The 121,896-nt window shown below is 35.1% G+C and overlaps 5 protein-coding genes and 4 long non-coding RNA genes across 11 annotated transcripts in view; 5 read left to right on the top strand and 4 right to left on the bottom strand.

Moving 5' to 3' along the window:
• The first annotated feature begins 2,084 nt into the window (after positions 1-2,084).
• Positions 2,085-5,909, top strand: LOC110694191. The gene is made up of 3 exons (XR_002505785.1): positions 2,085-2,410; positions 5,302-5,435; positions 5,601-5,909. It is a non-coding gene; the product is annotated as an uncharacterized LOC110694191 (long non-coding RNA).
• An 8,045-nt stretch (positions 5,910-13,954) lies between these two features.
• LOC110694190 lies at positions 13,955-19,302 on the bottom strand. 3 transcript variants are annotated; one of them, XM_021871367.1, is made up of 10 exons: positions 18,905-19,302; positions 17,350-17,699; positions 17,227-17,260; positions 16,786-16,906; positions 16,685-16,719; positions 16,220-16,309; positions 15,397-15,459; positions 15,199-15,290; positions 15,032-15,079; positions 13,955-14,589 (listed from the first exon to the last, which is right to left on the bottom strand). In XM_021871367.1, exons 2-10 carry the CDS (start codon positions 17,670-17,672, stop codon positions 14,472-14,474), a joined length of 924 nt encoding a protein of 307 aa, XP_021727059.1. In that variant the 5' UTR covers positions 17,673-17,699; positions 18,905-19,302; the 3' UTR covers positions 13,955-14,471. The 3 variants fall into 3 exon arrangements, with proteins under 3 accessions (XP_021727059.1, XP_021727057.1, XP_021727058.1); XM_021871365.1 differs by having other exon boundaries at positions 16,685-16,906; positions 18,905-19,297; XM_021871366.1 differs by lacking the exon at positions 18,905-19,302 and adding an exon at positions 17,866-18,094 and having other exon boundaries at positions 16,685-16,906.
• Positions 19,303-20,300: 998 nt separating this feature from the next.
• On the bottom strand, positions 20,301-26,383 carry LOC110694189 (CRS2-associated factor 2, chloroplastic-like). The gene is made up of 6 exons (XM_021871364.1): positions 25,312-26,383; positions 24,618-24,745; positions 23,745-23,970; positions 22,764-22,891; positions 21,258-21,399; positions 20,301-20,832 (listed from the first exon to the last, which is right to left on the bottom strand). The coding sequence occupies exons 1-6, from the start codon at positions 26,030-26,032 to the stop codon at positions 20,438-20,440; spliced, it is 1,740 nt and encodes a 579-aa protein (XP_021727056.1). The 5' UTR covers positions 26,033-26,383; the 3' UTR covers positions 20,301-20,437.
• A 3,898-nt stretch (positions 26,384-30,281) lies between these two features.
• LOC110694542 (axial regulator YABBY 4-like) lies at positions 30,282-42,073 on the top strand. Its single transcript, XM_021871723.1, has 6 exons — positions 30,282-30,532; positions 30,756-30,890; positions 31,319-31,484; positions 31,600-31,648; positions 41,549-41,624; positions 41,743-42,073. Exons 1-6 carry the CDS (start codon positions 30,452-30,454, stop codon positions 41,842-41,844), a joined length of 609 nt encoding a protein of 202 aa, XP_021727415.1. The 5' UTR covers positions 30,282-30,451; the 3' UTR covers positions 41,845-42,073.
• A 3,884-nt stretch (positions 42,074-45,957) lies between these two features.
• Positions 45,958-47,888, bottom strand: LOC110694188. Its single transcript, XR_002505784.1, has 4 exons — positions 47,468-47,888; positions 47,022-47,135; positions 46,718-46,841; positions 45,958-46,281 (listed from the first exon to the last, which is right to left on the bottom strand). It is a non-coding gene; the product is annotated as an uncharacterized LOC110694188 (long non-coding RNA).
• Positions 47,889-68,042: 20,154 nt separating this feature from the next.
• On the top strand, positions 68,043-69,638 carry LOC110694187. Its single transcript, XR_002505783.1, has 2 exons — positions 68,043-68,325; positions 69,340-69,638. It is a non-coding gene; the product is annotated as an uncharacterized LOC110694187 (long non-coding RNA).
• Positions 69,639-95,506: 25,868 nt separating this feature from the next.
• Positions 95,507-96,697, bottom strand: LOC110694611. The gene has a single exon (XM_021871779.1). The coding sequence runs from the start codon at positions 96,695-96,697 to the stop codon at positions 95,507-95,509; it is 1,191 nt and encodes a 396-aa protein (XP_021727471.1).
• A 9,210-nt stretch (positions 96,698-105,907) lies between these two features.
• On the top strand, positions 105,908-106,673 carry LOC110694541. Its single transcript, XM_021871722.1, has 2 exons — positions 105,908-106,153; positions 106,253-106,673. Exons 1-2 carry the CDS (start codon positions 105,998-106,000, stop codon positions 106,520-106,522), a joined length of 426 nt encoding a protein of 141 aa, XP_021727414.1. The 5' UTR covers positions 105,908-105,997; the 3' UTR covers positions 106,523-106,673.
• Positions 106,674-120,854: 14,181 nt separating this feature from the next.
• Positions 120,855-121,896, top strand: part of LOC110694186 — a 1,433-nt gene continuing 391 nt past the window's right edge. The window contains exons 1-2 of the long non-coding RNA XR_002505782.1: positions 120,855-121,518; positions 121,675-121,731. This is a non-coding gene — a long non-coding RNA (uncharacterized LOC110694186). The remainder of the gene's footprint in view (positions 121,519-121,674; positions 121,732-121,896) is intronic.

The following is a 121,896-nucleotide window of genomic DNA, read 5'->3' as shown; positions in this document are numbered from 1 at the left end:
CTCTTTTAGGGTATTTCATACACTATGGTATTTATATACTATTACACTATTAGTGTCAACTGCACTATCTTGCCAAATATCATATTTATTAAACATATCTTTATTTTGGAACCAATCATATACAACCTACACTTCAGGTGTAGTGATTCAAGTACAATTGACAAGATTTTATCTCAATGTATACACATAATTAATATGACCAAAATGTATCTTCAACGCTATGCAACATGAGTCATAACTGAATACAAATAAAATCATAAATGTGCAACATATCTTGATAATATATATACAAAAGTTGGCATATGTATAACTTTTCAAACTACCATTATAGGGATCATAAATATTCTTTATTTATTTATTTTTTTCGATTTTCCCAACTTTTGCTATTTCTTCTCCCCCTAAGTTGGTAAAATATCTCTTTTATAGGGGCGTCTAATTCTATACCAACTTAGTATATAAATTTGCATTAAAATTCAAATCATTGGGAGGATCACAATCAAAATTTATCTCTTCTGGAGAACAATTTCGATGAAGAATCATTTATTCATTAACTTTATATTTCATGTGTATTTATTATTAAATTTTCAATAATATTACTCTTCTGGAGATCAATGTCAATGGGGAGACATGTGTTGTACAATTGTACGTTTTTCTTTCTTCTCCTATTTCATATGTGCTGACATATAATAGCCTCAATCAAAAAAATTGTTATACAAGCATAAATCACTTGCTCGTTATTCTAGTAGGTGATGATCTTCTGGATCTTTAAAGACTTAAATAGTGTATTTGGTGAGCTTCTGATCACTTGATAGTTGACAATAATATATAAGTTATTTTGGTGAACTTCTGGTCAGCCATTACTTCTTTATAAGCCATTACTCCTTTATATAAAAAAATCAAAACATATTAAATCTTGAAATTTTCATCAATACAAATTATTATAACTCACAATCCAAATATAACTCAATCTCAATGTTACGTCTTGCCATTCAATTCATTTTATATATTTAACATTGAGAAAGCGTCAGCACATTATCAAATGAAACTTCAGGTTTCCATTACAGATAATAATTATTAAACCCGGATGACCTAATTTAATTATCACATCCAATCACTTCTCTAAATTTGAACTCTGTGATATGATATTAGAACACCAACATGTGTTTCTTTATACAATTGGCAAGATAATCAACTAATTAATATTTTATCTAATAATTACTTATATATACTCTTCTAGAGTTTTGACTATAATCTTGATACATGTTAATCTTGTTGGACATTTCATATTCTTCTGGAGTCTTTTACATAATCATGGAACATATGAATCTTACTAAAAGTGATTTTATTCTAAAAATGTAATGAGATTTATCATTTCCTCAAATTTGTCATCATTGTAAATAGGTGCTCCATTCCTTTTCCAAAAATTCTTATATTTTAACTCTTTTAGACTGCAACACTTCAGACGTGCTTTAGGTTCATTAGTAACCGATATTGTCCTTCTGGGACAATAATTTAATTGGAGCATTTATGATTAGTATATGACCAATCATTTATATCCATCTTCAAGATGGTATCATTTAAAAATATTTAAATAATATGCATGTGGCCACTTCTATTAAGTATATAGTTAATATTTGAGTTAATGTATATTCTAAACTGACCATCAATATATTTTATTATTTTTATATGCAAGAATTACATACAATCTCCCCCTAATCCTTGATATGGGGGTATGAGAATGAATCAATTCAACAACCTTTAAAATCCTTTGGCAATGTCATGTATCAAGTAATGTGTTCCTTTTAGCAAAAACATGCTTATATAAAATCACTACACCAAAAACTAGATTAGAGATCGCAAAATATAGAACGGTTATCAAAGGTAGGCGTTCTCCAGAAGAATATAGACCGTTTTAATATAAGAGGTGTTCTGTATGTTAATACATATGAAACAGTTAGCATAGTTAACCGTTCTCTATTTCTTTTTACTCAAATAATTAAAAAAAAATTATATATTATAAATTATATAGAACGGTCATCTTGACAATCGTTTTGTATTATATTAATTAATTTTTTTTTAATCAGGAGGAAATTACATACGGAGTAATAATTTACCCAAATTATCAAATTAAGGCGGATAAAAGTGAAAATTGAAGGCATGAAGCCCGCATCACTTACACTTTCATGAGTTTCATCAAAAAGTGAAACCTTTTTCTCATTTATCAGCAAAAAAAAAAAAAGTGAAACCTCCATCAAACCTCCTTAGCAAAACCTTCATCACCGCTTATTGTTTAGCTCCACTGCCGCTCTACTGCTGCTCCACCACCGCTCTACCGCTGCTCCACCGCCGCTCTATCGCCGCTCCACTTCTGCAGTACCGGACCTGTCTGCTGAGCCACAAGTAAATTGAGGTTCGAATTTTTCTCGTGATATAGTAATTGGATTCTGATAATTGTCAATCTAATTGCATGAATCATTCACATTATGTAGGAAACAGAGGTAAATTCGTAGAATTCAAGTTTTAGGTGATTGAAAAAAACTTCAAAGTTCTTGTTTTAGGGATAATTCATCGATTGTTTGTATGTATATATTTAAGCCGAATTATTGCATTAAGTTCAATCAAATTATCCTTAATTTTGTCGAATTTACTTTTATTTCAATTGTAATCAAAATTATTTTTGCCAAATTAATCTTACCTAAGTTCAATTTAGAACCCTAATCAGATTTTTTTTTTTTAAAAAGGAACAAAGAGATAGGACTTAAAACAGTGAAATAAATATACAATTTTTGGTTTTGGTTCAGTGGTGGTAATATATATTGTTGGTAGAATTGATGAGGATATGGTTGAGCCCATTTTGTGAATGAGGTTTGTTTGAAAACAAAATGTTGGGGTTTTTGTGTTTACATCTGCTTTTGAATATGATTTAGAGTCTACATAGACTTGCTATTTTACCTCTTCTTTGGCTGAATATTCATCTGCATTTAAGGTCAGACAAAATTAAATATAGAGTTTGATGCCCAATGGAACATAAAATGGTAAGTAGAAAGCAAACCAAAGAAGGGGTTATAGGCTAAATATTCTACTTGAACTAACCTATGACAAGAAAAAAAAATTCAAAGGAGTTGTAGTGCTAATTAAGCTAGTTTACATTGACATTTCGAGGGTATTTTGATCAACTAGGTAATTATCAACTACTACTATTGACATTGGGATATAATTCTTCATTATCTTCAACGGTTATATATGAGCTACTTTTTGTTGTAGAAAAATTTTGTCGGTGAATTAATGAAATGTACTAGTATATATGTTCTATTGTCCAAGTAGTAGCAATTAAGGTGTTTTTTTTTTCTTGACTAAACTGGTACAAAGCTGGAAACTACTGTATTTCTGAATAATAAAACTGAGTACTATGTTATCTTGCTTTTGATTTTCTTAATAAATTGTATTTGTAACATTCTATTTTATGAACTTCGGATACGGTACGGGTACAATTAGTATGTGTGTTCTGGTTTACAGGTGAATGTACCAATTTTTATTATAATTGCTTATCAAACTAATCAAGTAATTAGTTGATCATTTTTTTTATTGCTAAACTTACTAGTTGCTGATTGAGACATTCGAAGAATCCTTTTAGTCTGCAGTTGGTCCAAGTTTAGCTTGAGATTTTAGCACCTTAGCTAGCAATAAACAAACTAAACCCCAAATGCCCTGCCCTGCCCCTACCCCTACCCCTACCCCTACCCCTGGATTTTCCCGTGTCGTACATTTTCACGTATCTTCTATAAAATTCTTACCCGTCGTAGTTAATTTTCATGGGAGAATATTTTGCACTCTTCTTTTTCCATATGTTTAGACAAATCATTAGATTAATTAAGAGTATTATCTTGGCTTATTATCCATTTGAGCAAGGTGTTACAGTCTTACGGAGACAAAATAATAATGTCGGATAGTAGAGTAAGTACAAGTACATAATAGGAGTACATGTGAAATAATCTCTCGCAAATTGATGCAAGCATTGTGGTCTTGACTAGATTCTTGTTGCTATTAATAGGAAAGAAAGATGCTGCTGCTTCCTCTTCTGTTCTTCAGTTGTTGAAGTTGTTCTATTTAATTGAATTTTTAACTACTTTATATCTGTTTTAAGCAATTATCTTAATTAAAATATCAAATTAATTAATTTCCCTGCAACTTGTTCTATAGAATAGGTAGGAAGGTTTTTACTCTACTGTTTTGAGTTGTCAGTCGTGTTTTTTAATTCTTTTATCAATAATTTCTTACTTGTATTTTTTTATTTCTGATAACTTTTTCCTAAAAGTTCGTTTGTTTTTAAGTAGTGTGTTTACTCTTGAATGGAGGAAGTTCGGAGATATGCATGAATTAATTGCACTAGGTTATGCAAATCTATTGTGCTACAGGTGTACTATATATTTATATGACATGGATGGGTTGATTATAGGTCATATAAAGTTTATGCCACTAGAAAAATCTGTCAATAGTTCTAATGTGATTCATGTGGTTTGTGGGTGGGTAATGACTTTGAAGAATAGTAAATGTTCGAGGTGAAAGTCAGGTGGTTCAAATCGAGTCATATTCAGGTGATGAATCTTGAACTAAATATTCAATGGAACATAAAATGGTAAGTAGAAAGCAAAACAAAGAAGGGGTTATAGACTAAATATTCTACTTGAACTACCCTCTGACAAGAATAATTTTCAAAGAAGGGGTTTAATTATGCTGGTTAATAATAACCAGTTGTATTCGTTGATCCCCTCGATCGATCATTGCTCTCTATGATTTCTGTTCTCTGAGAAAAGTATGTGCTGTAGTTTCTACTAATTATTTATAAATCATAATATTATAAATTCATGGCTTAGCTAGTAAATTAGAGTATATTAGTAAGTATTAGCATGAAGGTATTCTGGTTTATTTGAATATAATGTATCTCTGATGTACAAAGGTTCCACCTGACATTTCACTAGAATTTATCCTTGTGATTATAAAGCCTGAATATTGGATCACCTTTTTTTTGTTTATAAAGCAGGTCATTATTTCTTAGGCCTCGCTCTCTTGACCTGAATTCTCCATGTTTAAACGTATGTTTGAATGTATCTAATGAGAATGAACTAGTATGTTACCTTCAACTCATAAGCTTCTGGACAGTTTTGAATCGAATTATGGTTGATTAACAACTCATAAGCTTCTGGACAGTTGTGGTTTGCAAAAGATGTTAGAGGTGACTGTTGTGGTTTTTGTCTAAATTTGCTTGTCACCTCCTTGTGATAGAGATGGTTTCTGTGGCAGTGAAGGAGATGGAGATGGTTTAGGCTGTGCTGGCGCCACTCCTGCTGGATGGAAAGGGGGCCGCTATGCAGGTGGCTGAGATGGTACTTGGGTCTCTTGGCTGGGACGTGGAGCAACAGGTGCTTGCTGAGGTGGTAATTGTCTGAGCTGGTGCTTGGGCCACTTGGCTGGAACTGTGTACTAATATCTGCTTGCTGCGTTTTGTCAAAAAAGAAAAAAGATATACTTATTTATATTTAATTAGATGGACTTATTTTATATTATTAACTAATATGTATGTATTTTACATTGTTTTGTAGTATTTTAAGCAAGTTCCTCCTACATATTCTCAACAAATGATCGAGGAGCTTAGGGAAAGGTGGATTGCATATGTTTCCGGAAACCATCAACCAAATGACAACGACGATGATATATGTGAATTGTAGATCAATATGGTATTGATATATTTAAGCATAATTTTTATTAAATCAACATTAATTAGAAAGGTGTTTTGATATTTAACTCACGGATTTGTTTGTATAATTTTTTTTTGTATGAATGATTCAATTTAATTGTGGCTGGATGTTTTAATTTTATATATGAGGTATATTTTGATTGCTTTTGTCGTATCTAGAAATATTTTTGTTAATTTATATTATACAGAATTTATATTGCATGTATACAGGATCATGGATGTATTTTACATAGGTAAAGTGGAATTTTTCTTGCAGGATAAATGTACAAGATAAAATACAGGAATACATACAACAAATACAGGTCTAAAATGAAATACTAAAAAATACAAAATTTCAAAATACAGGAATAATACAATTAAAATACATACAGGGCTAATTCGAATAATCAAATACATATGATCGGATTTTTTTAAAAAAAAAACATTAAAGAACTGTTATCTAACTTAACCGTTCTCTATTGTAATGCAATATAGAACGGTTAAGTAGCCTAAATCGTTCTCTTTTCCTTCCTCAGTGTATGAATTTAAGAAGAGAAAAGAGAACGGTTGTGACTAACAACCGTTCTCTATTTGTCAATATATAAAACGCCTAAACGACCCGTTCTCTATACTTTATACATCGCTTAGCAGAAGAACGCCCCTACGACGATCTATAAAGCCTATTCTAACAGTTCTCTAAGGTCTTTTTTGTAGTAGTGAATTATACTTATAGAACACTTATCATGTTCCTCGTGCCCAATTACATTCATCTTATAAAACGAAACCTCTTATATTTATGGGCATAATTATAAAACGTTGATTATGTATAGTTTCTCACAATGTCATATTTCAATTTATGAACTTAAAAACATTGTTTCTTGGTCTAATAGTTAATATGTAATCATCTTTGCAATTCTAATTAAGCTTTTCAATGATTTGTAATTACGAAAACATAATGAAAATATGCTTCCTTTTAATCACATGAACTCTCATTCACTTATGGAGTGAATAAATATAGTAATTTATGTATCTTCAATACTCACTTAGAGTTCAATACCTAAAATACATTCAAAACCTTTTGTAAATTCTATCTCATGGACTCTATATATAGACGCATTAGTATCGTGGATGCTTTTTAGCAACATACTTTATTAGAATCTAATAGAATTTTCTAGGTCATATACGTATCTTTATATCATTTTTACGTTTTAAAACCTTTATAAATTTAAGGAACTTCAGGTCCATATATATGTGTAAGTATTTCATGTTCAATTTATTCATTATTCTTATAATCCAATTCAACTTCATGTATATAAGTATATAAACAAAATCAATCATACGCAAATTAACATTAACACGTTCACGTTAGTGGAAAACCACATGGTTCATATTCATACTTGAAATATAAAACATAATTCAATACATAAATTATAAATAGTTTCACATGTGCCTTAGGCTTGCTTCGTACAATTTACAAACATTCAAGGTATTAGACATAGGATTTCACAAACAAATTATATGGGTAAATAATTGCTAAATCAAACCATTCATATTTGCTATGAAGCATAGAGAAATAACAAAACTCATTTATGGATAGGAAAAGTAATACCAAAATCTAGGAAATATATGTAATACAAGTTCATGAAAACCATACGTTCATAAAATTAACACTAATAATAATTCTAAATACCCTTTTAGATTCAAACTAAACAAAACTCATAGTCAAAACAAAACTACTAATTAGTTATTTTCTGCATCAAATCCAACTATTCCCAAATTGCTCATTGAACTCTAGGAATAATAAAAATACAAAAATTTGGGAAACAATATAAACATATATATTATGTAAAAGCTTAAAATTAACAATAACATGATAGTTGAGAATGAACTTTCCTGATATCAAAATCTTTCCCACTATAAAAACCAGCCTTATCGTCAAATTCATGTTGTCAACGTTATCTGCTAGCCTGTAACTCATGAAAACGTCAATGAAAAGAAAATAAAGTATAGTAATAATTCAAGATAAACAAACCAATGCAACCGAAAAATAATACGAGAGTTCTTTGTAATTAAATATAGCGGCACTACCATTAACATTCCAAATTATTAATACCGTAAGACTACTTGTACTAGTCCCAAATTAATTAGTGAGGATTGAGAATGATATGACATTCTTGAAACGTGTGATTTCATTATTAAAATATCAAAACCCATGATCAAGATTAATCTCCTTCTAATTTCTTCCTAAGATGTGATACAACAAGATAATAATGAGTATAATTTAGCACATTCAGTATACAACGAATTAATCATTAACCTAAGAAATCAACAATAAAATTTACATATTGATTAGATCTTTGGTGCTGATAACGTGTCGTAAAATTAGGAGAAATATAAAGATTGAGAGGGAATTGAAATGTGTATTCTACTTGTATTTTATAGGAAATTTTGATTTTTACCACCTTCAAATAACGACTTTATTGAATTTACCACCTCCAAAAAAAAGATTTACTTTACCACCTCATAAAAAAATAAAACATCAGTTTTACCACCAATCACCTCCAACTAACGGATTCCGTCCATAAATCCGTTAGTGGGGCCTACCTTACCTTGCACACGTGTCGCCATATTATTGGGTAAGTTTAAAAAAAAAAATTAAAAAAATCCCCATTAATCAACCGGTGTTGCTGCCACTGTCGGGACCCCCACCGCCGACCGGCCACGACCAGCCCCCACCACCTAACCGCTACGACCAGCCCCCACCACCTAACCGCTACGACCAGCCCCACCACCGCACCGCACAACCACAACCACCTTTCCACCAATTTTTATTTATTTTTTTGCTCTGTTTTCTCGAAAGCCACAACAATGGCGTCTCTTCCAATGGAGTTAATCACCTCCATTCTTTTCGATTACCCACTAAATCACTACTTCGCTTCAAATGCGTTTCCAATCAATCAGCAGCACCCATTTAATCAGACTTCATCTCGCTCATTCTCTCTCCTCTGACCGTCGTCTTCTTATCCTCAACCATGGAAGTCACTTGGAATCGACTCCATTGAAGTGGGGTTCTGAGCTTGATTCTAAAAACGATTGACAAGGTTTGATTTACCCAATTCTTTTTCTGGTTTTGAGGTTTCGATTTGTGGGTGTTGTAATGGATTAATTGCTTTGGTTTGTACAAATGTTGATGATAATCGATTTGTATCCCTGTTGTTGGTGATTTGGCTTCTTAGTTTTTGGTAGCCACCAAATCCCGACCACCCATAAATCCCCTTCTAATTCCGACCACCTCCCTAACCCACACACCAAATTCCGGCCCCTCCTTAGTCAAACACGAAATTCCGACCAACCGAGGTAATTGATTTCGTTGCTGGTTGGTTTACACGGAAGATCGGGGAAGATGAAGAAGAAACGTCAAAAAGGTGGGCCCTACTAACGGATTCGTGGACGGAATCCGTTAGTTGGTGGTAAAATCGATTTTTTGGAAATTTTGTTGGTGGTAAAGTAAATCTTTTTTTTTTGGAGGTGGTAAATTCAATTAAGTGGTTATTTGAAGGTGGTAAAAGTCAAAATTTCCTATTATATATATATATATATATATAGTACAATAATTGATAGAGTTTGCTTAGAGAATAATAAACCCTAAGCTCTAGAAAGTTCTAGAGTGATACAAGATGGACATCTACAAATATGTTTAGATAAGAATAAATCATATATCTTGAATATTCCGGAATAATATAAGGAGCATAATGGTCATCCACACGATATTTCATAACAACATTAATAAAGTAAAATTCAAATATAATTAAATAAGGTATAAAATCCGAAAGTCATAAAAATAATTATATATACTCCAATATTTTGGTGTCAATATGAATTCACTATAATACCTTTTTAAATTAAAATAATTAAGAAAATAATTACAAAAGTACAGGGTATTACACCTATTGTGATAGTAGAGAACTGCGTTTTCGTGTGATGAAATATCTATAAAAGCATAATGTCGACAATGTGGATTCAAATAACATAAACAAATTATATAAAAATTATTTATAAATTAACAAGTTACGTGAATATATAGGTTAATGCTAATCAATAAATGTTTAATGAGTAGTTTTCAAAAAAAAAAAAAAAAAAAGATTGATGAGTACTTAATTGGTTAGATTCATGATTAAAAAAGAAAAAAAAAAGTTTGTTGGATTCATATAGAGTTGTTCATGCATGTGTTTGGAATGTTGTATAATTAATAACTATTTCAGAACCAATTATAGTGTAAGTGTCTGATTGTCTACCATATGTATACTATCTCTTGATAGTCTATATATTTTGATTATACTGTTAATGATGGATTGAGATTTTTAATTGTTAGAACTAAATATGAGAATATCTAATATGTTTTGTATGCTAGAAGCTAATGGTTGTGTATTTTTTTTTTATCTTTAATATACAAATATATGCTATGAATAATATCATTGTAAAGTCCTATTATTGTTACACGTAAATAGAGGATTAATAAGTTATAGAAATCTATAGACCTAAAATTTCTAATTTGCCTCTAACCTGCCTCTCACTAATTGCCAACCACTAATAAAGAGTTTCGAGTATTGACAAGAGTTTGGATATCTTTAAAAATGTCGTTTTTTTTAACGGATATGTATACAAATAAAATATGGACTGGAGAAAATACCACGTCGAAAAGGCACACAAGATTTTACAAAACGGATCTTTAAAACTCGTATTGTTATATGGATATTTCAAAAACACTTGATTTTCACTATTCAAAATTATTGATATTCTACACGCCCTACAACTCTACAAGTATCAACATAAATAAGTAAATAACTATACTATATTGCAGTATGATACGTCATTTGAAGTGTCAAAAACTTATTAGGACATGTCCACTGAATGACAATGTCTATATGTGTCCAAGCGTTCATTATACTTTCTAGATGATAATTGCATAGCATCATTTTTATCACATTATAAGGAAGTTTTGGAATTTGGTACCTAATTTTTGGGATGTTGAATTTTGGTAACCGTTTAAAATTTTATTTTATTTTGGTACCCATCAAAGTTAAAAAATATAGCTTTTGGTACTTCCGTCTGTGATCCGTTAAGTTTTCCGTTAGTGGGCCCATTATCTAATTAATTAATAATTTATATTTGTAAAAAAAAAAAAAAAAAAAAAAACACCAAAACCCAGCCACTGCCACCCCTCTCCCATCCCCGTCAGCCACCTTTCCCCCTCCCCTTGCCGGCTGCCGGTGCCCAAACGTTCCCCCGGAGCCGGCGACCTCACTCCCTCCCTTTCCCTCGCCAATCTCCCTCCCCTTTCCCACTCTTGGCTGCCCCGAAACCACCTCTTACCCATTTCCCCCAAATCAATTTTTTAGGGTTTTAGGGTTCAATTTTTTTTCTCTCTCCTCAAATCATACAATTTTCGGTGGTTTTGTAGGTTGTGTGTGATTTCGATGGTTTGCAGGTTGTAATGGGTCGCATTTCGCGTGGTTTTGTATTGGTTTCGACTGCAGCTTTGACGTTCATGGTGGTGGTTTAGGTGGCTTTATGTATTGAAGTGGGCTGCTGTAGGGAATATTTCAAGCGTTACCCCTAGCTAGAACCCCACTGTGATCATACACTAAAGTACGATGGCGTCAAAAGGGAAAGAAGATAGAGCAAAAGAGTCGCCAACAAGTTTTTTAAGGAACTTGTAAACCGTTCACGAGGTGAAGGTTACACCCTTTAACGATCCATGAGATCGTCAACTCCAATAGGTCTTGAATCATGACTGGTAGTTTGGGGATGAAGGTACAAATCCAACCTAAAAGAGATTGAACTTGTCCTAATAATAGGCATCTACTTTATTCTGATCGTATTCATGTGCGCTTTCTGACTAACATGCAATCAATAGGATTAACCCTAAACCTGTTTAATCTATGTTGGTTGAATATTAATGCACAAATAAAACTATTATTGGCGATCACTTGAATTATAATCAAATTAACCCTAACAAGATTATTAATTATCTCATTAAGCGTGATTACAAGTACCAATTCCCTTTAAACAAGCATAAAAGGCGTGATCAAGCAATAACAATAAATATCAAGCAACATAATAATAACAACAACAATAATAATAATTATAATAATAATAATAATAATAAAGCATAATAATAATAATTATAAACAATAATCATGTTAAAGCATAATAGCAAGATCCTAAGTATGATACTAACAAGATTAATAACAAACCCTATCATGTCACTAAACATTGAAAATCAAAGTTTTAACCCTAACATGATACTAACAATCATAAATATTAAGAAGAACATAAAAGGCATCATACTTTTAATCATACTTGATATTAAAGTTACCCTAGACATGATAATAGGAATTTATTGTTGTCACCCTAAACATCACATTAAGGAAAACATCCTAACATGATACTAGGAATCAAAATAACATCCTAAACATGATTTCTATATCATAATATCAATGCAAACAATTAAAGCACTTACTTGGATGCCTCGTACCTCTTTCTAATAACAAAATACACACGTTAGTAACTTCAAGGAAAATAATAAAACCAAAGAATTAAATTAAATAATTAAAAAGAGATTTGGGACCAAACCCTCAGAAATTAAACCTTTCACGTCTAGGGCGAAGGCAACTTCGAATATGGATAGGTGTATCTAAGTCTTGCGAATGCGGAATTTTGTATTTTGAGAAAAGCTAGTTTAGAAAAGAGAGAGAGAGAGTAATCAAGAATTTCTTGATGAGAGTTGGTGAAAAGAGAGAATTCGAAAGAATTAGTGAATGAAAACGGAGTTTTTAGAAGGCTATTTATAGAGAAAATCAGCCAAAAAGATAAAAAATCGAAACAGAGTTCTGGCGCGCAAAACGAGGTTAGCGCCAGACGCTGACATTAGCGCCAGGCGCCAAGCTTAGCGTCAGGCGCTAATGCTGGCGTTTGGCGCTAACTTAATTATTGACGCATTTTCTAAAATCAGATAGAAATTGCCGTACAGGAGGATAAAATCGTATTTTCCTCAAAAACATTCTTATATTCTGATTAAAACTCTAAAAAGTCAATTTATCAATGCTAATTGAATTAGGAATGAAAAGAACCTTCTAGAAGAATGTAGAAGACTAAAACCATTCATAATTGCATTAAGAATGATAAATCCATACTAGACCCTCTTCTAGATCATTGGGCCACATATAAGGCTCAAACCAGGCCCAGTTTAGTAATTAGGTCATAACTTCCTCAATATTCATCGGAATTGGGTTTATAATATATCGTCGGAAAGGTCTTTTCAATCCCTATCCAATTACACTACTATTGGACCCATATCATGGACCAACCAAACTAGATTGACTGTTTTTTTAAAATAGGTTTCCAAAAACAAAGAGAAGAGAAAAGAAATTAAAACTATCCGCAACACTAAACTTTCCACATATTCACTTCATTCGATTATGATTCGACGTGAAAGATACTCATCACTGAGTTTAGTTTTGGGGAGACACAAACGGGTGTCTACAGCTGCAGTTTGTGGCGAGGTGGAGTAGGTGGAGTTGCGGTGTTGCTGCAATAAAGGGGCAGTGACAAGTGGTTGTTGATGTGGTTGTATTTGTGGTTGTTGCGGGTTGTATTTGTGGTTGGAGTCAGTGGTGCGTTTGGAGGTGAAGGGGTGGTTTTCGAAGTCGCCGGTAGCCAAGACAGGGAGGGGGACTAACAGTGTAGTGGTTGAGGAGGAAGAAGGGGGTGGCTGGGAGGTGGCAGGACTTAAATTGGGCCCCACTAACGGAAAATTTAACTAGAAAACAGACGGAAGTACCAAAAGCTATATTTTTTAAGTTTGATGGGTACCAAAATAAAATAAAATTTTAAACAGGTACCAAAATTCAAGACCGCCCCCCGTTTTTGAGGTACCAAATTCCAAAATTTCCTATATAAAATTTATTTTTTCTTATAGAAATTGGGTATAAATGACAAAGTCCATTGTGATACTAGATTTTCAATATATGACAACAAAGCGAAAAATAATTAAGAACCCTCTAACGAATTCAAAATTCTCAATTTCCACCGAGTCTAAAGCATAGTGACTGTCACTTTTGCCACTCTCACAAAATTCCTCATTCAAAGTTTAACATGCAATAATTCTGAAACTACTTATCACATCAATAATTTGACTATTATGTAAGTCATCAAGAGTAATAACAATAGAGTAATATAGCTCTTATTAGACTTGCAGACTTCTTCAACAACCAGCTGCGGCTAGTCAATTTCTGGACACTTGAAAACACAATACTAACTTGACTAATCAAATGCCCTGAGAAAGGTCATGTGGCTATGAAAGATGGCGCTTCTGAGGTGCTCGTAAATAAGAAATACAAGTCATTGCGAATGTTAAAATAAATTAATCTTGCTGCAATTAGTCTTGATACTACAAAAAAAAACCTACTTGCTGCAACTAGTCTTAATACTTCAAAAAAAAAAAAAAAATGATACTTGCAGCCAGTTTTAAGGGGGGGGGGGGAATAAAAATCAGCTTTACAGGGAGAGTAAATATGAATCAATGATAATCAATAATGAAAACCTGACAAGGATGGAGAAATCAGATTCCGAGACTATCCATCTCAAGCGCACAGGCCGATTGGAGGAAAACTGTGTAATCACTCTTTACAGGGTGATATATATTCTTGCACGAAATGGACAGAGCGAATCCTTATCACCTTATACCCTGATAGGACTCAGAAAATGATCTTGAAAGCCATAGGTGCTTTAATTTGACTATCAGAGCAAAGGCTCCAAAGCATGGGATGTGCAACAAACCCACTGCGGCATACCTGTACCACAGAAACATATGTTGATTAGCTCTAACCCAGTAACCCCAACCAATATGATGATGATAAAGAAGAGAAACTCTGTCATCCAATGCCACAAATGAATATTCAGGGCACTGAACAACTGTCAAAAATAAAATTTACTTAATCAAACCAAACTAAAGAAAAGAGCAGGCATCATTGACAATGATGCAATGAAATTCTAAATTTAGGAGATATCCAAGAATCCACTGCTGAGCTTTCAATTCCGCTGCCTTGTTCTTTTCTAGCATAAAACAAGGTAATAATAACTTGCATAAATGGAAGATTCAAAAAAATGATGCTTGCAAACATTTTACTTAAAATACAAGTATACAACAGATAAGGGAAATGCAGTCAGCTTTGCATAAACAAAGAGATAATTGAAGGGCAATAAGGCATTATGATATAGGTGGGAGCTAATTACCATATCGGAGCATATGGAGGTGACAAGTCCATGAATGGATAAGGCCACCTACAAAATGAAGAAATAAGTGATCAGAAGGGTTTTTTTTTTTTTTTTTTTTTTTTTTTTTTTTTTTTTTTTTCACATAAATGAATTGTGAAATACACCAGATAAAGGTAACAACTTACTTGAGGGAAACACAAGCATGGATTATCCATTGAACAACAACAAACACTCCGGTCCACAAGATAAAATAGGCAATCCGGAACATAGGGAACTTCTGAAAGATCAGAATTGGTAATCCAATTAAAGATGGCAACAAATGCATCCAATGTCTCTCAACCCCAAGAAAACAACAAAGCTCTTAATAACAAGGTAGATCTTACCATGCAATTCAAAATTGAGTCCCCAAGAATGAGAACGTTGATAGAATGCAAGCTAACATCAAACTGCATTCAAATTAAGAAAGGCAATCAGAAGACTGGAAAGAGATCCATGAATACATATTACATATCTGCCTTCAATACAATTGCGTTTAAAACTGTGGAACTACGTACATCAGATAATTGGTTAATTAAAATTCCATACAAAGAATACACTGATTTATTTCCTTACGCTCTGCCTACTTTGTGCTCAATTTCACAACCTTACTTCCTCTTGGTTAATAAAATTCCAATAATTGAGTTTGAGAAGAGCAAACTTCCTCAAGTTTTTCCAATCATTCAACATAATTAGTTATCTTAACTTTTTAATGCTCAATTTTGCAATTTACAATTACTAAAGCCTACAGTGTTTCACTAGGTACTTCTATTTGAGAAAAGAAACTCATACTGTCTGTTCATTTTGCTGAAACCCCTCTTCCCCCCCACCCCCCTAGTCCTACATTCATGATTCATCTATGTTAGTACGTTACTTAATCAACCCTTCAAAAGTATTGGACTAATAAAAACATCAATTTTCTCTAACTATACTTATCCATTTTAGACCTAGATATATATGATGAGAAATATCAGATTGTTATTGTAGCATACATCCCCAGAAGGACAGATACATAATTTCAAGACCATGCATGTGGTGCCTGTATCACTGTATGCGACTGCTATGTGAATATACAATTGGCACACCTTTACATATTGCAAAGAATGCAGATATAGACATACAGTAATTAATGAAACAAGATACAGCAGAATCAATAGATTTTGCACTCACAAAAGCAAGCCTATAATCTTTGCCTGTTAGAAATGGGTAAATTAAGAGCCAAAATACAACATCAGTGAGCAGCACAGCACCTGCAGCTACCTGTGTAAAATGTATAAGTGAACAAAAAATTAGCAACGAGCTCCTTATAACTAATGCAGATGCACAATTGTATAGATGCAATCATGCAGATATTTTTTTTGCCCAAAATTGAATACAATAATGTAATCCAATAGTAGAAAAGTCTTCTCCGTATACAACAACCACTATCCAGCACAAATCCCACTTTAAGCAAGGCTTGGGAAGATACAGTTGTACATAGTCTTGCCTAAATAATGTGTATTAGTAGAGAAATCGTTCCCAAAAGAATCACATGAATTTCTTTTCTATAGTAGATAAACAGTTAATGTAAAATACAATATTCTTGGTTGAGGGGGGAAAACTATAAGAAAATGATAAAATAGGAAACTGACTAACCTGGTACATGATTTGGAGAAGATAACCCGTACAACCTGCAACGTGGTGAACATGAACTTCTTGAATAATCAAGCTGTTTAACAAAGATGTGTTCGCACTACCTTCGAGCTTTGGAGCAACATTAGATCCTTGCTCTGCATCAATATTCTGGGAAGCAGCCTTGGACTGACAATCTTCACCACGATCACGCCAGCATCCATAAAGAGAGAATGCAGATGCAAACTATAAAGTCAAATCACAAAACCAACATGTAAACATTGGGAGAAGATCAATGCACCTTGAAAGAAGGGCTAATTGCATTCAGAGATATAATAATAAAGGTAAAGAAACAAGAAATAATCTGCCTAAACAAGAAATAAAGTTTCCTTCAAAATTGTTTCTTATGCAGGATTCATGTTATTTTCTACTGGTAATGTGCTCTTACTGCCGTCAAGGCTAAAGAAACCTTCAGTTTAGGAGTACATAAGAAAGTCTTTATGTGGATTTCTCTTTGCTAATAAGCTTTTTGGAAAGGTACTTGCGGTTGTTAGAGTAGATCATACCCCAAAGTATGTGGTGGTCAGCGTAAAGGTCCATCTGTTCGTAGAGGAAAAAAAAAGAGCAATCAGCAGAAAGTATGAAATTCAATACAAAACAAAAGAAAGTCACAACTCACAAGAACTTACTGAGTATAGTAGAAAAAGATTCCAGGTCCTTTAGCAATAGTGTTGCTAACGATCACTGCCAACAGCACAACAAAAGCAAATAATCTAAAAGCAAGCAGAAAGGCAGGATGAATGCTTTTCAGACATGTTTTCCAAACTTCATCCTTGTATAGAACTCCGACTGGTATAATTCCTCGTTCTCTCCTCTCATTGTCTAATTTCTTTTTGCCTTCATATTTCCATATAAGAAAAGTATTAAACACCGTGATGCCCAAGATATATAAAGCACAAATAAGAAACCTCCAGTTCAACCAATAACTAGGGTCTGTTGTATCAGTAGCCATGGTCTACTTGCCTATTCGTTAACAAGCCTGCATAAGAAGGATCATTACTGTCGTAAGCTCTACATATACTTCATACATCATATCTATTTGCAAATATCTGTTTTAAGACAAGCAGTACAGTTCACGCAAGAACATAACATTACAAGAGATCGATTACAGAATTGGTCCTATATATAGATTTAACTATGGCAACCTGATGGTTAAACCATAGATTAAACTCCTTCCGTCTCAAAATACATGTCATGTAAACAAGACACACGTAGTCCAAATTTGATAGTTAGTGTCACCAACAGTTCAGAAACAGTACAGTCAATGTTCGGCTCTGAGTTGAATTTGTTTGTTAATGAGCCAAACTTGAGCTTAAAATAGTAGTTTGAATGTTTATAGAGCCAAACTCAAACTCTGCATTCAGCCTGAAAGCTCGTGAAATTATATAAATTGTTAAACATATATTTTTAATCCCGAATAATTTCTTAAGCATCATTTTAATACAAAGATAAAAAGATACCAGGACTAAACCCACACGATACTACTATAAAGTCGAGTAACAACATTAGCATGTTTCTGCATCGACTGATGAAACATGCTTAAGCTCAAACTCGGAATATTCTTATCAAGCCAAGCTCGAACATGATTTAAAAGTTTAATCTAGAGTGACAAGTGACAATTCACAAATGACAAAGTTATAGTACATTGGCATTCAAAACAACAAATTAATAAAAATGAAAAGAACAATAAAAACCTCGACCTAATTGTAGCATTTCTTGTGTAATATAGTTGTATGATAAGACAAGAGTTACTTTTTACGATATAAGGGTAACGTTCATGATTAACTAACAAATTTAGAGACGACTATATAAGAAAATTACAGTACATAACACTTGTCTCATACTAGATTTTGCCAATATTGTCAAAAAATAAAAAATTACATACTTCAAACTGTAAAAAAAAAAACAAATAAAAAAAAAATAATTACGCCCCTAAAAATACGAGTAAATGAATATATTCCAAAATTCTACTGTACTCCATAAATAAACTAACCAAAACAGCATTAGAATTAAAAGAAATAACAAATTTCACTACAATCAACCATTTTGAGCAAAAGATGATCAAATTAAATTCTGGGTTCTTGAAAAAAAAAATCATAAAATCTCATATCAAAAAAGAAATCAGTAGACAAAATTAAAAAAAAATTCACAAAAATAATGCTGAAACAAGAAATGAAAAAGTACCTGATTAGATGATTAATCTGAAAACACCAAATAAAAAGTGGGAATTCAGACGATTTGGAGGAGAGAGAAAATCGGAGGAAGATGAACAAGAAAAGTGAAGTGGATTGTTGGCAGTAACAAACAGTCTATCACACATTCACACCCCAAAATTCCCCCGCAATTTTTATTTTTATTTTTGGGGTGATATTTTGGGAGGAAAGAGAGAGAAAAAAGGCAAATGAAAATACGCCAATGAAGGAGCCGTGGGTCGATTTTTGCAGCGTCTAAAAAGTTCACGTAATATCGACTTTTTTTTTGGTTTCACAGAATCTTTGTATAACACGTGGAATTTATCATGAGGTGTAAATTATTGGTGTGCATTAAATAAACTAACATGAGTCTTTATTGTTTATTTTATTGTAAAATACGGTCTAGGTCACCCAACGTGCTTTGAAATCTGCGGTGCGATTTTCGAAAATTATCAATCCGTGATTTGCGGTTTAGTGTGGTCTTCAAAAGAAATTAGACAAAATTGCACTTTGATGCGGTTTAGACCGTCAAACATTCAAACCGCAAAGTGTTAAACCATTTCTAATAACTTATAAATATGATGTAATTTCTGACTACTACATAAATAAAGGTTTTAAAAAAGAGTTTAATATTGGAATTATAAATTAATAATCACAAAATAAAATAAAAGTTTTTTTCTAAAAAAATTATAATTTTTAAACAATGTGGTTAAATCGCAAACCACACTTGCAACAAACTGCAACCCTAATTTAACTCTGGGACACTTATATGTGTGGTTTGGGAAGTTCATACTTCAACATCTATCAAAGAAAGACGTCAATTTTAATTGTATATTTTGCTGATTTTAGTTCGTTTAATCATTTGAGAGAGAGCAAGGTTGAGTAAATACGTCAATTAAATAACTTTGATTGAATTATGGACATTATACAACCAAATACTCATATTTTACAGATAAGTCGAGAATCGATCCCACGACCTCTTAGAATCGAGAGGGAAGCTCTAACCACTTAAGCTATCTCTCACTCTCAACGAGGTTGAGATTGTGAGCATGTGATTAAACATTTTATGTCATATATTTGCTCAAAATCAAGTCCCAAAATCTCAAAATCCAAACCCAAATCCCAAAATCTGAGCCTCAACATCAAGAGTACTAAGCAGAATTTTGAAAGATAGCTACTTCAAAAATTAGCACATCACTCTGAAATCTGAAGGATAAACAACAAAAACACCACTACTTGCATTAGCTTCAAGCCTTCAACAACAGTAGAGGAGGCCGCGGCCCAGCTTTTACTTAGGAGGAGTAATATCTATAGAGCAAGCAATTTAAATAAACTTCTGTATTACTTGTTAATTTCTTTTGTTTTAGAAGTTAATTCACCAACAGTAATTATCATAATTAGTAGTCTTTTTCATTCATTATGTACAAATTGTTGTTTACAAATTACAACCCAGTCTATGCACAAGATATAAGAGAACACTTGCATTGGTATCAGATTTGGTGTAAAAAATTTAATCCCCGCATAATTATTGATTTTGCCGATGCAATCTCTCTGCTATCAGATCAACTGGTAAAGAGCCTAGAGGGCCAGGTGATTCTGCCTCCTCGAACAGGTCATCTCCATAATCTTCAAACTCGTCGTCTTCATCATTGGAGTAATCATTAAATTCTTCATCGTCATTGAAGACCTCATCTTTGGCTTCCAAATTTGATAATTCACCTGCACCTGCATGGACTAGAGCAGGATACGAATGCTCAATTGCTTGTGTCATCCTATCAAATTCCTCCACCCTTTCTAAAAGAGCATCAGGACCCAGATCAGTCTCGTCGAGTAAAACTGCCTTATTTGACTCTATTGCACGTTTCCATAGTGACATCATTCTTGGGCTTGAGATTACAGTTTTAGGTTTGCCTGATTTTCCTGAGCATGAATAGACACAGGAAAATTGGTCAGTAAGTGCATCTGATCTGACAAACACTAGAATACAGCTCAACTATAGATGCCTAGGAAAGATCTCGAAGGACTCTAACTAAACACAGCACTTGGGTGTAATTCATTTTTGTTGCCTTGTTGCCTACTTTGAGGCATCCAACATCTATATTTTAACTTAATAAATCTATGTTACTTGGACACTGATAAGTATGTCAGACATGTGTGTGTGTCCAAGTGTCAGCTAGCTATGTAATGAAAATTACAAAATTACCCTTGTTAATCGTTTAAAATGCAGTGTGAAGTGTCCATACCCATGCTGGAGTGTGAGGATCCGACATGCACACTTGTGGTGATTTGAAAAGTCGATCAACATAAAATACAATCAAAATGATGGTAGTCTTAATCATACATACCTGAAGCACCAGAACCATTTACAGTAGCATCCAGGGTCAGCAAGGCTGTTGGAGTGTCCGGGTACATAGACTTCCAGTCGTGTCCCCTCCACATTAGTATCTGTTCATCATCAAAAGAAAGCAACACACAAGGAACCAACTCCTGTTGCACACACAGGAAGAATGTCACTCTCTGCCACTTTGCAGTTGATTTCATGATTTCATGTTTGCAATACAATATGGCCAAGTTCCGTCTTTTAATAATTGAGGACACATATATAGAGCCAATGATGCATGAAAATAAATCAGATACTGCCTAGTCCAATTCACCAGCTATTAACCATTGTAAAGAGCTAAAGAAATTCAGAGAATCTTACATTTTCAAATTATGAATGCACAGTCAATTAAAGCCAGCCAGCATTATCATTGTTTAGCAATAAAATTACACAGCGAGTAATTGACTAATAGAAGATGTCAGGACCAAAACAAGAAGGAACCTTTCTAAGCCTAAGTGAGTGGATAAAAGGGTTTTGAATAGATATGGCAAAGGTTTAGGTCAATAGAATGCCTATGCATCTATAGCAGGAAAAAAATTGATCATATTTGTAATTGAGAGGGAAACCTGCCTGCCTGATTGCTGTCTCAATGTAAGGTTCATATTTGAAAGCAAGCCTTTTATTTACTTGGACAGTTGAAAAATTTACAAAACAAATGACAACTAAATTGCAAGTTTTGGTTAGAAATTGCATTGACTAATATGTGACACCTGAATAAATATCATCTCTAGGACTTTAGAAAAAGTGGACATTAACAGCGGATTCAAACTGTAGGCATAAGTTTTCATGATCAATCCCTAATTTGAGATAGAAAAGATGGGGTGGGGCATAAGTTTGGCAGTCCAGTCCCAATAGAATCTGACCATGTCCCTTCTGTTGCAGCAACAGCAAAGCTGTGATGTAATCCGTCTATACTAGTATACTACACTTGGTTCATATGAAGATTTTAGCTCCCTTGTGCTCAAAATTTCTTATTTGTAGTTATTGAACAGCAAGTGATACTAAGTTAGCCCTTCAAGTTATAAGTCTGCCTTAATTCTATATTAGAGAACAAAATCCTCTTAGCCTCTCTAAATCAATTAAACACCAGCAGTACTTCCTGCATTACAGCAAAGCTATATGAAAAACTTCAATGCAAAATTGGAAACTTTCAGCACTGCATTGCATAAAAGGAACTAACCCTCCACCAGAAAAGGAATTCACACATTCCATGACTAACAAACATAAACCAAATGGACAGGAGTAACTACAGCAAACCAGAACAAGAGGTGGTATTGAGAGGTAATAAAGAGTTATGAAGAAAACACATACTCCACTGGGAGTTTAGTTACTCTTATCCATTCACTTTAGAGATAGTATAAAAAATGAGACAAGGAAACCGTAGCAATGAAATATAATGTTAACCAGCTTACTAGTGTAAGTGAAATCGTAAATTAAACGTGGCCATACTATAAGGAAGCTGTATACACACCATTAGTTTTGCCCCAATCTTCTTGTAGTCACTGGGTTCTAGTCCTCGGCAATCAACCTTAACAAGTTCACTTCCTTCAAAAGCTTCTCTCACTTCATTGACAAGGTTATTGTAGACTCCATTCTTTGCTGCAGCATAAGAAAGATATTTAGACATGCTACATTACACAAAACAAACTAAGATGATCCAAAGGGGATGGTAAATGAGCTTGGCTAAATGCAACAGGTGAAACTGCTCCCTCTTTTATATTCCGTAGTCCATCCAAACCTTTTGTAATAACTAGATAATAAAAATTAAACTATAAAATTAAAACTGCAGCACTACAACAGGGATTGTTAAAATTTGCAGTCAACACAAAAATTCACCGAATAGCCAAAGTATTTGACACATGAAATATGGGAGTAGACCATATTAAGAACAGCAGAAATCCAGAAAGAATGAGGCAAATATCACTATATCAGTATAAATGAGCTCAAAAAAAAAAAAAAAAAAAAAAAAAAAACACGCCTGAAGCTAAACTAGTTGTTTACCAGACATCATTGTCTAGACAGCAGAACCTGACAATAAAACGAAACTGAACCAAAGGTTGATTTATACATTGCCAGTGGGTGTTCTACATCAAAAAGTAGTGGGTTAAAGTATATTTACAAAGACATTGTAGATTTGTAGAATAGACAAGGACAGGGTAACCACAAATAATCACCATTTTGTATGCAGCAAACCAGGCAGATTAACAATGGGGTCACAGAACCAAGAAAAACAAAAATCATGAAATTATGGCATGAGATATTAAGTGAGCCAAATACATGGACTCAATAGTGGGTACAGGAACGATAAAGAGGTGAAGACTGGAAAGTGAAGAATGAATAAGCTATGTGATGTCGTGTCTCTTTAAGTATCAAGTCCCAAACATCAAAAGTGTCAAGATAAGAAGCAAATTAACTACAAATTAGATCAACAGTATGCAGAATCAAACATTACCTAGTTTACATATTGCCAGAAGGCCTTTTCCTTTTCGTCTAAACTCATCAGCCTCCTTTTTTGTCAAGCCTCCAGGAGCATCTTGAATAAGTTTCGGATAAACTGGGGTAGCTGGCTTCCAAAGCATTAAAGGGTATTGTGGGCGAGTGCGATAGTTATAATTCCGTCCACGAAACAGGTAAACTACACCACCGGCGCGATGTATAATCTTACCCCCTGTTCTTTCCTAACATTTGTTAAGAACAGTCTGAGCATCAAGAAAATAAACTCATCTCAAACTGATTGCTACAGATACCTCGGTAACTATGCAAAAACGAACATCTAGTACAGAGACTATCCAAACTTTGGAATAAACTATTAGAAGATTTAGAACCTTATAGTTATAGACAAAAACTGATCATCTTAAAGTCAACATACTCAACAATCCGGAATGTTGTAAGCTAATCATACAATATCTAACATTGGTAGTATATCATATGCTTATAGACCATAGCCTATCCACTTCATATAAAAATGTAATGGTCTCCATGCCTCCCCCTCTTGTTTGTTCTTTTAAAAGAAGTTCATGCATGTATAATCCCATACTGCTAATCCTGATACTATCAACAGATACAAAAACTATGTACATAAATGTATCATTTCAATTCAGTAGAAGCCTAAATAAGGTATATATGACAGTTAAAGCAGGATACTTTTATGAGGACAAGTTGTTTCCTAACTCAAAAGAGGATAAGGTTGCAATTTTCAGCAGTATGATAAAATTAGAGATAACATGAAAAACATACAAAATCAAAGGATACAATTCATAAACTCAATTTTAATACAATGGATACCCAAGATTGAAGTGGGGACATGGAGTTTCTAAGAACAAACCTCAAGACATTTGCAAACATTATCCATGTCAACAGTTGGGACACCTTTGCATTTCACTTTACAGACTCGCCGTCTCTTCCAATGAGTATGTACCAACTCCAACATATTGTGTGTCAATCCATCTCTTCCTAAAACAAGATTATACTTTAAAGTTTAGACAATTATCCACTGATGAGCAATATTTCAACCAAAACAACACAATAAATCTAGTCTAGCTTACAAATTTTAGAAGTCCCACTAACAGCAACCCAACAGGCATCATACCCATTTCCTGACAAACCCAATTCAAATATACCATATCTTCTCATTCACCACAGAATGCAACATTCTTCTTTACTTCCAACTAAATTATTAACTTAAAATAAAATGGTCCAAACTCTATCATTCTAATTTGATTAACCGTCGAAGATTCCCATACAACTAATTCATCACTAATAAAATCCCATGTACCCCAAAATATAACTCTTTCACCTCCAAAGCTATCATAAATTCAAGAGTAACATCCACCAAAGCTAATTGTTTGATAACCCAGATAAAACTCAGGTAAATCAAGAAATATTCTCATTATTGTAAGAGAAAAGGAAAACAACAAATTCATTATATCATACAAATGCATAATTTAATAACCCACATAAAATTTAAGCAATAATCAGATAAAATCAAAGAAAATGGAGCATAAAATCTTCTGAATTACCAAGATTAACCTGACGATTATCCTTAAGAAGAGGTTGAACAAGAGCTTTTTTCTCAGCCCTAGACAAGGGTTCCCCAATAATCTCATTTCTACTCATCACTTCCTTAGGAAAATCCCCAAATTTATAAGGACCGGGCATATCAACTCTCTTAACACCCTTCATCCCAGGAGGAGGAGGATTAAAAGAATCAAACAAAGGAATCTTCTTCTTCAATAATTTCTCAGCTTTTGATTTCAATGGCGCTTTACCAGTCCAAGGGCGCGGCATTGATGGTGGAGCAAATGGCAAAAAAGGCGGTTCTCTAATCGCCAAAGGTTTCGCCTTTGGGGTTTCGGAATAGCTGAATTTGTACTCAAATGGAGCTCCGGGAAGATGGTAAGAAACCCCGGAATCCCCAATTACAACAGCTCTATCAATACCATTGTCATCATCAATGTTTTCGGTATCGGTATCGAGTTCGGGGGAAGGAGGGGGGAGGATTATTGGGGTGGGGGATGAAATGGGTTTGAAGAATTTGGTTTTGTTGTGGGGGATTTTGGTGAAAGCAGGGTGATTTTTGGGTTTTGATTGGGTTTTTGGGAAATGGGGTTTTTGCTTTGGAGGATATTTTGAGATTGAAATTGGTGGGGAGAATGATGGCGGTGGTTGTGCAGTGGTTGGTGCGGTGGTTGGAAGAGGGGAGAAAGGGTTGTGGTTGGGAAGTGAAGCTAAGATTGCCATTGAAGAATGAAGATAGAAGTGGTTTGTTTGCTACTGAGGATATTTTTAGCGCCTTTTTTGTGGACTTGGGTAAGAGGAAAGTGGTTTATAAGTTTTGGGGTTTGTAATGTAATAATGTTGGGCTATTGTCCTAAACTTTTGGGTTTTTTTTGTCCCCTTTATTTTGAATTGGGGAGATTCTAGAATTGTGTTTACGGTTTCTTATGGCGATTCATGCTAGCCAACCGTTTGTTGTAGTTGTTACTTTTGTTGTCTTACTATAATCTTGGAATCTCGCATTGGTAAACTAGACATATTGAAAGTAGGGGGAGGATAATATGGATTTTCAAACCTCAATGGTCTAATTGGGATTGAACTTGCATTCTAAAGGTTAGACAGTATGATCTTTACTACAGGTATTAGTAATCGGGCGTTATGATACCTTTCGGTACATGATGTGTATGGGATTATTTAATATACTTGGTGACTTTTTCGGGTATATTATTTGAGTAATTTGTGTTCGCTAAGGAGGTTTGTGGTGCATTGAACCTATCATATAACTATAAACCATGCATAGTGTTTCTTTGTTTGTTTATATATTATCTCTCTTGTTAGATACATTTGTGGTCAGTGATAAAGTTGATTGCAAACTAACAAAGCTACAATGCTAGTAGATCTGTAGATGCAATTGTTTGTAAAAAAAAGGCCAAACTTGATCTAGTAAAAGGAGAGCATCTTTGAACCATGAGGTTGGAGGTTTTAATCCCACTAGTTAGAGACAATTTGAGGGAAGGAGGTTCCCTTACATTCCCTCACTCTCTTAAATTGTCTAGTCCGCCAACTTAGACCGAGTTGACCAGTGAGGGATGGAGAATTGACTCGGTTTTTTTTAATCTTATATACCAAAAAGGTGACAAAATAATGAGAAAAGAACAAATGATGTGACCAGAAAATACATAAACATCCAAAAAATTGTCTCACACGAGATGCACGTGCAACAATAGACTTGGTTTTGCCTAGCAAAAATTGTAGGTAGTTGAAAATTAAATTTGGGGTACATTTCAAAAATAGATAATAGGAAGAAACAGAACGAAAAAGAGTAAAAATAGAAGGTAAAAAAAACAACTTGGGCGAATGGCTAATACCAGTAATATATAAACTTCTTGCAATTTCTTCATTCATAAAAAAAAAAAAAAAAAGCAAAAAAAAAAGAGCTAACTTGCAAAACTATCTCCAAATTTAATTAATTAAACCAAAAATTTAAGAACAAAAGCAAAAGTGTTTGTATCCGTGTCGTCATCATATTATCAACACTTTGACACCACCACATATTTTGCACCACAAAATTTTATATGTGGCTGGCCACACGGTGTGGCTAGCCACTATAGAGGTTACTTCGCTAGTGTAATGAGGGTTACTTGATCGGTGTTAAAGGGATCAACAGAACATGCAATGGATACTAAATATACAATCACCTTTTGCAAAGAGATGGAGAATGACGACCTACAATAGTCCACGACAACCTAACATCTAATTGAATATACGAACCTTATTATTATTCTCTTCTTTTCGTTGTCTTTCGCCACATTTCCAGCCAACTACAGAATTTGTTCATTCACCAATACTCAAGATGGCGTTACTGATTTAGGGCTTAATTACGTGGATTTAAAAAGGCCCAAGCTCTTCAAATACCTCATAGGGAAAAATGATATGCAAGTATTGTTTGTTAATAACAACCTAAACAAGTTATCGACATTATATAATCATTGTTCAATTGCATATGCTTCAATGCTCCATAAAAAATGCTAAAAGATCTTAGTAGTTCTCCTAACCCAAAGACCCTACACTCCGAAGATGAGACCCTATTCATTGATAAAAAGACCCTACTCTTAGTCAAGGTAACCGTACTCTCATGAAGGCCCTGTTTGGTTTGATGTAAAAGGTTTTCATGGAAAATGAATTTTCCATTTTTCCCCATTTTCCTTTGTTTGTTTTGTTAAGGGGTGGAAAACAATTTTTCCAAGGGTGGAAAATTCCATCCTTAATGATGGAAAACATTTTCCTTCCCAAAACAAGGGAAGCTACATTTTCCTTTCTCCTCCTTACCTCTTTTTTTACTTCCCTCTCATTCATCTTTACATTTCCACTCTTATTTTTTATTTTTCTTGTATGCAACCAAACAAAGGAAAACTAATTTGCAATTGTGTTTTTCCTTGAAAATATGTTTTCCATGAAAACCAATTTTCAATTGAAAATGTTTTACATTAAACCAAACGGGGCCGAAATGAGACTCAGATTTTCAAGAATATGGGGATGATTTGGTATAGCTTGTTTATGGTTGGAAAAATAGGTATTTTGTTCGTCATAGCCGTTGCATTAGCCACTTGCTCTTGAGGATTCCGAACTGAAAATCTCTTGATGAGAAACTGTAGGCCAAATGTATTTCCAATAATGTGTGGTTGTTGCACCCGGTTGCACTTCCAACCAATGTTGGTCTATTAAAATTCACAACTAGACCAATTCTCTTCCTTTTGTTGTCGATCTTTTGCCGCGTTTCCAACCAACTACAGAGCTTGTTCATTCACCAATACTCAAAATGGCCTAACTGGTTTAAGGCTTATTTACGTGGATTTAAAAATCTCTAAGTTTTTCAAATACCTCATAAGGCAAAATAATGAGAAAAGAACAAATTATGTGTCCACAAAATACTAGTCCAAAAAATTGTCTCACGTGAGATGCACGTGCAATGATAGACTTGTTTTTTCCTAGCAAAAGTTGTAGGTGGTTGGGAATTAAATTTGGGGTAAATTTCAAAAATAGATAATAGAAAGAAACACAAAGAACAAGACATAAAACAAGGTAAAAATAGAAGGTTAAAAATCAGCATGTTTTAAGTTTTCAACTCATTCATAGACTATGGTCAATTATGCAGGCATAACCGTATAAGTATAATATTTCTTTGTTCCATGTAAAGACAAATCCTAAGATACCTCCTTTCTATTTTTGTACACATTTCTAGAAACTTCATCCCCCACTAAAAAAGGTAAAAAATCATCTCACTAAACCCTAATTTAGAAATAATGACACAAAGATATAGGAGGCAGAAAACAACACTTAACAAAATAAGACATTGGTCCCATTTTTCCTTTAATTTCCTACCATCAAACCAACAACATTTTGGAAATCTCTCTTTTTTATGTGATGCCTACCAAGTGTGTGTCAATGTTTGGAAGTAAGTGTGTGACTTGAATTCAATGCATTTATCAGAACTCTAAGTGAGGTCAAAATTCCCATTTCGAGAGTACGTGTACTTGCTTTTCAATCTAAACAAGACTTCCAAAAATTTATGTGTTAGTTGAGTAAGAAATCTATGAATATAATGAAGTTCTCCAATAATTTGGTGTAATGGTTAGGAATGCAAGGCCGATCATTAATGTTACCTATGATGATTATTTATAATAATTCTAGAAAAATTATATATTTTGATGAGTAACAATATAATCTTACGCACGGATCTAGATTTCTTGAAATAGATCCTCCCCTCCTCCTTTTTCATAAGTCATTCAAGTATACTGTTATCCCCTCTTTTTAGAGGGTTTGTACCTAGGTTTAATGTTCAAATGTTCAATGACATATATAATAACTAATTTGCTAGTATAGCTTGGTATTTTACATGTCAAAGACTAATCGACTAGAGTCATTTCTTCATTAATAGGATAAGTTTTTGCTTGTTGAATGTGGAACATTGATCAACCACTATCACTGCGAGTCTATTTTGGACATTCAGATCAGGGACATACAATCATATTAAATAAGGCACATTTATGTATCAATATATGTACCAATTAAATTTACGATGCTAGTGATTAAACTAGCTAGAGTATAAAAGGCCTCTCAAATAATCGATTGAGATTTTTGTGGTTATTTGTGGTTCAAAGAAGTGTATGTGTATGTACATGTCCAAATGATGAAAGGATGACAATTCGATTATCCTAATACAAAGTATAACCATCAATTAATAATCCGCTCCTCTTATTAATTACATCAACTAACCAAAAGGAAAGTTAGATTGCCTATAGATACAATCTAACAAAAATTTGATAAAAGCTACCATATACATATAAGAATTATCACTAACAATTCACTGTCCTCCCTAGCTAAATTCTAAAAACACAAATTTTGGTCATATAATAAATATTATGAAGGATTCATTTATATCCTAGGAATAAATTAAATTAATATGCATTATTAATTAGCTACATATATACTGTTATGTTATAAGTCTTATAACACATGACTCACTTAAATGAAGTCTGTTGTTTTTTCTATATATATTATGCATATACTTGCTCCTACTCTTAGAACCCTAAAAACCTACAATTGCACAATTACATCCAACCCCATTTTCTCTCTCTAAATTCTTGGCCTTCATCAAGAATAATGGCAACACTTAATCGTTTATTTGATACTCAAGAACAAATTTGCTACGTCCAATGCAGTTTTTGTACCACCATCTTACTGGTAATCTTATGTTTTAATAATGTTACTATGTACCAATCTTTTTGTATACATGCGTGATTAATTACTCCCTCTATCTATCCTGAATAAAGATATTGTGACGTCTGTTGATAGAATAATTTGAACTACCAATGTAACAATGTACTCAACCTGATTATCAGGTCCGGATTAGTTTGTATATCTGTGTTTTAATTATTATTTTTTTCTTTTTTATCGTTTTGTGAAGGTGAGTGTGCCATATAGTAGTATGACAATGGTGGTGACAGTGAGATGTGGTCATTGCACTGGTCTTCTCTCAGTCAGCATGTTGAAAGCCTCCTTTGTTCCCCTCCATCTTTTTTCTGCCCTTAACCAAGATCAGGTAATACTAATTAAGTTTACATGATTAATTCTTCCCATATAGTTATCTTAATAACCACATTTTTAATGTTTTTACCTTTTTATTTACCATTCTTATATAATTTAATCTACTTTTATTTCCTTTTGTCATAAATAACAATGGAAATTTGTCCTTCCTAAAAGGAATCATAAAATGTACATCATTTAATAATTATTAGCAATATATATTATGAAATACAATACTACTGAATTAACCTGATATCTTGGATATTTTGTTATTAAGGAACCTCAACTATATTTGTACACAATAAAATTATGAATAATTGTAATCTAAAGTTTATTTTGGACAATTTAACCTAGCTTAGTGAACTTAACTATTAATTTAGAAATGCTCTTGTTTTATTTATATATAGAAAAAGTTTATACATATCATGATTTAATTTTACATAGGTGAATTTTAAGCATCAAGAGGAAGTGGATACATCAAAGGCGCATATGGACAGGCATAGTACTACTTTGTCCATGTTACCCTCTTCAGAAGAAGATAATGACGATGAGGAGGAGGATGAAGAAGAGGATGAAGATAACATTGCGCTTGAACAAATTGTTAATAAACGTATACACTTCAAATTTGATGTTCATGTATATGTTATTGAATTTTTTCGCTTTAGTATCATGACCTAACATGTTCATAATATACAAATATTGTTGTTGTTTTAATTAAATGGCAGCTCCAGAGAAGAAAAGAAGGGCACCTTCAGCTTATAACAAATTCATCAAGTACGTACGTAAATTTGACATTATTATTTATCCATAATTTTTCATTCAAGCGTGTAGTAATTAATAATATACAATGTATAGAAAAATAAATAAATAAATAAATATATAATAAAACCTGTTTCGGTTGAAAACAATGGGACCTTGCCGAAGGTCCACTAAAATGGAGAAGACTGGATTCGATCCAAGCTGTGTTGGGCCGAAGGTTTCCTGCACAGTGAACACACGTAAACTAGCCTCGGGGGTGTTTCCGAGGAAGGCCCCTCCGATGCTAAAGTCAGTACAATGTGTAAAAAGGAAGACACTATGCAAGAGAGTTTGTAGCTTGAGGCTTTTGTGGAGTATTTCTCAATGCAAGAATGAGCATATGAGTTGGAATAATCCGTGTATGAGATAATGTATGTGATGATGCATGTGTTGTTGTGTCTCGTATGTGATGTTATGAGATGTCTTATGTAAGAATATGACTCTCTCCTTGAATGTGTTAATATGAGGGCTTTTATACCTCATCATATTTGGAGAGGTTGGGCTTTAGCCCAATTGGCTTACTTTGTGGGCTGACTTTTGACTTTTGAGCAATTGGAGAGTTGAACCTTGACCTTGGGCTTTTAATTGGATCATTTAGTGCTCAGGCCCAATTTTGACTAAATTGGACCCAAACAACTTGCCCCCCAGACCCGATTCGGAAGAATGACGGGTCGGGTTTGATTTAACTCAGAAAAGGAGGGAAGTAAATGATTTAATTGATCCAAAAATTTGAATTTAAACCGTAATTAATGAGATAACAACGGTTAATGATTTGCGGAAGTTGGACGGATAATGGGCGGTTTAATCACAAGACATGTGTTTAATGGTTACTTAGTGGGTACTTAAGAGAAATTAAAGCACAGACTCTTCGTATCCCGTACCTGGAGATATAAACAGAGGCGCGTCATTCTCCTCACTGATTCACCAACACAAACCCAGAATTCTTCGAGAGAGAATCCAAGAATCCGTATCAAAACTTCGCAAATTCCCCCGAGCATTGAGCTTAGAAGCTGAGACTTGCCACTACGAACTCGTAAATCGGCAACTTTCGCTTCAGATTAGGTAAATTCCTTTGATTTCAGTTTATTTTTCTTCGAATTCGAACTCCTTCCCCTCTTCTTTCGACTTTTCTCTTCGAAATAGTCCATGGCAAGAGGAGTTAGAGGTAGAGCCCGTGCTCCAAGAAGAGCAAGGCCGATTCCCGATCCTAGGAATAGGATTGGGACCTGGAATGGTCGAAGGCCGGAGTCTGACCCTGCTGATGGGATTAGGGCGACTCCCCTTTCCTCGGCTCCTCCTCAAAGAACGGATGAGCCGAGTGCTTCTGGACGGGACGATGAAATTCCCGCTGTCCTTTGGGATATCCTCCCTGGGTTTTCAGAGTGGGAGAATGCCGAAGTCGCTTCGGCCATGATAAAGAACCGCCCCTACTCATGGTGGGTAGAGAACGCCGATCAATATCGATTTGCCGAGCAAATTGAGTTGCACTACGGCATTTTTGAAGCTGATGGATATTGGTGCCGAATGCCCTCAGCATCCGATAGAATCCATCGTCCACCCCCGGGGTATGTGGGGGTGTACACGAGACAGCTTCAGTATGGGCTGAGGTTCCCTTTGGACGTTTTCGTCCGAGACTTGCTGATCCATTACAACATTTCCCTATGTCAGCTAACCCCCACCAGTATCCGAAGGGTGATGACATACTTATGGGTCTGCAAGTTCTTCAGATACGTGCCGAACCTGCACTGCTTCAGAAAGCTCCATCGGCTAGTGCCAAATATTCAGAGTGGGCACGGAAGCCATGGTTCTGGGTGGTATCGGATTGAGTCCCGGCCCCAATACTTGACCATGTGGCCAAATGACTCTTCAGACAAGGACTGGAGAGGTCAATGGATTTGGGTTAGGGCACCCATAGATCCGGGCCACCCTTGTGTCTTCAGCGCTCCCCGGTACTTAGCTGAGCCTGATCCCGAAATGGGAAGTCTAGGTCCCCCCGCAGATAACGGGGCGGATCCGAACCTGGATCAGCAAAATATCTTCGGCAAGCTGCCGAACCCGGGGGGGAGTGGTCGAATGCAGCATATCCCGGAGACTTGGCTCCCCGATACGCATTACGTTTTCCAAGAGAATATGCTAGCAGCTGTTGGCCTCAGCCGAAAGTTTAAGGATGGTAAGCTTCTTCGGCTGGGGCCGAGGCTTTTAACTACCTCTTTTTCTTCTCTCGCTTTGCTTTTTTATGCTGTGCCAACATATCTGAGCTAAACTTTTTCCCTTTCCTTTTTTCAGAGCGGGACGAGACCAACGTTGGTATTAACTACGCTCGTCTTGGTGTTAACCGAGAGCGAGTTGTAACTGAACGGGCCCCGTCTATCACTGAGCCGAGGCATAGGGAAGTTCATCTGGACTCTTCCCACTTCCAAATTGAGGCTGTTGCTCTGTATCAGAGGCAGAAGCCTTGGTGGAAGAAGAGAGACCCTTGGTTTCAGCTGCTGAACGAGGAAGCTGAAGCTGCCCGCACAGCCGAAGAGGTTGCACGAGTACTTGAGGCTTGTGAAGGAGGAGAAGGGTCCTCCAGAGCTGCTGAAGCCGAAGCTGCAGCTAGAGCAGCTGAAGAAGACGAGGCTTTGCTGAAAACCTCGGTGAGCTTTCAGACAACTTTTTTCTTTTCTTCTTTTTTTTTTTTTTTTTTTTTTTTTTTTTTTTTTTTTTTTTTTACTCACACTCTTCTTCCCCCCTGTCTGTTACAGTCTGAAGAGAGTAACAGACACAGAGAAGGCAAAGCTCCTGTTCGTCCCGAAGATCAAATACAAGAGTCTTCAGACTCAGATATGGACGAGCAGCCCCTTCTGAAAAGGCGCCGAAGGATGGCCATCATCGGCCCTCATGACTTTCAGCAGAGGCCGATGACCATCGGCGTCGCAATAAGGGAACCTGAGGAAGGCAATGGATCGCCGAGGGTTCCCCAGCCAACACCCCAATCTCCTCAAAAGACCCCTCCGCCACCTCCTGAGATGGAGGTGGATCAGAGAACTCCCGAACCTAAGGGAGGGGTCCAAGAAGAAATCAAGGAGAGTGCTGCTGAGCACGAAAATAAAGATGCCGTGATGTCAAGTGCTGAAGGCTTCACGACAGATATCGCAAGAGAGGTTGAGGCTTTCGTCCTCACCCCTGAAGAAGAGGAGGTCATAGTACTTGACTCCTCTGAGAAGGACGATGCTGAGACAACCAAAGCTAATCAAGCTCCATCGTCGTCCTTCCCTTCTTTCCAGACTCTGCATTCTGGAGAAATGGGTTTCTCGGCCCCCCGAATTCCAATCCCAGATCACATCTGGGACTTCATATGGGGTCAAAACCGAGAAGGAGCTGCAGCCTACTTCGGCAATTTTGCTGGCATGTCCGAAGTAGACAGGGCAAGGATCTGGTCGCTGAAGGCCACTGCTGGGATGGGCGAATCCAGTAGATCAGTTCCTGACCCAGCCAGGTCTAACCAACTGCTGATGATGCAGGTAATTTTCCTTCATTTCCTCCGAAATTCAGCTCTATTTTTTTTTCTTATTACTTATTTTTTTTGTCTTCCTGTTTTCAGTTCGTGCACAATCAGACTCTCACTGTAGAGCTGATTGATACCCTACAAGATAGGGTAGACGCTGCTGTGCACGAAAGGAAGGTGGCTGAAGAGGAAGTTAAGCTTGCTAAGCTGAAGCAAGCAGCAGCTGAAGAGAAGCAGCAGGAGGTTGAGGAGTACGGTAAAAAAGCTGCCGAAGCTCTGAAAACCTTCTGCGATGCTATGGAGATGGAGGTTTTTCCCCCACTGATGGAAGGGGAAAAATTCCTCCAGGAGCATATGGGAGTGGACGTCTCCAAATTCAAGGCTGCTATTGAGAGCCGAATTCAAGAAGGAACTGCTGCACAAGCTGAAGTGCAGCAGCGTCTAGAGGCTCTTGAAGCCAGCCGAATGGCTGCTGAAGAGTTGCTCTTGGCCAAAGACGTCCAACTCTCAGAGGCTGCTGCTGCTGCTGAAGCTCAAAGAGCTAAATTCCAAGAGGCTGAGGATCAACTGCTGATCCAGAAAGTTGAAGTGGCCCAAGCTCAGACAAAGGCTTTCCAAATTCAGCAAGAGCTGAATGAGCTGAAGGGGTCCTCCTCCAAAGTCGCTGAACAGCTGAAGAAATCCAAGGAAGACTTGGAGGAGACCCAGAAGAAGCTGGCTGATGCTGAGGCTTTACTCAAAGTCCGTGTTTACACCCAAGAGGAATATGAGATGGGTTTCAGAAACGGATTCCGAGTATGCCGAAGACTCTGCCTTCATGCTGAGCCGAAGCTGGACTGGTCTAAATGTGCTGAGTGGGTCCAGAATCCCGAAGACCCTCACATGAAGTATGCAACTCCAGCTGAAGCTGAAATTCTTAAGGCTGAGGAAGCCGAAGAGGAAGCTGAAAGACTGGAGTTGGAAGCTGAGCAGAGGGAAAGGGAGGCTCGGCAAAGTGCAAAGCCCGCCTCTTCTGCTGCTGGGGCTGAGGCCACCATGGGACTCAACGCTGATCAGTCTGATCCTCCGGCTGAAGCATAGGAACTCGGGCAGTCGTCTTCAGAATCTTGCGGTTCATCATGTGCTTAACTTTAGACTTGCCGCTTTCTGAGTTTTTTGCCTTGTTTTTTGCTTCAGCTTGCCTTGTCGTACAGCAGTTTTATTTTTTTGCTTATGTACGTATTTCGGCAGCTGTTATTTTCCGCTTGTGGGCGGCTGCCGATACTGAATTATTGAACTTGTAGCTCAAAAATTTTTTCTTCAGTTGCTTTATTTTTGAATGCTTTACTGTTTCTTTTCTTCAACTCTGCCGAACATAGCTGCACTGCGTGCTTCTTGCCCCCACAGAAATTGAAGTATGACTTTAGTTGAATAAGCAATTTCTGAACTTCTTCAAAATAGATATCCGAAACACAGGGCCAACTTAAGGCAATGCTTCTGGGATACAAGTCTTACTGAAGATTGACTGTCTGAAAGTTGGATATCCGAAACACAGGGCCAACTGAAGGCAATGCTTCTGGGATACAAGTCTTACTGAAGATTGTCTGAAAGTTGGATATCCGAAACACAGGGCCAACTGAAGGCAATGCTTGGGATATTAGCTTTCTGGGACTAACCTCTTTAGAACAAGTCTTACTGAAATTTGACTTCAGCTGAAAGACCAGCGTTCTTAAAGAAGACGTATATCCGAAACACAGGGCCAACTTAAGGCAATGTTTCGGATAATGGCTCTCTGGGATACAAGGCTCAGTTAAGGCAATATCCCAGGATTGTCCATGGACTCATGTCTTTGGAGAACAGGTCTTACTGATGTTTGATTTCAGCTGAAAGACCAGTGTTCTTTAAAAAGACTGAGTTTTGTAAGCCATCTGAAACCCAGTTACCCGAAGGCGAAGGTTTCAGACGAGGCTGATTTAAAAAGGCTGTTATCCTTGATTTTCTGTCTATCTTTGAAAAATGGATACCCGAAACACAGGGCCAACTTAAGGCAATGTTTCGGATAATGGCTCTCTGGGATACAAGGCTCAGTTAAGGCAATATCCCAGAATTGTCCATGGACTCATGTCTTTGGAGAACAAGTCTTACTGAAGTTTGACTTCAGCTGAAAGACCAGTGTTCTTTAAAAAGACTGAGTTTTGTAAGCCATCTGAAACCCAGTTACCCGAAGGCGAAGGTTTCAGACGAGGCTGATTTAAAAATTTTCAACTGTTGCTGTTATCCTTGATTTTCTGGCTATCTTTGAAAAATGGATACCCGAAACACAGGGCCAACTTAAGGCAATGTTTCGGATAATGGCTCTCTGGGATACAAGGCTCAGTTAAGGCAATATCCCAGAATTGTCCATGGACTCATGTCTTTGGAGAACAAGTCTTACTGAAGTTTGACTTCAGCTGAAAGACCAGTGTTCTTTAAAAAGACAGGTTTTGTCAGCAATCTGAAACCCAGTTACCCGAAGGCGAAGGCTTCAGACGAGGCTGAATAAAAAACCCTCAAAGAGTAGATAGAACAAAGAAAATTTTGAAAGGATAAACAGTTGTAAATTTTATATAAATGGCGGCTCCAAGGCCTGTCATTAGTTCAAAATGTACTTACAAAGATTGTTCTGCCCCGAAGGGTTTACACATGGTATTTTTTCAGTACATCAGCATTCCAGTGATTCTTCAACTCAGTTCCATCCAACTGCCGAAGTCGGTATGTCCCTGGCTGAAGCTCATCATAAATTTCATAAGGTCCCTCCCATGTAGCTGAGAGCTTCCCATGGATTCGGCCTTTCTGAACTGCAGCAGCATTCCGAAGGACAAGATCCCCAATTTTGAGAGGCCTTGCATGGACCCTTCAGTTATGGGAGATGAGGTCTGAACTTATCCCGGGCATATCAGCTGCCGAGAAAGTAAACACATCTCTGTTATCCCGCAGGAGCTGAATAAGTTCACAACGGGTGTTAGGATCAAGGTCCATCCCGATTGTTACACATTTCTCAGCATCTCCTTCGGCTAACTCAACTGTTTCAGTCTGTTGGTCCATGTCCATTGCCGATGGACTGGACTCTTCAGAATCTGGTCTGCTGCCAATGTCAGCAGGTGTCCCAGTCTTTGTGTTCTTCGGCTGGCTCTCTGAGTCTTTCGGCTCAGATGAAGAGTCAACCTTTTCCCTTTCGGGACCTTTTTCCCTGGGCACTGATCCTTGGGCCGAAGCACTTAGGCCTTTCGGCTTTTTTGTGCTTGGCTCTCTTTCTTTTTCTTTCTCCTCCTCATCCTTGTCGTCATCTGGGCGACTACTGGATGGCTTGAGGTAGTTGCACCTTCGGGCGTCCTTTTGGTTGCCCTGTATCCTTTCGGGGAAGCCGGCGTCTGAGACGTAAATCATCAGCTGATGATAAGTTGAGACGACCCCTTGGATCTCGTGAATTATGGGTCTCCCCAAAATCACGTTGTACACTGAAGGAGCGTCGATGACCAAAAACTCAATCATGACGTTCCGGGCTGCCTCATCGCAACCGATGGTGACAGGAAGTGTCACCTTCCCATCTGGATAAGTTGAAGCCCCATTGAACCCGGATACCGGATAGGGTACCGGCGTAAGGTGCTTGGGCTTCAGCTTAATTTGGTTGTAGGCCTTTCGGAACAGAATGTTTGCTCCGCTGCCACCGTCAACAAGGACCTTACTGACGTCGTGGTTGGCCACCGTGGCGATGATCACCAACGGATCCTCGTGAGGGAACATAATCCCCCGGCAGTCGGCGGCTGTGAACGTCATGTTCGGCACCGGCGACTGGGGAGATTGAATGTCAGCGTTGTTCACCTGGTGAGTCAAAGCTCTAAGGTGACGCTTGTGCTCCCTCCGAGAGTATATTCCTCCCGAGATAACATTGATCGGAGGGAATTTCCCCTCCGGTTTTTTACTGTTTTTCCGGGGGAAATCAAGGTCCTGCCGAGAGTCCTTTGCTAACCTCTCGGATTCTTTTTTCTCGCGGTGATCCGCGATGTATTTTTTCAAGTATCCCTTCCGGACCATGTCTTCTATCTGGTCCTTCAGCTGGATACACTCCTCAGTGTTGTGGCCCGAAGACTCGTGGAAGTCACACCACTGATTTTTATTTTTTTGCTGATACCACTCTGGGAGTGGTCTCGGCTTTCGGTAACTCTGCTCCTCCTTCGTCACACTGTAAATTTTGGCGCGTGGAAGAGAGAGCGGAGTGTAGGACTCGTATCTGCCTGTGTATGAGGCAAACCTGTCCTTCTTTGGGTCGCTGGCCGGAGATGGCTCCGGAGCCTTTGATTTTCCCTTTGCCTTATGGCCTTGGCCTTCAGACAAGGGTATTTGCCTCTGTTTCCCTCCCCCGGATTGAGGTTGGGTTTTTGCTTTATTCCATTCTTCGGCTCGGATGAACTTATCCGAAGCACTAAGAGCTTCCTCCAAGGTCTGCGGGGTATGCATGACCATGAAGTCTAGGAATTTTCCTGGCTGAAGGCCATTCTGCATTGCAAAAACAGCTAGCCCCTGGTCCAGCTGAGAGACGCTTGATGACTCGTTACTGAAACGGGTCAGGTAGTCTCGGAGGCTTTCGGTTTCCCCCTGTTGCAGACCCATGAGCTCTGCGGTAGTCTTTTCTCGGCGGTTTGCCGTGGAAAACTTGCTCCTGAACTTGGAGGACAGATCATCCCAACCTGTTATGGAGCCTTGCCTTACTCCCTTGGAGATCCACGCTTGCGCGACCCCCTTGAGAGTGGTTGGGAAATATTTGCACCAAGTTGCCTCGGATCTGGGGCAAAGATGCATATGAGCCTCATACGAGGCCACGTGGTCCTTCGGATCCGTGGTCCCGTCATATGTGATATGCGACGGTATTTTAACCGTGGGTACGCGCTCTTCTAGTATCCATTGCTCGAATGGTGAACTAGCGGGAAGCATAATGGCCTTGCCCTTGTTCCTGGCCGAAGGAACCGCGCTCCGCCCTCTCAGAGAGGTAGGAGTGGTTTTCGTCCCTGGCTGGGAAGTCTGGGCCTCGGCTGCAGGGAACGTGAGGCGACTACGCACGCTCGGTTCCTGGCCGCCGAGTCGGTCAAGGACGCTTCTGCGAGCAGTCTCAGGTTCCCGGCGAGTAGATTCTGGCCGAGAAGCTGAGCTGCTGCTCTTATGCGCTGCTGGTCTTGAGGATGAGGATCCTTTAAATAATTGAGAGTTCTTCTTCCTCTGTTTTTCATTTTTCCAAGAATCCTCCTCCCACTCTTCCAGTTCCCGGAAGGAAGGAAGCTTCCCACCGTCATGGTCTAACTTCCTCCGCTGATGCCGGGTATGCGGAGGAGTTCGATCACGAGGCGGTGGCATATTCTGTGCCCTCATTGCCTCCATGAGTACTGCCAGCGCTCTTGCCACCTCTTCCGAACTGGGCCCCGTCAAAGGGGTCTCCGGCCGAGTGTGGGCATGAGGCCGTGCAGCCGATGGTTGGCTTCGGGACACTGAATATGTCCTATGATCAGACTGACCCCTGCTAGACCGAGAGTGGTCCGGCCTATATTGAGAGTCATGCATTATAGGAGATAGGGAATCCTCCTTGTGTGATCCTCCCCCCGAGCCGGCACCCTTGGGAGAGTTCCGGTCCGGCGAGGGCGATGGTGTAGGGGTTTTAGGCTTTTCGCCCGCTCCTTGACGGAGGCTTTTGCTCTTGCGGTTCTTAGCCATGGCTGCTAAGACAATTGCAAGATGATCTTGGTTAGGAATTTGGCTTAAAGATTTTTGAAAGTCTTCCCCACAGACGGCGCCAAATTGTTTCGGTTGAAAACAATGGGACCTTGCCGAAGGTCCACTAAAATGGAGAAGACTGGATTCGATCCAAGCTGTGTTGGGCCGAAGGTTTCCTGCACAGTGAACACACGTAAACTAGCCTCGGGGGTGTTTCCGAGGAAGGCCCCTCCGATGCTAAAGTCAGTACAATGTGTAAAAAGGAAGACACTATGCAAGAGAGTTTGTAGCTTGAGGCTTTTGTGGAGTATTTCTCAATGCAAGAATGAGCATATGAGTTGGAATAATCCGTGTATGAGATAATGTATGTGATGATGCATGTGTTGTTGTGTCTCGTATGTGATGTTATGAGATGTCTTATGTAAGAATATGACTCTCTCCTTGAATGTGTTAATATGAGGGCTTTTATACCTCATCATATTTGGAGAGGTTGGGCTTTAGCCCAATTGGCTTACTTTGTGGGCTGACTTTTGACTTTTGAGCAATTGGAGAGTTGAACCTTGACCTTGGGCTTTTAATTGGATCATTTAGTGCTCAGGCCCAATTTTGACTAAATTGGACCCAAACAAAACCTTAATAATTTACATGTGTATTTTGTATTATAGAGAAGAAATCAGGAGGTTGAAGGCTAGGAATCCTAACATGACTCATAAGGAAGCCTTTAGCACTGCTGCTAAAAATGTAAGCTTAAATTTGTCACCTTTTTTATTGGATTTAATGATAAAACGTACAAATTAAAATTTTAAATGTCTATAGTACTTTTATTTGATTTTTTTTTTCTTTGTTAATAATTTTGCAGTGGGCTCATTTCCCGTCGGTCCAACATGAAGTTGATGAAGATAATGATAGCTATGAGAACAGCATGACACAAAACTTAGACGACGAAGATGAAGCAAATTGATCGAGTTTGTTCTTTATTTTTTCGTATTAACCGATCTTCCTTAGGGTTGAATTCTTAGCAACTAATTTGAGACTGAAAATGGGAGCGTCTCAGTTTGATCGATCTAGAGGTTTTATGCTTATGGTAGTATTTTAGCCCCGTGTGTGTATGTACGAGTTCTATTTAAGTGCTATTGTGTTTGATGAACGAACTATTAATGCATTAATAAAATAGTAGTACTATTATTGTACTGTTTTATGATAGATTCATTAAAATTAATTAATTTATGATCTAATAAACTCAAAATTTCCTTCTCTGAATAATCTCACGTTGAAAATATTATGGCATATGCATGTCGGACATTGTAGCTCTTTATTGATTGAATTGTAGCATTATTAGCATGCATTTCTATAAGTGTACGTAAGCTAATTTTCATGTTAAATAATTTATGGGACTATAAGATATAATTTCATACATTCTTCAACTATGAGAATGTCTATTATAAATTCTTCAATAAATTAATTGAACACTTCGATGAGTCTAATGTTGTGGACAATAAATTCTGATTAATAACTACCATACCCCAATATCGGCAATTTGGATCATAGATCACACCCATATGTGTATTACTTTGTAAGTCAAAATATTTATTTTGTTGTGCGAATGAATTACAAGTACAATACAAATTACTAATAATATATCTGTAGTAGGGGAATTTGAACATATAACCTATTATACACAACCCTCATTCTTAACCACTAATTTATGGCATCATCATTGGTTTTATGTCAAAGTTATACTATGGACGCATGAATTTATAAGTTATATAAATTCCTTAAGCAATTGAATTCCTAGATTTTTTAACTCATCAATAAAATGAAACCAACTTTTTTTTATAAGAATTTTAGTCATTTTGTTGGTGTGGGATGAAAAGAACTAAGAAATCATTGGTTGGTTTTCAATTCAGGCCAAAATTTCAAATTAGGTTTGTTTCTCTACATTATACAAGTCCCTTAGCTTGTTAGGTGACTAACAATTAGCCGAGTTAGGCAAACAGCCTCACAAATCATACAGGCGTATACTCTTATTGGACTCTGTAGTAATCTGTGACCTGTCTTAAGGGTTATTTTATTTAGAATTACATGTATATTGACGTCCTTCTTGGATTCCTATCAAGTCATAATCAAAGTTTTGTAAACATCACATTTCATTATTTATGGCACTTACTATATATGATGAGAGTATTTCTTAAAATAAAGTGAAAAACTTAGCTTGATCAAGTTGTACGTACAATTTCTAAGGTAAAAAATGAGAAAACTGACACATTAAAATGGCATTTCTGTTGGTAAAGGTTTTCAGGTCCATTTAGAAGGCAAAAGATTCAGTGAAAGAAAGCCCTCTAAGCTAAGCTAAGCTAAGCTAGTTGCATTCAATGATCTTATGCAGAGACAACCTCAAAATTGATCGAGACATCTCCACCTTATAACTTCAATTAATAATGAACTAGCTAGCTAAGATTATTATTGTAAAAATAAACAAAAAAAAAAAAAAAGGTGGAAAATGTTGGATCGAAGTTTTAGGAATATAGAGTCACAATCAATTTGACCTTTCCAGTTAAATGCATGCTCTTGGAAATGGCTAGTTCTTGTTTTAGCAATAATATACTAAAATATAATCGATCTACAAATATCTTACCCAGGGGCGAAGCTTGTTTACTAAAATTAATGTCTCTTTAATAGTAAATGTAATAATTTTAAGGGGGCATAGCATTGAAAACATGACTGCAAATCTGGGCCGGGGAGGCCGATCCTCCACCAGGCTCCCCCCCTCCCTCCGCCCCTAATCATACCATCTCTGTTACATATTATTTTCAACTTTTGAATTTATATATAATATGTAACGAAAGTGGTATGTTAATTTTCTGTTACGCTAGAACTTCTACAGTACATGATGTACATACATGCATGATCAAGACTTGAACTACTTTAGCCAAGAGTCTAATTTAACATGATGATCGAAACACAAGTGACCTGCCTTCAAGCTGTTGTATCTATTGTACTAGAGATCAGACCTAATAAAGATACATTCAAATTGGGGTGATTGAAAAGGACATGATGATCAATCAATGAATTGAAGAACTAGAAACATAAAGATGACTGATATTCGATAATTCGATTATAATTATAGAGTTCACCATGATCAATAGATGGTGGTAGGTCGGACAATTTTGTTAAGTGGATTCAACAATAATCTCACATTAACATATAAGATAAAGAAATAGATATATGTATGTCATTATATCCTAAACTTATACTTCGTACTATGTATGAAATAAAAGAATTATGGAGTATTTCATTGTGATTGATTAAAGGTCTCATTACATGTAGTTTGATTTAATAGAACGTCTTTGATAGAATATAGGATTAATATTCTAGATATTCTGTTATCGTTGGATATATTTTGTAATTATCTACCTTTTGAGGTTTCCGAACAAGATTAGGACTCATACTTGTAACCCTATATATTGAAATCAATGGAATTCACTCCAATCTGAGGAGTTTTCACAAAATCTAACATGGTATCGGAGCCAAGGTTACGATCCTAGCTTCCGCAAATTTTATTGTTTTTTTTTTTTTTTTTACGTTCTTTTCCCAAACCACATTCGTCACTCACACATCTTCTTCCTTGGCCCTATCTAGCCGGTTAAATAGCCTCAAATCAAAATTAAAACTGAAAAAAATAATGATATGGAAAGCATGTTAATTTTTCTTTGATTTCTAGCTTTTTTTTCAAGGATTTGTAAGTGAGCAATGATGAATAACTACTACCATGTAAGATATTTCATTTCTTATCATCTTATAATCCAATCCACTCGATATGTGCTTCATAATTTTCCCATTTAATAATTTTAAAACCTTCGTCCACATAAAATCATAAGATTTAGGGTTGGCCAAGTGGAATGAAGTAAACCTAGTGCATATACTTAAATTATAATATCACAATATATGGCTCCACCTCTTACATCATATTCCCACCACACCTCATTACACCAAAGAACATATTCAGTTGTCAAATCTACCAAAAGTAATCTTTCCCTTTTCCATCTTCACAAATAACCTTATTATTGGTCTATTTATAATTAGGCAAAATATATAAAATATAAGGACAAAATTAATTCTCCCCTTTATCTATTTATTTTGAAGTATTTGAACCACGTTTATTTTATCTTTATCAAAATATAATATAATTGACCAATTAAATTTCAAAGGAAGGTTCCTTTTCTTTGTTTTCTTTTCACAATAAGACGATAAACTCAACATTTGCATCTTCAATTTAGGTTAAGGTACATACTAATCTTTAATTTGATTAGATATCAAAGGGTCCCAACATATATAGATCATTATATTAGATAAAAGGACAAAATTAGGCTTGGATTTCAGGTAGTTTCCTTATTGACTTCATTTATGCCTTGATGATAGTCATATTTTAACATTTAGCAAACTAATTAATTAAGACATTCCTAACGCTATCGATTTTTATCTATTACAGTATTAAAATAATAGTTCTACTATTGAGTTACTTTTAAATCAGTTTTCTATCTTTCTTTCACAAAATTTTTAAAAAATCGGGTGTACAATAATTATTGTACATCCATTATAAAGATAGCATAAAATGATTAAAAGTTATCCCTGAAATGAATAAAAGTTACCCCAATATGCGTAAAAGTAACCCAATTCAAATAAAAATTATCTACGCTTTATTAGTAAAGAATCACATTTTAATTGACTAAAAATCAATTATTAGTGATTGAATGTAATTAAATTACCTCTATAAAACTTTTCTTGTTATCTATTTATATAAAAATTGTATTATGTTTAAAGTTATCCAAAGAAAGGCAAAAAGTTACCCTAAAATTAGCTAAAAGTTACCCTTATATTGCTCGATGTACACTAATATTAGTGTAAACCAGATGTATACAAAAGTTTTTGTCTTTCTTTTGGCTCCCTCGTCTTAATTAGTCTTATTAGAATTAAGATAAATGAATAAAAAAGACATATATATGAAGAGTTTAATTTGTAATGTAATAATGTATAAACACGAATCAACCTTGTTAAATGAAATTTCGAGTACATATGTAAAAGATTGAGAGATAAATCATGCATGTCTCAATTCCTATATTTATGTGAATTATTTCCAATCCATATATGGCTAAGACGTAAGCTAAGGCAATCGAATTTTGTTATACATATTTCTGGTATATATAGCATCATATCATTGATCTTTTATAGGTACAATGAATTCATAAACAAGCTAAAATCGACAAATCGCAGAGCTTTATCAATGTTGTTGGTCGATCAAACTATATATCTTGCTAGCTACTAAACTATATATGTAATATCTGTGATCACCTCCAATATCGCCTTCTTGTGAATCTTGGTGATTGTTAAACATGTCTATCTGAAATAAATATAAAATAAAATAAGGAACACCATTACTATTGGATGATATACTCCTCCTTAATAGCTTAAACATATATACGGTGAATGTTGAAAGCTAATTAAGTTTCCAAGTTAAGACATGGATAAAACTACTTCCTTCATAATTAAATTATAACCAAAGTGATTGGACTATTGTAGCGAGGTTGTTTGTACGTCTATTTAAGAATTGAGACAAAATGTCACAAATATCCTTTTTTTTCTTAATCCTTATTCCATATACTATTAATAATTTAGAGCGACTTTGTTTAAAATAAATAAAATTCTATAATACGAGTATGTATTGTTAAGGGCAATATGTAGTTATTTGATCGAATAGATAATATATAATTTACAAGTATTATTTTGGAACAGATCGAGTATTAAATTAATAAATACGAAAAACGGGAAGTGCTTACTTATGAGCGGAGTAGGAGAAACACCATGAAAATATGCTTGAAAAAAATTCCTGTTTTCTTTCAAAAGCTCCCTCCAAATTGCAAAATTGGAGCCAACAACAATACGAGTATTATTTATATGGCTCTACGTGCATGCCATGCATACAATAAACCAGAGAAATGAGTATTAATTTTTTATATAAAAAAAAAATTAATATACTGTTTCATTAAGCAAAGTTATTAATGTCAAAATGAAATAATAACACTAATAATTAATGTATATATATATATATATATATATATTGATTAATAAAGAATAACTAACCTGTAAGTGTAATTAGAGGCTTGATTTTTGCATGTTCAGCCAAAGCCTTAATACATTGGTCTCGGTCGGTCGGTCCATTTGAAGAAGCAAGCACCTTTCTATAAGGTGTTGAACCTGTATATATACATCAATAGAATTGTATAATAACCCATTAATTATAATAGTATTAATATATACTTCATATAATATTAATAAGGTTAGTCCTAACATAATAATTTCATCAAGATAAACGAACAATTAATTTAGGTTGTCATTGAGAATTTCCCTTATTACTGATTATAGCCTTGCCCGAGCCAGGTTAAGCTATGATCGATGGGCAAGGCGCGTTTTTCCTATATTCTCTTGGTTTTTTACCTACAAGATCAACCTCAACCAACCTTACTCTTATCTATTTCACCAAAGGGAAGATCAAATTAAAAAGGAATTTAGTCGAGTGAGGGGCTTACCATCCTAATGTAGCTTTGAGGGTGGCAATGCAAACAAGGTTGGGAGTGATAGTGATGACGATGGTAGTTATGATACATATTTCTATAACTCCAACCTTCAGAAATGGACAAGACAATATCTTCAAAGAAGAATTAAATTAAATAATTCCTAAAGAATAGAAGAGGAATATATATAATCAATGAAATTTTTTATTCAAATGGAAACAAAAGAGAAGGAAAAATTCTTTAAAAAGTGCAAGTTTTTTCTATAATATAAATATGGAGATAGAAAATATGAGGTGTATACATAAGTAGATCAAAGAAGCTAGTCTAAGATATTTCCTTAATTTGTAGCATACTATACTAGTGCATGATTTATATGATATGAGAATATATAATATATAGTTAGGTTGGCTGGTTAGGTGTATAATAGACTAATAGTAAGTCCTAAAGCCCCAAAAAGTTGGGGGTGAGTGAGTGTTGTTTTATCCACAGATATCTAAGTGAAGGGCCAATAAAGCACTTGAAATCCAAACTACGAGATTCACCTCATCTTTTTAAAGATAAGCTAACAAGTGAAGTAGGACTGAAAAAAAGAAGATTGTATGTTGCTCATGAATTGTTGATAGCTAGATATCTCTATATCTTAGTTGTTTCCGAGTACACCTATATTTATGTATTTTCAAAATTGATCTTTTCTGCTCATTTTATCAATTTGAGCAAAATTGATTAAATAAGCAAAATAAAAAATAAAAAAAATACCCTTAGATACACCTAACTCTAGATAAGCGGAGAATAATATCAGATAAGGTATAGTTGTCCTTTTATCTTAGGCCTTAGACATTGTGTTTATTTTCATAGATGATTGGGAGATAAAGACTAGTCCATCGTGGCTTACAATTCAACCACTGGACCAATCATACGGTGCACCTTGATCTTTTTGGCTTAACATTTTTGGGGTATTGGGTCCCACCTCCTTAATTCTAAGTGTATAATATGCATGCAATGTATATAAGTTATGGTCCCCTAAACTCATCATGTTTTATGTATAGGGTTGATTGATCAACGGTTATGATGTAATATAGAGCAGGTGGATTCATTAATTTTTTAGTGCAAGGTAATTAATACGTATATACAACTATACAAGTATTGGTTTTCTTCAATTCGAGACTCATCCTAGATAGATTATCATAGTACTCCATAATTTATAATTTATCTCAAATTATGTAGGACTATGCCCTCAAATTGTGTGTGTGTGACAAATGATAGAAATAATATGATTATTACAAATTGTCATATTTTATGTTTGATAATGAGATGTTAGAGCTTATGATGATTTGAATTATATTAAGGTCTCATAATATATATTTTTTACTTTGTATGTATATATCTAACAATCAATAATATAATAATATAGATGTTAGATCGTGTTTCTTATATTATTATTTTTATTTTGTATATTTTTTCTTTATCATACATTAGTTTTTATTTTGCTGAGATATGATAGGAGGACTTTTAATCTCTAAGATAGGAAGCTTTTAAATACCTGTATTTAATCAATATATATATATATATATATATATATATATATATATATATATATATATATATATATAGACTTTTCTTTACATGTAATGTGACTTAAATGTGGCCAAATTGAATGTTGATGATAATATAGTGGTTTTTTTTTTTTTTTTTTTTTTTTTTAATTTTGTGTTAACCAATAGGCTGATGAAACCTTTTAAGAGACTTCTAAGAAAATTGTTATGGTGGTAGTTATGCACTTATGCATTTCATGAAAGTTTTAACTCTTCATAATGGGCTCCTCCTTAGTCAATAGTTTGACATTTCTACACATTTAAGTATTTAACTTCTTGTGTGGAAATAATTACTCTTAATACAGTAGTATTTTGCAAGGAAAGTTTTCTTTAAATTAGAAGATTCAGCTTATAACATAATGGATTACATTTTTCATGTTCAACTCCAACAAATAAAAATATATCTCAATGAAGTAGCTAGGCTCATGTCTAATGGAGTTTTGATTGTCTTGTTTTATTCATCATCGGGTCATTGCATACAATACCTAATATTAATCGGTTTTTAGATACTAATACTTATTTAATTCGCTTAAATTTCATTCTCTTCATTTTTGATTATTAACATTGGATTAAGAGTTTATTCTTGAGAATACTATCATCTTTCCTAACTATTGATGTACTTAAATCATGTAATTTTGTGACTCACAATAATTTGTTAATCTTTAACATACACTTGTACGATCCTTAAAAGGTTTGAAGACCGTAGCCACAAAATATGCAAATCGTACCTTAAAAGTGAAGGATAATCTTTTACATGTGAATTTGTGATTCTCCAAGATTTATTAGTCAAAAATCAAAATGCATGCGTATACACATTGCATTACACTTTCCATTATTACACAAATAAAAATCATCAAATTGTGAGAATTGAGTGAATGAAAGAGCATTATGCTGGTCCCGCAAGTGAGTGGATTGCTGTTGGGTGCAATTCTCATCATTTGGGCTGGAGTTCAAGACATACCATCTCTAATGTTGGTCAAATAATTATTTGGGCTCAGCCCATCATCTGAGGTATGTGAGTTGCACTGGGTCAAATTCACCATCCTCTAAGCCTATAAGGTATGTGAGTTGCACTTGGTCAAATTCATAAAAAAAATCTAATATCATATCATATTATATAATTAATCGTAAGCTAAACTTTTAGTCAGGACACAAGACAACGACAATTGACATTTCAACTTACCAAGTGTCGCCCCGCGTTGGATAGATTTATATAGACTTCATAGGATAAAAAAAAGTTAGCTTAGAATTATATTTTCAATCAAATTTGGATAGAATTTTAGGATAAAATTGTTAATTTAGAGTTTTATTTTCGATAAAATACCTATATTTCATATGTACAAATTGGATTATAATTTTATTCAAAAAAAATATTAGATTATAACTCTCAATAATTATCATATAAATTTATTTCTTACTAGTTTTGTACCCATGCGATGCCCAGGTTGTTTATTAAATTTTAAGATAAATTTTTAATCTATATATCAAATTTTAAAATATATCATTGATACAAAATTAGTTAGGAATTGATAGTGCTTTTGTAAAAATTTTCTATCTAGTAGGCATGTAATGACTAATAATAATTCTGGTGGAAATGTTTGATTTAATACATTAAAAAAAAAAAAATTAGCAAAAGATAATTTAAATAAAATAAATGTTCAAAACCCGTTGGATTGACCCGAACCTTAAGCGTTGGGGAAGGGTTGAACATTTCTTCCCTTGTAACCTGAAGTGACTCAATCCAAGATGACTCATGACCCGACCCTAATTGACAGGTCTACATAATAATAAAATTCTATTAGATTGTGAAGTATATTATTTTAACCAATTAGTATATATTATAAATGTATGTTTTACGCTTTGAACTACAACCTTCGCTCCAAAAATTATTATGATATAAAAAATAACTTTATATGATAATCTATAAAAAAAAAGTTTGAATAAAATTATAATTCAATTTGTACCTCTAAAATATTGGTATTTTATCGAAAATAAAACTGTAAATTAACAATTTTACCCTAAAATTCCATCCAAATAGAATTCTGAAATAACTTTTTTATTTTATGAAGTCTATTTAAATCTATTCAGCGTGGCACGACACTTGGCGAAAAGTTGAACGCCAAGTGTCGCTGCCTCGTAACCTGGCTAAAAATTTAGCTTTATATATTAGTTATATGATATCATAATATATGTTGGAGCGAAAGAAGTAGTTCAAAACATACAACATCTTGTATAATATATTATAATCAATTAAAATAATATACTACACAATCTAATATGGAGTATAATTTTAAAATTAGTCATTATATCCCTATTAGATAGTTTAAATCGTCAAAAAAGCACATTAATTCATAACTAATTTTGTATCGATGATATATTTTAAAATTTGACATGTAGATTAAAAATTTATCTTAAAATTCAATAAACAACTCAGGCATCGCACGGGGCACCAAACTAGTACAAGTATATAAAGCTAAACTTTTAGCTAGGTCTTGAGAAAGTGACATTTGACATTTCAACTTTTCGCCAAGTATCGCGACACATAGGCAACAATTAATATAATAATCATATAACTAATATATAAAGCTAAACTTTTAACCATGTCATGAGAAAGAAACACTTGGTGTTTCAACGTACTTTTCGTCAAGTATTGCGACACGTAGGCAATAATTAATATTAATTTGACATGTAGGATAAAAAATTGGATATATTTTATTAGATAAAAAAATTAGTTTAGAATTATATTTTTGCACAAACTTTCATATGTGGTTGGCACACCGTGTGGCCAACCACAAATTTTTTTATTTTTTTAATTCAACATCACGTTCTCTCTGCTCTTTCTTTCTCCTCTTCTCTCCTGTTCTTCGATTAACTCTCCATATTTTCCCTTTTTTAAGTTTTAGGGTTCCATCTTCATCTGTTCTTCAATTAATTCCCCAATTTAATTTCTAGATTCTCTCTATCCTCTTCTCTTTAATAAATTCCCCAAATTCCAGATTTTTTTTTACGGTTTGCAACTTGGAGGTGCAGAAGAAAAGGAGGAAGAAGATGAAGTGATAATGGCATGTCTTGTTATCGATGTAGATCATTCACCTCCGAATTTGTCGTCTTGCTTGGTTTGTGTAATCATGAAGTGATAATGGTATCATTTCATTTGTTGTATTTACAAGCATCACTGTAATGTTGAGGATGAGGTAGGTGCTGGTGTTTTGTTTGTGTAATTATGCTTATAATTTTGTCGATTATTACTAGGGGCTTACTTATTACTTGGTTAGTGGTTACTAGGGGAGTTACTAGAGGGGTTACTTAAGTCGGGTTAGTAGAGGGGTTATTTGAGGAGTTACTTAAGTGGAATTACTAGAGGGGTTACTTGAGAGGTTACTTGAGGAGTTACTTGATTGGTCACTTGAGAAGTTACTTGAGTGGGATTACTAGAAGGGTTACTGATGTGGCACCTTGCCGCACCAGAAACTTGTTGATATTTTTTTATAAAAGCACATACGAAAATATGAAATTCAGACTTATGTGACAAGTCAAGGTCCAGAAAAGGTCACTTGCAAACTACCAGTTGGATAAATTTTTAGGATAAGATGGTTAGTTTAAAATTTTATTTTCAATAAAATTCCTATATTTCATATGTATAAATTAAATAATAAATTTCAATAAATATCTTACAAATTCTAACTTCTCACCGTGTCGCACACGATAAATAAGCATTAATGTCAGTGGCGGATCTATGAAGGCACAAGGGGTAGCATCTAGAAGAAAAAAAAAAAAAAAAAAAAAAGCTCAAAGAGACCTGGTATCTTAAATAACTGGGCTCTTAGAGTCTTCTATAATAAATACCAACAATCCCGCTTCTTTCCAAGTTAAAAGAAAAGAGACATGTTTATATTAAACAGGTCTCTTAGGTTCTAACCTTTTCTTTTTATGATTTCCTTGTTAAAAGAAAATAGACCTATTTATATAAAACAGGTCTCTTGGATTGATTTTTTTTTTCTTTTTTTGAAACAAATTAACTATAGTTATATATGTAGATAATATTTCCTTCAAAAATAAATAAATAAAATATTTGTACATAATATAATTTTTGTAAAAACTCTCATTTAAGTTATAAAAACTTACAAATTAGTAGAATCTTAAGATTTTAAATTATAAAATATATATACTTATTGTTTAATTATATTAATCACCCATACATAATGCCAAATATAATTATGATAATACAATATTATTCTTCTTGTCAAAAAAAAAATATTATTCTTAAAAACTCCTTCTTTAATAAAACTTCTTCCCATTTTAGTTGCACTTTTCAATGCACATATCTATTTGGTAAGTAATTAATAAATTTACTATTTAGTTTCATTTGAGTAAATCAATAATTTATATCAAATAAAATAAGTTTATAGTTTTATATTTACTTTTGAATAGTAAATTCAGAGGAATACATACAGAAATATACTATTAAACCTATGAAATACTTTGTAATTTGATCATATTCATAAGTAGAATATAATTTATTCCATATTCCTTAAATGAAAATTCATCAACAAAAATGAATTTTTAAAATTTAAAGGCTAATGATAATGCTAGTATATAATATAGAGCTTTTTTTAATTTTCATTTTTTCCCCTTATTATTCTATGTTACCCCTAGTTAGAATTCCTGGATCCGCCACTGATTAATGTGACACATTGATATGTATAGTAGTCAACGAAATATAATTTTAGACAAAATATAATCAACTTAAAATAAGAAAAAGGTAGGTTACTAAGTTAAAGATGACTAATAGATTGGCAATATGGTGAAGGATATTGGAATACTTGGCTACAAAAGATTTCAGGCAAAAAGGAGATTTCATACAAAGAGGGTTTATAATTTAAATGTTGAGTTTTTTTAAGCAAAGGTGGATGTAATTTGTGAGTTGGGAGAAGCTACATACGTTGGAATGGTACTAATAGTATAAAGTTCACAACCGATTGTTATATTGTACTTCATAAATTTTTTTTAAAAGAAGTTGTGTTTATTATTAAATTAAAAGAAATATCATCATATAACATTAAAATAGGTGCAACTCTGTAGGCGTCATTCAAAGCGCGCCTACGTAAGCATGTTATTAATTTGTTTGGCACTCATAGGAAGTGAGAATTGACATACAATTAGGGACAAAGCAAAGTAGGGAGCCGCCAACAAATTTTTAGGAACTTATAAACCATTCACGGATCATAAAAGGCAACCACAATTAAGGGACAACGAAAGACAACAACGATTGACCCGTGAAGGTTATACCCCGTTATAATCCATGAGATTACTAACTCTTTATGGTTCGGAACCACAAAAGGAGATTGGAGATGATTGTACGAAGTGAGTCATGGAGTCATATTCGCCCGTATTGACCTCTACTCGGTTCTTATAGCGAGAAGTAATTCTTGCGATCTCAAAGGCATACAAACAAATATTCAATTCGCTCCAAACTATTCTTATGCTAAATTGATTAATGCAACATATAATTCTAAATATTTGTAATCACTTAAATAAACAACAAGATTAAAAAGAATCCTAAACACAATTACCCAAATTATCTTATTAGTAGGCGTGATTTTCAGTTACATATTCCCTTTAAACATGCAATATGGGGATTGCTAAATATTATAAAATCAACATTAATATTGGAAGCAATTTAACAATAATATCATTAGTCAAATCAAATCATAATAATAGCTCTAATCATGATACTAGCAATAAAGAATAAAAATAAGAGTGATTAAATGATTAATTACTCACTTTCCTCGTTTCCTTGAATTGCTATATCATGAATAAACTGATAGTAACTTCAATAAAAATATGAATCAAATTGAAACGATTAAATTAAATAAAAAGTAGAGTTGATTTGGTCCAATACCTTAATTAATTCTACCTTTCATACCTTGGTTTAAGTATAGAACTTTGGGTCAAGTATGGACTCCTTGGATCGGAGTGCTTAGGGGAAGTATTATGAGAGAATAGAGAGGCTAGTATTCAGGCTAAAGAAGGAGAAGAGAATGATTGTTGGTGTAGGGAAAAAGAGAACGATTTTTAGTGCCCCGAAACTTAGGAAACCAACCTTGTATTTATAGAGAAAATATGAGGGGTGAAGCACAGAACCCTAGCAATGAAAAGGCGTCGCGGAAAAAACCCTAAGAAAACACCGCATCATGGTATATGTGCCGCAACATGACGCGGGATCCATGACACGGCATTCAGGTTATCCCGAAAACCGTCCAGATTCATCTTTATCTTTGCTTAACAACTAAGAACGTGATATTTTAGGTGTTGTTTCAGCTATTCCGGAATAATTTCAGGCTTAGGGTTTTATTATTTATTAATCGGGCTTAATTAATAAATAACACGAAATGAATTAAAAAGGGTTTGGGATAGAATAAGAGTTGGACTGAGTTTGAATAAATGATATGACTGATTTGTTGATTGAATATGGATTTTTAGCACTTTTGAGATTAAATACTTGACCCGACCAATGATGGCGATGAAAGGTTGTTCATCACCGGGTTTGGTTTTGGGGAGACATTTTTAGGTGTCTACAAACTCCAAACTGATTTCTTTTTGTTGCTTTGGCCATGCTACTTGTGTCACTTTTAAGGGCTACTCCCTCCGTTTTTAAACACTTGCTCCACTTTTCTTTTTCGGCTGTTTTTAAATACTTGCTCCACTTCCTTATTTGGAAAGTTTGTACAATATTTAACTAATTTATCTCACCTAGTGGACCCACCATACATTTTCTCTCCTCCAATCCTCTCCACTACTTTTGCTTTTTTACAATTTTTTATTCTTCCACTTACCCCACTACCTCCATATATTATTATTTTCTCCAATTTCTCCTAAAACTCCGCGCATGGAGAAATGGAGGAAGTATTTAAAAACGGAGGGAGTACTAGATAACCCAATTTTTTTTTCCCAAAACCACTCACAACTTTATGATGAGTGGTAGTACTATTTTTTATTTTACAAGTATGATTGTAAAGTGATTATTATTTCATTAGTAAAAAAATTTAATAACATTATATTGTACGTCAAAATGTCCTAAATCTAATAAATAACAACGTTTGTACTAATGATATGTTTTAAATTTTGCCAAATAGAAGTTTTTTTTAAAAAAATATTTTAATATTCAATAAATAACCCGAGCAATGCCCGGAGCACAAAACTAGTCACTAATATATAAAGTCGGTCTCGCAACCAGACCATGAGACATCGACCCTTGCCATTTCAATTTTTCGCCAAGGGTCGAGCCACGTAGGCAACAAATAGGTATTGTTATGACGCATAGGATGTTGAATAAGCAAATTTTGGATAAATTTTGTTAAGATAAAAATGTTATATAATGTTTTATTATCAATATACTTCTTGTAGGGAATAATTTCAAGCCTTTAAATCCCACTAGCTTGAACCCCACTGTGATCATACACTAAAGTACGATGGCGTCCAAAAGGGAAGAAGATAGAGTAAAAGAGTCGCCAACAAGTTTTTAAGGAACTTGTAAACCGTTCACGAGGTGAAGGTTACACCCCTTAACGATCCAAGAGATCGTCAACTCCATAAGGTCATGAACCAAATAAGGGTTCGGGGATGATGGTACAAATCCAACCTAAAAGAGATTGAACCTGCCCTAATAATAGGCCTCTACTTTATTCTGATCGTATTCATGTGCGCTTTCTGATTAACATGCAATCAATAGGATTAACCCTAAACCTGTTTAATCTATGTTGGTTGAATATTAATGCACAAATAAACTATTATTGGCGATCACTTGAATTATAATCACAATTAACCCTAACAAGATTATTAATCATCTTATTAAGCGTGGTTGCACGTACCAATTCCCTTTAACATGCGTAAAAGGGTGATCAAGCAATAACAATAAAAATATATCAAGAAACATAATAAATAATCAACATCATTAATAATAATAACATTAATTATAATCAATAACCATCATAATCATGATCATGTTAAAGCATAGCAAGATCCTAGGCATGATACTAACAAGATTAATAACAAACCCTAGCATGTTTAAGCAATAAAAATCAAATCTTTAACCCTAACATGATACTAATAATCATAAATATTAGGAAGAACATAGGAAGCATCATAACAATCATATTTAATATTAAAATTATCCTAGACATGATACTAGGAATATCATAACAACAATACAAACATGATTTCTACATCATAAAATTAATCAAATCAATTAAAGTACTTACTTTGATGCCTCGTACCTTTTTCTAATAACAAAATACACACGTTAGTAACTTCAAGGAAAATAATAATCAAAACAATTAAATTAAATAATTGAAATAGAGATTTGGGACCAAACCCTCAGAAATTAAAACCTTTCACGTCTAGAGCGAAGGCAACTTCGAATATGGCTAGGTGTTACTAGATCTTGTGAATGCGGAATTTTGTATTAAAAAGCAAGAAAGAATTGAAGAAAAGAAAAGAATGCTAAAGAATTAATATTATTGAGAATTGATGAATGAGAGATGAATGAATTGAGTTAATGAGAATTGATAAATGATTTGTAGATGAATGAATTGCGAATGAAGACTTGTGAATAAAGAGAGTTGATGAATGAAAACGGGGTTTTTGATACGATATTTATAGAGAAAATCATCCAAAAAAGATAATTTAATAAAACAGAGTCTGAAGATCGCAAAAACACATTGGCGCTAGCCCTGGCTTATTGGCGCCAAGCACAGGTGGCTAGCGCTAGGCGCCAATGGCTAGCGCCTGGCGCCAAGGCCTGGGGTTGGACGCCAAAGTGGTTTTCAACGCGTTTTCGAAAATCTGATAAATTTCCTGTACTGGAAGATAAAATAATATAATTTCCATCGAAAATGCTATTTGATCTTGATTAAAACCCTGAAGAGTCCTAATTGAATTAGGAATGATAAGACCTTCTAGAATGTTCTAGAAGACTAAAACCATTCCTAATTACATTAGGAATGATAAATTATATTAGGCCCTCCCCTAGATCATTAGGCCATATTTAAAGCTCAAACCGGGCCCAGTTTAGTAAATTGGCCATAACTTCCTCAATATTCATCGGAATTGGGCTTATAATATATCGTTGGAAAGGTCTTTTCAAACCCCATCCAACTACACCACTATTGGACCCATATCATGGACCAAACAAACTGGATTGGCTGTTTTCTTTAAAATAAAGTTTTCAAAAACAGGAAGAAGAGAAAAAGAAATAAAACTTTCCGCAACACTAGACCTTTCCGCACTTCGTTTCATTCGATTATGATTCGACGTGAAAGGTATTCATCACTGGGTTTGGTTTTGGGGAGACACAAATGGGTGTCTACACTTCTAATATTTCATATATACAAAATCAATTAATTTTTTTTAATAAATATGTTATAACTCAGATGTATAACCATCATAAAATTCATTTTAAAAAGTTCTTTAAAATGAGATCCATTTATAATATATTTTAATAAAAAAATAGAAAATTAGTAAAAATAAGTTTTAATCAGAAAAATAAATTTAGTTTGATAAAAATACTTTCAATTCATTAGAAATAATTTAAGTGCAATAAAAAAAATCAAGTTAATAATAACATAAGTATCTATTTACGAATAAAAATACAAAAAGTACACTATAATGTATGATCGTATATTCAAGATAAAAAGTTTAGAACAATTCGGGCATCACCCGGGCATAAAACTAGTTAATAAATAAAGTTGGTCTCATAGCCAGACAATGACACTTGGCATTTAAATTATTCGCCAAGTGTCACGCCACGTTGGCGAAAACAAGGTTTTATTGTGACACATAGGATGCTAAGTAAGCGAATTTTGGAAAGATTTTTTAAGATAAAATTGTTATATAGAGTTTTATTGTCGATATATTTCATATATTTTATACATACAAATTAATCATAACTTTTAATAAAAATCCTTTAACTTATTTCTATTTCCATCATAAAAATCCTTTTAAAAAATTCTTTAAAAAAAGATACATTTATAATACATTAAATTGTTTTAAAAATTAATAGTGAATATTGGTAAAAATAAATACTTTTGGTTCAATATAATTAAATTTAAATTTAATAAAAATAATTTCAAGTTAATAATGACATATATATTTAGTTTATATAAAATATAGAGAATATGTAAAAATAAGTTAAATTCAGTAAAAAAAAAAAAAATTGTTTGTTAAAACTACTTTTAGTTCAGTAAAATAATTTAAATTTGATAAAAATAATTTCAAGTCAATAACAACCTAGATATCTATTTACAAACAAACGTTCTAATGATACATCACGACTTTCATCAGATAAAAATTGTATATAAAGATAAAAAAATGAAAAATATACAACCATCAGCTTCTAGCATGCAAACATACAGGGGCGGACCCACCTTTAGTCATGGTGGGTCCCGTGATACAGCATTTTTAAGAAAAAAAAAATTTAAACAAGTGAGTAGGTAGTCAGACTACTACTACTCTTATATGTCCTACTTGTAAATACTCGTAGTTTTACAGCAGTGAAAGGTGAAACCATAAAATAAAATAAAAGAATCTTTGTAACATTGTCAGATTTTTGTCTGATATACGAGGAAGCCCCATTTAATCAATTTGATAAACAAAATTTGTTTATCAAATGGCAAAATGATAAATAAATCATTAACTTTAATGATAAACAAATTTTGCCATTTGACAAACAAATTTTGTTTATCATATTAATAAACTTGTATTTTCTCGTGATATACTCCGTATAATTTTCCAAATCTCTTTAATTTTTTTGCTTAACTTCTTTATTTTTTTTTTACTCTACTTCTTTAATCTTTAGGAGTACTTGATTATGGAGTACTTGTTATGATTCCCCCCCCCCTTTTTTTTTTTTAAAAAAAAAAAAAAAAAAAACTCCACAATTTCAAGAATTCAAGTGGCAATGCCTTATTGAGTTATTTGTTAATGTTAATTGCTTTAAAGCTTCATGTTGTTAATTTTATTGTTCTAGTTCAGTTTATAAAGCTTATAAATCATTAATTGAAGGTGTTGCTTTATACTGATTATTTCTTATATTCACAATTAATTTAACATTGATTAGTTATTGTAATTGACTAATTATTATTTTTTTTGACATGAAATTGACTAATCATTGTTGAAAAAACTATTGAGAATAGGAAATTAAAGTTGCATTGCTGTTGAAATTGTTTGTCAATTGTGAATTTGTGAATGTAGTTTTATTTATAATCAAAGCAAACTATAAAAAGAATGATTTTAGATTGTTATCTAATTCAAACTTTAACTTTAATTTCAAAATGAAAAAAATAATACTCTAGATATTTCAAGTTTTTTGCACTAAAGGTTGCTCATTGTAAATTCTTCCCTTCCATAAAATGATACACGTCCTTGACAAATTGATTGTTATCAAAACATGAAAACTAATTCATGTTGTGAAATAAGGGGGAAAGATGAGAGATTGAGAGAGAATTGATATGTCTATATTATTCCATATATTAGGGGTATATATACACAGAATATAATAAGTAGGATTTGCTTAGATAACATAAACCCTAGATCTAGAATAATCCGGAAACTTACAAAGAGGATAATGGATATCCACACAATATTTTCATAACACACTCCCCCTTGGATGTCCATTATCGAATACTCTTAATAGGAAAAACCCAATGGGATAAAAACCTAATTAAGGAAAAAGAGTACAAAATTCTTCGTAATACGCTCGAGATGCTGCCTCATTAAAAACCTTACTAGGAAAGCCCAATGTGGGACAAAACCATGGTCAAGGAAAAAAGAGTGCAGCGCGTATTTTCTCCCTTTGATGAATACATAACTTGAGATCTTCTAGTGCTGCAATAATGAATCCAATATGTTGTATATCTTCTCATATGCAGTAAAATATCATTCATTGATATGATCTTCGATCCTCCTAAACTGAAATTGCATCTTCAAGTCTTCACGTTAACATGTGAAGTGTCTTCATTTCACCATACATGTGTTTATCTCTAATATCAATATTTCAAATCTTTGTTTAATAGTTGATTTAAAGGTTAAACTTATGCGGTTATGACTTCTTCTGGAAGTCGTTATTGATGATCATTATTTGATCAAACATTCATTAATAATAATTTGATGAAAAACTTGATATTATTAATGTCATTTTTCAATCTCATATGAATTATAATATAACACATGTAATTATATACGTTAATCATGGTTCTTCTGGACCATAAGAAAACATTCTCACGCATAAGTATTCCATTGATACTCATTAGATGTTTCATAATTGACACGATAGCTCTCTTACAAATACAAGTAGTAAATCTCATTAACTCTCATATGCTCAACTTCAGGTTGAGATGTCAATGATGTAGTTACATTGAATTTTCAAGAGTTTGTTAGTAATTGCAATATTCAAGAATATAAACTTTGTAGGGCTGGATATTTAAATATGTCGTATATAAGTTCTCAGGAACTCATCTTACATGATTCATAACATGCAATTAAATCAGTGTCATCAATAATTATAAGCCCATTGGAATATAAATATCTCTTTCTAATTTTCATCAAAGTTGTAAATATATCTTACTATACTTTGAATGAATATTCACATAAACGACAGTCATGGTAAGAAACTAATGCATACAATATGAGATATAGAACACATGATAACATATTAACATATTAAACAAAATATACAATGAGTAATACATCTAACTTCATACATATGCAATAAACCATTAACTTATGACTTACATGTACATGAATATAAGACTCAAAATGATGCAAAACATTGTACAGTGTGGATTTAAAAATCCATATTTCATTGGACTTCGGGTCCATGATAAACTTATGATCATTTCATTATGTCGACATCAAAATGTACATATATTTCAGATCTCTTATTCACTAGTCCATTCCATTATGCATATGCATATTATTCATCGGTTCCATTGTGTACCGGTATCATAAAATTCCTTTAACTTACATTTCGCATGCTATTTTACTATGATATCTGAATACATTTCTCATTGGTACCATCATAACTTTCTTACATCATAGGCCATCTATTATAATAATTCAGATATTTATACCACTTTTAGGGTATTTCATACACTAAGGTATTTATATACTATTACACTATTAGTGTCAACTGCACTATCTTGCCAAATATCATATCTATTAGACATATCATTATATATATATATATATATATATATATATATATATATATATATATATATATATATATAATTGGAACCGATCATACAATCTACACTTTAGGTGTAGTGATTCAAGTATAATTGCCAAGATTCTATCTCAATGTATACACATAATTAATATGACCAAAATGTATCTTCAACGCTATGCAACATGAGTCATAACTGAATACAAATCAAATCATAAATGTGCAACATATCTTGATAATATATATACTAAAGTTGGCATATAACTTTTCAAACTACTATTATAGGGATCATATTTTATTTTTTGATTAATTTTTCCAACTTTTGCTAATTCTTCTTCTCCCCCTAAGTTGGTAAAATATCTCATTTATAGGGGTGTCTTATTATATACCAACTTAGTAGACAAATTTGCATTAATAAAATTCACTTCATTAGGAGGATCACAATCAATATTAATTTCACAGAAGATTTGTATTAAACAAGTTTCATCTCTTCTAGAGAACAACTTCAATGAAGAATCATTTCTTCATTAATTTTACATTGCATGTGTTTTTATTATATATTACCCTTTTCATAATATCTTCTGAAAACAATGTCAATGGGGAGACATGGTTGTGCAGTTGTACGTTTTTCTTTCTTCTCCTATTTCATATGTGCTGACATATAATAACCCCAATCAAAAGAATTGTTATACAAGCATAAATCACTTGCTCATAATTCTAGTAGGTGATGATCTTCTGGATCTTTAAGACTTAAATAGTGTATTTGGTGAGCTTCTGATCACTTGATAGTTAACAATAATATATAAGTTATTTTGGTGAACTTCTGGTCAGCCATTAGTCCTTTATATAAAAAAATCAGAACATATTAAATCTTGAAATTTCCATCAATACAAATTATTATAACTCACAATCCAAATATAACTCAATCTCAATGTTACGTCTTGCCATTCAATTCATTTTATATATTTAACATTGAGAAAGCGTCAGCACATTATCAAATGAAACTTCAGGTTTCCATGACGGGTAATTATTATTAAACCCGGATGGCCTAATTTAACTATCACATCCAATCACTTCGCTAAATTTGAACTCTAGTTTAGTTTTCAACACTAGTGATCACTTTATTAAACTTACTATGTGCATGGCCATGAATGTGATGTGATGTTTGAACACCAACATGTGTTTCTTTATACAATTGGCAAGACAATTGACTAATTAATATTTTATCTAATAATTACTTATATATACTCTGCTGGAGTTTTGACTATAATCTTGATACATGTTAATCTTGTTGGACATTTCATACTCTTCTTGAGCCTTTTACATAATCATGGAACATATGAATTTTACTAAAAGTGATTTTATTCTAAAAATGTAATGAGATTTATCATTTCCTCAAATTTGTCAAATAGATGCTCCATTTCTTTTCCAAAAGTTCTTATATTTTAACTCTATTAGACTGCAACGCTTCAGACGTGTTTTAAGTTCATTAGTAACCGATATTGTCCTTCTAGGACAATAATTTAATTGGAGCATTTATAAAAGTATATGATCAATCATTTATATCCATCTTCAAGATGGTATCATTTAAAAATATTTAAATAATATGCATGTGGCCACTTCTATTAAGTAAATAGTTAATATTTGAGTATAAGTATATTCCAAACTGACCATCAATATATTTTATTATTTATATGCAAAAATTACTTACAATCTCCCCCTAATCCTTGCATATGGGGGTATGGAATGAATCAATCCAACAACCTTTAAAATCCTTTGGCAATGTCATGTATCAAGTAACGTGTTCCTTTTAGCAAAAACATGCTTATATAAAATTATACTTATAGAATACTTATCATGTTCCTCATACCCAATAACATTCATCTTAAAAAAAAAAAGAAACCTCTTATATTTATGGGCTTAATAAATATTACAATCATCATTAAAGACCTCAATACATTACTATAAAAATAATCCATGATGTTTATCCATGATGTTTAATCCATACTCATCATAATCACATAATTTGATCAAATTAAGACTTCTTGAGCAGTTAGCTTAGGCATATTATATAACTAAATTTTATGTTTACCAGTTAAGAAATTTTCCACAATATTTTCTCTGCCTTTTTTCTTTTATCCCACTTCACTGTCTAAATATACAAGTGCTAACAATACTCCATAACTGTGTCCTTGATTCAAGCCAAGGATTACTTGTGCATAATCAATCTACTCCTAGTTTACATATATTTCATCTAATTATCACTTGGGATTACGTACACAATATTTATCAATATCTCCTAATATGGTGAAGTATATCCTCTAATTTTGAGATATAATTAGGAAATTATATCGTAACAATACTCCATAATAAATCAAAATTAATTTAAATTTCTATAGCATTAAACATTTAAACCTATGTAAAAACACATGTCATCGACAATACGTAGTATAAGATATAAACATATACCATGAGAAAAATATTATAAATAAAGACTTAGGATCTAGTTTAGATAAATATATTTATAGTAGATTATCATGATGATGAATAATAGATAATCTTAGATTATTAATAATAAACATATCACATAAACATAACAAAATCATGTGATAAAGCTAATTAAGTTTGATAGCAATGAGCCAATGAGTAGGCATAATCACGAAATAAAAACAATAATAATAGCATAATTTGTTTGCTATACTTTATACAAAACCAAATACAAAGTAAACAATTAGAAGCAACAAAACTTATACAAGGTAAAACTGAGATTATTCTTGTAGTCAACCTAAACCAATGGAATAATTCATTCAACCAAATGCAATTCTAATACTTTGTAACATAGTTTATCACATGGATTAACAATCATTATTTTCTCAAAATCACACTTTCTTGATACTCACTCGACTTCAAAGGGAACTAAAGAAGTGATGAAGGAAAAACTCTCAGGTTTATGATAGTATAAAAGTATTCGAGTCTTCATTAAATCCTATTACATATATCTAATGTTCAAACTTTAAGAAGGGTTTAATTAACATCTTATGTATTTTATTGGAACTTATTTAAATCCAAAAAAATATAATCTACAACTATTAAAACAGTTCATAACTAATACGCTTGAACACTCTATGATGGTGGTAAACCAGATACAATTGGAAGCAACATGTATACATTAGATCATCACATAATTTGACGGAGATTGATGATGAAACCATCAGCTAATATCATTCTCCAAAATTATAGATATTTAAATAAGACAAATTAGCCGAAACAAAACAATATTAGACATATTCAAATATGACGACTTAGCTGAAACAAATCAATAGCAATATCCCATATCTAACGAGCTTCATATTTCATTCATAAAAAACAGAGCATATAAATTAATCAATCACATGACTAGTCATACCCTATAATTAATTAGTTTATTTTAAGAAAGACAATAATCTGACAAATTCAATAAAATATGGAGAAAAGAATATAGGGATACCGGTAAAGTTGCTATTAAACTCGTCTCCTTAGCCGGGTAGGGTTGACTTTGTTTTATCATATATTTTTGCTTGAGACAACACCCAATCGACGAGACAAAGATCAAGAAGGAAGTACAATATATTGCTAAACCCAAATAACTTTCTTGCATACGATGAACTGTCAATCAAATCGAAAAGCAATTATGTATATGTATATGAATCAAAAGAATTATTAATCATTTAGAGCTTTGGTGCTGATAACGTGTTGTGAAATAAGGGGGAAAGATGAGAGATTGAGAGAGAATTGATCTGTCTATATTATTCCATATATGGGGTATATATATACAGAATATAATAAGTAGGGTTTGCTTAGATAACAATAAACCCTAGATCTAGAATAATCCGGAAACTTACAAAGAGGATAATGGATATCCACACAATATTTTCATAACAATTCAGAGCAATTGTAATTCATTATTTTTAAAAGTTAAGTATTTAATTGGCTATAATGTGGATATTTAATACTTTTATAAATATTATTTTTTTGTAATTATACCGTACCTTTTTGAATATTCATGCATTAATTATTGATTGGTAATCGATCAAAGAGTAACGGTGACACAGCATCCCTAAAATCCTGGATCCGCCACTGCAAACATATTAGATATTCTTATATTAAATTTCAACAAATGAATATATCGATAAATCATTAACATCTATTAACCAATACTAAAAGCGAAATCTTCCATGACACTTGGCACAATGTCATTTCTTCTTTTCCCGCCAATTTCATTAATTCCTAAATTATTATTATATTATATTTTTTATTATATATAATTATTTCCTTATATATTATTATTATTATTATTATTATACATTATTTATTGTTTAAACACCCGAAAAGGAATAGGTCAATACGGAGCACTTCACCATGATTCTAGAATCCCAAAGATGAAACATCCAGAACTTACTCTTTCTCTTTTCTTTTTCTTCACTGATATTCTTTTCACCTCTTTTAACTTTGAAAGAAGCAATTTTTAACACTTCGAAGATATATAGGTACAATTACAAGATACTCGTTGTTAACGAGCAGAATTAAAATCATAGAACATACTATCTAAATACTATTTTCTTCACTGATATCTTTTCAAACTTCCAATATATTTTTATGCTCCACAATACTATCTAAATATAGTTGCAATTTTTCATTAAATGTCAATTTTATGCATGATTGGCAATAGATACGAGTAAAAAATTTTAATTTTACATATTTACAAAAGATCTATTCCCTATATATAAACCATATAAAATCATTGATCACAATTGATTTGGGTTTTAATTCTTATTATACTATTCAACCATTATTATTATATTATTTAACCATAATTTTCATTTATTCATGGTTGAAAATTTAGTATTCATCAAGGACATAAGTCCTACTACTGAGAATGTAACCTTGCGAGTTAGAGTCATTCGTTTATGGGCACTATCATTCTCCAATTATGCTGATATCTATTCTATTGAGATGGTGCTATTGGATGAAAAGGTATAGTAAATATTAAATTAATGATATTTCTGTTTATTAAATTCAGAAGTAATGTTTTAAGATGCACTTTATGGAATCGATACGCTGATCAATTACAAGATTATTTGTCTGAGGCGCCAAGTTGTTCAAGACAAGAATAGTAGAATAGTGGCGTTGAGTTTCGCGACCCTTTGCCTTAGGAGCATCCATGCCGTCAAGTTATCATCTTATTACGGTTTTGTAAAAATCAAGACTTGCGGGTTTTGGTTTTGACATCAATATTATTAGTACTATCTATTATATTCGTGTTTATTAAATTTTATTTAATAACAAGTACTACCATGCTATCAAGTTCCCTATTTGCAACTAAACTCTATTTAAATTATGATATTCATGAGCTGAATGAGTTTTAGAATAGGTACATGATTTTTTTTATAGATATGCATACTATTCTTGAAAGAGTAATATCCCCCAAAATATATATATTGATTACTTATACAACAAAGTATATATTGATTGTTACATTAATTTTGCAGATTTGATAAGGGTGGAAAGACTTCTTCGGAATTGGTGACTGACATAAGTAGTTATATCTCACAAAAAAATGAGAGTGACTTTTTAAACAAATCTGAAAGAAAAACAGTTGATGAGATCCGTTATACACAAGAGGCAAGTGCTTACTACTACTATTTTATTTTACAATTATGATGATTTATATGACTAAATTTTATTGTTATAAATATTATTTTATAAATATTATTTATTTATTTATATTTGTAGGTGTGTGTTTGTGTCACATTAGCTACAATTGACTTCATTGAAACTGAAAATGGATGGTTCTACCTTGCCTGTAAAAAAGATTTTAAGAAGGTTAAGGAGATAAATGTTGAAGGGCTAACAAAGTTTTTGTGTGAAAAGTGCAATACTTATGTTGAACCTGTTCCAAGATTCAAAGTCCAGATTAGGGTAGTTGATGATTCTGGAAGTGCTTCATTTGTTGTTTTGATAGTGAATTGGTGCATTTTCTAGGTAAATCTGTTTTATACCTACGAGAAAAACAAACAAAGGTATGGTAAATATTTTAATTTTTTAGTAAATTGAATTAAATTTGTGATTAATAATGCCAATTCTGATATCATGAATTTAGAATGATGCAGGATGGAGATAATATGGATTTGATTCCTAAAGATTTGAATGAACTCTTAGAAAGGAAATGTTTGTTTAAGATAAAAGTTTATGAGTATAATATTCGACAATATTGTCCCTTATTCACAGTTATGAAGATGTCCGAAGATAAAAACTTAATAAAATCACTTGGTTAGATCCCGTGCCATGCACGGTGATCTATAGTTCTAAATTAAATTAGCCCCGTGCGATGCATGACATAATAAATTTCTTTGAAATACATAAATTTTATATATGTACCTCATATGAGAAAAAAAAAATATAAAAACATAACCATAAACAAAATTATACAATACGGAGTACTCTTAAACCGAGAGTAATTATATTTGGGATCGAGATATTTTTTTATAAATCCATGATAATGTAAAAATAAATAATAGAAATAACATATTATAATAATTATCTTCAAAAAAAAAAACTCCGTATTATAATATTCAAGGTAAAAAATAAAAAGGTTTAAAAAATAAGTAAAAATAAAAATAAGAATATGATGTCAGCAATTGATTTAGGCGGGAAATTTTAATTTTTTACCACGACTTGACATCTGTACAATTTAAATAGGGGATGATGTCAGCGGTTGTTTCTTTAGTTATATTTATAGATATAGATTTATAGATTTGAGGAGTCGGACAATGCTTATAAGGTTGTTACTTAGTTTCGACTTAAGGTTTATGATGATTAATAATTAATATTCGTTTTATTATTATTATTATTATTATTATTATTATTATTATTATTATTTAGCCTTTGCACATATTGGCAATGACTGCAATAAGGTTGGCCAAGTATTAATATTATTAGGTTTTTTTTCACTCCATAGTCATCTTAAATATAAATATTATTTTATATTTTTAGCAATTTTTTTAATATCACTAATACATACATTAAAATTACAGATTTCTAGCACCATATGCAACGAGCACTCGGATGACAACTGTTCAAATAGTGGTGCCACGCCGAATCAAAAAAGGTGTTTTTAAAGATGTTAATGACATGAATGCAGATGACCAATTTACATCAACTGAGTTTTCTACTTTTCAACAACCAAATATCAGCGAAAGATTAAGGTTGAGCACGAAAAGGATGAAGATGATTCTTGAGTCTTTGTTGTATGCTCAAGTTGTTAATCTGAGATTAATAATATGTTCTTTTCTAATTTTATTTTTAGAATAATATAATGTGAGCTATTTTGCTAGACACCTTCAATAATTATGATATTGTTAAGATATATGATACCATCAATATTGGAAAATATATGTGTGATATATTTTCTGTATTGATCCTAGGAGAATAATATATTTATCTTTATTTATGTTAAAGATATTAATAAGAGAATATATCTTTAGGTTTATACAATAACCTCTTTGATGCACTAAAATTTCTCGCTCCGTCCATTTCTATTTGTCTTACTCACTTATATTTTATATAATAATAATAATAATAATAATAATAATTAACTTACATATATAACTAAGTACCACTTTAATTACATATAAAAATTAATTATGAATAGTTGAAAACATGATATTTAAATACTACACATTGAAACGCCACTTATAACAAATATCACACATTTGTAATTTTTGATTTGTACATAATAAGCCATAACAAACCGTGAAAGTTGAATAATAAAGAATTAAGGTACTCTGTAATATAATTCTAAGCACTAGCCACATCACCAACAAAATTATGCCAAACTTTTTCAATTATTAAAGATTTTCAATTACTAAAGATGAATCAAAGACAGGATGATCTAAAATGTACCCATAAATTCAAAGAATGATTATCTAACATATGCCCATAAATCTCCCGTAGTACTTATTTTTTTAAAAGTGACCCATAATCTTTTTTTTTTCTTTGGAAAGAAGTGACTCATAATCTTGATTAAAACAATTGAGTGATTCATTATTGTTATTTAACTAATAATAAATGTATCAAGTATCAACCATATCATTATTAAAATAGAAATAATGTTAAAAAGCAATATAAACTCTTAAATATTCTAATATAATTTTTATACTCCACAATACTATCTTTTTTTTAAGCAACTCCACAATACTATCTAGATATAGTTTTATTTGTATTCTATATATATTCCCTTACTGCCATCAAAATAAAAATATATTCACTTACTATAAAATATTAATTTTATTAATAAAATCACACAAAAAGGTTGTCTGATTGATAATCTAAATATACATTAGTTACATATATATTTCTCAATTTTTTTTATATATACATGTATAGTTAGATGATATCATTTTAACTCATATCAAAGATATGGATCAATACGATAAAAAAAAAAAATGCAAGGTTAAATAGATATCGAATTTTGAAGGAAAAGCAACAACGACTATCATATCATTCACAAAGGTCAGATAATCAACTAAGAAGACCACTCAGTGACATGTCAAATTGTAAGTTTTTGCTTCTATGACTTCAAATTAGTGACATTTTTTCATTTTTGTTGTAATTTAGCTGCCCTTTAAAATGGCTTATTGTACAAGCACTATGACATAGTGTAAATAAACTTAAAAATTTCTCAATTTTACACTTCAAATGATTATGAACGATCATTTGTGGGTCAATGTCAATTGGGTGCTCCGAGTGAACTAGCATCTTCCTCTAATAACACCACAATAAGCAACGTAGATTCTAGCCTATGGTTTGGTAGAAATGAAAGTTCACATCATTCACCGAAAGCCGGAAAACACATTATACAAAACGGAAGAATTTGCAATAAAAATTCTTACTGATGGTCAATAGTAATAAAAATAATATTTTAAGATAATGCATATATTCCACAATAGACAATACTATATAATATGTGTATTATACGACAAGTAACAATTAAACGTCTTATTTAATGGTAAAAAATTTAAGAAATGGTTAGATTTAGGTCCGTGCAAATTATTATTCACTTATAAAACATTATTGTTAAATTATTTTGTCCTTATAAATAAACTATATGTACCCACCACGACCTTATATATGGATCTAAAAGTTTAACTATATAAATGTTGGATAGTATTTAAAAAAAAAAAAAAAAATAAATAAAAAAACTCAATATAAAAGAACAATCTTGAGACGATATCTTTAGACTCGTTAGTTTATATATGTATTAATGTATATAATTATAAAAAATGGCTAAATATTTACTAAATTAACTTCTAATTCTCCGTAAAAAAATAATATTAACAATACCGATTATAAAAAGGTTGTCTTACATTATGACCATTATTAATCATAATAATAATAATTCAATTTTATCCGTGCATGGCACGGGTCTTACACTAGTTATGAATAAAGGTAATGAAATAAACAAATTAGTATCAGTGACAGTATTATTTTATATGGCAGACATTTCTCCCACGATCACTTATAAAACAGTTATCAATTATATAACATTCCAAACACATGTATCAACTATCCCTGACTCTAACCATTTGAGAACTCATTAACAATTTATTAATTAGCATTATTCTATATTTTCACGTAATTTGTTAATTTATGAATAATTTTTATATAAGTTATTTATGTTATATGAACCCAAAATGTCAACAATACGCTTTTAGTGATATTAGTCATCCCTTGAAAACGTATTTTTCTACTATCACAGTAAGTGTAATACCCTGTAATTCTGAGAATTATTTTTTTAATTTAAAAAGGGTATTATAGTAATTTTATATTGTTTGAATATAATAGTCAAAATAATAATTCAAATTTAGGCGTCAAAATATTGTAGTATATATGATTATTTTTATGAGTTTTTGAATTTAAGCCTTATTTAATTATATTTGGATTATATTTATTACTGTAGAATTTTATAATTTATTGCCTAATAATATTCCAAAATTTATTAAACTAAACTACATCATTTAGTATAGTGATTTATGAATTTACAAATTAATTTTCATATTTTATTTGTTTAATTTTGGACTTATAGATTAATTGCCTCTAATTATTAATTATTATCTTAAAATTTTCGAAAATTAACTATTAGTTATGGAAAAAAAAAATTCCTGATTTTTAAAGTAATTTTATCTTTTGACATTAATTTTTTATTTTTTGTTTATTATTTTGAAATATGTTAAGCTTTTTACAATATTTTTACAGTGTAAGTCAAAATTATTCATTTTCAGTTTATAAAAAATTATCATGCTTTAGATTTTTTCGATAAGATAATTATTAAATTATATCATATAAATCATTAAATATGTTCTAGAAATTAAAGCATATGTTATAATTTTTGCTCGTATGTTCTAAATTTTACTCATTTTATAATTTTTTTATTCACATGTTCAAATCTTAAATCAAATGTTTTAAATTTCATAGAGCAAACTTTCTTAATATTTACTCACATGTTCTAAATTACTAATTAGTAATTAAGAAACTTAATTACTAATTAGTAATTAAGAAACTTAATTACTAATCAGATTACTAATTTTAAATTTACTCACGTGTTTATAGCGGACCCAAATTTTGTATTTTTTTAGAAATAATTGAAAGTTTTACTTGTTTTTGGCGGACCGTTCAAAGTTTGTATTATTTTTGACGATTTTTCCTTTATTTAAAAAATAATTTTTAATATTTTTTTAACAAAATCCCACAACCAACTCTTCCCCTACCCAACCAGCCACCCCATACCCCCAACCCCGATCTCCCTGCTCCCAGCCCGGCGCCGGCCGCACCAAGACCCTCCACCCCCGGCATCGGCGCTACATCAACAACCCTCGGCCCTCCCCCTGTCTCGTCCCCTTTGAACCACAAATCCTCTTCCTCGAAACCTCCCCCCTCCCTCGCAAAAACCCATTATTAAAACCAGCAAGGTGGATCTAATCAACGGCGACTTGAGGTGGATACGGCGAAATTTGCAGCAGGATTTATGGGTAAGATCGATAGAACGAATGAGGAATTTTCGGCATCGTTTTTTTTTTATCAAGTATGAGTTATCTGATGAAATTTGATGATTTTGCAAGTAAAGGAAAGATAATTGAAGTTGATTTGTCGTTGCTATTTCGATGGTGTTACGGGTGGTGCTGGGGTTGGTGGTTGTTGAAATCGAGGAGGTAAAGGGAGGGGGTGGCCAGCAATGGGGAGGAGAAGGGGGAGGGTGGCCAAAATTGGGAAGAGGAAGGGAGCTGGTGGTCGGGGCTGGAATCGGGTAGGGGCCAGTGGTTGGGGCTGCCGAGATTTGGGTTTGAGAGATGTCGAGATGGAGGAATTGGGGAAAGAGAGAAGGTGGGGCAGGGGAGGTCGGGCTTCTCCGGTAGAGACATGGCCGCCGATAGAAGAGGGGCTGCTGGTTGCTAGGTTGGGAAGGGTGAGGGGGGAGGAGTTTGGTTTTTTTTTTTTTTTAAAAAAAAATTAATAATTTAATTATTTAAAAATTAAAAAACTAACTAGTTAAGGATTTTTATTAAAATTATACTTATCAATGGTAATAAAAAATTTAGGTTTATCATTGATAATAAATTTAAGAACGTTTATCACTTAGAAAATTAAAAAGTTGGAGTTCACCAAAGACAATTTCCCAAATTTTTAAATAGTTCTCATATAAGTAAGTATTCTCACATATGGACATATTCTCACAGGATCTCTCTCTCTCTCTCTCTCTCTCTCTCTCTCTCTCTCTCTCTCTCTCTCTCTCTCTCTCTCTCTCTCTCTCTCTCTCTCTCTCTCTCTCTCTCTCTCTCTATATATATATATATATATATATATATATATATATATATATATATATATATATATATATATATATATATATATATATATATCACACACACACTCTAATTTTGTGCCCCGTTAATGCCCAGGTTGTTTATTGAATTTGAAGATAATTTTAAATCTATATGTCAAATTTTAAAATATATCATTGATAAAAAAAAATGGCTAGGAATTGATGTGCAATTGTGACGGTTTGCTATCTAGTAGGCATGTAATGACTAATGATAATATTGTACATCTAATTTTTTTTTACTACCTCCGTTTCATATTACTTGCAACGATTTGACATAAAGTAGAGAGGAAAAATGTCTAATCGTTGCAAATAATATGTAATGGAGGTAGTAAATGTTTTACGCCTTACTTGTTTACCAATTTTGGTAAGCAGTCATGATTTTAGGTGGAGTCTATGTGTTGCATCGTTCACTAGGAGTTCGGGATTGATCACCTAATACATATATAAAGGGAGTTTTCCTGAGTTTTTATAAAGAATTAAAATTTCTTAGCGCGCCATGTAAGATTATAAATTTTAGTTGTATCCAATTAAATCAAAATTTTTTATTTTCTTTTAGAATTAAATAATTAAAATGCCACAAAAACAAAATTAGTGAAGGGAATTTTAAGTTTAAATTACTATATATATATATATATATATTTTGGCAATGGTTTAAATAAATATAACAGTATTACAAACTACGGGCATTACTAGCTCCTTCGTTACAACGAGAATATATTAAATTAAAGGACGTCTTCTGTGCTTGATCTTGCCGGGTGAGCCGGTGAGAAATCTACCAATTGCCTTCGTAGAATACAACATCCTATTGTCCAACTTTCCATTAAAGAACTTGGAGAATGCATAAGAGGATATTGAACAAACAAACTTTTGACATACGTATATAATAAATTATTATATTTTGAGATTATAAATTTTATCTAAGAGCAAGATTAGCCCTAGGTCTTAACACTATACATGACATCAGCAAATCGCTTTTAAATTGTCTCAAGACAAGGCTTCACAAAATTTATGCATTTATGAAGCAAAGTCTAATAAAGTCTTGAATGGACTCTTGAAAATTCAAGACCCAACTTAAGACTCATTTAATACTTTATACTGTATTTTTTTCTATATACGTATATTAAAGCACAACTTTTTTTAAAAAAAATATTATTTTTAACAATAATTTATTTTAATTTTATTGGAAAAAAAATGTGAAGTGTAAATTTAATTGCAATTGACTGTTGTATTTATTTTTTTTATAAAATTGTTTGTTGTATTTTAATATAAAGTATTCCATTATTTGCTATTTTTTGTTGTATTTATATTAATCTAAAGTATTCTATTATTTGCTATTATTTTCATCAACAAATTTAAAGTATAAGAAAATGTAAATTTTGCGGCTATGGTATTATGTATATATAATTAATGTAATTTCATTATTATTTATAATGTTGTATCTAGTGGTTTGATATTATTTTTCAGCTATATAAGATATGTAACTTACTACACTATTGCAAATTATACTATTAAAATATCATATATAAAAAAGAGAAATAATAATAATACGTATTTAAGAAATCTTAAATGAGTCTGAGGAATGAACATCTAAATTTAGGGGCCGTTTGGTTGGGGGTATTCAACAAAGGGAATGGGAAACAACTACCATGAATCCCTTTGTTGATGTTTGATAGACAAAATCAATCATTCCCTTTACCCCTCCCTTTACCCCATTTTCCTCTATCTTCTTTCCCCACCCCCCCCAAGGGAATCACTCAAACCCCCAAATTCCTCTTCACCCAACTACCTTAACCAAATTTCTAACTACCTTGACCACTCTTGAAAACACCAACCGACTACCGACACCACCGCCTAGCCACCATCTAACCACCCTGACACCACTAGAACCACCGCCTAGACACCATCCAGCCACCCTGACACCATCAGAACCACCGCCTAGACACCATCCAGCCACCCTGACACCATCAGAACCACCACCTAGACACCATCCAGCTACCCTAACACCATCAGAACCACCATAACATCGTCGACGCCCCTGTTGCTACCAATAAACCACCATCGAAACCATCTAAAACCACCGAAACCACCCAAATCCACCCGGAAAAAAAATTCATCTTCCCCAATTACCCAACTTCATTGGAATTAACCCTCACCCACCACGTTCACCACTCATTACCCACGAAATCACCAACCCACCATGAAAACCACTACAAAAACTACTCCAAAAACCACCCAAAAACCCTAACCATTTCAACAAAAAAAAAACACATAAACAACCCCCAAACACCCAAAAAACAACATATGACACTCTATTAACAAACAACCTACTAGATCTATCAAAAAAATCACTTAAAAAAGAGAGAGAAAAGGGACAACATCAACAATTAGAAGGAAAAGGGGCGGCGGCGCGGTGGACGAGGGAGGGCGGCGATGTTGCAGGAAATTAGAGGGGAGTAGGTTGTCGGCAGGGAGGGGTGGGGACCGACGAAGGGGGTGGGGGAGCTCGGCGCCGCTGGGAGGAGGGTGGTTGGAGTTTCGTTGTTGGCAGTGAGTTGGTACTTCCATGTGAAGTTCAATCTTCATTCTCTTTCCCCTTTGTGAAGTGTGAACAAACAACCTATAATAAATAAGGGAGTTGCTTTCCAGTCTCCCTCTTTCCCTTTCTCTTAGTCATTCCCTTTCCTCTTAGTGAACTAAACGACCCCTTAATTGAATCTTAAGGAGTCTTAACATAATTAAAAAATAATAAAAATTATTAAAATATGATGTGGCATGGGAAAAAAATCTTAAGATAAGATAGGGCTAATCTTACTCTAATTACATAACAAATTTTATCATATAAATACAAAAAAATAAAAAAATACAAACAAACTGTACTTCAAACGTGTTTTATCTTGTATGAAATTAATTCAAAGTGTCTATTCAAAAAATAAAATAAAATAAAAATAATTCAAAGTGTGAGTTATTGTTTAGTTCTCAAGTAATTTGGGCTCAGCCCATCAGTGATGATATGATGCTAATTACACAAGGCTCATTTCTCATTTTACCCAAAAAAAAAAGAAATTTATTCGGGCCCGAGTAAATTGCTCCGAACTGGCTCGACCAAAAGATTTTTACGAGTATAATCAATTCATCAGTTAAAATCACTGTCTCCATTTTTTTTTTTTTTTTTTTTGAGAAAACACTCTCTCCATTCTAAATTAAAGTAAATGCCCCAGTTTATGATATGTACAAAATTAATTTGCATCTTGTTTATAAAAAAAAAAAGGATGAATTGTATACACTCTCCCTATTTTAAATTAAAGTAAATAGCTCAATTTATTTGCAAATTGTCGCCATTAAAGTTCGTATTTTGCAAATTGCAGTCATTTTAATTTTTTTTTGCAAATTGCAGCCCAAAAGTTCGTGTAAATTGTAAATTGCAGCCCGATTCAATTTTTTCATCGGTTTACATGTTGAAAAATCATCTGTTAAAGTTTTAGGGGTCATTTTAGGCTTTAAGAACCCGAATTGAGCTCGGAATTAGCAAAAAAATAACGTAAGTGTCTCATATTTACAGTTTCCCACAAATCGATACATTTTTGTTACGCAAAACGAGATACTTGCATTATTTTTTTGCTCATTCCGAGCTCAATTCGGGTCCCTAAGGACTAAAATGGCCCCTAAAACCTTAATCGAAGATTTTCAACTTGTAAACCGATGAAAAAGTTGAATCAGGCTGCAATTTACAATTTCTATGAATTTTTGGGCTGCAATTTGCATTTTTTTTTTAAATGGCTGCAATTTGAATTGCAAAATACGAACTTTAAATGGCTGCAATTTGCAAATTTTTCCTATTTATATGCAACATTTCCTCATATAAAATTAAACATAATTATATAGATACTTTTTGAAATTGTCTCACTAATTACTTTTTTTTTTCAACGGAAAATATATACTACTTACTTTGAAACCAAGAGAGTGATACATTAAGTCAAATCAAGGAATCTCTTGTCATTGGGATATTGTTGTATTTCTCACACATATCATTAATCTATATATGTAGCCTTTTTGAAAAATCATTTTATAGCCTCGGAATGATTTATTTTTATTTTTATTCATCTAATTGTATTCTAATTATTGATACTTGTATATTTTATGATCTCATATAAATCTTTATCGATGAACTGATTTTACGATAACTAACCGTGTAAGTAATTAGACTTTATGTTTTCAAACGACAAGTCATCAATTCAATTGTGATGAGCTTCTCAATAGCAAAGAAAGTACAAGTAATTGGACTTCCCATGCAAGGCCCCTAATAAACTTTACCGTGTTGAAAATAAAGATATGCACAACATGAAGCATCTTATGATCTTATTATATAAATAATGAAATGAAAATGCGCATATCTTGTTGAAAAATTGTCCACCTTAATCTTAATTTATAAAAAAGAATGCACGTCAAACAAAAAAAAGTGAGAAAAATGTTAATAAGTTGTTGCCTTGTTATTGGGTGCATAAATACTAAATTAATAAAATAAATATGTAGGATGGAATTGGTTTAATTGAAAGCACGGTACATAATTGGGTAGCTGTTCCAGCCTAATTGAAGCTTATCTACCTGTATAATATATATATATATATATATATATATATATACCTACTAGATTATTATTTGTTAGCACAAATCATCATTCCACCAAAAATTAAACTTTCATTAAATTAAGGAATCAATGCAATATTGTGGAACCAACAACTTGCTTTTTGATTATTTACGTTTCTCTACATGCCTACCATAAGTGGTTAATAAGCATAATAGTCATGGAATGTGATTAAACTACTTTCGTTGGATTGCCTAATTTTGGGATGTGATCGAAAGCACTTACAATACACTCTTTCCAATTATATATGTTTTTTTTTTTGAGCCCATTTATTCAAATAAAAGCAAAACAATCAAGCTACAAGCCGTGGCCAAGCCACCCCCAATAACATCATCCCGTAAAAGATTATTTATTTCAAACGGAAGTGCATCAAAATGAATAACCCTTTCTTCTTGGATGATTACCATATTAGCAAGTCGATCCGCTATCCTAATCCCCTCTCTTAAAAAAAATAATAAAATAAATAAATAAATAAAATAATAGAATCCCTCCTTGCCTTATAAAAAGTAGAATATAACTCTTAGGAATAGTGTACTACCAATTATACCCTCAAAACCGTGTACAAGATTGCATACAAAATGTGTATTTACTTTAATACCCTTGTTAATATGTTTACCATCATTAATTAATATATTTAATGTTTTTCATTAAACATATATCGTCAATTAATTTTGTTTTTGTTAACAAATAATTTGTAATGTTTTTTTTAATAATTTTTTTTTCAATGCTTTACACTTTACATTATTATTATTATTATTATTATTATTATTATTATTATTATTATTATTATTATTATTATTATTATTATTATTTCTCAAAAACAAAAGTTATACAACCTACAATAAATTAGTGGGAAGCCGAGATACAATCTGGGCCCCCACTCCTCTAGCTATAGCAAAACCTACCCTAGTAAAGATATGAGTTGCAGCACGCGCCCCAATGTCTTGAGTCTTCGAGAACTTCTGGATCCGCTTCAGCAATGCAACGACATCTTTTTCTAACTCCCCAAGAGAAGAGAAAGAGAAAGGAAGGAAACCATATCCAATTGCTCGACAATTAATTCCCCATATAAACAAAATTTATTTTTCTGGGGTATAATTGTCTTTTCAAGTACTAGTGGAGGGGGTACATGCGTCTTTTCATGTACTAGTTGAGGGGTACATGTGTAATTTTCTTACCAAACAATAAAAGCAAGTTGCAAACAGTAATTAGACAGCTCACCAAAAGTACTGAATAAATAACCACGCTTTTTCAATATATTTACAAAAATGCCACTAGATTAACAAAAATTCGTTTATCTAATCTGCCATATAAGCTTGTATTTGCCCTTATTATTTAAAAAGAAAAAATATTGTATGTATGAAGAAACGGTTTATTACCAAGAGATTGTTTATTTTTACTCTTTTGTAGTTGCTCTTTGTATCTACTATCTTGTTGTTCTTTAATTGCAACTATTGTTAAGGTTTATTAGCTTTTGAAATGTATATATAAACAACGTTATAAAATTTGAATGGGATTAATATTAAATAGTTTAGTGATATTTGAGCAGACGTATGTTATCAAGAGGTATAAAGAACTAAAAATCCTAAAATCAAGGGAAATCTATGGTAGAAAAAAATGGTATTAATTATGGAAAGAATTGAAGAGGAAAAATATAACTAATTGGTTATTGTTTTAGTATTGATATAGATATTAGATGGTCATCGTAGAACATTAAAAAATTTACATTATTAAGCTTTTAGGTGCAACATTTTACATATTATTAGCTCACAATCAGTTTAGTTCAGCTCATAATTTACTAAGGGTCTGTTCACTTCAATTTAATTTCAGTTCAGTTCAGTTCAGCTCCAATCAGTTCGGTTCAGCTCCTAATTTACTTCTCTCATAAAATATTCATTTCAACTCAGTTTAGTTCAGTTCAGCTCCAATCAATTCAGTTCAACTCAGTTTGCTGTATATTAACAGGCCCTGAGTATTATTGAAACATGCACAACAATTAAGAGTTTATAAACTAACAGTGACCGCTTAAAATATATATGAAGGGATGCAAAACAATTAAAAATTATTTAATAATAATTTTGAAATAACACAGACAAACTTTTGAGGTTTTAAATAATAATTGTCTTAAAAGATTTAGGTGCCTTTCTTATACTTCTACAAATTCACCACATAGCACATATACCAAATAGTACGTATTAAAATTAGCAGGTCTACCACCTTAACCAAAGGTGTAAATACATGCCAATACAACTTTTTCGCAACAACTAACCCTTTCGCGCTCGTAGGACACCCTAATAATAATAATAATAATAATAATAATAATAATAATAATAATAATAATAATAATAATAATAATAATAACAATAACAATAATAATAATAACAATAACAATAATAATAATAACAATAATAATAACAATAATAATAATAATAATAATAATAATAATAATAATATTAATAATAATAATAATAAGGAAGTAGGACACCCTAATTTGCTACAGATCTGAGATTTCAGCAAGAAAGGAAGTTGACATAGGATTGTCTGGAGGGAATGGCGGGGCCCTCAGACATGCCGATGTGTTACTTTATTCAAGGGATCGTGGTCATGATGTATGTGTAGACTTCACAGGGTCTTCTCTTTTGATACAGACAGGGCTATCTGACTTTGTTCCGAGACGGGTTGTGGCTGATGCGGCTCATCGGAAGCGGGTTAAGTATGAAGCTCGTTGTCTGGCGATTGGATATGGTTTCATTCCCTTCTCCTTTTCTTCGCTTGGGGATTTAGAGAAGGAGACTATTGCATTGCTGAAGCGGATTCAAAGGTTCTCAATGATGCAAGACATTTGGGCTCGAGCTGCAGCTCATATATTCACTAGGGTAGGCTTTGCTATACCTAGAGGAGTGGGGTCCCAGATTGTATCTCGGCTTCCCACTAATTTATTGTAGGTTGTATGACTTTTGTTTTGAGATAATAATAATAATAATAATAATAATAATAATAATAATAATAATAATAATAATAATAATAATAATAATAATAATAATAATAATAATAATAATAATAATAATAATAAAGGATCGTTTGGTTAGGGGTATTCATCAAAGAAAATAGGAATCAACTGTCTTGAATCCCTTTGTCATTGTTGTTTGTTTGACATTTTTTTCCCATTCCATTTACCCTCTCCATTACTCAAAATCATTCCAACTTATTGATTCCCCATATCCTTAGGTCTACCCATTCCCTTTCCATAACCATCTCAACACTACCATACCCAGATTAGCCACCACCATCCTACCCTACCCCCACCACTTAGCCACCCTTACTGCACCTCCACCGTCCATCGTAAGAGTTCCTTGTCCCTCGCTGCCCATTCCCTCCCCCAAAAAACTCCCCCACTCCTACAAAAACTCTAAAAACTCATTCCTTTTCTCGTAAAACGACCGATCAACCCTCCCCCCCCCCCCTCAAAATCCTAGTTGGGAGTGGGGGAGAGGAGGGGCGGCGAGTGACGTGGAGGTTGAGTAGTGGCTGGAGAAGGTAAGAAATAGGTATTGTGTGGTGATGTGCTGGTGGAAGTGGTGGCTTGTTTCCCTATGTTATTCAAAACAAATAACGTACAAAGTAAATTTGGGGAATTTCTATTTCATTATTTTTCTTTACCTTTGTTCATTCCATTTCGTTTACCCTTTACGAACCAAACGACCCCTATTGATAATTGATTAATCAAAGGCTTGGAGCATCGGAGTAATAATTTTCAATTATTCAGACATTTCTTAAAGATAATTAGACATATTAAATCTTTCTTCCTAAAAAAATACATATTGAATCTTGGTAAAAAAAAAAAATTATGTATACTCCATAACTAGGTGCAAGGTATACCTAGGGATGGTAGTGGATCGGGTTAAATGGGAGACCCACTCCATCCCCGTCCTAGTAACTAGGTGCAAGGTATACCTAGGGCGGGGATGGAGGGAGGTCTTGGGGTGATGGGGCGGAGATGAATATAAAATGTGTACCCGCCATGGTGATAGGGCAGGTATAGATTTTAATTAAGACCCACCCCATATTTCCTTAATTAAGAAGAACTTAGAATTTATGAAACTTGATACCCCTTAAGGCCAATCCGCCCAATCCATAAAGTCCCAAATTTTTTAACATAATTTGATGTAATTGTCATTAATGTGATACAATACAACATCATGACAATGAGGTTGGGGCGATTTTGGGGCGGTATGGGGGTGGGTATGAGGTGGATATGGATATCTAAGTGGGTGGTGGGGCAGGGATGTATCTTCTTGTACCAGCAGGGCGGGTATGGATGTAGATATTGTACTCGCCAATCCGCCATGGATTGTGGGGCGGGGATGACTATAAGATTTTTAGGTAGGTATGGGTATGGAGGTACTATCATCCGCATCCGACCCGCCTCGTTATCATCCCTATGTACACCAAAGGATCAATCAGAACCTTAATCCCATAAGCGGTGTCGGCTACATAAATCAAATTTGATTATTCCATGTAGTCATCACAAAGAGCATCCATCCCTTACCAAAGGATAATTTAGCTAATTTCTACTCATTTAATATTTATTTTCTCATTTTGAAATCTTAAAATGAAAAAAGGTATAAAAAAAAATAAATAATAATAATAATAATAATAATAATCTATATTTGGATACATCTAACTTTATCTACACCCGGATGTATATAAAATTTTACTTTCACCCTTTTTTATAGTTGCAATAGTTTGACTTTACACTATTTATATATTTCAATTTTATTAGCTTTGATGATTTATAGCTATCCAAAAATAGTCATATGGGATATTGTTATATTCGTCTCGATTTATACTTTTTAAATACCAAATGTTTATAATTTTACATATTAATAATTAAAGATACTCTATATTAACTATTAAAATCATGAATCGATAAACATGAAAAGAGAATTGTTGCAAATATAAAGAAACCGCAATATTATTTTTTATTTTATTTTATTTTTATTAAAAAAGTGTTGGAAATCCGCCAAATGAGGGGCCAGATGCAACAAACTCGTCGTTTAGCTTACCCGCCAAAGATGAATAATGATGAAGGAGTCATAGTGGGGCCCTTAATTTGCCACTGCTTTAATTTGCACCTGCTGCACTTCTTGCCGTTTTATTTTTTTCTTTTTTAATTAAAAGTCGACGTTTTGCTCCTTCCCTTTCCTCAAATATTCAAATTTATAATGGAATATTTTCATCATGTAAAAAATGATAAATAAAGCTCAAAAGTGAAAATTAGTCTTGTGTATTTACTAATCTATACTATATATTAAAAGACGTTCCTTTTAAAGGAACGGTGTCGCGTGACACTTATATGTCAACATATCATAATGCCACGTCAGCGACACGTAAGTTTGCGACTTCATTTAACAAAATTTATAAAATATGGTTTTATTTAGATTAGAACCCTCAACCTCGAACAAATAAATGCCACACTTACCATCTCAACCAACTTTTATTAGTGTTTTAAATTTCACATATTTAATATTATATATTCCTTTTAAATTAGAGGTTATTTAATTTATTTAATTTTCACAAGATTAGAAAATAAATACATATGAAGTAAAAAAAAAAAAAACCGTAACATCCGAGACGACACCCAAATCACACACTAGCTTTACAACAGTTGAACATAATTATCAAGTACAAACTAGTAATTCGGGGCATCGCGTGGGACACACACTAGTTAGAGAATGAAATAGGAGGATAGTATGAATTTATAGAGATAATATAAATCTATTAAATTTCAAAAGGAAAAATAATTATTACTCCTTATAATTTTATTTTTTTTTAAGAAAAAGAATATTAGGCTCTACTTAGTTCAATTTTTTTAAAAAATAATATTCAATAAAAATAATTTCAATTCAATAAAAATTATTTCAGTTCATTAAAAATCAGTAACACTAAAGAAAAAATATAATAGAGAAATAGTAAAAAAATAATTTCACCACAATAAAAATACATTTAGTTCAATAAAAATAATTCAGTTCAGAAAAAATAATTTTAATTCAATAAAAATAATTTTATTTCAGATAAAATAAAATAAAATGAAGTGAAGAAGAGTCTTACTCCTAACTTTAGAGATTAAAAGAGAAGAGAGATAATAAGTCTTGTTATATAAATGGTTAAAAAATAGTTTAATATTCGTTTAGTAAAACTAACTAAATAAGTATTCATAAATAATAATAATAATAATAATAATAATAATAATAATATAATAATAAAAACCTAATTAAGTAAACAAAATGTTGTTTATTTCAAGAAAATGAGAAAACACTTCTTTTTTTTTTCCTTTTTTTTTTTCCTATGTTGTGTGTTAATGAGTTGAAAAAATATTTGTTCATTTCGTTTTCAAAAAGCTGCTTATTTTGTGCAAATGGACATAATACGTACAAATAAACAAATATGAAACATGATGAGTAGGCAGGTATACGCTACAATTGATTTATGATAATAATTGCTCATACTCACTCATTAATTATATGTACAAAAAGAAAATCAAAATCATGTATGAATATATGTTACGGAGTACTACTTTTGCTTTTACTAGGACAGCCACAAACGCGCCATAGCAAACCGTATTCGAAAGCTCTTTCGTTTTGGCCTTAAATTACAAATTTAGTTGTTAGCATTATTATTAAGAAAACTAGTGTGTGGCCCGGGCATTGCACCGGATTACCACTTTGATTAAATTGTTTCTTTATGAAATATATTATCATCATTTTTGACAAAATGAAATATATAATCATCGATTATGTATGTTAGTTATGTATAAATGTTAAAAATTATGTTACTAATTGATAAATAGTATAGAAAGATATTTTTTAACACTCTATTGTTTGTGAAATGTTGATTTTATTCCTCTTTTTTTTTTCAAATTTCTTATCTTGTATTTCCTTTTTAATTGATGCATGTCATTTATAGTTATATTTTATATGTATAGATGACATAAATTATTATTTGCTAAGATGGTAAGAAAGTAGATCTTGTTTCTCTGAGGTTTAGTGTTCAAAACCCATCAAAAGATTTTTAGGAGTGTAAATGTTTACGAACTATTTTTTTTTAAACACTATTTTTAAGAGTTTAAAAAAATATAAAAAAAACAATTAATGAGGGCAAATACTACGTAAATAAACATTTTATAAAGTATCATTGTCCAAACACTATTCATTAAGTAAACTTGTAAATATTAATGCAGGTATATACTTCCCCCGTTTACTTTTAGATGCAACACACCCTTTAGCGCGGTAATTAAGAAAGGTGGGGTTTACATGATATAATAAACTTTAAAATATGATGAGTAGTTGTTTGCAGGTATATACTTCCTCTGTTTTCTTTTAGATGCAACACACCCTTTAGCGCGGTAATTAAGAAAGGTGGGGTTTACATGATATAATAAACTTTAAAATAAGATGAGTAGTTGTTAGAAGTGTAATTTAGTGGGTCATGTGCTTTAAATAAGGGAAATAATATAGTTTTTCCATAAAGTAACTTTCCTTTTATAGTGTGCTGCAAGTATTGTTACATTTCTTTTTTAGGGAAGTGTTGCAAGTAAAAGAAAATGGAGGAAGTATATAAATACAAATTTTAAAGGGTATAATTGATAGCTCACTATTCATAAGAGTTAATTTGTACTTTTTATGAGGTATGGATGGATATGGATGAGGAGAGAAATGTATAATAACGTCCTCTTCTGTTTACATTATTTTCACTTATTTCAAGTCTAATAAATTTAGATAAGTTAAAAAATAAATAAAAATATAAAAAAATAAATAAAAAGCTTTAAAAAAAGTTGACAAGGGCCAACAAAGTTGATAAGCAAAAATTTTACCTTGCTCAATCAATTCTAATACCATATGTCACCTGGATGGGAGAAAGACTAACTTCATGTGAGGAGATAGCTTTGATAATATTAACTGCATCTGATTCCACCCATATATATATTGATGTGGTCGAACATCTGAGCTAGACTTAGAGCATGTCTCACAGCTTGTGCCTCAACACATTCAGAGAGATCAACTTCTTTGTTGCTGCCAAGATGATGCTGCCATTTTCTTTTCTGAAGACTACTCCCAACCCAGCCTGCCTTGTACCAAGAACGTGGGTATCCACGTTTGTTTTGATACAACCAGAAGGAGGACACGTCCACACCACAGTGTTGCCTAGCGTCTGTTGCACAACAAGTATAAAAACTTTAGTTGTATATGTTAGAGGACCAACTCAACCATCAGCTTTCTCAGAAATATATTTTATACTCTATCACTCCCCCTTACATGAAGGCCCTTTGGGCTTGAAATGTGGATGCAGCATAAGAAGCCCTCTCATAACTGTCACGAATTAATTTCACTTTGAAAGAAAGGGTGGATAAGATTTGAACCTGTAACCTCTATGTCACGTTGGTTCTGATACCATGTTAGATGATCAACTCAACCAAAAATTTAAGCTGGTGGTTGAGGGCGAGGCCCAAGAATATGTTATTATACTATATCAGTATATTCATCATAATCTTGCACCAGTTTACAATATCCTACCGTGCAATAAAGGAATCACTAGGCGCTTCAACAAGATACTCACCTAGCCCACTATGCCCCCAAATCTCATCAGCATATTTACATTCAAGAAGAGCGTGAATTATAGACTCCTGTAGTGCCCCACAAATCTGGCACACAACATTCTCTCTAACGTGGTGTTGCATCTTGCATCAATCGCTCCTTCACAATATTCTCTTAAAAATAATATTTTCTTTCTCTTAAAATTTATTTTTATCTCTAAAAATTCTTTGTTTTTTCGAAAATTGATTATGAACAATTATATATATGCAAAGCTAAAATTATGGAAAGGAAATAACAAAATCCTTCAATCAAGGAGCGTAAATTTAGAAAACTGACAATTTTTTTTTTAATGTCAATCATCGTGGTTTACCATGACCCCAGTGTACAATGTAAATTCACTCTTCAAGAGATGTAGATGATCAAGGTCTTTGATGGAGACATAGTGTTTGTGATTTATGTGTTTAGCTCAATCTTTCTTGATTAAAAACTAGTCTAAAGAAATAGGAACATCTTCAGATGATTTGTTTAGATTGTTGTTTCAATTAAAGCAAAATTGGTTGGATTGAAAGTTGGAAAAATTGCGGAAAATAATACAACCTTTGGCCCGTTTTTTTTTTTTAATAATACAATCTTTTGATTTATTCTTAATAATATAACCTTTGGGGGTGTCAATTTTAAACAAGACATTACCTATTGGTAACCTGTTTTTGAAGGTAACCGTGACACGTGTCATTGTTTTATTGGTTTTTCAATATAATTAATAAATTAAATAATTTTTATTATTAATGAAATAAAAAATAAATAAAAAACCCAAACCACCCAACCACCGCCACCCAGCCACCTCCTCTCCCCTCCCCCTTAACCCCGACCTTCCTCCTTAACCCCAAACCACCAAACCACCACCACCCAACCACCTCCTTTCCCCTCCCCCTTAACCCCGATCTTCCCCCTTAATCCCAAACCACCCAGCCACCTCCTCTCCTCTCCCCCTTAACCCTGACCTTCCCCTTAACCCCAAACCACCTAGCCACCTCCTATCCTCTCCCCTCCCCCTTAACCCCGACCTTCCCCCTTAACCCCAAACCACCCAGCCACCACCACCCAGCCACATCTTCACCGTCGGCACGCAGACCACTTCCCCCTTAACCCCCTTTCCTTCCCAACCACCACAAAAACCACCCTAATCCACGCAGCCACCACCAAAACCCCCCGAAACACCACAAAAATCACCCATTCCCTTTCACAAATCCCGATAACCACCTCCCTCTCCTTTCGTTGCTCGAAAACCGCCCCCCTCCACTTCCCCTGTACCGAAAAAAAATCCCCACCAAGCCTTGCATCAGTGTGTCGTTCGCTTCGCGGCGAGGCTTGTGTGTCTGGGAAGGGATGGTGCTGGGCGTCGGCCGTCGTACCGTCGCTGATAAGGTCGTCGTTGCTTGATGGGGAAGGGAAGAGGTGGTGGCTCGAGGGTGGGAGATATGGTGGCTGGCTGGGTCGGGGAGAGGAAGGGGATGGGTGGGTTTTTTTTTATTTGCTAAAATAATATAAATTACAATTAATGTTTTAATTAGTAACTAATTTAATTTTAAACATTTTGTTAAAAACTAAAAATTAAAAGTTATTTATTTTTTTAAAAAAAATTAATATTCAGACCAATTACATGACAACACTTGTCATGGGTAACCGGTTTTAAAGGTTACAAGTTTTTTGTCTTATTTAAAATTGACACCCCAACGGTTATATTATTAAGAATTAATCAAAAGGTTGTATTACTAAAAAAGAACGGGCCAAAGGTTGTATTATTTTCTGCAATTTTTCCTTGAAAGTTTGAAACATATTATTATAGTACTATTGGTGTTGTAACTCTTTGTAACAAGCACACCGTATGTTTCGGGTATTTTTTGGATTTCCTGGGATACTGGTCACGCTCTCCTGGCCACGAGACGGTCCAACCTGCAAAACAACGAATATTCCGATTAACGGAATATTCGCCTCCGACGATCAAGTTAGTGATCGGAGCGGAAAAGGCTAGAGAGAGAAAGTAGGAAGTTGGAGCTATTTAATGCTCTGCTTTTTGTAAATGTCTTAATCCACCCCTCCCATCATAAATGATTGGGGTATTTATAGGGGTGGGACTCGTGCCCCTTTCTAGGGTTTGACCCTAGATTTACGTGACGTGATTGGCTGCGCAATAAGCAGATGCCACGTGTTACTTTGGGGGCGCCGCTTTGCGGCTTTCATTGATATCTCTCGGGATTTGGGCCCTGACGCTGTTAGGCCTCTTTGACGTGTTGATTTAAAGGGAACATATGCCCTAAACACGTGGCATCTTCTTGTGATGACACGTGTCACCCTCTAACTGGGCCACGTGTCGCTACGAGATCGGCCTGAAAACCTTGGGTGCTCTTGAGCTGAATGCGTGGCATCTTCCTGTGGTGACATGTGTCACCCTATAACTGGGCCACGTGTCACTACGGGATTGGTCCACGTATACGAGTTTTCTGGTCAACCTTCAAGACTTCCAAGTTTTCAACACGTACAGAGGTAGGCCGCCTGTTTTCTTTTCCTTGCATTTTTGTTTCTTTATTCTTCATTTAAAATCTGGCTCAACACTTGGCTTCGTCCGTTTCTCATCATGAGGTCGGCCGTTCGCCTAGGACGGAGACGAGTTGTCACCTTCATGGAGTGGGTCCATTTCTAGTGCGTACCAACTCACATCCACCCATTCTTCTCTGTCCCTGCGGTCGAACATGGCACGGACGATGCAGGCGTACGATCGTCATGCGTCCAGAAATCCAGACGGGAGTCTGGTGAATCCTAGGCCTCCTTATGACCCTAATAACACTAACTTAGAGACCCCTTCTTCCACCCCTACGACCGATTCCACGGGCACTCACTGCTCGGCCGTGGAAGTAACTTCCTCTTTCGAGGAGCGCCAAAGAACTCAAGGCGCTTCTACTACGGGGGGAACGTCCGGGCGAACTCCGGGGTTGAGGTTCCCCCAATATGCCAACTCGGTCATGGATGGGGCCGAGTTGCTACTCTGTGAACGACCTCATTCCTCTTCTCAGGCGGACGCTGATACGTCCGTCCCCACCCCCTCAAAACTCTATCTCCGATATGGCAGGTCGGACAGACCGAGAACGGGGGTCTCAATTAATGAACCGTCCGACCTGCCCTCTCGCAGAGCACCTCCTACTGGGAGTCAGGCGGCCGATGCCAAAGACAAAGGCAAAAGGCCCCTAGAAGATATTATCTCTCCCAGAGGCTGCCATAACTCTAGGAGCCGCAGCTCAGCGGAGGCAGCCGGTCTGGACAGAGTGCTGTCTTCTGAGTTTGGGAGCGCTCCTCAACAAGAGGAGGATGAGGTCGAGAATGTAACCGAGGGTGAAGCGGCGACCGCTGAGGGCGAAGAGGCGGCCGAGGAGGATGTTGCCAATATTGACAACTTCAAGGATCTGTTTGCCTGCACAGTGGGTAGCACAGCCTTGGGCTACCTGAACTACAAATTTGAGGAGTACAAGGCATTCCTCCACCTTGGGGAGGGATTCGAGATTCAACCTCCAAGGAAATCTCGCGCTTTGGCTGCTTGGGAAGAAGAGAGGCCACGCCAAAGGTCCTTTAGCGTCTATAGGGCGGCCCTAGACGTCGGACTGCGCTTCCCCCTCCACCCTTTCGTCCGCACCATCTTGGACGAATACGACATAGCCCTCTTCCAGCTGATGCCAAACAGCTGGTTGAACATTTTCGGGTATTTGGTGACGTGCATCTACAAAGGCTTCAAGCCAGACTTTGCAGTCTTCTGTGAGATGCACTCACTAACTAAGATGGACGCAGATACGGACGGCTGGTTCATTCTGAGCTCCACCAGAGACTACATTATGGTGGTGGACCGCGTCTCAAAATGGCGTGATTGGAAGCACCGATTCTATCGCATCAAGACCAAGGATGTTGAATTTAACTTGCGGATGAATCGGTTCAATGTTGAGCCAATTCAGCTTGGACGCGGGGACCTCTAGCCTGATAAGCCATCCGTCCACCCCAGCCAGGAGTACCAGCTTGAATATTTCAAGGTCAAGCGGGTGAAAAGGAACGGCAAAATTGAGCGCGTTCCAAGTAACTGGGTCCCTTTATCCAGCTGGCTGCAGGATCCCACATTTATGTCTGCCTATGGCCTGTACAAGAACCTTCCCCAAGGTGGACGCATGGACACATATTCTTACACATACGTAGGATATTTGAATTTGAAGAATTTTCTAACACTTTTTCCTTTTCTTTTTCAGCTGAGGCGTACAAGATGCTTGACCCAGAGCAAAAAGGGGAGGTAAACATAGCAGAGATTGACTTGGATGGCTACAAGGCTCGCCAGAAGCTATACGAGCAATCTAAAGGAGTAAGTATACCCATCTCCATTCCTTCTTTTCGTCCGTGTATGCATTACGGAAGAGATCTTCTTCCTAACTTGACACGGCCAATCAATTGTATTATCTTGCTCTCTTTTCGCTAACTTTTGCCTCTACAGCTGTCAACTCCGACCCCTAGGTCCAAACGGAAGCAGTCTTCCCCTACATCCAAGATGGACAAGGACAGTAGGGTGTTGAAACAAAGGAAGACGGTCGCGTCCAAGACCACTTCCACTACTGCGGCCAAGACCACGTCGCGGACTGCCTCTAAGCAGTCCAAAGGAGAACAACCCCGGCTGAGCGATAGCGGGGCTTCCAAGTCCATAGATCCGGCCGCCATGCTGGGTCATGACAGGTCCGAGAAATCGGACGATAGGGGTAAGTCTAACCCGGCAAAACCAACCGGGCCAGAAGTAACTTCGCACGTACAAAGAGTCAACGAATCTGATTGGCTCGACGCCTCTCAGTCGGCCAGCAATCAGCCTGGCCGGACAGGGGAGGAGGGTGACGAGCCTGTGCCGCCCCCGTCATTCACTTTCAATCTTCCTACCCCTCCAAGCTTTTCTGACGGTCAGTCCGAGTAACTTTGAATTCTCTACTCCGCTTTTTTCAAGTCCAATTAAACCTGAGCTAAACTTTTATTTTTTGCGCCCTTACACAGACATTGCAGAGGAGCTGTACATGAAGTTGCCCGACCAATCTCTCACGGGCGCGGACAGGAAGGCCATGGTCAGGGCAGTCCCTGCTGAGCAGCGAGACAAGCTGCGGGGGATCCATGAGGGCTTCCTTGGCCCAATGATCAACTGCAGTGCTGAGGTAATTTCTCTCTCAAATGCACACTTAGTCAAATTTTCATTCTTATTTAGTTAACACGTTTTCCCTGTACGCAGCTCTTCCTGCGGTTGAATGCCTTCCTTGAATGGAAGGACAAGGAGAATAAGAGGCTAAAGCATGCCTGGGCCCAGATTCAGAAGACCTAGGATGCCATTACTGGGGAAACGACCGTCCAACGCTGGTATGTCGAAACCCAAATCAACGCCCTGTCCGACAAGGCGGCGCGGCAGGCTGAAGATTTGGTGAAGCTGGCGAGGCCCTTCAGCAAGAGTCCGTGGCCAGAGATGCCATGAGACAGGAGAGGGATCAGGCCCTCCTGAACGGCCAGCGCTGGAGGGAAGGATTCGAGGCCTCCGAGAAGCTCAGAAGTGATGTGGCCTTGGCCCAAAAACACTTGAAGGAGGCCTTGGACGAGGCGGACGTTCTGAGGGCCGAGGTGGAAAGTTTAAAGAAGTTTGTTGAGGACTTAACTCTCCAGTTGCAAACACCTCGGGCCCCTAGTGCGGATGAGGTAGTCCGCATTGAGCAGAACGCTAAGGACAGGCTGAAGAGCCACTTCTTTGAGGCTTTTGAGCTTATAGTGGACGAGGGCGAGGCGGCCTTTTATCAGGATCGCTTCACCAAACGTCTTAAATTTGTTTGCCTCAGAGAAGAGGCTAAGAAGGTCGGGCAGCCTTCACCTGAGCTGGACGTCACACCAACTATCTCGGAAGAGGAGGAAAATGAAGAAGTGGCGGCCAGCAAAGATGGTGAGGCTGAGAGCAAGGAGACGCCTGCTGATGACGCGTCCCTTGCCGCCGTTCAAGAGCCTGGCCTAGGCCAGAGTCCAGCTTCTACTCCAGCCTCCCCTTAATTTCAGCTCTTTCTGCCTTGTTTTTGTTAATTTTGATTTTCTTTATCTGCCGCCTTTTCGTGCGGTTTTATGTAAAATATTTTACCGCCTTTTGAGCGGTCTTTTTGTTAATCCAGCTAATCTATTTTGCTTCATACTTTGCAAATTTTACACTTGATATGTTTTTTCTTTTTTGTACGCGTACTTTTTACGTTTTTGTACATTCGTACAGTAGGGGGGTATGCCCCTTTATTCGGCGTTCACCTAGTCCATATTTTAAGTGGTTTGATTTACTTGGTAGAATTTATACCTTGGGGGGTATGACTACTAGCAAGTCAATCAAATCATAGTAATGATTGCCCTTGGACTAGGTGGTACGCCGAATCAACACATTATTTGGCCGTTCAATTGGCTTTATGCGAGTTTGTCCGTTGAACCTATCGTTCGGACGCGCTCAGAAAATTTCAAGTATAATCTCAACTTAAAATTTTTAAGTTTGGCTGGGCTGGAATGCCTAGGTACGCCCTTGCCCCATTAGATGGGTTTCATAGGGTACCTTACCTTTTCCGCCCGCCTCAGTGAGGGACGGACGTATACATGCGAATCAGGGTCAAGTCGCTCGTTTTTATTTTATTTAATTTACTTTATTTTGCGTCCGAATTGCTGTGTTGCAAGCAACCTACTCACAAATTTCACGCGGTATTTCTGTGTAGGCTATGACCGTTCAAATAAGCATAAATTGAATGGAAAATAATATAACAATGTTTGACTTTTCATTAATTTGTCAAAATTACATTGTTGTGGCCATACGACTTACATTGCTTGGTCAACAGACCTAACTGTATATACAGCTTTTGGCTAAGTACTTAAATTTAAACATAATATTTCTTCAAATTGTCAGTGTTCCATGTACGAGGAATGTGTCGGCCGTTCATGGCTTCAAGACGGTAAGTCCCATCTCGAACCTCTTCCCTGACTCGATACGGCCCTTCCCAGTTTGGGGTCAGCTTCCCATCCTCATTTGCTCGTCCCACAGCCTCCATCTTCCTTAGGACCAGATCTCCCAATTTCATCGGCCGCTTTGACACTCGGCGATTATATGCCCTTGTCATCCGTAGACGATAGATTTCGTGTCTAAGCGCCACGTTGCCCCTAGCTTCAGGAAGGAAGTCTAGGGCGGTCTTCATGGCTTCCCAATTAGCCGCTTCATCATATAGCATCACCTTAAGGGTGGGCTCACACATCTCAATTGGGAGGACAGCCTCGGCGCCATAGACCAGGAAGAATGGTGTTTCTCCTGTGGAACTCTTGGTCGTGGTTCGTATGGACCATAACACATTAACCAACTCATCAGCCCATAAGTCGCCTGCCCTTTTAAGTTTGCGCTTAATTCCATTGGAGATCAACTTGTTGTATGCCTCTACCTGACCGTTGGCCTGTGGTCGGCCAACTGAAGCAAAGCAATGAGCTATGCCCTGGTCCTCCAACCATTCTTTGAGTTGAGGCGTTTCGAACTAGGGTCCATTGTCGAACACCATAGACTGAGGAACGCCAAAGCGTGTAATGATACTCTTCCATATGAAGGCTGAAACATCCGTCCACTTGATGCCCCATACAGCCTCGGCCTATACCCACTTTGTGAAGTAGTCTACTGCTACAAACACATAACGCCTTTGACCAGATGCTGGTGTGTACGGACCTAAAATATCCATCCCCCATTTGGCAAAGGGGAGCGGACTACTGATGGCTGAAAGACTGTTGGCGGGTCGGTGGATCAAGGTTGCAAATCTCTGGCACTTGTCACACTTCTTTACCATTTTCATGGCGTCCGACTTTAAACTCGGCCAATAGTAGCCCAGATGGGCAGCCTTTTCAGCCAAGGCTCGTCCTCCAATATGAGAGCCGCACTGCCCCTGGTGAAGATGGTCCAAGACATTATGCCCTTTCTCAGGAGTGATACACTTCAGGTACGGTTTCACAAATGCCTTCTTAAACAACTCTCCTTGCTTCATTTCAAACTAGGCCGCTCTCTTTTTCATTAGCCAACTCTCTTTAGGATCGGACGGGAGTAGTCCATCTTTTAGGTAAGATATGATCTCGTCCATCCAAGTGGAGCTTCTATCAACGATATGTACCGGCTCAGCATCAATACTCCTCCTTTCTTTTACCTCCCAAAATACCGACCTAGGGGTATCACATGAGGCTGAGGATGCTAATTTAGAGAGGGCGTCCGCCTGATGATTGGACGAACGAGGAACCTGTTGTAGAGTAAAATGATCTAGGCCCTTAGCCTCCTCCTTTACAATCTTCAAGTATTTCATCATAGCCGGCTCCCTTGCCTCGAAGTCTCCATTCACCTGGCCGACTACAAGTAGGGAGTCCGAGATTACATCAATTTTTGTTGCTTCTGCCGCCTTACACATTTTAAGGCCGGCCAGGAGGACTTCGTACTCGGCCTCATTATTAGAGGCTTGAAACTGGAATCTCAGAGCGTACTCAAACTTATCTCCCTCAGGAGACTGACATATGACACCTGTGCCACAACCAGTAGTTGTTGCACTACCATCCACGAACACCTTCCAGATCTGGTCTCCGGCCGGCTGAAGATCCGGCCGAGTCATCTCAGCTAAAAAATCAGCAAAGGCTTGTCCCTTGATTGCTTTTCTTGTCTCAAATGCAATGTCAAAGCCTCTCATTTCCAAGGCCCATTTAAGCATAAGGCCACTTGCCTCTAGAGTTGTAAATGTCTTCTTCAGAGGTTGGTCTGTGTAGACCACAATTGAATGTGCCAAGAAGTATGGTCGCAGCTTATTCGATGCCATGTATAATGCCAAGCCAAATTTTTCAATATGGGGATACTTCAGTTCAGCGTTGTGAAGTACATGGCTGATAAAGTAGACTAGGATCTGGTGGCCGTCCCGTTCAGCAAGCAGGACGGCGCTTAAAGAGTGTTCAGAGATGGCAAAATAGATAAATAGCTTCTCACTCTTAAGTGGACTGACAAGCCGAGGCAATGTATGAAGGTGGCCTTTTAGCTGTACGAATGCTTCATCGGCCTCCTCTGTCCACTCAAACATGGCTTTCTTTTTAATAGTTTGAAAGAAATAACGACACTTATCCCCTGATCTTGACAGAAATCTACCAAGTGCTGCTAAACAACCGGTCAATCTTTGTACTTCTTTAATTGTCCATTGTGACTTCATGTCCATGACGGCTTGGATTTTTTCAGGGTTGGCCTCAATTCCACGCTGATCAATTAAAAATCCGAGAAATTTACCGGACTCAACACCAAAGACACATTTCTTTGGAATTAACATCATCTTATGCCGCCTGAGTTCGGTGAAAGTTTCTCGCAGATCCTTCAAATGGTCGGCAGGTTCTTTTGACTTGAAAATCATGTCATCAATATACGCCTCCATATTCCGGCCGAGCTGATCTCTGAAGACTGTATTAACGAGTCGTTGAAAGGTAGCTGGGGCATTCTTAAGGCCGAATGGCATAACTTTGTAACAGTATAACCCCTGCTCAGTTACGAACGCTGTTTTCTCTTGATCTTCTTCCCATAATGGAATTTGATGGAATCCGAAGTATGCGTCCATAGAACTCATCAGGGCATGCCCGGCCGTCGAATCAACCAGGCGGTCGATTTTGGGCAAGGGAAAGCTATCCTTAGGGCATGCCTTGTTCAGGTCGGTGTAATCCACACACATTCTACAAGTTCCATTCGGCTTCTTCACAAGGACCACATTGGCCACCCATTCTAGGTAATAACATTGCCGAATGAAACCGGCGTCCAAAAGCTTTTTTACTTCAGCTGCGGCCGCATGATTCCTCTCTTCTCCATGATTCATTTTCTTCTGGCGGACAGGTTTAATGGCTGGGTTCACAACCAACTTATGCACGGCCAGGTCAAGGCTTATACCTGGCATCTCGTCAACATCAAATGCAAATACATCTTTGAACTCTCTCAGCAATTGAATTAACTCATCTCCAAGCACCCCCAAAGCTATAGTGCCCACACTAACCGTCCGACCTGGTTGATCGGGGTCAAGCACTATATCTTGGTGACTGCCGGCCGGCTGGGGTCGTAACTCTTCTGGCCGACCGACAGTCATTAGCTGCTATGCTTGCTCTATCTTGGCCGCCTTACGCTTCTGGCCGACCTGGTGTGTTAGGAGTGAGGTTCCTTCTTCTTTTGGCTCAGACGCCTTTGGTCCGCGCACTGTAGGCTCAACCGCCAACTAATTACATTCCTTTGCCATCTTCTGACTTCCTTGGATTGTACCTATTTTCCCATCCGTCCTCTCAAACTTTAGCAGCATTAGGTGAGGTACAATGACTGCTTTTGCTGCATTCAGTGTAGGACGACCGAGTATGACATTATATCCAGTCATCTCTTTCACAACCAGGAAACGGACAACCATATCTCTTCCTTCCCTTTTTTGCCCAAATCGGACGGGTAAATCTATCCGGCCTACCGGGTGGATGACATTCCCCCCAAATCCGACCAACGGGTGAGTGATGTCCTGGAGAGCATCCTCTAGGAAGCTTAAATTCTTCAAGGCGGCCAGGCTGATGATATCAGTTGCGCTACCCGTGTCAATCAATTTTCGTCCGACCTTCAAATTGGTTATCTTCATAATGAATACCATGGGATCATTGTGTAAGGCTTTGACCTCCCCCCGATCGGCCTCACTGATGATTACTTCGGGGAAGGGTTCGGCCTTTACTGAGTCCATTTGCATCACCTTTCCCAAGTTCTGGGCGTCCTGCTTGATCCCCTTCATAGTTGGGCCGCCTGAAGCAAATCCACCTGATATCACGGCCACAAAGCCTGAATCAGTGCTATTCCCATCATCTTCATTATCCTTATTCTTATCATTCTTCTGTCTTTGCTCGGACGTGTTGTTTGTCCGTGTATAAGTGAATTTGGACTTCATCACGTACGAATTCAGCATGCCCTTCTCGACTAGCTTGTCCAGCAATCTCTTCAAGTTGATACAATCGTTTGTGTCATGTCCCACGTCCTTGTGGTAATGACAATACTTGTTCTTGTTCCTATACTGAGTCGGGCCTCTCAGCGGCTGTGGCTTCTCAAATTCAAACTTATCCTTGATTTCCATCAAGATAGAATAACAGTCCTTGTTGGTTTCAAACTGAGGCTCGTACGCCTTGACCTTCTTGGACTTCTGTGGCTGGGCATCAGCCACCCAGACTTCCTTTCTCTTTTTTCCTTCTTTCTTTTGGTCGGCCGAGTCTTGCTGAGAAAGTTTTTTCTCAGCCCCCTTGGCCGGCGCTTCTGATTTTGTGAGCGAACAAAAGTCCGCCGCTTCAATATAAGCTTCGGCTTCCTACAAGACACCTGCGTATATCCGAATCTTTTTCCTTACCAGGTCAAATTTAAAACCATTGTGCCTTAATCCCCGGAGAAATTCAGAGTAAGCCATTTCGTCCGGCAGATTATGAATTTGGGCTTTTTCTTGGTTAAATCGTTGGACGTACGAGCGTAGGCCCTCATTCTTCCCTTGGACGATTGTCGCCAAGTTAAGGCTAGTCTTTCGAGGCGGTATGTTGTATGAAAAATTTCCCACAAATAGCAAACTAAGAGTAGTAAAACAATTGATACATCCGGCCGGCAAACTGTTGAACCAATCCTGCGCCACACCTTTCAGAGTGGCCGGAAAGAATTTGCACTAAGTAGCATCATCTACGCTGTGCAAGTACATCAGATTCCTGTACGAGGTGATGTGTTCTTATGGGTTGCCCAACCCATCATAGGCTCTCACAAGTACACTCTTCACCTTTGGCGGCTGAGGGGCATTTAAAATATCTTGCGAAAACGGGGGCGGCTTATCTCCTAGAGTAAGTAGGCGCAACTGCCAATCGATGGGTTGTGGCTGCACGGACGGTCCAGCCAGGTAAGGAGCCTGTCCGTACACCTGCCCGTATGGCCCATATTTTCCGTAGGCCTGGGGGTTCGGCTGCATCAAGCCATTGAACCCCTGAGAAGGTTGATATTGGAGTGATTGGGCTGGAATAGGAGTTGGAGTATGGATGACTGGAATAGGAGTTTGGGTGCGGACCGCCTGACTTCTGCTAGAGATGGCCGTGTTGGTATGTTGGGAGAGAGAATGATGTGAAAAATCATCCGGCATACACTAGTTGAAAAATTCAAAAAGGCAACCCCCTTTTGGCACCGGTTCAAGCCAAACCGGTGCCAAAACCCGGCCCAAAAATGGGCGGGATTAAAAAAGTTGGTAAAAGGCACCAGTTCAACTCAAACCGGTGTCAAAAAAACTAAAAAGCACCGGTTTGAACCGGTGCCTTAGTGAACCGGTGGTTTTTTTTAAACAAAAAAAAAACCGGCCCTTTATTTCATTCATTCCCTCCTTTCTTCCCCCTTCTTTCTTCCTCCTTTCCTTAACCATTCACCTGGCCTTCACTGTTTCATTCGAAAAACCCAAACCACTGCTGCCTCCGTCCCCTCCTTTTCCCTCCACCACTGCTGCCACCTTGAACACCACCAGAAAACCCATAACCTAGTCTCTGTCCCCTCCTTTTCCCTCCATCTCTGCTGTTCGAATTGAAGATTCCGCGCCGCAGCCCTGCTGTTCGAATTGAAGAAGCCTCGGTCTGCCGCCGCGCCGCAGCGCTGTTCTCCTCTTTTCTTCTCATCTTCTCTGCTGCCGCGCCAACTTCGACCCTTCTTTTGCTGCACCACCTTCAACCGCCGCGCCGCAGCCCTGCTCTCTTCTTTTCCTGCGTACATCACCGCCTTCTTTTCCTCTTCTCATCAAATTCACCTTCTTTTGCTGCACCGCCTCCATCTCCGCGTATAGCAGCACGCCTCCACCTCCATCAACACGTACAGCAGCACGCCTCCACCTCCACCAGCGCGCACAGTCTTCCAACTAATTTAGGGTAAGTTTTTTATTTTTTTGTTAAAAATTGAACAATTATTTTGAAATATGTAATTCTATTATTTTCAATAGCATTTTGAACAATTATTGTTAAGAAAATTAAAGTCAAGGAATGTATATAATTTTACCTAATTTTTTAATTTTTGTATTGGTTGTTTATTTAGAAATTTTGAATACATATTATACATTAGAGTAATTTTGTATGTTTAGAGTAATTTTGAATACATATTATAGATTAGAGTAATTTTGCATTACCTCGTTCCTTAGTTGAAAAATTTGTATGTTTTAATGGGTTATTTTGAGGTTGATTTAATGATTAATTATGAATATAATAGAGATTAGTAAAAATGTTACTTAATTAGTTGAGTTTTTGTATGTTTTAATGTGTAATTTTAGGTTGTTTTAATGGGTAATTGTGAATATATTAAAGAATTAGTGACCTTGCTTCTAATTAGTTGTGAATAAATTAGAAAATTGTGAATAAATTAGAGAATTGTGATTACATTATAGATTTGTGAATAATTTAGAGAATTGTGATTAAATTAGAGAATTGTGCATAAATTAGAGAAATAGTGATATTGCCACTTAATTAGTTGTGAATAAATTAGAGAATTGTGAATACATTAGAGAATTGTGAATAAATTAGAGAATTGTGAAAACATTAGAGATTTGTGAATATATTAGAGAATTAGTGACGTTGCTAATTTTTGTTTTTTTAATATATAGATTCATATGTGAATTAAAGCAAGAGTTTAATTAGCTTGAGGACTACGTACATATTGAGCTCAAGTGGGTAGTTGCTATATTGGTATGATTACTAAACTTTACTTAGCTATATTTCTTTCTATTCATCCATTTAATAAAAGTTTATTCATGAAATTGCAACTTGTGTATTGTTTAATTGCAAATAAATACAACAATATATAGAATACATGAATTGCATCATCATATGCCTAGGTACCCGTTCAAGGTTTTCTCATTAGGAGAAAGTCTTGAATAGTCCCCGGTTGGGACTGTTCTTGAATGTGTACTCTCATTTAGGTGGTGAATGTATGTTTTCTTTTCGATTTTAAGGAACATCTCGGCTTACCATTTCCTCACTATGTTCTCTGGGTACATATGTGGGTAATTAATTATCTACATTGTGTACTTGGAGAACTAGGGGGAAATGCTGCCGGATTTTCCTTAAAATTGAAAAGTTGACATACATTCACTAGTGAGAGTAGACATTCAAGGATGGGTTAGGTTGGAGTGATAAGGACCCTTTGGAAACATGCATTTTTTCACTCTATGAATGGTATATTCACGTTTTGTACTTGAATTTGATTTACATAAAATATGTAGCACTTACACATTATAATTATATGGTGCTATATATATGTTTAGAGACAATTTACTAAATGAAGAAGGATCGTGGTTGGATGTATGGTAGACGCGATACATTGGAATTTTGGAATGGGGTTCAAGAGTTTTGCGAGAGGGCTTTAGCTTATCAACGCACACTGGGAGGCAAAGGCCTTTATTGTCATTGTGTTGATTGTAATTGTGTGAATGTGGTCGATAGTGTTGAAATCATTAGAGATCATGTATTATGTCGTGGGTTTAGGCAATTTTACCATGTGTGGATTTGGCACGGAGAAAGTGGAAAGTACAGTGGGGATCTTGATCGGAATGATGTGCGTGTTAGAAGCACTGAGATTCATGTGGACGAGGAATACGAGAATGATGAGTATATTGTTGATAATGGTGAGGATGGAGCCGATGAAGATCAGGCGGATGAGGTCGAGGATGAACAAGTGGATGAGATGTTGCAAGGTGTTGAAGGTGAAGTGTTTGAATTATTATCGAAGGCTTCCAAAAAGCCTTTGTATCCCGGGTGCAAAAAATACTCCAAACTATCGGCCGTGCTAACACTTTTCAACATTAAGTCGAAGCATGGGTGGACGGACATCAGTTTTACTTCTTTGTTGACCGCATTAAGTGATATGTTGCCTGATGGGAATGAAATTCCTAAGTCTTATTATTACGCAAAGAAGCTCATGTGTCCCTTTGGTTTGGAGTATAAGAAGATACATGCATGTCCTAATGACTGTATTTTGTATCGAAATGAGTATGAAAAACTACAGGAGTGTCCACGATGCAAGCGGTCGCGGTACAAGCGCATGAGTTGCAATCTTGGCACGGAGGGACCTCCTGCTAAGGTATTGTGGTATCTTCCCATTATTCCAAGGTTTAAGCGTCTGTTCTCAATACCAAAAGACGCTAAAAACTTGAGGTGGCATGCAGAGGGAAGAAAGAAAAACAGAATGTTGAAGCATCCAGCTGACTCTCCACAGTGGAAGAACATTGATTTGAAGTTTGAGGAATTTGGTAATGAAGTCAAAAATTTAAGGCTTGGGTTGTGCACGGACGGGATAAATCCATTTGGCACTCTTAGTACCCAACACAGCACATGGCCGGTACTTTTAGTGATTTATAATTTGCCTCCTTGGCTGTGCATGAAACGTAAGTATGTAATGCTTTCATTGCTAATAACTGGTCCTAAGCAACCTGGAAACGACATAGATGTTTACCTTGCGCCGCTTATTGACGACTTGAGAAAGATGTGGGACAAAGGGGTTTCCGTTTTCGATGCTCATCCGAACGAGATGTTCACATTGCGTGCAGCCCTTATGTGGACCATGAATGACTTCCCTGCATATGGCAACTTGTGTGGGTACAAGGTCAAAGGGAAAAAAGCATGCCCCATATGTATTGATGACACATCAAGCGTATACCTGACTCATTCTCACAAAGATGTGTACCTACGGACTCGAATGTTCCTTAGGCGTGATCACCCGTACCGTAGGCAGAAAAAGGCTTTCGATGGAACCGTGGAAGAGGATACTGCGTCTAGACCATTGACTGGTGCTGAGATTAGTGCTCGGGTGAAAGGGATACAAACGGTGTTTGGAAAATCAGAAAAAATTGTGGTCTCAGCTGCTCTGTTTAAGAAAGAATCAATCTTTTGGAAGCTGTCGTACTAGAGAGAACATGACGTTAGGAATTGTCTTGATGTGATGCATATAGAGAAGAATGTGTGTGATGCTCTTTTGGGGACGCTTATGAATCTCCCAGGCAAAACAAAGGACGAAAAGGGTGCACGGTTAGATTTGCAAGAGATGGGGATTCGTCCAGAATTGTGGCCTCAAGAAAAGGTCAGAAAGGGAAAGGAGCCGAGAATAGAAGATGAAAGTGTTTCGAAAAAGGGGAAGGAGAAGAGCAAGGGAAAGGGAAAGGGAAAGGCCAAAGATGCGTCAAAGAAGAAAGTTAAGGGTAAAGGGAAGGATGAAAAGAATTAATTTACCCCCAGCTTGCTATACATTGTCAAGGGTAGAGAAACGTATGTTTTGTGCATGTTTGTACGGCATTAAGGTTCCATCAGGGTACTCATCTAACATGAAAAGATTTGTAACCTTAAATGGAGAATTGAAGCTGACAAGTATGAAATCCCATGATTGTCACATTATGATGTAAGTATTCCTACCGATTGCAATCCGTGGTATTCTACCGAAACACGTGAGGGAAGCGATTACAAGCCTTTGTTTGTTTTTCAATACAATTTGTAGCAAAGTTCTTGATCCTTGTACACTAGATGCTTTGCAAGCTGATGTGGTTGTGACTTTGTGCAAATTTGAGATGTATTTCCCACCCTCATTTTTTGACATAATGGTTCATCTGGTTCTTCATTTGGTGCGTGAGATTAAGTTGTGCGGTCCAGTGTTCATGAGGTGGTGCTACCCTTTTGAAAGACACATGGGTACATTACAAGATAAAGTACGGAACCGAGCTCAACCTGAAGGAAGTATAATGCAAGGGACAATGGGTGAGGAGATAGGTAACTTTGTGGCGGACTACATAGCCCTTTCTCAACCTATTGTTCTTTCTACTTCTCGACATGAAGGTAGACTTGATGGTCATGGCACAATTGGGTCGAAACGAATGTCACCAGACCGAGATCAGTTCTTACAAGCACACCTTTATGTGTTGCACCATGTTTCAGATGTGCAGCCATAATTAGACGAGCACATGGCTTGTTTGCGTGCCGAATTTCCATCCAAAGGTGAAAGGGCACTTATGCAGTTGCACAATAAGAAATTTGTTGATTGGTTTCGTGAACGAGTAATGAGTGGATTGAATGATACTAATGTGACCGATACAGTATGGTGGCTTGTGTACAGTCCTAGGGATGATGTCCGTTCATTTGAGGGATATGACATCAACGGGTACACTTTTTGGACCGAGGCTCGTGATTTGAAATCTTCCTCCACCCAAAACAGTGGTGTAACTCTTGTGGCATTGTCAAGGGAGTTTGCAAGTTCTAATGATAAATCACCTGTCGATGCAGAGTTGTCATACTATGGTCGAATTCAAGAAATATGGGAGCTTGATTATTGTGACTTCACGGTTGCTCTTTTCAAGTGTAAGTGGGTTGATAATATCATGCGTAACGTCAAACATGAGGACTTTACTCTTGTAGATCTTGGCCACTTGAATGATAGTGCGGAACCATTTATCCTTGCATCTCAAGCTAAGCAAGTGTTCTACGTAACTGACCCAATGGATTCAAAATGGTCTATAGTGCTAGCTGGAAAAAGAAGAATCCTAGGCATTGGAGATGTTGAGGATGAGGAAGAATATGATGCGTTTGATGATTCAGCACCTTTCAATGTTCCTAGACCTGGAGTACTAAATGACATAGACAACGAAGCAGGTTATATGCGATCAGACCACAACGAAGGAATTTCAGAATGAGGTAGTTTGATTAAAAGTTAGTAATGGTTTCATTGCAAATATAGTTTAGTTATCATGTATATAGGAGCATAAGTAGGCGAAAATGATATATTTGTAGTTTGAAATTGCCTAAGTGTACTCATTATCATGCATATACAAGGTTATAGGACCATAAGTAAGTGAAACTGGCATAAATAGCTTCTACTTAACCCAACTCCTTTGTTTTGTGTATGAACTAACATTTATTCATTCTAACAACCTATTTTCCATATGTAGATTGAAATTGGCATTTTGTACTCATTATCATGCATATACAAGGTTATAGGACCATAATAAGTAGGTGAAAATGGCTAAAATAGCTTCTACATAACCATAATAACTATCATGCATATACTTTACTATACACTAATATTGTTTTATGATTGCTTTGACAGGTGCTTATATCTCATGGCGGACGATCATGATCCTCGTTTGGTAGAGGACATTGACGATGATGAGTATGAGGACGAGTACGAGGATGACGACTCCGATGATAGTGATACTCCTTATGATGTGAATAAGGAGGATGACTTGGGTGAGCCAGAGGATCAGGCTCAAGATGAGTTCGAGCGTAGGCTTGACGATTTTGAAATGTCAGCTGAACGTGCACCGGCCATTGTAAATACAGCACGTGAGATTGTTGGTGAGAACCCGACTCCTGAAAGTCAAGGCCAAGGACAAGATGAAAACAACACAAGTGGTGGAGGGGGGGAAAAGGCACCGGCTGAAAGGAAAACAAGGGGTCCGACGAGAAGCTTTAAGAAACCGGACGGTCCCATGGTCTTGGAGTATGACAACAAAGGCCAACCCGGGCCCAAATGGCGTCGACAATATGCTAATCAAGTTGGCTTATGTTCGCGGAAAATCCCCATTACACTTGTAATGCGGCAAGTACCTCCGGGTTTGATTCAAGCATTTTGGGATGATACAAGGGTAAGTGTGTTTTTGGCACATTTAGACAATTTAAGATACCTTAACCTTATGATTGGTTTTAAATAGAAACTAATAATCGGTTTTAATTTGTGCTTGCAGAGGCAGTTTTCTATTCCTAATGATCCCGAGAAGAAAAGGGTGTTTGTCTCTTTATTAGGGGAAAGATTCAGAGGCTTTAAGACCAAGTTGACTAATCGGTGGATCCATAAGAAGAAGAAGGTGCAAACAAAGAAGAAGAATGCCAAAGAGGATAACCGTCTCCCGTGGCAAATATGGTTGACCGTGTCAAAAGATGATTGGGAAGAGTTCGTTAGAATGAAGAGTCAAAAGAAAGCCATTGTAAGTTTGTGTAAATCTGATGTCAATTGAATAATAGCTTGACACTTTTTGTATTAATGAGACTAACATTTTTTGTTTTGTAGGAACTTCGAGAGAAAAATCAAGCGAATGCAGAAAAGAAGGAATACGTCCATCGTATGGGTCCTAAGACTTTTGCTGAAAAGAGACCTGAGTGGGCCGCTTCGGGTTTATACCCTAAAACGCTTCTAGTGGCATCGAAGGAACCCTCTAGTTCCACGATCACTACATTGGTGAGTCGTGCCGGTGATTTCTTTTGTTCTCTCCATTCGTTTGATAAGAAAACCGGAAAATGGTTCATCAAGGGTCCGGAAGCCAAAAAACTGGCAGATAAGCTAGTAAGTTACCAATGAATTGTTGAAATTAAGTCACTTTTGCATTTAATCACTGTACAAACCATTAACTGTTTTACTGACCTCATTTTTCCTTATGTTATAGCTTGAGCACACTCAAGAGATGGTGGAGGGCAAATTTGAACCAAGTGTGGAGAATGACCCTTTCACCATGGCTTTGGGAAGGCCATACCATCCAGGACGAGTAGTAGGTTCGGGAGGGTCATTGCTTGGATGGAATAAGGTGATGGATCCCGAATACACAAAATCGAGTAGATCTCGAGCCAGTGTTAACTCACCGGGGGAGTTGGATGCCAAGGTGGCATCAATTAAGGAACAAGTACGCAACGAGTTAGTTGGTGAATTGAATGCTTGGACGAAGCTGATGAACTTACCGACTTTGCCGTTCCTCACTCGTACCCCGGTCGACTCATGTTCTGAACCAGAAGGACAAGGAGAAGGTGATAGACATGGAGGAGATGAGATACGTGGTGAAGATGTGCCACCTCAGGTAAAATCAATTGGGTTATTAAAAGTTTTAAAATACCGAGTTAATTGAGATTTTAGGTGCAATGATTGATATACTGTTGCAGGTTCCTACTCCTACACATGCGGACTTGAGGGAGCTTGAAAATCCAACACCGCATGAATTTCCAGAGTTACAGGTGATTTGTAACCCTCTACCTTAATGAATTTTGTTATATCTATGCTGTTGTAAAAGTCCTATTTAACTATCTTCTTTTTATATATATACTTGTGTAGGAAGACACCCGGTGTGCACTTCTAGCCCCGGGGCATGCAAATAGTACCGTGTTGAGTTTGGTGGCGTATGGTACTGCCCAACCGACGACGGGTGCTACGGCAGGGCCACATCATTACTCGGTTGGGATCGATTTAGTGGTTGTGGGGTTCAAAGAAATCCCACTACCCGTACCGATAGAGGAGGTTGAGATAACAGCGCTTTGGCAAGCTGTAGGTAGCTTCGTTGATTGGCCACGTGCATGGGTGAAGTTGATTAATAAGGAGGTAAATTAGCTACTTACTTGCCTATTTTCTTCATTTCTCAACTTATAAACTCCTTGCATCTCAAAACAACTCATAATCACATATTTATAAGTGTTTGTCATTTGAAATTACATAAAAATCGCCAAGTTCTAAGTTTTTGGGTCCAATTCATCAAAAAAAGCCATTTTGACCCGAAATGGCTACTCACTTGGCTATTTTCTTCATTTCTCAACTTATAAACTCCTTGCATCTCAAAACAACTCATAATCACATATTTATAAGTGTTTGTCATTTGAAATTACATGAAAATGGCAAGTTCTAAGTTTTTGGGTCCAATTCATCAAAAAAAGCCATTCTGACCCGAAATGGCTACTCACCTGCCTATTTTCTTCATTTCTCAACTTATAAACTCCTTGCATCTCAAAACAACTCATAATCACATATTTATAAGTGTTTGTCATTTGAAATTACATAAAAATCGCCAAGTTCTAAGTTTTTGGGTCCAATTCATCAAAAAAAGCCATTTTGACCCGAAATGGCTACTCACTTGGCTATTTTCTTCATTTCTCAACTTATAAACTCCTTGCATCTCAAAACAACTCATAATCACATATTTATAAGTGTTTGTCATTTGAAATTACATAAAAATTGCCAAGTTCTAAGTTTTTGGGTCCAATTGTAAGTGATTGTGAGTTGAAACTTATTATTTCTCAAACTATTTCAGATTTCCAATGGAAGAAAAACTTCAAAGAGAACGAGGGTGGAGAAGCCTAAAAGAATTGATCAACCTAAGAAGAAGCTAAGTGAACAACAGTCCAAGAGTGAACAAGCGTCGAAGTTGCACTCTTCGAAAGGTTCACACATGCCACCTACTCCACTTGTTGAAGACATTGTTCTTCAATCGCTCTCTACTGACATGACCTTTCTTCACAGCCGTGCTTGTCATTTGGTCGATCCCATGGAATTTGCACTTCCTAACGCAATGTTCCACTATGATGAGGATGCAATTGCATGGATCAGCAAAGAAGATGTGAAGGAATTTCTACGTGGTGCAAAGCTTAACATTTCCCTCATTCAAACATTCATGAGGTACTTCAATGCCCACATAATCTATACTTTTTTCAAGTTATTCAAATTGATGGTGATTATCCTACATCTGATAAATTAATCAATGTTCATGCACGCAAAGCACTACAGGAGCACTTAACTGACACTGATTCTCCTTGTAAAGTTGGGTGGTTATGCCCCGAGCAGTTATCCACTACTAAAATCATAGGCAACCCCCATGACGTGTTGTACTATGTTGAACAGAGTATAAGGGAATCAACGCGTGCGGGAGACAAGTTCATATTCGCCCCATGTTATAGAGAGTAAGTCTAACCATGTCAAATTCAATCGATTTGGCCTCATTATATGTTGACTCCTAAATATTAATTACCTTGTCTATTGTGAACTTATGTAGGGAGCATTGGAGCCTCATGGTGATTTGTAATTCCACTAACACAATTTATCACCTTGATTCAGCTCGATCATCGGAGAAGTGGCTCGTGAAGTCTATATTGCAAAAGTAAATATATATAGCAACCTATAGTGATGATTATTGCTAATAATAACTAATTTAGTAATAATATGACTAATCAAATTTGATTTTATTTTTTTATACTACAGTGTTATGAAGAAGCTACATTGTCGTGCTCCAAAGGGTCCAACATGGAAGACACCGTTGGTAAATTACATGATGTTATTGTGATTATCTTGAAAATCTATGGTAGTAAATATTTGCTTATTTCCTTTGCATGTTTCACTGATGTGATTTGTTTGTCATATGCTAGTGCGCACAACAAGAGAATGGACTTGATTGTGCTTTGTATGTGATGAGATTCATGCTTGACATTGTGACTCATTGTACGGACACTCAACAGCTTGATGAGGTAAGTCCTAAAACTTCTTGAAATGCTATATTGATGTGATTTCACGCCTTAGACACTTAATATTACCCAACAATGGCATGTTATGAGAAACAAAAAAGCTATTTCACAAGAAAGGTAGAAAATGGGCTGAATAGATTCATATGTGCCATGTTAGGGCCATTTTGTGTTAATATGCTCTTTTGATGTGATTTCTTTCCTTATACACATATAACTAGATAATATTGACATGTTATGAGATAAATAAAGTTCATTTAATAAGAAATGTAGGAAATGGGCAAAGTAAGGTCATATAGGCCATATTCGGGCCATTTTGAGTAAAAAGCGTCATAAACCTTAATAAAATGCTCTCCTATACAATTTTAGGGCTTACACACATACAACTACCCAACATTGACATGTTATGAGAAAGAAATAGTTCATTTGATAAGTAATGTAGAAAATGGGCTACATAGAAGTCATATAAGCCCTATTTGGGCCATGTTGAGTAAAATGCGTTGTTAAACTTCTTGAAATGCTATATTGATGTGATTTCTAGCCTTAGACACCTAATATTATCCAACAATGACATGTTATGAGAAACAAAAAGGCTATTTCACAAGAAAGGTAGAAAATGGGCTGAATAGAAGTCATATGGGCCATATTAGGGCCATTTTGTGTTAATATGCTCTTTTGATGTGATTTCTTTCCTTATACACCTATAACTAGATAATATTGACATTTTATGAGATAAATAAAGTTCATTTAATAAGAAATGTAGGAAATGGGCAAAGTAAGGTCATATAGGCCATATTCGGGCCATTTTGGGTAAAAACCGTCATAAACCTTAACAAAATGTTCTCCTATACAATTTTAGGGCTTACACACATACAACTATCCAATATTGGCATGTTATGAGAAAGAAATAGTATATTTGATAAGTAATGTAGTAAATGGGCTATATAGAAGTCGTATAGGTAATATTTGATAAAATACATATTTTTTGCCTAATTAATTATTTTTAAAATAATGTTTTTGTATTTCAAGTTTTGCAAGGTCCAAAAGGATGGTCCGTTGACAATCAAGGAGTTTAATGAAGTTCGTGACATGTTGGCGTCTTTCATCACCTTCAACATGTAAATGGCATGCATTGTAATTGTAAATTATTTATGTTAACTTTTGAACTATATATAACTTATTATTCATTATATATGTGTACTTACTATTATTTGTATATGTAAGCAACTTTTTTTTTTGTATTGCGTTTGGGAATATTTATATCTATATATATATAATTGAATTCTTGTATCTAATATTATTTTTGTATATAATAATTAATAATATTATTATTAGTTATTATAATAATAAAATTATTAATTATTATATTTAATATAATTGCTGGAATTACAGGTTATTATTATTGCAGGTTTTTTTAAAAAAATATTATTGCACGATGGAAAAAAAAAAACGAAAAAAAAAATTATACAAAAGGCACCGGTTAGGCAGGAACCGGTGCCTAAACTATCCACCACCCAAAAAAAATGGCGGGAGAGCAGTATTAGGCACCGGTTAACCGGTGCCTATTCTACCCTATGGCACCGGTTAATCGGTGCCTATTAAACCCTATGGCACCGGTTTTGAACCGGTGCCAAATAGCAGGTTTTTGGCACCCCTCAAATAGGCAGCGGTTCAAACCGGTGCCTTAGACCGGGTTTGAACCGTTGCCTAATGCTTTTTTTTCTACTAGTGATAGTTGGGGTTAAGGCCGTGTCCGAGTAGGCGGCACGCTCCCGCTGCTTATGCCGAAGGTAATCCCTTGCGTCCTTCCATCGTCTGGACGGCTCAGGCTCCTCTCCTCGAGGCTGCCTACCCCTCCCCCCAGCCGACTGTGTTTTCGCCAGAAAATCAGAGAAATTAGTCTGTGGTACCCTCGGGGACCTTCCAGTCGGCCTTCAAAAGGGAGTGTTTCCAGCGTCTGTTGCATGGACTGCTTTGTTGTGCGTCTTCTTTGGAGCCCTTTGTTCCTCTCTCCTGGGCGGCTGCCTAGAGGTAGAGGCTCCATTGCTCTCAATCTCTTTTTTGAGTTTGTTAAGCACGGCCTTAAGAGAGGCTGCTGTAACAGGAGGGTCATCAGCTTCTTGAAATGTGGCTATCAGCGGATCGCTAGTACGGATTGTAGGGATTATATCCTCTACATGTCCATCCTCGCCTGGATTAGGTGTCTGACCGTCTATCGCCATAACGTACGAGTATCCCCACAGACGGCGCCAAATGTTTCGGGTATTTTTTGGATTTCCTGGGATACTGGTCACGCTCTCCTGGCCACGAGACGGTCCAACCTGCAAATCAACGAATATTCCGGTTAACGAAATATTCGCCTCCGACGATCAAGTTAGTGATCGGAGCGGAAAAGGCTAGAGAGAGAAAGTAGAGAGAAGTTGGAGCTATTTAATGCTCTGTTTTTTGTAAATGTCTTAATCCATCCCTCCCATCATAAATGATTGGGGTATTTATAGGGGTGGGACTCGTGCCCCTTTCTAGGGTTTGTACCCTAGATTTACGTGACGTGATTGGCTGCGCAATAAGCAGATGCCACGTGTTACTTTGGGGGCGCCGCTTTGCGGCTTTCATTGATATCTCTCGGGATTTGGGCCCTGACGTTGTTAGGCCTCTTTGGCGTGCTGATTTAAAGGGAACATATGCCCTAAACACGTGGCATCTTCTTGTGATGACACGTGTCACCATCTAACTGGGCCACGTGTCGCTACGAGATCGGCCTGAAAACCTTGGGTGCTCTTGAGCTGAATGCGTGGCATCTTCCTGTGGTGACACGTATCACCCTATAACTGGGCCACGTGTCACTACGGGATTGGTCCACGTATACGAGGTATTTTTTCCCTCAACACCGTATGTTTTAGAAATTAGAAAAACATTGAAGCTCCTTGATCTTCTAAAAGAAATAATGTAAAAAAAAAGTTGTTATATAAGGATGACTTTTCAGTGGTTACAATAAATTGTAGCCATTGTATTAAATCAAATCTCAACAGTTTAATTTTATTGACTAATGTAAACCGTTGATATAATTTATTTTTTATTTTTACTTTTACGAAAAAAATTGAAAAAAAAAAAAACTGGCTACCACTTTGAATAAGATTATACTCCGTAGTACATACCATCAATTGAACCATAGATCACTTTCGGGATTGTATAAGATAAAAATCAATCAAATCTGAGTATATACAAGTATTCTGCATCATACCATATGTAACTTCATTCAATAAATTGATCAAATTTCGTTTATTGAACTTCAATTTGATTATTATAAAGTCTGGTAATAAATTGGCATCTATATGACCCAAACAAACTGGCTACCACTTTGAATAAGATTATCAACACATCGACCTTGGCCAAATCTTTGACAACTATCAGATTTCTCCAATTCTCCATTATTTTTCCTAAATAATTTTCAAGAAAAATGGAAAAGAAAATTCCAACCTTTGCACTTTCTTCTCTTGAAAATCCAACCTTCATTTTATTCCTCAAAAAACCAACTTTTATACCCCACCTTCTCCATTATATGTCATGTGTCAGCCATAAATTTGTTAATTATTTTTTTATTATTAAAAAACAAAAAAAATTCAAAAAACCCAACCCCAGGCCACCCTCCTTCCTTAACCACCATATCCCCGTCGGCCACCCGAACCCAGCAATCGCATTTCCCCACCGCCCACCGGAAAACCCAGTAACCACAATTCCCCACCGCCCACCAGAAAACCCAGCAACCCCATTCCCCAGTGCCCACCGGCCACCGAAACCCAGCAACCACATTCCCCTCGCCACCCACAATCACAACCCACAACACCCGCACGCACAGCCCACAACATCAAATAACCACCATCACCACCAACCTAAACCGTCAGTTGCAGCCCCCATTCGCCACCCACAATACCAATTTGCCACTCGTAATCACCACTTCACCATCCACAATCACCAAACAACCACCATCACCACAAAACCTCTTCCAAATTCAAATTCTGACGACCACCACACTACACTAGAAAACCATAAAACCCACTACCTACAACCTCACAAAACCCACGAAATCCCACAAAAACTACCACCTACAAACCCACTACCAAATTGAGCACAAATTAGCGTTTGAGGGCGACGTTTAAACAAATCTTCTGGGTTAATTGGTTCGAAAAACAAAGGAATGGGTTCAATTTTATTTATTTTTTTTTTGTGATTTTTAAATTTCCTGGCGAAAATCGTGGGTTTTTTTGGTGGATTCTCGCCGGAAAAACAACAAAGGTGGCTTGGTTTCAAAATGGCGAGATGAAGTTTCTGGGTGTTGATTCTCGCACCAAGAGAATAGAAATCGTGGTGGCAGTGGAGGTTGCAGTCAGGGGAAGTGGTTGGAGGTGATTTTGGTTTGGTTTGGTGGTTTCGGTTAGGGGTAAAGGTGAAGTGGTGGTGGTTTGGTTTTATTTGGTAGGGTGGTAGTTGAGGTGATGACGGTTGGGAGGTGGCTAGGTGGGGAGGCGAGTAGGGGCTGCGAGGTGAGTTGTTGTGCGGTGGCGGAATTGGTGGCACCAGCGTAGATGTTGTGTTGTTTCCGTAATTGATGAGAGAGGAAAGAGAAAGAGGAGGAGTGAGAAGGGAAAGTGAGGGAATTAAAAAAAAAAAAAAGGCTTTTTAAATGCCAAGGGGATTTATGGAAGAAGTTGAGGTATAAAGGTTGGATTTTTGAGAAATATAATAAAAGTTGAATTTTTAAGAGAAGAAAGTGCATATGTTGGATTTTTAATTTCCATTTTTCCTAATTTTTATACAATTCACATCCCAAAACCTATAATTAATGGACGCAATCACAAATAATAAATTCCAGCTAAGGAAGATCAAAAGCATAAAATTATTCACAAATTTCAATGAAAATAACCCCACAAACTGGCGAACAAAGATTATATGAAGGGAAAATAATACTAAGCAAACAAAGAATCGAAGAAACTGAAAGATAACTGATAAGAACATGGATTTTTTTGTCAATTTTTTTTTTTAATTATAAAATAAAAAGTAAACCATATCAATGGTTTACATTGGTCAATAAAAAATAAATGGTTGTGATCTAATTTTATTCAATGGCCGCAATGTAATTGTGGCCATTTGAAAACAGTTCATAAAAGAAATAAGCGGAAGATTAGCGCAATCTTCATATTAACACTTTATATCATTGCTACATCAGTTATTAGGCTATTTTTTTTTAGATAAACTTATCTAAACTTATTAGATCTTATTAAAACTTATTTTAGTTGTAATTTGTACTTGGATAACCCTTATCAAAACTTATTAAAGCTGAACTGAACTTATCTGAACTTATTACACCTGAAATAAGTGAAAATAAGGTGAACAGAATAGACCCTAAGCATAGTTTTAGATAAATGGGTGAAAACAAAAAGTGGGTAAAACTTATGAAAACGAAGAGAGTATTTGATAAATTTTTTTTTTTTTTTTGTTTCATCCGGTTCACTCTTTGGGCTAATCCGGATTCAAGATCAATTATGGGTGGTTAGGTTCCAGTGTCCTTCTAATTGTTATTGGGTGGGATCGAATACACGATCCTCCCTACCAAATATAATCTCAATCACCACTACATCGACCGTTAATTGGTATTTGATAATAATTACAACAATGGGAAGTGAATGCAAATATTGAAATATGAAATCACTCTAAGATCCAAATAATAAAAGTCCAAGCAAAAGTGACATAATTGGCATATGACATGAATTTGGGCAGGTCCAAAATGAACATATTCTCTTTGAGTCTTTCTCCATAATCTTAGTTGGATGCAATTGACTTTTAGCATTCATAAATCATACCACATTTACATAATCCACCTTGTTAAGTTCTTAGCCACTCACTAATCTCCCCTATTAACTTTACCCACGTTATTATCGTGCTTACTCGAATCCATTCCACTATCTCCCACCTAAAAAATTAAATTAAAAATAACTACTTACTACTTCTTCTGTTCTTTTTTACTTGACCTGTTTCTTTTATCACGCTTGTCAATGCAAAACTTCAGCCATCAATAACTTTAATTCTTCATAAGTAAAAATTATAAAAGTTATATATTACGATAGTACTTATTGAGACGAATTAAAAAAGATATCATATGAATATATTTTTCCTACATATCATTCACAATAGATGGTCAAAGGAGAGGTGGTAAATATTGTAAAAGTCAAAACGGGTCAAGTAAAACAGAACGGATGAAGTATTGTTTATTTTATTTTCATAAAGTGAAAGACGGAAATACCCTTTAAGTATAAGTCAAAACAAGACGACAACAAGCAAGTGGAAAGTGTCAGGATTTGGAATCAAACCTTGGAAGTGGAGATATAGGGGTATATTTGTGAAATCACTTTTAAATAAATAAATAAATAAAGATTATAGAAAATTCAAAAGGCATTTTTTTTTAAAAAAAAAAAGGTAGAAAAAGACGAAAAAATTGGTGGGAAAACGAGAAGGGAGGGAAGATGAGAAGGAGGGTGGGCAGCGTGATGACTGATGTGAGTAGTTAATGACTGATGAACGCGATTCCTGAATTTTGCCGGTGGTGGGTCCTACCTTTTCCAAAATCAAACAATTTTCTTAATTTTTGAGATTTTAATTCAATAAAATAATAAATAAATTTCTTCATCATTTTAAAAGAATGATCTAGGATTATTATGAATCTTTGCTTTATCGATTATTTGGATTTTTGGGGTGAACAATTAGGGGGGAATCATCTAGACTTTAGTAAAATTGATAATGTATAAGGAAAATTTTGTACAAAAGCTTGTTATTTGGTTGACAACAAAATGCAAAAAATGAGAGAATTAAAACTACATGAAAATTTTCATTTCTCACAAAACATTAAGGGTAATATTATATGTACACTATTGGAAATTATATAAAATTAAAAATTCATGACAAAAACACGCATAAATCAGTGTAATTAGTGTTTATATTTTGATGATTTCTTAACTTTTTACGATTTTCAAGTGTAAATTTAATGCTTACATGTAGCCCTAAGAGCTATGTCTAACATTTTCTAAACAGTAAAACACGCCCTTGGTAATATTTTATTTTTTTTGGTGTTTAGAGAGCCACAAGGACGAGAGTGAGAATTGATCTCAGGATCTTCTGAAGTCGGGAAGGAAGCTCTAACCACTTGAGCTATCCCTCACTCTCCTTTCTCAAAAATTGTAAATCCTTAATACCAACCAAACAAGAAATGAAAAATTATACTTCATGAAATTTACTATCTCCCTATTTTTATAAGTGTTATGCTTTAAATATATTCACTATTCACATAATGATTTTTGACTTGACTCATTAACTAATTCTAAAAAATCAAATGTTGTCGTATGCTCTATTTTTATTTTTTTATAATTTTTTTTGGATTCTTCATAATGTATACTTCTATAATATTAATTTCATTATAAATTTTACTAACATATAATTGGAAAAACAATAGTCAAAGTTGTGTCTTAACAGTCAACATATGTTTGCTACTTTAAGACCTTGTTTAAATCAACTTATTTTTACTTATTTCAGAAATAAATAAATAAATAAATTTAGTTAAGAAGTAGAGGATTTTCTGGTTCCCTTTAGGGTTTCTATTTTGGGAGGGTTTTTTTAGTCTTAATTGCTAGAATTTTTCTACTTTTTAAAGGCTTTTAATTTTTTCACTCTTCTCATTTTTTCTATTTCTCTTTCATCTCTTTTCTCCAGGTGTCTTTTGTGAATATTTGTAGGGGCTTTAATCGGTGTTTCTACCGGTGGTAAGCCTCAAAAAACTTAAAAAACTTTTTAATTGCTTTCAATAAATGAATCCCATCTTTGAGATGATGGTTATTCTATTAGGGTTAATTTCATTTTTAATTTGTCTATCGAAGTTTGAAGATTTAGGGTTTCGTAATCTCCGAAAGTATCTAGAAGACCATATGAGTATTTTTCACTCAAACAACTATTCATCAATGAATCTCAAGCCGAATAGTACTAACTTACATATTGCATTGTTTCGGATGAATTTTTTTTATTAAAACGATCATTGATCGAATATGCGATGTATATAGTTCTAAGGTGATTTGTACTTGTGTTGGGATTCTAATTTTCCTAGGAATTACTTGTAAGTGTCGTTTGGCTATATGTAATATGACATTAATGAAATAATTTTTCTTCCTGTAAAAAAAAGTTAGATCAGAAAAAATAAGATCATATCATCGCTTTATGTGTAGCTTTTTATTGTTAAATATCTTTATTTTCATAATGAAATAAATTATAATTATTACATATTCATAAAATGCACATTATTACGAATCTAACAAGACCCTGCTTGATATTTTTTTTGTCCTTATAGATTAGCATACACTTACAATGTGTTTGGATTAAAAGAAATAGAGGGAAAGGAAGGGAAGGGAAATAGAGAGATTGAATATCTTTCTTATGGATAACAAATGAGAAAGGAAGAAAATTTAGGGAAGAAAAATGGAGAGATTAGATCGTAGTAAATTGATCCTTCGAACAATTGAGAGATTTGGAATGAAAACTCATCACAATTCTCTCTCCCTTCTCTTCTCATCCCTCCCCTTTTTTTCATCCCCTCCTTTACCCAAACACATTATTAAGGCCAAAGTTTGGTTAAATGTGACAATCAAACCAGATCAGATAAGCAAAAATAAGGTGAAATAAACAAGACCTAGTGTAACACTTAAAAACACACAAAAGAAATATGACAAATTTTTGGTGCAGCAGGTCATACCATATGGCAAAGGTTACCCAAGTTTTTTTTTTTTTTTTTTTTGTAATAGGTTATCTGAGTTTTTCAGTCAAGGGTTACTTGAGTTTTTCAATCAGGGGTTACTTGAATTACTTGGCTAGGGGGTTACTTGAGGGGTTCGGGCAGGGGTTACTCAAAGCGAGGGGTCAACTCGGTTAAGGGTCACTCAGTTAAGGGTTACTTGATTTTCTTAGTCAAGGGTTACTCAAGTTTCTCGGGCAGGCCGCATTCCAAAAATTGTGACTCGAGTAACCCATGTCTGGGAAACTCGAGTAACCTCGAAAACTCGAGTAACCCCTGATCGAAAAACTTGAGTAACCTCTGACCGAAAAATTCGAGTAACTCCTGACCAAGAAACTCGAGTAACCCCTGACCAAGAAACTCGAGTAACCCCGAAAACTCAAGTAATCCCTGACCGAGAAACTCAAGTAACCCCTGCTGGACGGTAGAATAGGTTGCATATAAAAATTTGTGAAAGGAATATGTAGAAATGAATAGATAAACAAATTTGTTTAGCAAAGAGATAAACTTGGCTTTTCTCATTGAAATTATCAAGAAAACATTAGTTTTGTTTGTTTTATTATTATTTTTTTAAACACTACTCATATGATTATAGTTCTTAATCAATAAATTTCAAGAACTTTAAGTTTTTTGTTACTCATGAAAGGCCCCATGTGGGAAAATGTTTTCAAAATGGAAACAATATAAAAGACTTAAAAAAAGTAAATATGCAAACCGATCGAGATCACTCTCCTTGCTACATTTCAAGAAAAAAAAAAAATATAAGTATAACTATTTTCCGTATACAACATTTTTTTTACAGGATATACACAACTTTTTAACTTAACGATAACATACCTAAACTAATTCGTATTTATTAGGGCTGGTAAAAACTGACCCGACCCGAACCCGATCTGAAAAAAGCGGGTTAGGGTTGAGGTTTCCGACCCGAAAACTTAAATGGGTCGACACGAACCCGAACCCGAAATTAAATGGGTTAGGTTAAGGTTGAAAATCTCAACCCGAAAACGACCCACTTAACCCGAAATAAATTTCAGGTCAAAATCAGGTCGGGTCAACCCGAACCCGACCTGATAACCCGAACTAATTTAAGTAAGAAAAAGAAAAAAAACGTAAAAAGCTTATTAAGCCCAGCCCAAATTCACAAAGAGGCTTCCATACATAAATTCAATACCCTAAATGAACTCATTTCCCCTCAATGATCTTCAGCCGTTTTTCCCCTCACTTCTCTCTCTTTAATTTTCTCTCTCCTCAAATACTCATTGTTGAATTCGACAGAGGTAGTTCCGTTAAGCCCAACTTTACCATTGTCATTTCCTTGACGACTTGAATCCTTCACTCCTCCACGAATTCCTCTCCTTCATCAAAGCTATCTTGCTTCTTAATTTATTTTCTGTTTTTTTTTTTCGTGTTTTTTATATGCTAGTTTTGTTTATTTTCTAATTCTTCTGTTGTTAATTTTATATTTACTTGCTTCCGTTTATTTTAGTTTTTTACATGCTAATTTTCGAGTGTTATTACTAAATTCTGATGTTAAATGTTGTTGATTATGTTATTATACGGTTGTTTTTGCTAATTTTTTATTGTTAATGCTAATTTTTATTGTTAAATGTTGTCTATGTTATGGTAATTCTTGCTAATATTTGTTGTTTACTTTTGTTTATCATGAGCATGCATGTTTTAATTTAGATCTTACTAGTTAGATCTAGATAATATAGTCTGATTTAGAATTGCATGTTTTAATTATGTTAGTGTTGTTTTTCTTTATAGGTTTGGCAGCAAGAAGTAGCCCACCCATGTTCAATTGGAAATGTTGTGGATCAATTTTGAAGCTTGAGGTGGTGAACAAGGATGACAACCATGACAAATTGACAGTCCCAACATCGCCCGATCTTAATCCAAATGAAAATCTTATTGCATCTTCTATTATTTTTTGAAAACTGTAATTTGTGTTATTAAAACTTTATCTTTGGTTTGTAATTAGTGAATTACAATTTTTATTGGTTTATTATCGTTAAGTAGGATTGTTACTTTGTTAGACTAAGCTATTTAATTTTGGTTTGAATTAAAATGCTTAACCTGAACAACTTGTATTTGAAATGAAAAAAAAAGTTATTCAGGTCAATTTTAGGTTAACCCAAACCTGAATATATCAGGTTTGGGTCGGGTTAATTTCAGGTCAAAGAAACCTGATTTTAACCCAAATTAAAAATCAGGTCAAATAAGGTCAATTTCGGGTTGACCCGAACCTGAAAATATCAGGTTCAGGTTAGGGTTTTCAACCCGAAAAATTAAATGGATTAGGTTCGGGTTGGGGGTAGCTGACCCGAAATTTAGGTGACCCGAACATGAACCCGACCTGATCCATTTGCCAGCCCTAGTATTTATTATACGAAGTATTTTTAATAAAAAAAAATCTCTAAAGAAAAAGTTTACCGAGTCATCTACATAATTCATGAAATTCACATTTGATCTATACCAACTATTCTACTCATTTATCATCATGTAGTTTGTGTACCAACTAAAAAAATATATTTTTTTTGTTAGTGTATTTTATTTTGTATGCTAAATTCAAAAGAAAGAATTGAGTTTGCGTAAAACCAGTAGCATTACCCAACACACAACGGCAACACAAGCAGGAGCACCTGCACCACCTCCCACCCCTTTTCTTTCTTCCACACTCTCAATTATTCTCATTTTCTCTCTCCTCACCTTAAAATTCCCACAAATTCATTTACCCCCCTTTTTTTTCCCTTTTTCTTTTTTCCATATTTTGTTGTCCCCCCATTTTTTCTTTCATTTTTCTGGGTGCATAATTTATGAGTTCTCCTATCTTATTTATGGCATTTCACGCTTCTTCTTGATCAATTTTCTCTCTCCTTTATCTTTCTGTAAATAAATTTATACCCATTTTTCCAGGTTTGTGATGTTTCTAGCTCATTTTAACTTGTTGTATTCTTCGTTGATTTAATTTTTCTGGGTAAAGATTTGATTTTTATGGGATGAAGCTCATTTTTTTAATTTTTTATTTGATGGGGTGTGCCCTAATTTTGTTGATATGTTTTGAATTGGCAGGATCTGTTCTTGGGTTTTCTGCTGAAAGTTGAATTCAAAGGAGATTAATTATTAAAGGTAATCAATTTAATTTATTGTTATTTAAAAAAAAAAACTAATTTCTTCTTATCCCTGCTTTTGATGAGTTTGTTTATCTATGTTTGTGATTATATTTTAAGGGAATCTAGGGATTTTATTTTAATTTTTTTTGGTTGATTTGGGATGGTAAATGTTCATGTTTAG

The sequence above is a fragment of the Chenopodium quinoa genome, unplaced genomic scaffold (genome assembly GCF_001683475.1).
Source record: "Chenopodium quinoa cultivar QQ74 unplaced genomic scaffold, ASM168347v1, whole genome shotgun sequence".
In the NCBI taxonomy this organism is placed as follows: Eukaryota; Viridiplantae; Streptophyta; class Magnoliopsida; order Caryophyllales; family Amaranthaceae; genus Chenopodium; species Chenopodium quinoa.
Note: the sequence above shows the minus strand (reverse complement) of the source record. Positions and strands in the feature narration are given on the sequence as shown.

Excerpts from the sequence above, each read along its gene's own strand:
- LOC110694190 (XM_021871365.1), bottom strand. The coding sequence starts at position 17,672 with ATGGCTACTGATACAACAGACCCTAGTTATTGGTTGAACTGGAGGTTT. Across the intron at positions 17,261-17,349 it reads ATCTTTTTCTACTATACTCA|ATGGACCTTTACGCTGACCA; the intron begins GTAAGTTCTTGT and ends CTCTACGAACAG. Across the intron at positions 14,590-15,031 it reads CCTCCATATGCTCCGATATG|GTATGCCGCAGTGGGTTTGT; the intron begins GTAATTAGCTCC and ends TCTGTGGTACAG.
- LOC110694189 (XM_021871364.1), bottom strand. The coding sequence starts at position 26,032 with ATGGCAATCTTAGCTTCACTTCCCAACCACAACCCTTTCTCCCCTCTT. Across the intron at positions 21,400-22,763 it reads AGATTGGGGCAAAACTAATG|GAGTTGGTTCCTTGTGTGTT; the intron begins GTGTGTATACAG and ends TGTGTGCAACAG. Across the intron at positions 20,833-21,257 it reads AAATGGTTCTGGTGCTTCAG|GAAAATCAGGCAAACCTAAA; the intron begins GTATGTATGATT and ends ATTCATGCTCAG.
- LOC110694542 (XM_021871723.1), top strand. The coding sequence starts at position 30,452 with ATGGCAACACTTAATCGTTTATTTGATACTCAAGAACAAATTTGCTAC. Across the intron at positions 30,533-30,755 it reads TTTGTACCACCATCTTACTG|GTGAGTGTGCCATATAGTAG; the intron begins GTAATCTTATGT and ends CGTTTTGTGAAG. Across the intron at positions 31,649-41,548 it reads GCTTATAACAAATTCATCAA|AGAAGAAATCAGGAGGTTGA; the intron begins GTACGTACGTAA and ends TTTGTATTATAG.
- LOC110694611 (XM_021871779.1), bottom strand. The coding sequence starts at position 96,697 with ATGGACATGAAGTCACAATGGACAATTAAAGAAGTACAAAGATTGACC.
- LOC110694541 (XM_021871722.1), top strand. The coding sequence starts at position 105,998 with ATGGTCTTGGAGTATGACAACAAAGGCCAACCCGGGCCCAAATGGCGT. Across the intron at positions 106,154-106,252 it reads CATTTTGGGATGATACAAGG|AGGCAGTTTTCTATTCCTAA; the intron begins GTAAGTGTGTTT and ends TTGTGCTTGCAG.